This window comes from Delphinapterus leucas, chromosome X, assembly GCF_059928025.1.
Source record: "Delphinapterus leucas isolate spDelLeu-1000000601 "Yukka" chromosome X, BTC_Dleu_Yukka2, whole genome shotgun sequence".
In the NCBI taxonomy this organism is placed as follows: domain Eukaryota; kingdom Metazoa; phylum Chordata; class Mammalia; order Artiodactyla; family Monodontidae; genus Delphinapterus; species Delphinapterus leucas.
The window spans coordinates 73,455,001-73,565,000 of NC_143150.1; the positions used below are offsets into that span (position 1 = coordinate 73,455,001).

The window sequence follows — 110,000 nt, forward strand, 5'->3', positions numbered from 1 at the left end:
ACCTGCTGAAATCAGTTTGTAATGGCTGGAGGAGGTGTTTGTTCCTTCAAATGCGCAGACACCAACACAAAGCTGCATGAATCATGAAGAATCAAGCAAACATGGCACCACCAAAGAAAACGAATAAAGCTCTAGTAACCAACCCAAAGAAATGGAGATCTACAAATAGCCTGACAAATAATTCAAAATAATCATCTTTAAAAAGCTAAATGAGATGCAAGAGAACACAGACAACTAAAAGAAATCAGGAAAACAATACATTAAAAAATGAGACGTTTAATAGAGATAGGAAGCATAAAAAAGACTCAAATAGAAATCCTAGAGCTGCAGAATATGGTGACAGAACTGAAAAATCAATAGAGAACTTCAATAGCGGAGTCAATCATGCATATGAAAGAATCAGTGAACCTGAGGACAGGTCATATGAAATCAGACAGTTAGAGGAACAAAAAGAAGAAAGAATGAAGAAAGCACACAGGACTTATATTTGAATGAACAAATATATGCATTTTGAGAGTCCAAGAAGCAGAAGAGACGAGAGGGGTCTGGGAAGGAAAGAACACTTATTTAAAGAAATATTGACTGAAAACTTCCAAAATCTAGGGAGGAATATAGACATCCAGACAAATGAAGCTCAAAGGACCCTAAGCAAAATCAACCAAAAGATTATTATAAGACAAATTATAATCAAATTCTCAAAAGTTAAAGACAAAGAGAGAAGTTTGAAAGCAGCAAGAGAAAAGTGACATAAGTAGAATTTATCCCAGATATGCAAGGTTTGTTCAACATTTGAAAAGTAATCCATCCCATCAATAAGCTAAAGAAGAAAAAAATCACATGATCATATGAATATCTGAAAAAGCATTTGACAAAGTCCAACACTTATTTATGAATAAAATCTCAGCAAATTAGGAATAGAGGGAATTGTTTGCAACTTGATAAAGAACATCTACAAAAAGTCTACAGCCAGCATCTTACATAATGGTGAGAAACTTGAAGCTTTCCCACTAAGATCAGGAATAAGGGAAGGATATTCCTCTCACCATTTGTTTTCAACATTGTACTGGAAGTCCTACCTCTTGCAATAAAACAAGGAAATAAAAGGTATACTGATTGAGAAGGAAGACATAAACTTGTCTTTGTTAACAGATGAAATGATTGTCTATGTAGAAAATCTGAAAGAACTGACAAAATAAAGCCTCCTGGAAGTAATAACCAATTATAGCAAGATTGCAGTATATAAGATCAACATACAAAAGCCAATCATTTTCCTGTATACCAACAATGAGCAAGTGAAACTTGAGATTAAAAACACATTAAAATTTACATTAGCACAAAATTGAAATATTTATAAATCTAATGAAATATGTACAAGCTCTAAATGAGGAAAACTCTAGGAAAGATATCAAAGAAGAACTAAATAGTTGGGAAAACATTTCATATTCATGGAAAGTCTCAATATTGTCAAGATACCAGTTCTTCTCAACTTGATCTGTAGATTCAAAGCAATCCCAATCAAAATCCCAGCAAGTTATTTTGTGGATATCAACAAACTGATCCTAAAATTTATATGGAGAGGCAAAAAAGCCAAAATAACCAACTCAATGTTGAAGAACAAAGTTGGAGGACTGACACTACCTGACTTCAAGACTTACTGTAAAGCTACAGTTATCAAGATAGTGTAGTATTTGTGAAAGGCTAGACAAGTGTATCAATGGAACAGAATAGAGGGTGCAGAAATAGAAGCACATAAATATAGTCATCTGATCTTTGTCAAAAGAGTAAAGAGAATACAATGGAGCAGAGGTGGAATTTTCAACAAACTGTGCTGGAACAACTGGACATCCACATGCAAAAAAAAAAAAAGAATCTAGACACAATCCTTACACCCCTCACAAAAGTTAATGCAAAATGGATCATAGACCTAATGTAAAATGCATAACTATAAAACTCTTAGAAGATAACAAAGGAAAAAAACCTACTGGTATGGCCATAACTTTTTAGGTATAACACCAAAGCCACAATCCATGAAATAAACAATTGATAAGCTGGACTTAATTAAAATTAAAAACCTACTTTGTGAAAGATCACATCAAAAGAATGAGAAGACAAGCCATGGACTGGCAGAAAATATTTTCGAAACACAAATCTGATAAAGGATTACTATCTAAAATATACCAAAAAACCCTCTTAAACTCTTAAAGTGCAACAATAAGAAAACAAACAACCCAATTAAAAAATAGGCAAAAGACCTGAACAGACACCTCATCGAAGAAGAAATACAGATGGCAAATAAGCCTATGAAAAGATGTTCAACATCATATGTTGTTAGCAAACTGCAAATTAAAACAACAACGTGATATCATTACACACCTATTAGAATGGTCAAGATCCAAACACTGACAACATCAAAAGCTGGTAAGGATGTGGAGCAACAGGAACTCTCCTTCATTGCTGGAAAGAAAAATGGTACAGCCACTTTGGAAGACAATTTGGCAGTTTTTTACAAAACTAAACATACACTTACCATATGATCCAGCAATCGTGTATTCACTCAAAGTAATTGAAAACTTATGCCCACACAAAAACCCGAACACAGATGTTTATAACAGCTTTATTCATAATTTCCCAAACTTGGAAGCAACCAAGATGTCCTTCGGTAGGTAAATGTATAAATAAGCTGTGGTATATTCAGATAATGGAATATTATTTAGCACTAAAAAGAAATGAGCTATTAAATCATGAGAAACATGGAGGAAAATGCACATTACTAAGTAAAGAAGCCAATTTCAAAAAGGTATATATTGTATGATTCCATCTATATGACATTCTGCAAAAGGTGAAATTATGGAGACAGTAAAAAGAAACAGTGGTTGCCAGGAGTTAGAGGAAGTAAGGGATGTATAGGCAGAGCACAGAAGATTTTTAGGGCAGTAAAATTATTCTGTACGCTACTATAATTGTGGATATATGTTATTATATATATATGTCCAAACCTGTAGAATGTATAACACCAAGAGTGAACCCTAATGTAAACTATGGACTTTGGGTGATAATGATGTGTCAATGTAGATTCATTGATTGGAACAAATATACTACTGTGACATGGGATGCTGATAGTGGGGGAGATTGTGTGTATGTTGGGATGTATTTGAATTCTCTGTACTTTCCAGTCAATTTTTCTCTTATCCTAAAACTACTCTAAAAAATTAAGTTTATTAATTAAAAACATAACATACAGTAAAATAGATTTTTTGGTGTACAGTTCTATGAATTTTAACACATATATGGATTTGTGTGACCACCACTCCAATCAGGAGCCAGATCAGTTCTACCCTCCAAAAAAATTCCCTCACGTTGTCCTTTTGTACTGACAAGTGCTAATCTATTCTCTATCAACATAGTTTGTCTTCTCAAAAATGTCATATAAGTGGATCATGCAGTATTTAACCTTTTGAGACTGGTTTCTTTCACTAGCATAACTACATCTGATGTATTAATAGGGTACTCATAGTTTGTTACATTTTATTGCTGAGTAGTATTTCATGGTATGGATGAACCAAAATTTAACCATTCACCTAGTGAAGGACATTTGGGTTGTTTCCACTTTCTGGCTATTATGAATAATGCTGCTATGAACATTCCTATACATATTTTTGAGTGGTTGTATGTTTTCAATTCTCTAGGGAAAATATTCAGGAGTGGCGCTACTGGGTGTTATAAACTGAATATTTGTGTCCCCCAAAATTCATATGTTGAAACCTGATCCCCAATGTGATGGTATTTGGAAGTGGGACTTTTCGGAGGTGATTAGGCCAAGAGGGAGGAACCCTCATAATGGGATTAGTGCCTTTATGAAAGAGACCTTAGAGAGCTCCCTTGACCCTTTAGCTATTGAGAACACAGCAAGAAGATAGCTATGAATCAGAAAGTGGGCCCTCACCAGACGTTGTATCTGCTAGTGCCTTGTTCTTGGACTTCCCAAACCTCCAGACTGTGAGAAATAAATATTTGTTGTTTAAACCACACAGTCTATGGTATTTTTGTTATAGCAGCCCAAACAGACTAAGATACTGGGTTATATGGAAAGCATATATTTAACTTTGTAAGAAACTGCCACACTGTTTTTCAGAGTGACTGCACCATTTTGCATTCCCATCAGTAATATATGTTCATCTCTCCACATCCTTGCAGTACTTGGTATTGTTTTTAATTAAATGATTACATGTTAAAATTTTAGCCATTCTAATAGGTGTATGTTTTTAATTTGCTTTTCATCACGTTTTTGATTTACTTTTCTCTAAAGTTGTTGACAATTTTTTGTGCTTATTTACCTTTCATATACCCTCTTTGGATAGTCTTTTAAAGATTTTTAAAATTTTATTTCTTTAATTGAAGTGTAGCTGATTTACAATGCTGTGTTAGTTTCAGGTGTACAGCAAAGTGATTCAGTTATACAATATACATGTATATATATTCTTTTCCAGATTCTCTTTCAAAGATTTTTTGATTGGGTTTTTTTCTTACTGTTTGTTATATATTCTAGATATGAGAGATTTGTTGTATATGCAGTTTGCAAATATTTTTTGCAAGTTTGTCTTTTCATTCTTTTCACAGTGTTTTCGTAGAGCAAAATTTTTTAATTTTGATGAAATCTAGCATCAACTTTCTCCTTTAAGGATCATAGTTTGGTGCCATGTCTAAAAACCCTTTGTTTAACCCCAGGTCACAAAGATTTTCTCCTATGTTTTCTTCTAAAAGTTTTATAGTTTAACTTTTGCATTTAGGTCTATGATCCATTTTGAATTAATTTTTCTATAAGGTGTGAGATTTAGGTCAAGATTCTTTTATTGCACATGGGATATGCAATTGTTTCAGCACCACTTGTTGAAAAGATCCTTCCTACACTGAACTGCCTTTGCATGCTTGTCAAACATCAATTGGCCAAAGCTACAAGCTTAGGTTATTGATTTTAAATCTTTCTTCTTTTCTAATGTGTGCATTCAATGCTAAAGATTTCTTTCTAAGTGATTTTGCTGCATCTCACAAATTTTGATAAGTTGTATCTTCATATTCATTTAGTTAAAAATATTTTTAAAATTCCTCTTGAGACTTCTTTAGAGATATGTTGTTCAATCTCTAAATATTTTGGAATTTTCCAGCTATCTTTCTGTTCTCTGCTAGTTTAATTCCTTTGTGATTTGAGAGCATACTTTGTATGATCTCTGCTAGCTTAGATATATTAAGATGCATTTTATGGCCCATAATGTGAATTATCTTGATGAATGTTCCATGTGAGCTTGAGAAGAATGTGTATTCTGCTGTTGTTGGATGAAGTATTCCATAGATGTAAATTATATCCAGTTGATTGGTGGTGCTGTTTAGTTCAACTATATCCTTACTGATTTTCTGCCTGCTTGATCTATCTATTACTGAAAGAGTTCTGTTGAAGTCTGAAACTATAATAGCGGATTCATCTATTTTTCCTTGCAGTTCTGTTTTCACTTCACACATTTTGACACTCTGCTGCTAGGTGCATACACATTAAGGATTCTTATATATTCTTGGAGAATTGACCCCTTTATTATTATGTAATACAGCTCTTTCTCTCTGATAATTTTCCTTACTCTCAAGTCTTCTTTGTCTGAAATAAATAAACTATTCCAAATTTCTTTCGATTAGTGTTAGCATGGTGTATGCTTCTCCATCCGTCTACTTTTAATCGATCAGTGTCTAAATATTTAGAGTGGGTTTCCTGTGGAAAAAATATAGTTTGGTTTAGCTTTTTATCCACTCTGCCAGTCTTTGCTTTTTAATTGGTATATTTAGACCATTTACATTGAAAGTGATTAATTATATAGTTGAATTAATATCTACCATATTTATAACTGTTTTTTATTTATTCCACTTGTTCTTTATTTTTTCCCCCTCTTTCTTTGCCTTCTCTCATTTCAACTTAGCACTTTATATGATTCCATTTTCTTTCTTCTCTTAGTACACCAATTATACAGTGGAAAATTCGGTGGTTAAGGGTGCTAATCCTCTGCACAGTTGAAAATCCGAGTATAACTTTACAGTTGGCCCTCCATATCCATGGTTCCACATACGTGAATTTACCAACCATGGGTCATGTAGTACTGTAGTATGTATTTATTTTAAAACATCCATGTATAAGTGGACCCATGCAGTTCAAACCCATGCTGTTCAAGGGTCAACTGTACTTAATTTTTAAAAAATTAGTGACTGCTGTAGGGTTTGCAATATATATTTACAGCTAATCTAAGTTACTTTCAAATAACACTATAATGCTTCACAGGTAGTGCAGTTACCCTGTAACACAGCATTCCCAAATTCTCCTTCTCATCTCTTATATCCTTGCTATCATTCATTTTACTTATCCATAAGCTATAATCAACCAATATATTGTTGCAATTATTATTTTAGTTTAGTTTATTGCGGTAAGAACACTCAACATGAGATTTACCCTCTTAACAAATTTCTAAGAGTACATTATTGTTGACCACAGTTACAATGTTGTTCAGCAGATCTCTAGAGCTTATTCATATTGCTTGACTGAAACTTTATGCCTATTGATTAGTAACTCCCCATTTTCTCTTTCCCTGCAGCCTCTGGTAACCACCATTCCACTTTTTGATTCTATGAATTTGACTATTTTAGATACCTCACATAAGTGAGTATTTGTCTTTCTGTGACTGACTTATTTTACTTAACGTAATATCTTCAAAGTTCATCCATGATCTATATATTGCAGAATTTTTTTCTTTTTTTAAGTCCAAATAGTATTCCATTGTATGTATATACTACATTTTCTTTATTCATTCATCTGTCGATGGACATTTAGGTTGTTTCCACATCTTGGCTATTGTGAATAGTCTTGCAATAATCATGGGAGTGCTAATATCTCTACAAGATACTAATTTCAATTCTTTTGGATAAATACCAGAAGTAGTAGTTCTGTTTTTAAAATTTTGAGGAGCGTCCATATTGTTTTCCATAGTGACCGCACCATTTTACATTCCTACCAGTGTAGGAACTGTGTGCAAGAGTTCCAATTTCTCCATATTCTTGCCAACACTTGTCTTTTTTGTTTTGATAATAGCCATCCTGACAGGTATGAGGTGATATCTCATTGTGGTTTTGATTTGCATTTCCCTGATTATTATTGATTTTGAGCATTTAAAAATATATCTGTTAACCATTTGCATCTTCTTTGGGAAATGTCTGTTCAAGTCCTTAGCCCATTTTTTAATTGGGTTACTAGGTTTTGCTTTGTTTTGTTTCTTTGTTATTGAGTTGTAGGAGTTCCTTATATATTTTGGAGGTTAGCCTCTTATCAGATATATGGTTTGCAAATATTTTTTCCATTCCATAGGTTGCCTTTTCATTTTCTTGATGGTTTCCTTTGATATGCAGAAGCTTTTTAGCTTGATGTAATCCACTTGTTTACTTTTACTTTTGTTGCCTGTGCTTTTGGTATCATATCCATGAAATCATTGCCAAGACTCATTCCCATATGTTTTCTTCTAGGGTTTTACAGTTTCAGGTCTTAAGTTTAAGCTTTTAATCTATTTTGATTTGATTTTTTGGTATGGTGTAATATAAGGGCCCAATTTCATTCTTTTGCATATAGATGTCCAATTTTCCCAACACAATTTGTTGAAGACAATCCTTTCCCCATTGTGTGTCCTCAGCACCCTTGTCAAAGGTCAGTTGACCATATTTACATGGATTTATTTCTGGGCTCTCTATTCTGTTTCATTGGTCTATATGTCAGTTGCTATTATTATTTTGAAGAAACAGTTATCTATTAGGTCAATTAAGAAGAAAAATTGGTGCAGTCACTGTGGAAAAATATATGGAGGTTTCTCAGAAAATAAAAGTGGAACTACCACATGACCTGGCAATTCCACTCCTGGGTATATATCTGAAAAAAACCAAAAACACTAATTCGAAAAGACACGTGCATCCCAATGTTCATATCAGCATTACTTGCAATAGCCAAGATATGGAAGCAACCTAAATGTCCATAACAGAGGAATGGATAAAGAAGATGTGGTATATATATACACAATGGAATACTACTCAGCTATAAAAAAGAATGAAAATTTGCCATTTGCAGCAACATGAATGGACTTGAAGGGCATTATGCTAAGTGAAAAATGTCAGACAGAGAAAGACAAATACTGCATGTTATTACTTATAAGGCAACTCTAAAAAATACAACAAACTAGTGAACATAACAAAAAAGAAGCAGACTCACATATATAGAGAACAAACTAGTGGTTACCAGTGGGGAAAGGGAAGGGAGGAGGGGCAATATAGCGGTAGGAGATTAAAAGGTGCAAACTATTATGTATAAAATAAGCTACAAGGTTATATTGTACAACACAGGAAATATAGCCAATAGTTTATAATAACTATAAATGGAGTATAACCTTTAAAAATTGTGAATCACTATACATCTGTACATTGTACATCTGTAACACATATCATATTGTACACCAGCTATAGTTCAATCTAAAAAATGAAGAAAAATAAAATATTTTATTTTACCGTAATTATTACACTCTAACACACTCTTTCTTTCTTCATGTAGGTACTAGTTTCTGACCTATATCATTTGCCTTCTCTCTGAAGAACTTCTTTTAACATTTCTTGCAAGGCAGGTCTACAGGTGACAAATTTCCTTGGCTTTTGTTTGTCTGAGAAAGTCTTTATTTCTCCTTCACTGTTGAAGGAAAAATTTTGCTGAATATAGAATTCCCTGTTAGTAGGTCTTTTTCTTTCAATACTTAAAATATTTCATGATATCTCTTCTTGCTTCCATGGTTTCTGAAGTAAAGTCTCTTATAAGTTTTATTTTATGACCCAGTATATGGTATATCTTTGTGAATATTCCATGTTCACTTGAAAAGAAAGTTTGTTATGCTGTTGTTGAGTGGAGTGCTTTATTAAAATCAGTTAAATGTAGTCGGTTGTTGTTAGGGTTCGATTTTATATCCTTGCTGATTTTCTGTCTACTAGTTTTCTCAATTAATGATAGAGGAGTGTTAAAGTCTCGAACTGTAATTGTGGATTTGTCTGTTTTTCCTTCAGTCTTTTACAATATCAGTTTTTATTTCATATATTTTGAGGCTCTGTTGTTAGCTGCATACACATTTAGGACTGTGTATTCTTGGTGAGTTGCCCCTTTAATTATTATGTAATGTCCCTGTTTTTATTTGTAATTTTATTTGCTCTGAAGTCCACTTTTTCTGATATTAATATAGCCACTCCTGGTTTCTATTTATTAATGTTTGTGTGATATATCTTTGGTATGTCATTTAAGATCAGATTCACACCCAGGAGTTCCTGGACAATTTTATAGAGCCACTTTCCTGAGCTCCCCCCTTTCTGCAAGTTCCCCGGTACTTTACAGTTAGAAGGTCCCCCTTCTTGGTCCTCCAGCCAGAAAAGTAGGGTTTTATTTATGCTATTCTGCCATGCATTTCCTATGACTGTGTCTATATCAGGAGCCCAATGACAACATGACAGAGAGAGGAAATAAAAGCAATGTGGGTTCACTCCACTCTCTTGAGATCACAGCCCCTTTGATCAGAGAGGAAAGTCCTGCTAAACTCCACTGCCATCACTGTGGCTTCCAGGAGGCCCCTTTCTTAATCCTGAAGCTTGAAATAAATGACCTTTCCTGGATAACTCTCTGTCTGCACTGAAACCGACTTCTGAGTTTTGGGCTACCTTGAGTCCAGGCTGGAGGATAGCAAAGGAAAAAAAAAGTGGCAAGCTTATCACCACCTGAGTGACACTTTGAATTCTAGTCTTGTTCCCCCAGTTCACGTGCTATTTACTTTTCAGGGTTTTTTCATTTTGTTTTGTTTTTTGGCTGCACTGTGCAGCATGCAGGACCTTAGTTCCCTGACCAGGGATCGAACCTGTGTCCCCAGCAATGGAAGCATGGAGTCTTAACCACCGGACCAGGAGGGAAGTCCCTACTTTTCAGTTTTTAAATAGTTGTTCCATGTGTTCTGTACAGCAGTGGTCCCCAACCTTTTTGGCACCAGGGACCGGTTTCGTGGAAGACAATTTTTCCACGGACCGGGGGCGGGGTGATGGTTTCGGGATGATTCAAGCGCATTACATTTATTGTGCACTTTATTTCTATTTTTATTACATTGTAATATATAATGAAATAATTATACAACTCACCATAATGCAGAATCAGTGGGAGCCCTGAGCTTGTATTCCTGCAACTAGATGGTCCCATCTGGGGGTGATGGGAGAGAGTGACACCTGAAGTGTTTTGCTTATGTCCAGTCTACCCCGTAATCTCATTTTGGTTGCTGTCTCTGCAGAAAACCCTTCTTAACAAAGATAGGATGTTGGAAATGGAAGCAGGCTTTTCAGTGCTTTTGTGGCAATCTCAGGATATTCTGCCTTGACTTTAATCCAGAACATATGCAGATTTGAAGTTGTCTCAAACACACTTTTAAGGACACCATCATTTGTGATCTCAAGCAGTTGATCGTCTTCTAGCATGGACAAAGTTGATTCACCTGGCTTATTCACAAATGGGTCGCAGATCCATTCCCTCCAAGTTCGGGGGTCTTTTGTGGTTGGGAAGTAATGCTCAAACTCTTTTTAGATAGGTGATCATGCACCAGCTGGGAGAAAGAAGGCCCTGGCTCAGTCTCTTTCAAAATCTCTGCGAATGTTTGAAACATGTCAAAAACCCCATTGTTCACTCATCGCCCCCATAATTCCAGTTTGGTTTTGAATGCAGCCACTTACCTGCCGACTTGAGCACAGTTGTCTTTCTCCTCTGAAGTGACAGATTGAGTTCGTTGAGCAGGTTGAGTATGTCACACAAGTATGCAAGTTTTGCGACCCATTCTGTGTCACTGAAATGTGCTGCCAGTGGTGACTGTTCTTCTAAAAGAAATCTCTGGAGTGGCTCTCATAACTCAGAAACTCTGGCAAGTGATCTGCCTTTAGAAAGCCATCTCACTTCTGTGTGTAAGAGAAGACGTGTGTGCTCTGCATCCACCTCCTCACAGAGCTGCACAAACAGACGTGAGTTAAGGGCACGTACTTTAATGTGGTTGATAATTTTAATCACATCCTACAAAACGTTGTTAAGTCCAGGTGACATTTTTTGGCTAGCCAGCATTTCTCTATGGATGACACAGTGTGTAGACTCACATTCAGAAACAACCTCTTTGACCTGAGTACTGAAACCAGAAAGCCATCCAGTCATGGCAGCCACTCCATCCGTGCATATACTGACACAAAATGACCAATTCAGTTTTCCTGATCTGTAATCATTCAAAGACTTGAATATTTCTGCAGCTGTGGTGTTGCTTGGCAACAAAAGTGCACATAACATATCCTCATGCACATCTTCCTGAAAAATATATCTCACAAAAACAAGCATTGTTGCCTTGTTGTCAACATCAGTAGACTAGTCAACCTGGATTGCGTACCACGGTGACTCATTAATCCTCTCTAACAATTGTGCCTCAATATCCTCTGCTATTTCATCAGTTCATCTAGTTATGGTGCTACCCGGAAGAGGAACACGTGCCACCTGTTGAACTGCAGCCTTTCCTAAAAGTTCATGCAAATGTCCTTAGCAGCAGGCAGGATCAACTCTTCACCAATAGTAAAGGGTGTCTTAGCTTTTGCAATGTGGCTAGCCGCTAAGAATGATGCTCTCAGTGCAGGCACATTTGATGAAGTGGTGGCCTTCAATAATTCCTTCTGTTCTTCACGTTCACCTTTTTTCTTTGGAAAACTCCAAAGACCTGTCTTTTAATGCAGGGTGCTTGGTCTCCATGTGGCAAAGCAGTTTTGAAGGTTTCATGGCTTCGTTAGATAGCCGGTCGCCACATATTATACAAAGCGAGCTTGGAGAATGTGAATCACCTGTTGCAATGAACCATAATTTAAGGAGGACTCTTGGTATTTCCTTTTAAATGCAGTTTTCTTTTTGTTGGCAGTCTTAGAGTCTTCTGCTGTCTCATCATTGGGTCTTTCCCCCTTTTCAAAGAAGCTCTCCAGCGATGTTTGTTTATTACTCATTTTGGCTAGGGTTAGCTTGTGGGCTTACCAAAACTGTGACTGAGACAAGTGTGCAGTGCAGGAAAGAGGTGCAGATGGAAGTGGTAAATAAAATAATGGGCAGGCTACACATGGACTAAAATAAGTGTCAGATTCTGACTTAAATCCTGCCAGCAGATGCAGCTGTACAATTGAAGTACATCAACTCACTTGCCACTATAAATGCTGCCACCAGATGTAGCTTAATTTTCACTTGCCATTCACTGATAGGGTTTTGATATGAGTCTGCAAGCAATCGATTTATTATGGTCTCTGTGTAGTCAAACCTCTCTGCTAATGTTAATCTGTATTTGCAGCCACTCCCCAGCACTAGCATCACCGCCTCAGCTCCACCTCAGATCATCAGGCATTAGATTCTCATAAGGAGCGCGTAACCTAGATCCCTCGCATGCGCAATTCCCAGTAGGACTTGCGCTCCTATGAGAATCTAATGCTGCCGCTGATCTGACAGGAGGCGGAGCTCAGGTGGTAATACGAGCGATGGGGAGAGGCTGTAAATACGGGTGAAGCTTCGCTTGCTCACCCGCCTCTCACCTCCTCCTGTGTGGCCCGGTTCCTAATACGCCACAGACCAGTTCCGGCCTGTGGCCTGGGGTTGGGGACCCCTGCTGTACACGTTTTGTAGCTGCATTCAGTGGGAGAGACAAGGAATATGTTGATTCCATCCTTTCTGGAAAGAAAACCCCAGGCCATAGAAATGTAATTGTCTCTTTACCTTCACCCTGATCCTGAACTTGTTTGAACTATTTCATTTAGGTGTGCTAAATGGACAATTATATATTCTGCAAATTATAATGTGTATTTTTCTTTCCCTTATTTTATACTTCATTCATTTTTCTTGTCTATTGCATTAGCTAGAACTCCCACAACAATACTAACAGTGATAGTGGTCATTTTTGTCTTATTTCAGTCTCTGATACATCCTGCCTGGAAGAATTTTCCACACATCTCTCATAATCACTGAAGGCAGAGTGCTGTAAACAGATACATATTTCATGGGAAGATGAGCACACAATGAAGAAACACCAAACATTTGAGGTAAATCAACACTATGAAAGAGAGACATCAACCTCAACAAATAGAATTAAATCCAAAGAAGCAGATACTAGAGCAAACAGAATAAGACTTAAAAATAATTAATATTCTCAGAGAGTTAAGGAAGGATATTGCATTTATAAATCGTCAATAGGTTTTTATGAAAAAGAAAATTAGAGACTTTGGAGATTGAAGAAAATGATTATAAAAATATTGAAAACTCAGTCAATGTACTTTATAGCAGAAGAGGCATAGGTGAAGAGTTAATTGGTGGGCTGGAAGATGGGGCCAAAAACTTTTACTAGAATGCAGCCCCAAAAGACAGAGAAATGGAAAATGTAAAAGAAAAATTAAGAGATAGGAATAATAGATTCATAAGTTCAAATAATCATCTAATACAATTTCCAGGAGAGGATAAACTATTCAAAGAAATAACAAAGGAAAAATTTTCTTAGCTGAAGAAAGAAAAAGTGTACAGATTGAAAGGTGCCAGAGTGCTGGCTGGGGTGAATGAAAAAATGACCTACAATTTTTTTTTTGTTGTTGCGGTACGCGGGCCTCTCACTGTTGTGGCCTCTCCCGTTGCGGAGCCCAGGCTCCGGACACGCAGGCTCAGCGGCCATGGCTCACGGGCTTAGCTGCTCCGCGGCATGTGGGATCTTCCCGGACCAGGGCACGAACCCGTGTCCCCTGCATCGGCAGGCGGACTCTCAACCATTGCGCCACCAGGGAAGCCCCGACCTACATTTTATACATCAGATTACCCTTTTCTACCTTGTTCTATACACCTAGAGGCTGAATACTATTGACTTCATCATCAGGGATATCTTGCTTTCTGGCTTCTTTTTGGGTTTGGCCAGTTAGAGGCAGTGGCAAGAGATTGAAGGGCAGGAGGAAATCAGGATGCTTATTTCCCTAGCCTCCTCCCAGGTGAGCCATGGTTCAGCAATGGCTTTATTATGCTACAGCTCCTGGCAGGAAGTCTCTCTCACACAGCTACAACTCTCACTAATTTCAAAAGTTGTTCTCTTCCCCTTGCTTCTTTAGGCCTACAGTTGATAACGCTTTCTTGCTATTTCTATTCTCTGGGAGCTACACCACCCCTTGTTGTTTCCCTTAAACCAGTTCATACCCCTTGCAAATTGACCTTTCATTAAACTCTCTTCCCTTATTCTTTTGAGTGTGCCATCTATTTCCCGATACAGTATTATCCGATACCAATATTGTGGTGACGTTTTTAGAATGTGAAGGGCTAAGATTGTCCTAATATATTCTAGAAGGAACAAAACAGATTGGCCACAAAGAAATGAGATTAAGAGCTACACTAGACTTCTCATGGACAATATTGGATGTGAGAAAACTGCTGAGAAATATCTTCAACATTCTGAAACAAAAAATGAAAATACAAAGAAGAAACAAGATATACCTGAAAGTTAAAAAAATAAGTAACTCTTGAGTTAAAGATGAAATCAAACAGAAATATGCAAACTATTTATAAATGAATAATGACAGCATTGCATTTCAAATGTTTTAATATGTGACTAAAAGCTCTACTTAGAAGAAAAATTGTAGTCTACTAATGTGCTATTTTAATTAAAATTGTGTGGAATTGGTAGCCATGAAAAGCTAGCATCCTGACAGTCAAAGGAGAGGACTGACCAATTTTGGAACTCCCTTAAAAGCCCCATGCCCAGAAATCAGTCAGTATTTTGACCAAACTGGAAGCTCCCTGGAAAATCTCCATTTTTAAGGTATTGTGGCTATTTGATTTGACTCTCAGCACAGCTTTGTTAGTGATGTTGCAGCTGCCTAAGGCTATGATTTCAGTTAGGGCAAGTATGAGTCTGGTCAAAAGTTTTAAAGGAAAATCTTTTAAACTAAATAATTATTGGGAAGCTTGAAAAGGTTCAATGTAGTCCTGAGAATTTAAAAGCCTGTGCATATATCCAAGAAAGCCTGGAAAAGGAGAAGGCCCTAGTCACTCAATTATCTGATCTTGGCAAGCAAAAAGTAAAAGCGAAGGCTGACTTGTAAACTGCCTGAAGTTTGAAGGCATGTTTTCACACACAGGCTTCCTTGGTAAAGAGTGGAAAACTTACTTGTTCAAGGCATTTAAGGAAATCTTCTGACTGATCTTTGGCTGACCATGAACCCAGGTGTGATCTCTAGGAAACTGAGCTTAAAAATAAAAACAAAAACTTAAAAAACAAACATATCTGAGAACTTAGTGGCCCCAGAACACAGGGAATACAAAGTCTACAGAATTAACCCAGGAAAGTCACTAAACAAATGAGTTGCAACAACAACAACAATTCCCCAACAACAACAAAAACATGGCAATAATAAACCTTGGGGGAAGTGTAATCTAATACTAGAATTGTTATAGAATATTACCTTAAATGTCTGATTTTTAAAAAATTATTAGACATGCAAAGAAACAAGAAAGTGTGGCACATATACAGGAAACAGCACAGTTATTAGAAACTGTCCCTGAGGAAACCCAGACAGTGGACTTACTAGACAAAGACTTTAAATCAGGTATTAGAAATATATTCAAAGAAGTAAAGAAAACCATGTCTAAAGGATTAGAAACATAGGAGAATGATTTCTCACCAGATAGAAAAATATCAATAAAGACATATAAATGATGAAAAAAGAACTAAATACAAATTCTAGAGTTGAAAAATACACTAACTGAAATGAAAAATTCACCAGAGTGACTCAACAGCAGATTTGAGTTGGCAGAAGAAAAAATTGGTGAGTTTGAACTCAGGTCAATTGAGATTATCTACTCTGAGAGGCAGAAAGAGAAAAGAATGAAGATGAATAGCGCCTAATGGACCTGGGCGACACCAGCTTATACCAACCTATATATAATGGGAATCCCTGAAGGAAGGAAGAAAGAGGATAATGAGGAGAAATATTTGAATAAATAGTAGCTGAAATCTTCCAAATTTTATGATAAACATTAATCCATATATCCAAGAAATTCAATGACCTTCGTAAGAAACACAAAGAGATCCACACCTAGGCACATCACAGTCACATTGATGAAAGCCAAAGAAAAAGAGAAAACCTTGAAAGCCATAAGAGAAAAGTGGCTTATCACATGCAAGGAATTCCTTACTTTTCATCAGAACAAAGGAAGCCAGAAGACAGTATGATGGCATATTTAAAATGTTGAAAGAAAAAGACTGGCCAATCAATAATTCTATATCCAGCAGACTTATCCTTCAAAAATGAGAGATATATTCCCAGATAAACAAAGATCAAGAGAATTTGTTACCAGTAGGTATGCACTACAAGAAATACTAAAGGGAGTCCTTCAAGCTGAAAAGAAAGAACATTAGTAAGAACATTAGTAAGCAAGAACATGTAACTTGAATCCATATAAATAAAGAGTGCTGACAAAGGTAACTACATAGATACATTTAAAGACAGTATAAAATATATAGTTTTACTCCTTTCTTCTCCTAATTTAAAAGGTGCGTGCATACAACAATAATTACAAAACTGTGTTAATGGGATTATAGTCTACAAAGAGTAATGACAATAATAGAACAAAAGAGGGAGGGTAGAGGGAGCTATATTGGAATATAGTTTCTATATACTATTGGAATTAAGTTAGTATTAATCTGAGCTAGATTGTTTTAAGTTAAGAGGCACATTGTAATCCTCAGAGCAATCATTAAGAAAATCACTCAAAAATATAATAAACAGTAACAACAAAAGAACTTAAATGGTAGACTAAGAAATAGTGGCAGTAATGGAAGAACTGAGGAACAAGAAAGACATAAGACATATAGAAAACAATTAGCAAAATGACAGACATGAATCCTACCATATCAATCATAACATTAAATGTGAATGGATTAAAAACCTCAATCACAAGGCAGAGTATATCTCCCATGTCCTCCTAGACCAAATGTGATAGACCACCTCCATGATACCTTAACACACTCTCATTCCTGCCTCCCTTGAGTATTCTGAGCTATTATTCTGTGGATAGGGAGATTATAGATGGAATTGTCAAACCAACTTTGAATGGTCCATCTCTAGACCAATCTAGAAAAAGTTGTTCAGGATAGGGGAAGGAGAGTAAGAAAATGCCAATCACGTTGTTCTAATTTCTAGAATGCTGGACCTGTGAGCCATGGAGGATATTTGGGGTTGCAGGGCACACTTACAAATTTATAGCTACTTTCCAGCCAAACTCCCCTTTTTTGTTGAGGTTTCTTAAGAGTGGTTAAGGCCTCGTTCAGGGCTTCCACAGAAGCATAAGCCTTTCAGAGAGTTAGGGAAGGTTTCCTTTGGCCCCATCTTGGACTACCACAGCCTGATTCCTCATACATCATTAAAAGGACCATCTCCAAAAATGCAGTAGGTACAGCCTAGTGCCAGAAGATATGCCTAGATGAGGGACTCGCAAAATGGATGCTTTTCAAGAAGTCATATCTGATCCAGTGCTATAGAAGACCATCTCTTTAGTCTTTTGAATGGATCTGCTGTCTCCCAATGCCAAGCCTTGGCTGGTGTTTGATGCCTGTTGCTGTAAGTCTGGTAAACTTTCCTGCTGTATCACATGGGATTTCTGTTAGGTTTGCCTAGGTGGTCTGTGGCTATGATGGTACTCTGTGGTTTGAGGAATCAAAGAGTGAAGCCTGTAATTAGAGGGCCAGGACATGCTCAGGGTGGAGAGGGAAAAGGAGCTCTTAGAGATTGTGTTTGTGGTGGGAGGTAGGTGGAGCCTCCTTAGTGGTTGTAATGTCTAGACCTGGAGGTACCCTTTTATGGTTCTGCTATTGCACTCAGTATGTACTCTGGTGGTGGGTAATAAATAAGCTACTATGGACATAGAGGGCTTTGAAAACTGTCAAACCTACAAACTTGAGAGACAAAACTGAAGTTCTTGATAAAAATCTGGATGATATATGCCACCATGGTGAGGGCGTCTATCACCACCATAAGGCTCTGTGGCCCTAGGAGGGAGGTTAGGCTCAACACAGATCATGAAGTGAGAATCTTATGTTAGAAAGTGTTGCAATGGTCTCAACAGGACTTCAGTAGCCCCAGTGGCCTCTTGAATTTGTAAACTCCCATGGATATCAATGTCCTGTAAGGTGCAAGCCTGATCTGTGGGTCACCAGAAGTCCTGGGAGGCATAGCTAGTGCCTGGACCTCAGTGGTCTGCTAAAGATGTATAATGGTTGAGATGTCTGAAGGCATCCCCTGATAGGATGGGCTGTGATCTGGTGGAACAGCACCTTTCTCTTCCCATTCTTCTCATCTTTGGAAGGTATTCTGGGAGGCTGGAAACCTTATCCTGATGGTGTAGTGTTTGCCTACTAATGACCCTTTATCTTGACACATAGCTCCTCCGGGGTCTTTGGGGCCACAGTATCTCAGTAAGGAGGAGCTCACAACAAGGTGGTGATCTGCAACTACAATCTCCAAGGAAGAGGATCAACTGCACTGACGTGGGCTGAGAGGAAGCTGCTCTAGGATGTTTTAGACATTGTGATCATGGATTGTCCAGAGTCCCCTTGAAGTAAGGTTTGTAGGCATCTGGACCAGCTTTGTTGGTGAGCAGTTTTTATTCCCATCCTGTAGAGTTTATCTTGGCTACAGTCTACTTCCTAGAAAAATAAGCAAGAGAGTGAAAGTACTCTGTACCAGTCAGTGTTCAGCAGCCTCTTATGACCAGTATGATTTTCCTGTCACTACTGGGAAGCCCATCTCAATGATGTAGATCATAGAAACAGCCTAGAAAAACAGAGAGATGGGTTGTGAGCCTCTATAATCTCACCAAGCTCAAAAGCCCCTAAATAATTCCCCGGATGGCTTGGAGACCTGGTTGACAAGCCCATGCCCATGAAAAAGATTTTTGGCTTTCAGGTGTATATAACTGAGTTGGCTCACAGGTGATGCTGCCAGAGATGACTAGGGCTTTGCCAGACTAGGGACTTTTGAGGGCGAGGCTTGGAGAATAAATGGGAATGTGATGCGGCTTCACTGTTGCCTTTTGGTCCAGGAGGGCTGGACAAGTTAATCTAGGAGCTGTCGCAAAGGGAAACCTTGATTACTCAAACTGTCCAAAGTGTCTGTGGTGTCTGATACTTTAGTGAGGGCTGAGACCAACCCCTTCAGAAAACAAGGCAATGGTTGGGTAGCTGCTGTAGCTTAAGTTCCAAGGACCAGAGCTGAGTGGTTGTAGAGGTGGTAAAACATGGCTTTTATGTTATGTAAGCATGGGATGCATCTAATTGGAACTCTGGAACTGTCATTTACTAGCTGATATTCTCTCTGACCCTCACTTTTTCTCATCTATAAAATGGACACTCTAATAATACCTACTCTCAGGGCTGTTTTGAGAATTAAATTAAATGAGGCAATGCTTAGCAAAGTACCTGGCACATAATAGGTGCTCAATAATGGGAAATATTATTGTGACTGCTGTTATTTTGTGGTGCCCAGGAGTGGCAAGAACAAATGAGTGAATGCCAAAGGTTTTGACTTTGGAAGGATGAAAGTCAAGGAAGTGAAGTCTAAAGAGTAAGAACAAGACTGGAAATGCGAGCCAAAGTCAGGATAGAAAACTTGGAAGGGGTGAAAAGCAGAAAATAAGAGCTAGAGTGCCCACCATTGTTGGCTGTTAGCCATATGCTCCATAGCTGACTCAGGCTTTGAAGTGACAAAGTCCTCAAAGGTAACTGGAAGGCTATTTTTCACTCACCATCTTCCTATATTTTACAAACATCTCCAGGTTTACAAACCTGGAGACCTTACAACGTAGGTCCAGGTGTGTGAATAACCCTGTAAGTTGGCCCAAGAAGCTGAGATTATTCAAAACAGGAAGTGTTTTTTTACAGTCACTATATTGAGGCTAAGTAATTCTGCCAAAGTCATATTTTCCTTTACCCAAAAATCCGATGTCTCAGGAATGGGGATGGTCAGAGAAGCTGAAATCCTATAGGTCTTATCTGTATCCTTGAATTCCTGAGTCTCTTATCTCAGAGAAAGAATACTCGTCTGTATTAGTCAAGATAGGCTGCAGTAACAAACAACCCCAAAACTTGTGCTTAAAACAATAAAGGTTTATTTCTTGCTTATGCTACATGTCCATTGCAGGTCAGCTGAGGGCTCTGCTCATCATAGTTATCATCAGAGACCCGAAATGACAGAGCCTCCATCTCAACTCATTTCCATGATTTTTACATCAAAGGAGAGGAACAAGTTGAATCAACTCACTCATCATTAAAGTTTCTACCCAGAAGTGACCTTATGTAAATTCTACTGGTTTTTCATTGGCCAAAGCAAGTCACATGGCCATGCCTAATTTCAAAGAGGTGAGGGAAGTGCATTTCTACCATGTGCTGAAGGAGGAAAGCCAGAAATAACTGGTAAATAGCATTTATGGCTACTATGCTGTCTGATTGAAATATAAGTCCTGATACATCAATGTTTGGCATAGTCAAAATCTCAGTGCAGACATAATTCTTCTGTCTCTTGTCTTTTTCTGATAAGTTCTACTGTTCTGGAAGGCTATGTCCTTGGTCAGTATTCCAGGTAACTTACAGGCAGATAAATTGTCTTATGTGCCTGTCAAGCTCACTGAAAGAACATGCGACAGTGTTCTGGGGTTAACTAGTAGAATGTGGATTGTGGACTTCTAAACAGGTTAGTTTGAGAATCTATATGAAATGTCAGGGTGGAAATGAAGGGTAAAGACTACCAGTCACACAGAATGGCTATTTCTATCTACGCCACACTAACCTCCATGAGAATAGTCATAAGCCCTCCCGGATTTGTGTTGCAGCTTTGTAATGTCTTGACATTTACAGTTTGGGGGCAAAGCTGAAGAATTTCTACCCTGACAAGCGAGGACAAAACATTGGCTTTTCCACATGCCAGAGCTTCATTCCAGACCATCAGAGTCCTGCTATGACCCTGACTTGTTAATGTGATAAACACAACTCATGCCACAATATCAATGGGTGAAAATGGTTTAAAGTGTTAGCTTGCAATATTGGGGCCTAGACTGGACTTTTTAAGGCCTTATATAAGTGCAAAAACTGAACAGAGGTATCCTTTTTTCCCCCCTCTGGCTTAGGTACTGAACTTATGCATAGATCTCTGAGAGAAAACACAGGTTAAAAAATAATTCTTTTACCTGGTTTTAAAATATAAGGAGTTTTTTGGTTTTTTTTTACTTTACCTTCTCATTTACTAACACTCTAAACTCTAAACCATTGCTTTTAAGTTGACCATGATTCATGCTGAAATTAATAGTATTTACCTGCTGAAGGTTTTATACTGAAAGGAAAAAAGAGAAAATGTATTTCATGTCTTAGCAAATACAAGGTAATTTTTCTGAATATGGTGCTTTTTCTTAAAGGTCTAATATCTTATATTTTATTTAAGTGAGAGATAATAGAACTTACAGATTTTCCAAATTTCATATTAACTTTTCCATGCTAATGGTCAGGAAACCTTCCCCTGCATGGTGGTTATGCTGGTTCCTGGAAAAATTGAAGAGAGGTTGTATCAATCCCTACCAAAGGTGAACTGCCACTAGGAGGCAAGGTGGGGCCAGTTGGCTTCTATGCCTTGAAATTCCACAGTCTTCCCCAAGCCCTCTAGAATTATGCTGTTACTTATTGTAGTAAGCACTTTTAGAAGGTTTTGACAGGGCTGCTACACGATGAGTTGTCTCAGGTATTGGAAGTGGGAAACCTCACCAAACGGGTGCCCTGTGGATATGGCTAGAATGTGAACTGGAGGCTGCAACTGTTTTCCAGTATGGCTAGGAATGTTACTTGTGCCCTTCTCATAGCTAGAAAGAGTGCATGTATTTGGGTGATCCTACCGTCTCCTACACACAACCAAGCATACATGTTGGGAGAGCCATCATCAAATCTGGGCCATGGGGAGTTGAATCCCTGGGCTTGCTCTTTCCCCCATCCCACTTTCATGCCTGCCCCATTTTCATAGTCAGGGCTTGCCTGCCAATCCAAGCCATAGTATATTCCAGAATGGCATGCAGTTTTATCCAGGGGGATCTAGTCCAACAGATCTTACTGATTCCCTGCCCCAAACTTGTTATATGATGAATGGATACCTTCTTTGTGCAACATAGCAAAGAGGTTAAGAGCTCAGGCTCTGATGTCAGATTGCATGTATTTGAACTTGGATAAGAGCCTCTCAGAACTGTTGTGATGATTAAGTGAGATAATGAATATAAAGCACTTAGTATAGTATCTGGCACATGACAAGTGCTCAATAGTTGGTAACCATCACATCATCATTACCATGATCATCATCATGAGCCCTGCTAAGAGGCCTGTTACATATGAACGCCTTCCCCAGGGGCCCTGAGTAGGACAAGGATAAGTTGCTGACTTTTGTGGTCACTCATTCCCTGTCTTCCCCACTGTAGGGCAGTGGCTTTTACCTTGATCCACTGTTTTCAGCACTTAATGTGGGCCTCTCAGGCAGCTGTTCAGTCCACCCTACCAGTAGCTGAAATGCTGGCCAACTGTGTGGCTCTGGGAAGGTATTCTTGGAGCGTTAGGTCAGGAAGCTTCCTCCTCCTGGGACTGGGAGCAGTAGGATTGTTTCCTCATTTCCAGAGCCTGAGCCTTTATGAAATAGGGATATTCTGTGCCAGGGCCAGAGGCATGCATGCCTCTGAATTGTTGTTATTGACAGAAATCTCTGGGGGAAGTGAAGGAGTCTTTACCCATCCTTCAAAATAGTAAGCTAAGACTCCTCTAGGACAACCACGGCCTAGAAAACATGACCACAGAAGACTGGCCCCACAACTGTTTATCCATTTTCTGTTGGCTAAGCTCAGAGAGGCCTGGGTATTCAGGAAGCTGAAGGTCTCAGGAGACATGCACCTTCATCTGTAACCCCAGAAGAGGTAGGTGAGTGGAAGAATATCTGCCAGTGTCTCATCCTGCCTGATGGGATCAAACCACATAGCTGGAACCAGCCTCTAACACTGTTGAATGCTTTGCAGCTTACACCCTGAATCACTTTCATTGACCCGGCATGTTCACTGCTTCACAACCTGTTGTTCATTTCCTTGGCATCAAACTTGTGATTTGTTTCCCACCCTCCTCCCATCTCCCATGTTATCTTATGGCCTAGTCCAATCCCCAGATAAAATATTACATTCAACCCCACCTCTCTAGACTATACTTTTACGTCTTTGACCACAACTAGAACTTTCTGTGGCTACGGTGCCATTGGCTGGGCTGGAAAGCAGTAATCCTGGGGTTCCATCCTGGCTCAGGCTTTCAGGAGCAGTGATCTAGGCAGGTTTGCAGAAGCCTCACAAGTAGGAAGGACCCCAGACCACCAGATAAAGTAGCATATCTTGGTCATCCTAGCAGTGCTAGGAGTGTTCCACCAAGTCATAACCAGCATCCTGCATGTACTTTGAAACTATGATGTTGAGATATATTTGGGCAGCATGCTTATTTACACCTTAGCCCAGATAGTTTGGGTGATCTGAAGAGCAACCATCTTTGGCCACCCCAGAGTAAATTTCCCTGGGACCATCTTCTTTCCTCCGAGCATTTGGATAATGCTGACAAAGATGACTGTGGTCTTGGAGCAGGAGCTCATTTAGAACCTTGTAATTAAAAGATTTCTTAGCTACATGAGCTACTATTACCTTCCATCTACAGTAGTTTGACTTGTCTCCATCTCCAGTGCTACCGCTGATCCAAACTGTCACCATCTGTCTCTTGGACCACTGTGGTAGCTTAACCAACCTCTTCACTGCCACCCTTGAACACCTACAATCTGTTCTCCATAAGTAGCCAGAGTGATCTTTTAAATAGTAATCATACCATACCACTCCATTGTATAAATCCCACCAATGTTTGTGGTTACATTAAAAAAATAGAGTCCTCATCTTTTAAGTTATATATAAAGTATTTATGGAATGAACAGATATGCTGTCTGGATTATGCTTATTAATTCAATGTGTATGGGAGGAGTAGAGGGTACAGGTGAAATGAGATTGGTCATATGTTAATTCTTGAAGCTGCGTGGTAGGTACATGAAGGTTCATCATGTGATTCTTTTTAATTTGTTATATGTTTGAACAATTCCATGATTAGAAGCAAAATAAAACAAAACAACAAAAACAGCAAGCAGCAACAGCAACAAAACCCTCTGAAGACTTCCTACTATACTTAGAACAAAATCAACCCATAACCATGGCCTACAAGGCCCTGCTTAATCTTGCTGATAACCACCTCTCTGACTTTATCTCCCACAACTTCCCGTGTCTGTCTACTTTCCTTTAGCCATATGGGCCTTCTTGCTTTACCTCAAACACCTCAAGATCCACCTCAAGACATGTTCTTTCTACCTGGAATGCCTACCCCCATAGCTACATGGTTTGTTCCTTTTCACTATTCAGCTTCTCTGATCCAATATCCCTTCCTTAGAGAAGCCTTCTCTGAATACCTTTTATTATAGTGAGACACATAGACAGTGAGACACATAGGTATACTATCTATAGCCCCCTGTAGATATAGACAGATCTCCTCATATAGATAGTCTTACCTGACTATCCTATCTAAAGTAGCTCCCACCCACTTGTCACTCTAAAGTAGTCTATTCTATTTTCTTATAGAACTTACCACTACCTGAAAACTTAATATTTTTTCTTATTTATTATCTGCCTTCCTGACTAAAATATAAGCTCCAAGAGGGCAGAAACTAATACATATACACTGAGATGCACAATGAATTTTGGTTAACTGAAAAAATGAGTGACTCCCCACATGGAGACTGGTGGATCACCTAGCATGCTTGGGAAGATGAGTGCTCACTTTTGATGCTATGTCCATGTAGAAGAGAGAGATGCCTCCAATACTGGCCAGGGAGTAGTCTTGCCCAGTGTAACTCACAGATACATTGTGCTTACCCTCTGTTCAAATTGATGGCAATGAGGTGTATAAAATGGGAAGTTCTTTGAATAGTGCCTGGCACATAGTAAGTAAGCTCTCAATAAAGGTTAGCTATTATTATCTGAATTAGAAAGAGCCCAGATTTTGAGTTTGCTTATTTATACCCTGCCTCATTCCAGAAAGGACCTGAGACAGTTGGCTTTGAAGTAAATTAGAACTGGGCTTTAATCTTGGCAAACTCAGTTAAAGTCACCAAGTCACTAATGTCGTACTTAAGTGTGTGACCTTGAACTAAACACTTCACCTCTCTGAGCCTTCTTCCTTCTTTTCAAATGTTTAGGTTCAAATTGGTAGAGAAAATAATGGGAAAAGAAAATGTTTTCTTCAGTTCAGAAAAAAACAAAGCAAATCAATATAAACAGAAAACACAAAATAAGGCAGATTTAAGTCCAAACACATCAGTAGTAAAAATATATGTGAAGAGGTTAAATTCACCTGTTAAATCACAAAGGTTCTAGCTAGAGTATAAAAGAAAAATAATAGCTAAAATAAAATGACACAGGAAGGTTGAAAATATAAAGGGATAGAAAATGATACGCCAGACAAATAGCTAATAGAAAGTAAGCATTATTATTAGCAGATGAAATAGCGTTAAAAGGGACAAAGAGGGAAATTTCATATTGATTAAAAGAACCATTCTCCAGGAAGGTACAATAGAGGCAGAAAATAATAATATGCACCTAAAAAGTAGTTCTAAAATATATGACAAAAATTACAAAGAAAAGTTGACAATTCCATAATTAAAGCAGGAGATTTTAACACACAACTTTCAAAAATGGAAAGATAACTAGATTAAAAAAATTAAGGATAGAGAGGTGTTGACTAACAATATTAACAAGCTCAATGATGTAAATAGTGGGTATAGACATAAAACTTTGCACCTAGCCGTTAAAGGATACACATTCTTTTCAGAAGCATGTGGAATGTTTATACAAATTGACTGTCTTGATAATTTTTTAAATTTTTTGTTATACTGACCATATTTACTGATTTCAATGCAATAAAATAAAAAGATAAATATTCATATATTAGGATATTAAAATATTCTAAATAATTAATCAGTTAAGGAGAAAATGAAAATTGCAAATTATCTGGAAGTCAATGATAATGAAAACATCAAAATCTGTGGGAAGCAGCCAAAGCTGTACTCAGAAAAAAGTTATAGCCATAAAGACATTTATCAGTAAACAGGAAGGTTTAAAAATGGGTAGACTAAGCATACAAGTCAAGTAACTAGAAAAACTTGAGTTTTCAGCTTGAAGTGAAATATCATGGGTAAATCATTACTCTTCCTAATCTGGATATCAGTTCTTTAATTTATGTCCTTAGCAGTGCTAAATTGAATGTTATTGGGTGGCTGCCTTAGCAGTATTCATTATCAATTGGATAAGTAACAGAGATGTAGGGACTCTTTCCTATAAAGCCCACAAGCAATTGATAAAAAAAAGGGGGGGCTCTCTTTCTCTCTCTGAACAAGAAGGGCATGACTTCAAGCCTAAGTTACTCTTGTAACCTGTGTCAAGAACAGTTATGAATTCTGTTGATTTAAGTGAATTTCACTTTCTTTGATGGAGAAGGGACACATTTTAGTGGTATGTTTTGGAGCTTCAGGCTGTAGAGGAAGTGTAAGAATAAGCCCCTCTGGTGCGGAATGTGAAGGCTGCCTCCCAAAGCATGAGTGTTAGGAAAGGCACAGAGTGTCCCTAATGAGTAGAATATTGCATAAGATGTTACAATGCCCCTGAACATGCCATAGAGGTGGGTGGAATGACCTCAGAAATATGACCCTATGGTATGTGGGCAATGTGTAACACTGAACAATTTGGGGAAGGAATGGATATAGAGCTAATTAAGTCTCTTTGGTCCAAAATAACTGAGGAAGTTCAGGCAAAATGTGACAACTGAATCTCAAGTATTCCGTAAAATCACTGCCCATGCAAGTAACCTATAAGAAAATAAATTAGCTACCAAATCCCTAGAATGAATTGATCTTTTCCCTTAGAATAAGATAGACGTAGCCTGGGCAACATATTGATGTCTTGCCCTGGTGAGCCTTACCTGGAATCAGAGAGCATCCATGATGGCACAGGTGTGCTGGGAGGCATTTTTGCTTGGATGCATTCTGCCCATGAGAGAGTTTGAGAGTTGGTTGTTATGGAAACTATTTCAATTGGCAGGAATCAAAAAGTGAGAGGTACTCCTGTCATTATCCAAAGAATACCTTAATTGAAATTTAAAGAACTTTAATAAACATAGAGGGGTCCCTCTGGCTAAAACAGAAGCAGGTAGAATGAGTATGTGGGCTTTTGAGTCCATACATATAATGCTATGAGGGGGTTGCCCCCAGTTTCCCACTTACCTTCCTAATATTTGGAAGGGAGCCCTATCTGACCATTGGCATCTGTTTGGGATTAGTGGCAAGAGCCCAGATGGGTAGATAAGGGCCTTGTTCCCAGATAAGCTAAGAAGCTCGTCCCCATCTGCTGATGGGCAGGTGATGGTGGCAACACATTACCCCAGACATAAAGGAAAAACACTGTGACACTTGTGTAAGGCACCCAAATGACTGTTCAGAGATCAGGTTTTGCTACAACATGTGAAAGCTACTGTACTGCTGGACAGCAATTCTGTATTGAGTAGTGAACTGGTTAGAATGCTTACCACTTTACAAAGTGCAGCTGGAAAGGGGAACGGAAGCTGTACTCATTATGCAATGATTTTCAAAACTCAAGTGGCATCAGCATTGCTTGGAGGAATTGTAAACACAGATGGCTAAGGCCCACTCCAGAATTTCTGATTGAGTAGGACTGGGGTGAGGCCAATAATTTGAATTTCCAGCAAGTTTCCAGGTGAATGCTGATGCTGCTGGCCTAGGGACACACTTTGAGAATCACTGACATAATGCATCATAACAAGCTTTACCCATCAAAGAAGTAGTTTAGGATAGGGGATACTCCCAACTCAGAGCAATAATGATGATGATCAGATTAGCTGTTCATTCTCAAAGCCGCTCAAGAAAACAGAACATGGGGATAGATAGTGGGGGTGTGTGTGACAAATTTTGAGGAAGATCATCAGGCTTTGATAAGAGTGGGCAACTCTTTCCAAAGCACCAGGAATTAGCAAGCCTCCTCCCACAAAACATTGTCCAGTCACCTCAGAGTATGAGCCTTTGGAACTGGAAGATGTTTCTATGGCAATAATGTAGCTAGCATTCTTCAGAGGAGGATGGTGTTTGTGTCTAACTGGAGAATCCAGGGATAGTCCTCCTCGGAGCAATGTTGGGAAATCCAACATGATGACTAACCTGAAGTTAGTTGAGAATGCCCAAGATCCATCTCATGTGACTAGCTGCTGCCTGGTGTGCAGAGACTCCTGATGCCCACCCCTGCCCCAGACTCTCGTAACTCACTGAAGCAGGTGGCAGTACTCTTCTTTGCAAGGGTGCAAAGTGTTCCACTAAGATGCTTGTTCCTCATCATCCTTACTCCTGGTGAGAAAAGAGGGGGTCTTTTCACATCATATGTCACCAACCATTCCTCCCCATCTTCATCTCAGATGAGGAGGAGGCCATTTATCACAATAATGTATTGACATTTTTACAGGAGAGGGAATGGACAGCAATAGAGAGACTTGTTGGTCTGGAGGTACTTCATATGAAGAATGAGAAGTTCCCCTCTTCTCCCAGAGCCAAGAGGCTTTCCTGCTGAACTTGGCCACAAGGAGGCAATAGATCTTGCCATCTCTGACCACAACAATTGGTAGCAGAATAGGGCCAGGCCATGGGGGTGGAAGTGGGGGCAAAGCAGTAACAGAGGAAAGAAAGAGGGGCACCAAGGGATGAAAGCCTTCCAGGCACCCACCTGAGGCAAACTCTATGGACTAAATGAGCATTAATTGGCAACAGTGGAGAAATGGTTTACATCATTTTCTAGATTTCAGATGTGTTTGGGTTGGCCATAAGTAAAAGATTTCTTTTTTAATCCTATAATTAATTCTGCTCTTGCAAGCCGTGATGGATCATAATTGCAGTGTTACATAGATAAAGTGCCAAGTACAGGACCTGGCACAAAACAAGTAACAGAAACTACCACTTATTAGACACTGACTTTGTGCCAGGCTCAGTACTAAGCACCTTGTTTGCATTATCTCATTTCATCCTTCCAACAATCCTCTGTGGTAGGCTCTAGCATTTTACAAATGAGGAACTAAGGCTCTGAGAGATAAAATGACTTACCCAGGATGACACAGCAAGAAAATTGGCAGTGTTTGGATGGGAAAAAGAAGAGCAAACTAAACCTAAAACAAGGAGAAGGAAGGGAACAATAAAGATTAGAATGGAAATAAATAAAACAGAAAGTAGAAAAACTATAGCGGAAAGCAATGAAACCAAAAGTTGGTTCTTTGAAAAGATGAATAAAATTGACAAACTTTTGGCTAGGTTGATTAAAAAATAAGCAGAGAGGACTCAAATTACTAAAATCATGAAAGAAAGAGGGGAAGTCACTGACCTTTTAGATATACAAGAATTATAAGGAAATACTACAGATAACTGTATGCCAACAAATAAGACAACTTAGATGAAATGGACAAATTCCTAGAAAGATACAAACTACCGAAATAGACCTAGGAAGACGTTGATAATCTGAACAGAGCTATAACAAGTAAAGAGAATGAATTAATAACAATAACAACAACTACCCACAAAGAAAAGCCTAGGCCCAGATGGCCTCACTGCTGAATTCTACCACGTTTAAAGAAGAAATAACATCAATCCTTTGCAAACTTTTCCAAAAAATAAAATACAGAACACTTCCCAACTCATTCTATGACAACAGTATTGCCTTGATAACAAAGCCAGACAAAGGCATCAGAACAAAAGAATACTACAGACCAATATCTTTCAATGAATATAATTATAAAAATTTTCAACAAAATAATAACGAATCTAATTTGGCAGCATTTAGAATGGACTATCCACGATGACACAGTGGGACTTATGTCAAGAGTTCAAGGTTGGTTCAACACATGAAAACCGATCAATGTAATACACCATATAAATATAATGAAGAAGAAGAATTCACATGATTATTTCATAGATGCAGGAATAGCATTTGACTAAAATCCAACACCCTTTCATGATAAAACCATGAAACAAACTAGGAATAGGAGGGAACTTCCTCAACCTGATAAAGGGTATATATGAAAAACCCACATCAAAAGATCTTCTCCTAAGATCAGGAAAAAAACAAGGATGTCTACTTTCACCACTTCTATTCAACATTGTACTGGAAGTTGAAGCCAGGGAAATAATCCAATAAAATAAAATAAAAGGCATCCAAATTAGAAAAACGAAGTAAAACTATCTTTATTTACAGATGACATGACCTTGTTTATAGGAAATCCTATGAAATACACACACACACACAGACACACACACACACACACACAAGCCTATCAGAGTTAACAAACAAATTCTGCAATGTTGCAGGATACAAGGTCAATATACAAAAATTAATTGTATTTCTATACAATTGTAATCTGAAGTGAAATTAAGAAAATTCTGATAACAACAGTATAAATACTTAGGTATAAATTTAACAAAAGAAGTATAAGACTCGTACGCTGAAAACTGTTAAAACATTGTGGAAACGAATGGAAGAAGACCTAAATGGAATGACATCCCATGTTCAAGAATTGGAAATCTTAATATTATGATAACAGTACTTCCAAATTAATCCCAATCCCTACCAAAATCTCAACTATATATATATTTTTCTGCAGAATGAAACAAGCTGATCCTTACAATCATATGGAAATGCAAGGGACCCAGAATAGTGAAAACAATCTTAAATGAGAAGAAAAAAGTTGGAGGACTCACACTTCCTGATTTCAAAACTTACAGCAAAGCTACAATAATCATGGCAGTGTTATACTAACATAAGAATAGACATTGAGATCAATGGGATAGAATTGAGAGTCCAGAAATAAACCCTTGCATTTATGGTCAATCAATTTTCAACAAGAGTGCCAAGGCTATTCAATGGGGGAAAGAAAGTTTCTAACAAATAACGCTGGAACAACTGGAAATCCACATGCAAAAGAATGAAGTTGAATCCCTACCTCACAACATATGCACAAATTAACTCCAAATGCATCATAGACCTGAATGTAAAAGCAAAAAGTATAAAACTGTTAGAAGAAAACCTAAGAGTTAATCTCCATAGCCTTAGATATGATACCAAAAGCACAAGTGACAAAATAAAACATAGATAAGTTGGACTTCATAAAAATTAAAAACTGTTTTGATTCAAAGTGTAACAGCAAGGAAGTGAAAGGATAGCACACAGAATGGGAGAAAATATTTGCAAATCTGATAAGGGATTTGTATCTAGAATATATAATGAACTCTTACAACATAATAATAAAAAATTAAATAACCCAATTAAAAATTTGGCAAAGGAATTGAATAAACATTTCTCCAAAGAAGAGTCACAAATGGTCAATAAGCACATGAAAAGATGTTCAACATGTTAGCCATTATGGAAATGAAAATCAAAAGCACAATGAGAGGGCTTCCCTGGTGGCGCAGTGGTTGAGAGTCCGCCTGCCGATGCAGGGGACGCGGGTTCGTGCCCCGGCCCGGGAAGATCCCACATGCCACGGAGCGACTGGGCCCGTGAGCCATGGCCACTGGGCCTGCGTGTCTGGAGCCTGTGCTCCTCAACGGGAGAGGCCAGAGCAGTGAGAGGCCTGCGTACTGCAAAAAAAAAAAAAAAAAGCACAATGAGATACCACTTCATACCCACTAGGATTGCTATAATCGAAAAGACAAATAATAACGAGTGTTGGTGAAGATGTGGGGAAATTGGAATCCTCATCCACTACTGGTTGGAATGTAAAATGGTGCCGCCACTGTGGGAGACAGTCTGGTGGTCTCTCAAATAGTTTAAATTACCATATAACTCAGGAGTTCCATACTATATAACCCAGCAATTCCATTCCTAGCAAATGAAAACATGTCCACAGAAAAATTGTACACAAATGTTCATACAGCAGTATTTGTAATAGACAAAAGTGGAAACAGTCAAAATGCCCAATAACTGTTGAATAGATACATAAAATACAGAATATTCATATAATAGAATATTATTTTGCAATCAAAAGAAATAAAATACTGATAGATGCTACAACATGGATGAACCTGGTAAACATTAAGCTAAGTGAAAGAAGCCAGACACAAAAGGCCACATACTGTATGATTCCATTTATATGAAATTTCCGGAATAGGCAAATCTATAGAGACGGAACACAGATAGGTGGTTGCCAGGAGCTGGAGGGGTGACAAGGACTTTCTCCTTGACCACACTTTAGTCAGGCTCCTTTAAGCCCTTTTCTTGACTAGATCTTATCCTTGGGCCTTGCTCTCAGGCCTGCATAGCTCAGTTTTAGCAAGAATCCCCCACCCTCAATAACTGATCACCCTCGATATCAAATTCCTCAGCGCCCATTATCCCCCAGGTGATATCTGATTACCCTTGCCTGCCTTCAACAAGAATCCTGTTAGATCAGTTTAGCAAGAATCCTCTTATCCCTGACATCTCCTTTTAGTAATTTTCCATTCATCAGCCCCCCTCTGCAACTGGTTCCTTGGCTATAAACCGCCACTTGTCCTTGCTATATTTGGAATTGAGCCCAGTTCTATACTGAGATCTGGTTTCCCTTATTGCAATAATTCCTGAATAAAATCTGTTTTTAACCGCTTTAACTACTGTCTGGTCTGGTGTTCTTTCACAGGGGTTGGGGAATGAGGACTGGTTGCTTACAGGTATGGAGTTTCTTTTTGAAGTGATGAAAATGTTCTAAAATTGATTGTTGCACAATTCTACATACAGACTAAAAAACATTTCATTGTATATTTTAACAGATGAATTGTATGGTATGTGAATTATATCTCAATAAAGATGTTAAAAAGATTGTCAGTATCTGGATTGGAATCCAGGTCTAGCTAACTCTAAAGCTCACCCTCTTCACAAGGCTGTTCTGCCTCCCCAGGATGTGCTCCATAAATGCGCTGCTGTCATTAGGGCTACTGTTCTGATGACTCAGCAGAGGGAAGAGTTCATGACTGAGAAGGCCACCTTGGTACGGCTTCGGAAGTCTGTGGACTTGAGCGGTAACTAGCACAGCCCAGAGCAGTTGTGGACTGCCCAAGAGCAGTCCTGCATTCCCAGGGATTCCACCGTCAGATTCTAATGATGAGGGGAAGCCAGAGCTGCTGACTGACGACCATCAGCCTGGGAGCACACAGCCCTCCAGTGACTTCCCATTTCAGGACCTGAGAAACGTCACTGGGCTGGGGCCTGCCTGTAGTTTACAAGCCTCCCAGCACCAGATGCAGGCCAGCCCCTATTCTCACTGGGCACTGACAGAGTTCCAGGACCAGCCACCACAGTCCTAGAAGTGACTGAAGGCAGAAGGGGTCTTAGGCACAACATCACCCTAAATAGGTGGCCCCATTTTGCAGACAAGGAATCTGAGACACAGAGAGGTTAAGCACCTCATCCAAGTTTGCAGAGCTAAGGAAGCCATAGAACTAGGTTTTAATTCTGGCGGTCTGGACTCAAAGCCCTTTTGCTCTCAGCCACTTCTCTAACATCTACATCTCTGATAGGGTACCACTTACATGGTGGCCCCATTTGGGAAGGAGCTTCAAAAAAGTTGCAAATGCCCTTTTGTACTGCTCACTAAGTCCAAGTGTGAAGACAGCCAGAGGGTGTAACAGGACACCAGAGGCAACCTCAGGGATTCCACTACCCACAAGGAGGACCAGCGACCCACCCACCTTCCCACAGATTATTGACTCAGAGCAGCCCATTCCACAGCCCATATCTGCTATAATTACGACCGTCTGCCTCTGCCACTGGCCCATCCCACCTGGCTCCGTTGTGAAGCCAGCTGCAGTGGGTCAGAGCTCAGAGGGAACTCAGAGGGATATCACGTGCCAGTCCTCTAGCCCAGAGCATCACCTAGCAACAAGCACACCGGTCTGCAGGTTTTAGTTTTCCTCATCCCTGGGGGCCCGGCAGCCCACCAGAGGGCACCCAATTATTTAATTGAGTGATGTACTAGCGGTAGGGGGGGGTCTCCAGGGGTTTTAGCCCACCTCAAGCTAACTTCACTAGGCAAACCCAGAGAAATTCTGTCTTTTGTCCCCTGCCCCTCCCCCACACCCACAGGTGAGCACCTGAGGACTCCAGGCCCAGGATAACTCTTTTTAGTAGCTGCCTTATTCTGTTATATTGGCAAGCACAGGTGTGCAAGATATAGCCAATTCCTTATTTTCATTAAATCAACCCAAATCTGACTTTTATTCTCACCTCCTGGACTCTTGGGAAATTTAATCTCAGTTATTACCAGATATTTTCCCCCACCACAGAGTTAGGCAAATCTTGGGGTCAAAAGTGGAGCAAAAGCTTTGGTGAGACTCCTCCTCTCACCAGTCATTGGTTCAGTTTACAGCCAGCCCCTGTTCTGATTGGTCATTGCCTCATTCTGACTGGTTGGACAGTGTGCCCTTTGTTCAATATTTGACCACTGCCCTGGGGCTATAGGAAGCAGGTGAAATTCCAGCTTCCTTAGTTTGGTCCCAAGATTTTCCTGATCCTGCTTCCTGTCAGTATTCCCAGCCTCATCTCTTGCCATACCCCCCTCCCCGGCACTTTATGTTCCAGAACACTACACTACGAAGAGCTGCTTGGCTGTGGCGTGCTGCTCTCACCCCGCCTCACCCCCATTTTTGCTCTAGCTGTTACCTCTGCCCGGATGGCCTCAGCTCAGGGACACCCCTCTTCTGGGAAGTTTTCTGTCTGCCAGTCTGCTCAAGGGGATCCTTCTCCATGTCCCCACTCCTCTTTGCTTCCTTCTATCATTACACCAATTGAGGAATATTGTACTTGTCCGTTTCCATTGTATGTCTCTCCCACAGGTCTGAGAGCTCCATTCTATTTGCCTCTGTAACCTCAGCACCTGGCTTAGGACCTGGCACGATGAGTTTTGAGAGCTAAATGAATGAATGATTGAATGGAATAAATCAGGGTGATGGGACAGAGTTGAAGTCTGAAGAAGTTGAGGAGAAACCCATAGTAATATGCCATGAATGAAGTTGTTCAATGCGGCCAGGAGGAATTTTTCTCCCTGCACCCTTCCTGGGCCCTGAACATACCAGGCTGGGATAACCAGAGGGGACATTTTGTGATGCAACCCAAGGGGGAGAAGATCAATACAAGATTCTTTTAGCAGCATTACACACAGAGGGCAAGCTAAGAGGTGGTCACTCTTATCAGTGTGAAAGGCCTGATTGTCTTGTAATTTCTTGACCCTGAAGCTGGACCAGTGAGGAATGCTTTCCTTCATTTCCCTTTCTACCTGCAAGGGCCCAAAGCCCTTTCTAGCTCCACTCAGGGGCAAGCTAGATACAACAGTATGGATGACACCCCAACCAAGCCTAAGGCAAAGGAGGAGAAGAGATGGGGTCTTGAGGGGACAGGGAGTTAAAAAGGCCAAGGAGCCTGGGTTGGGGGGTGGGAAGAGCGGGGGTCCCAGAAGAGAGGTTCCTTGAGACACCAAGAGAGGGCAACTCTGTGGGTGGCCCTGAAAGGGGAGAACAAAGGCCTGCTGAGGCCATTGATTCAAACGGAGGAGCTAATCCCAGAGCAGGGAGGAGGGGGGACTCTCCAGATTGCAATAGGCAACAGAGCTGTGAGTAAAGACCTATTTTTCACATTGTTCTGGATTCTGTGAATGTGATGGAGCAGGTAATAGTAAGACTCCACCCCCATTAAAGGGCTATACTAGCCCACTCTTCTGATGTTAAAGAGTATAATAATGGGGTTACATGGTGTGTGTCACGAAGTCAGGGGATGGGCCCCGTCCAGGATTGTTGAAGTGTGACACAGAGTCTAGCTGCCCCCCAAAACAAAGCATACTGAAGAACTGAATCCAGGAGTGGCCCCTAAATTGTTAGTAGAATGGTCTGGGGGCTGAGGAGACAAAGTGGACCCAGACCAGGTAGGAATGGTGCTGGGGAGCTCCTTCCAGTAGGAGCTGTGACCTTGGCACTAAAATCTTTGAAGGAGGGTCACATTTGGGAATGGGTGCTTCACTAAGGACCTGGGAGTCTATTTGTGTTGGGAATTTTTCTAGGCTGGTTCAAGCCTAAGATTTCCCTCAGGACATCGGACATAGACACAATTTTTAGAGGCAATCGGTTTACTTCTGGAGAGATGAGTCCCTCCATATTCCTTGAGTAATATGGTACAATTGGTTGGAAGAGCCAAGCAGACATTGGAGCCAGTAGGATACAGGGGCCTGAGATAGATGATAGAGCAAGGGATGCAGCCTGTGGTGGATACTACCAGCTACCAAAAGCTCTGAAGTTGGTTGGCCTTTTGTGGGGTGGGTGTGCTGTAGGGGGCAGGGGGCAGCAGACCACCTCATGAGGAAAGAGTTTTGAGGAGTGGCTTAGACGTGCTAGAGAATTCATATTTTTAAAAAGAAATGTCTTGGGGCTTCCCTGGTGGGGCAGTGGTTGAGAGTCTGCCTGCCGATGCAGGGGACGCAGGTTCATGCCCCGGTCCGGGGGGATCCCATGTGCCGTGGAGCGGCTGGGCCCGTGAGCCATGGCCGCTAAGCCTGCGCGTCCGGAGCCGGTGCTCCGCAACGGGAGAGGCCACAACCGTGAGAGGCCCACATACCGCAAAAAAAAATAAAAAATAAAAAAAAAAGAAATGTCTTGTACAGAGAAAGACAAATATCATATGATATCATTTATATGTGGAATCTTAAAAAATGATACAAATGAACTCATTTGTAAAGCAGAAACAGACTCACAGACATAGAAAACAAACTTATGGTTACCAAAGGGGAAGGGGGGGGTGGGATGAATTAGGAATTTGGGATTAACTGATACACACTACTATACATAAAATAGATATACAACAAAGACCTACGATATAGCACGAGGAACTATATTCAATATCTTGTAATAACCTATAATGGAAAAGAATTTGAAAACGAATATATATATACACACACGTATAACTGAATCACTTTGCTGTACACCTGAAACATTGTATTTACTTATTGTGGTTGCGCTGCAGCTTGTGGGATCTTGGTTCCCTGACCAGGGATCAAACCTGGGCCCATGGCAGTGAAAATGCCAAGTATATACCTGAAACATTGTAAATCAACTCTACTTCAATAAAAAAAAAAATTAAATTAAATTAAATTTAAAAAGAGATATCTTGAAGACTATGCCAGGGAGGCACATTAGAAAGCTTACAGGGTCTCATCCTTATGAGAGTACATGGATTGAAAGTACGAAGTCCTTCAGCCATGGTTGGTGGTTGATTTTAGTGTAAGTCCTTTGGAAAAGAGAAAGTGCTGGGGAAGCACATGTCAAGTTCTTGGCCAAAGAGGATCCAAAGTTCTATTTTTTGGACAAGATTAAACTCCTATTTATATAAGGCAGTAGGAAAGGGAGCCTAAAAGCCCTGCAAAGAATCAAGCATGGATCAAAACTGCTGACCAGAGTCTCTCAAAGCCAGTCTTCAGGAGATAATCTTGGGGCTGCACAGCTGGCTTAAGGTATTTGACCACTGCAACACCAACTCTGAAATCTCAGAGGCTTAACATAATGGAAGTGTACTTCTAGCTCACATCAGTCCAATGCGGTCTGCAGAGGTAGGGGTGCTCTTCTCCCTGTTGTCATTCAGAGATCCATGTAGTCCCTGGTTGGGCAGTTGGTTCCCAGCAAAAACTTTATACTGTGGAAGGGAAGCGCAAATCTTTGATGGACAGCTGGCCGTCTCACAACCCACTGGAATTATTCCTGTCGATACAATTACTTGACCTTGTGAGACTGAAGTGGAGGTTATTACGAGTGAGTAGATGTAGGCTGGAGCAACTGAGCCTACTTTTTCGGCCCAAACTCAAGTTTTGGCGGTTGATGCAGAAGTAGCTATAGGGAGGAGTATGGAATTGTTGGCAGCTACACGAAGAACAGTGAGGGTTAGAAACCCCCCAAGCCTTACCTTAGATAGGGAGAAAGCTCCCAGCCAATCTGAAGAGGCCCCAGGCTGGGTAGCACGGGACTCACTCCTGTGTGAATTATCCAAGACACTCTGGAATAGGTTTCCAGCAAATTCAGGCCCTGTTCCCCAAGGCAGTGAGGCTGCAGATAAAGGTGAAAATAAAGACAGAGCCATGACGATCATTTCATGGGCAATATCTGACCCAAGTAGAGTGGCCACTGTTGGCCATCTACCCAACATCCCCTCCTCCACCACATGTCCTTCCTAACAGGCCTGGTGCTCTGGTAGTGGAAGTGGGAATATACTCTGGGGGAGAGGCTGGTTCATGTCAGGGATGGAGCCATGCTACTGGAGTTGGAGGCTCCCTTGATCTGGTGTGTGTGACATGGGATGTTACCAAAGGCAGCCTGCAACAATGTTGCTGGGATAGAGTCAGGATTGTTGAGAGGTCATAGGTTGGAAAATAAGAAAAAGTATTAGAGCCAAAAGATGAGGTGAAGTTAGAACCAGGAGGGTAAACAATGAAGACTTTAGCTTGGAGAGTTGAAGGTAGGACAAGGTAGGGTATGAGGCCTGGGTGAAGGTAGGTCATTACAAACTGAGGCTGAGCAGGGATGATACGTTCCAGTGCCCCACTTAGGGGTTTCTCTGAGCTGCCTCACTGTGAAGCAAGTTTGAGGGGCTCACCACAGCAGTGTGGCATGTAACAGTAGTGTAGACAGACTAGAGGCTGAGAGGACTCTGAAAAAACCTCTGTAAACACCTAAACTGACTCCAGCCCACAACTATTGAATAACTGCTGTGGCACTAGGCGGGAGTGGGCTGTGGTGACTGACCAGTTTCTAAACACCCTGCCTGTTTGGCAGGGGTGGGGCGGGGGTGGAGGGAGTACTGTTGAGATAGTTGGGAAGCAGTCCAGAAGCCAAAGAGAGTTCCCTTTCCAGCTCCCTCACAGATATAGGCACAGTCACGTGACCTAAACACGGCCAGTCAGATAATTCTACCAACGGCACGAGATTATTTGTGTTGACCACAGCAGAACTGAGAATCTGCTGGCACAGGGATGAGTGTCCAGAGGTGGAGTGTTAGTGACAGCACGTAGCAGTCTGCTCCCAGGGAGAGATCTTGGCTGGACCTCATCTTTCTTGTTCAATGATTAGATCTCAGTCGTCTAGATGATTCTCTGAGCTGTATCCTTCCCATATGAGGAAGCTAGCTGGGACTATTTGTGGTATGTGTAATCCATAACTCTGATCCGATGCCTAGTCTTCTCAGGATGCGTGAGATCCAGTTCTGGCCCTCATGGAGCTTGCAGTATAGCTTCTGCTTTTAATGCTTTTGGAAACAAAATGTGTGATGAAGAACTAAATATGGTGTGGATGAGGAGAGAGACAAGGACCATGAGAGCCTTTAGGAACAGTTCAAGGTGATGTTAGAGAAACAGCAGGTGACTAAATATCTAGTGAATTCTACAAATGTCACCGTCTGTGCCAGCTCAGAACAGAGAGGTCAGGAGGCTGGTAAGGTCAGGGAAGTGATGAGGTGGGATCTCATTTGGGTCATAGGAGCTGGGAAGATTCGGCAGAAGCCGAAGGGATGCACTGGGAGGCTGCCTGCTCTCCCAGCAGCACAGGCCACGCTGGAGGTCGGAAAGCAGTGACACCCAAAATCATCCCTTAAATGTTCTCTAGTCCTGCCCATAGGACTCTTGCACACAGCATCTCTTTTAGGCTTTACAATACCATCGTGAGGGAGGTCGACAGGGCTTTCCATTATTCCTTCCTCCCAGATGAGGAACTCAAGATTCAGAGCAGTCAAGTGATTTGTCTAAGGCCACAGAGCTGTAGAACCACAGGGTGGCAAGTAAGCATTCAACGTGTTGTTTCAACAACATGCCAGTGGATGAGTTAAGCCCATGTTCTATTTGCACACCGCTAGGATAAGAGTTCAATTTCCCCCTTGGTCAGTTCAGACTTCCAGAAAGTTCTTCCTCATGTTGAGCTGAAATGAGTGTCCTGTTAATCCACCAGCACCAAAGAACTGATTCACAGCAGAGCCAGGACTGGAACTCATGTCTGTTGACTCCCAGTCCACACCCTTTCAATTGTCTTCACTGCAAACTGCCTATGGCCTTGTCCCCTCCCTCGTTGCCCCTCCTTCTGCCTAGAATGTGGGTAACAGCTGGCCCTTGCCAGGAGGAAGTAAGTGGGAAAGACCAGAAGTTGATAGGGCAGGAGGAGGCTGGGGAGTGAGGCGGCCAGCAGGGCGGCCTGGCCTCTGGTTGGCTCCATCACCCTGAAAACAATTTGCTTGTCTGGCATGCTAATTTGCTTTATGTCTTCTCTTATTAATCACATTGTTTTGCACAGGCCTGTGAGCTTCAAATGTGTTTGTTATGACTGCAATTATGTGTGACTGACCACGGAACCAGCAGTCTGGAAGCGGGATTTCCTCCCTCTCTTGGACTCCCAGATCCCAGGGGCCCCTCTCTTGCAGGCCCAGCTTGTTCCTCTTTGCCAGACTGTGGAGGGGAGTGAGGTTCCCACTTTCTTCCTCTGTGGGCCTGAGGCTTTGTCCGAGGGCTTCTTTAGGTAAGGCTCAAAAGGAGGGAAGGAGGGCTTCCCTGGTGGCGCAGTGGTTGAGAGTCCGCCTGCCGATGCAGGGGACGCGGGTTCATGCCCCAGTCCGGGAAGATCCCACATGCCACGGAGCGGCTGGGCCCGTGAGCCATGGCCGCTGAGCCTGCGCGTCCGGAGCCTGTGCTCCGCAACGGGAGAGGCCACAACAGTGAGAGGCCCGCGTGCCGCAAAAAAAAAAAAAAAAAAAAAAAAAAAAGGAGGGAAGGAAAGAAACTCCATCTCGCGTCCAGTGTACACCTGCCCCTTCCAGGAACGCAGGAAGAGAGCAGTGGTGGACACAGAGGAGATGGGACGACCAAGCTTGAAAAACGTGACAGAGCGGCCCCCAACACACTTCTGCTTGTCAGCAAAATGATGAGGGTTTGAATGGGGAATGGAGTGCCTTCCAACTGCAAAGAGCTTAATAGCAACCAGCTCAAAATCCTGTGAGTCTACTGAGGGCCCCGCTCTTTGGAAAACGCCGGACGGGGTCTATTAGTTTTAAATGTCAACTAGATGGAGGCTATAACAGGGAGAAGGATGCCGCTCCTCTTCCTGCAAGCCCAGATGAGGTTCCACACACTCAGGGGCAGGGGCCCACAGGCCCAGCCCTCTTGGCTCCTTCCTGCCTTTCCCAAGGTGCCCACCAGGACCATACTGGTGCCAGGAGCCAGGTCAGTCTCCTGCCTGGGTCATCTCACCGAGGCAGGTCAGCAGCGCATCTGGTTTCCATTAGCCCTTCTCCCCCTTCCCCCTGTCCACTTCCCACTGTCTCATTGTGTCTCATTGGTGACAGGCTGCTGGAGGTGTCTTGACAAAAGCTCGTGGAGGGATTCTCAGTATGTGTTGTCCCTCTGCTTGGTGTGCCGGTTTCCTTGGACCCTCTGGGGTCTTTTGATAGTTAGTCAGTTCATCTGTCTGTCAGTCAGCCTGTCAATCGACTGTCCGTCTCTATTAGCCAGCAAGACAGTCTGTCAGTCAATTAGACAACCAGACAGCCCATCTGTCTGTCAACCGGCCCTGGCCAGCTAGGCAATCAACCAGTCAATCTGTCCATCTGTCTGTCAGTCAGTCAGTTGTTTTAAGAGGGGACACAGACCATAGGAAGGGCACATGTCACACCATGTGGCAGAGGGAGAGCAGGGCTACCTTCATCAGCCTAGTGTGTTGTGAAGGCATCCATGATGAAGAGGTGGCAGTAGGGAGGTGGTCAGAATGGGGTAGGGCTAATTTGGGAAGACCTCCTAGAAGAACAGCATTTGAAGGGGCCCAGGAAGCCTTGGCTGGATTGGGATTTTCAGCCCAATTCCTAACTCCAATGGAAGCAGCTCAGGCTTTGATCCTGAACTAAGGGGTTGGGGGCTGGGAACTGAGGATTTGCTGGTGCCATGAAGAGAGCGCTACTCCCAGCTTGGTCTCTGATTAGCTGTGGGACCTTGAACACATTCAAGTAGCAGCTCTTCATCTGTACCACTAGGGGACAAGTGGGTGGCAGCGGACCAGATGAGCTCTAAAGGCCCTCCCAGACCTGCTGTGCCCTGGTTCTTTCTCTGCTTCATGTGTGGGAGAAGGACGGACTGGGATCCTGAGGCTTAGGCTCTCAACTTGGGCTTCTGGCCTGGATCAGTTTTCTGGACACAGGCCCTCCAAATGGAGGACACCAATCCTCACAGAAATATGGACAGACATCCAGACACATAGATGCGCAGGCAAAGATCCCAGGCTAGGGCACCCTTCAGCTAAACAAACCACCGTGGTTGATCTGCCCGAGGGTAGGTTTATTGGAGGCAGTCATTCCCAGGTTGGGGTGTTGTGGAAGGGTGAGCAGTTTCTGGGACTGGTCAGGAGAGACTGTTTGGAGGAAGTAGATTTTCACGAGGGTTGTGAAGGAGAAGGTAAGAGGCTTGGCAGGGAGAAAGCGAGAAGTGGTGTCAGGACTCCAGATCTCGTCCCTCCTTCCCAAGCCATCGCTTCTCTTTGCCTCCATATACCCTCTCCCAGAGCCTGGCCCACAGTAAGCACTCAATAAATGTCAGCTGAAAGGAATGATGGTAGTATCTTCACTTCACACAGGAGGATTTTTGCGGCTCAGAGAGGTGAAGTCACTTACCCAGGACCACACGGCCAGTTTGTGGCAGAGGTGGATTTCAAAGCCGAAGTCTGGGCTGAAATTTGTGCCTTAAAAATATCTCCAGAGGCTCTGTGAGGGATTGCCTAAAGTGAGAGAGACTGGAGCCAATGCCACCACTTGGGAGGCTGTTGCAACTGCCGGGGCATGAAGATGCCGGCTGGAACCCAGGGGAGCCACTTGGCCCAGTCAGGCTGTCATTTGGGAGCCCCTGAGGAGCTGGCCTGGCCCAGGGAAGAGCTGTTCTTTCCATCAGTGGGGCTGGGGAGGTTAATGGCATTCCCAGGAAGGGCCAGGGATTAGGGGATCCTGCACTGCAAAACCAAATTCTTTCACCTCTAGTGAGTTTTCCAGAGTTTCCCCCCTCTGCCCCCCAGTGCCTGGCCCCAGGAAAAAAGAGGGGGGATGGGCTGAGACCTCCGGCTCCCCAGTCCCCCCCACCAGGCTGGAGGAGAGTGCGGCCCCCCACCAGGCTGGCCCTGGTCCCGGCTGTGGCTGTTCCGGTGCAAGCTGTGGGAAAGGAGGAAGGCCTCAGCACGCTAGCTGGGGTGCAGCAGGGGCGGACAAAGAGGAGGGGGCAGGGACCCTTCAGAGGGTGGACAATTAGAGAGAAGGCACATTCCAGGGGAATCCACATCTGGGATGAGCCTGAGCCGGGGCCAGCCCTGTAATCCATTGCAGATGTGACGGCCGGCAGCAGATGTGGGCAGGACCTCCCTCATGGGCGGCTGGGAGGGGGTGAGAGGCTTGCAGGGGTGGGGAGATGAAGAACAGCTCTCAGACACCAGTAGGCAGCTCCTCTGGAGAGGCTGCTACCTGGCTGTAATTCCACACACGGCGCATTGCTCATGGCAATGCAGCCAATCTGAGTAGCCACAGCTGGCCCAGGGCCCCTTGCCTCAGCTAAGTGTTTCTGGGAGCAGAGCTTGGGCCAGTAGGCCACCAGCTCCCAGGCTGGGCTTCTCTGCACCCCAAGAGGGCTTTGTTTTCAGGTATCATTTGCTGGGCAGCAGCAGTTTTGACGGCCTCAGACCTGAGGAGGCAGGAATTTGGACTCTGAGGTTGGACTCAGATCAGTTCCAGCGCATTCATTCATCCTCCGGGGACTCCGGGGCTGGCATCGCCAGGAGGAAGCCTAAAGGGCTTGTTGGTGCCAGGACGTGCTGCTCTTCTTGGACCCAAGTGGGCAGGGCTAGATAATGTCTAGTCCTCTGTGCCAGCCACGTGACCTGGCAGTGCCCTGTGGGAAGGAAGGGGGAACTCAATAAGGGCTCCCTTGTTGGTTGGTTTTGTGAAGACCAGCTAGAGGTCTAGGGGGTGGATAGAAGGAGTTCACGGGGTATGAGGCAGAATATCCCTGGTGTCTGAGAAGGAACCTGTAACTGCTCCAGCACCTGGCATGTTTGGCACGATACTTGCAATCAGAGAATCATCCTTTCAGAATGGCAGAATGGGGAACTTCCCCTGGTCTATCCCAACCCCTGCGTATCACAGAAAGAGAATGAAGGCTCCAACAGAGGCACAGGCTTGCCTCAGGTTAGGGAGCCAGTGGCAGAGCTGAGCCAAAAAGGCAAGGCTCCTGATTCCCAGGGAAGTGCTGTTTTCCACAGCCCTGGGCTGCTCGGTGGAATGAATGGGTGAGTAAGTGCGTGGATGAATGAATGGAAAGGCTTGGCTGCTAAGATGGAGCTGTGGCCTGGCCAAAGGTTTGTAGGCACAGGGGGTATATCCATTTCCAGCTTCTCAGCCATGTACTGCTTGCCTGAAATAGACAGGAATCCACCTTGCCCCTTACCTCTCAACCGTGTCTCCCCACAGGCTCCAAAGAAGAAGAAGGATTCACCCCAGGTCACCCACCAAGCCAAGGGCAGGGGCAGGATGCAAAGCCAGGTGTCCCTTGAGCCCCCACTTCTCACCTCTCTGCCAGAGCTGAAGACAACTTCCATCCATTTCACAGGCAAGGAAACCGGAGACAGGCCCAGAGGGGGCGCAAGACGGATTACAGGATGAGCTTTAAATCAGGCCTGGCAGGACACTACACGTAATGGATTCCTGTTGGCAGGAGCAGCATTCGTGGCCCCTGTGGGTCCAGACAGCCCCCAGAGCGATGTCTCTCCAGACTAACGACAGGTGGCAGTAGAGGACCATGGTAGGCAGCCTAGGCCTTGCCTCTTGGCTTGCCCAGCCGCCTTCCTCAGGCCCAAAGTTGGCTTGATTGGTACCCTAAGTGTGTGTGGGGGGGCCCCTGTGGCAGAGTGGCCAGGCTGAGGGGCCTGGGACACCCAGAGCTGGGATAAATGGCAGCATCCTCAGCAATGGTAAAAGGCAGGACAGAACATCTGAGAGGGAGGAAGTTGGGGGTGGGGACTGGACAGAGCCAGAGAGGGAGAGGGAACTGCAGAGAAAGTGGAGGGGGAGGGAGAGGGACAGAGAGACAGAGAAATATGTTGACGGTTCAGAGAAAACAAGGATGTGCAGAGACTCCATGGGATATATCCACACACATACGCTAAAATCAAGGAACTTTCCACCTGGAAGTACCTTTAGAGGCCACTTAGTCCCAACCTGCCATCTGACACACGGGAATACTGAGCCTCAGAGACGATGTGATTTACTTGAGATCTCACACAAGCGAAGTTTTGATAAGCAGAGGCTAGTCCCAACCCGGCTCTTCCCCCGATTCCCGGACTTCAGCTCTTTTGTCTGAAGGCCTCCTTGGACAGTATACATGATAACTTCTCTTGGGATCTACCCAATATTTGCCACAAAATGGGGGGAGACCTAGAAAAGAAGACAGATACACAGTCAGAGGCAGAGGGAGGCGCTTCCCCACTGGCCTGCCCTCCAGTGAGGCTAGGCAGCCAGCTGACTGTGAGGGGCACTCAATCCTCTGTATTGGACCGTCCTGCCTTCCTCAGCCCAAGCCTAATCCACCCTAGAGCAGGGACCAGGTACATGAAAAAGGGGCCCACATTGGATCCCAGAGCTGGGGAAAAGAGGCCTGAATTTTCTTCTACTGCTGCTCCTTCTCACGGTAAGATCACTGCCCAATTTCACCACACAGTGTGGACACTTCATTTCCTGACCAGAACACAAGCCCTGCCATTTCAGGCCTGCTGGCCCAAGATAAGACATCCATGCTAGTCATCATCAGCCCTAGTGACCATATTTTTCAAACTAAAAAATCAGGCCAGATTGTCTAATGTATCATCTGATCACAGAACAGAATATTTACAATGAAGCTTGTCCCCGGAAATCTGGGCCATCTGGTTACTGTCCCGTTACTCCACCCATTGGCTTCCCCTTCACACAGGGGCTTGGAGATGCCCCCAGCTGTTAGCCAGACCCTGGGGCTGAGGAGTGAGGAAGGGGAAAGAGCTAACGCACACTGAGCTCTTGCCATGTGTCAGGCATTTTCTCTCCATTATCTCATTTACTTCCTATGACAACCTTAGGAGGTGGGTACTCTTAGAATCCTCATTACAATTTCAGACAGCTGGACATGCTCACCCAAGGACACACAAGTATACCCAGTCAGGCACAGAGCAGGCACCATGACCTCACTGTGATGAGCTGATCTCCTCAGTGGAGGAAGCCCTTCCAAGGAGTAAAAGGAAGCGTGGAGCAGAAACTCCACCCTGAAAACTCCTGTGAACTTGGGATGCATCAACAGAAGTAAAGAGACCAAATGAAGTAGGGAATGGCCTTTCTCTTCTCTGCCCTCCGGAATCCGTGTCCAGTTCTGGTCCCCATACGTTGGGGGCACACTGCTGCATGTCTGCATGGCAGTGAGGAGGTTGGGGAGGGGCTTGAAGCTCACTTCCGTGAGGAGCAGCTGGAGGAACTAGGGCTATTAAGCCTGGAGGTGTGACCTCAGAGACTTTAGACCACACAAGAAGTGGGCATGTTCTGCCTGGCCCCAGGGGACTGAGATAAGAGGTGGTAGTTATAGGGAGGCAGATGTGGACTCAGTACCAAGAAGAAATTTCTCAGAGTCCAAGCTAGTCTTTCAGAAAATTGGCTGCCTTGAGAGAGAGTGAGCTCTCCACTACTGGTGGTGCACCAACACGGTTGAGCTGAGCACTTAGTAGAAAGGCTGCAGAGAAGATGTGAATTTGGGATGAGAGGTTAGATTCAATGCCCCCTAAGTTTGCTGCAGCCCTGAAACTCCATGAATCTGTGATTCTGCAATGGTTGGATCTCTCTAAGGGCTCCACCCCCGTGGATATCCCATAACTTCCCTCCAATTTTTTCCAGTGCTTTATATCTTTTTAAACCAGAGCGTCATTCCTTAGGTCTCACCTAAATTCCTCTTACTGGAATCACTCTGAATTCCATACAGGACTGGCTGCCAAGAAGGGAGGGGTGGAGAAAGCTGCAATGCAAGGCCACCAGAGACCTAGAGGAGAATCATTCTCAAATAGCAAACATTAAGCAGACAGATGGCCAAAGATGAATGGGGGGGCGGGGATTCAGAAAACATTATAGCTGAGATGTCAAGGTACTTTTTCTTTAATGATGTTATCTTTCCTGATTGATTTTGTGATTCAAGCTGCTAACACTTGAAAAGTGGTGGGAGTGGTGAGTTGCTCACGTCTTCATTATTTGGAATATGACATTTACCAACCGCTCGAGGTAATGCTGAACATTTTCCTGCTAATGTCAGGAAATCCTTTGTTAGGGCTAATCTAGATGTCAACTATAGGACCACCAGACCACTGTTAAACATGAAGTTTGCATAATGTTCTATCGAGTGAGAAGTGCAGATTATCAGGGGGCTGGAAGGGGCAAGAGACTGATGATGGTCCTGGTTTGTCCTGTTAAGACCACAGGGACGTCCTGGACTAAGGTTTGGACTGAAATGGATGGATGGCCCATCTCTGCCAAATCAAATCTTGTTTCTCTCCATTCTCTCAGATCTTCACTATTTACGTCAACATCAATTTCCAGAGAGGAGGGCAGCACCCAGAGGATGCTGGCCTGAGAAGCCACCAGCTCTGCCCTGGAGACTCTGACCAGTTCTTAACATTTCTCCCCTCCGTCATCTTAGAAATCTGCTTTCTCCACGCCCATGATCAGCTGTCCTCAGGAGAGTGCCCTGGCGCTGGCACCTTTGGCTGGACTAGTTTATCCAACTGTGAGAAGCCCAGAGCCTGGGGAGTAGCGTGAAGAAAGGCTGCCCTTCTTTCTGTGGGTTGCATGCTTGTCTGGCTTACTGTGTGATTAAAGCCAGGTTCTATTTTCGATCTGGACCTACGGATTTCCGTAAGAGATACTCTTTTTGGAGGAAGAAAAGAGGGCTTGCTCTAGTAAGTGTTTATACAAATTCTAGCTGTGAGGGAATGTCTTAGGTCAGGTTCCTGAGACGTGGAGCCTGAAGCAGGGATCAAGGCATGTGATTCATTGCCGTCATGCCCTTCTGGAAAAGCCCAAAAGTGAGGCAGGAGAGCTGGATAGGGAAGAGGTGGCCAAGAAAGGATTTGGTCTGTGGTGAAGTCTAGCCTCGATCTGATCTAGAGTAGATGCGGGGGCTCTGGAGCATACATCACACCACAGTGTTATACCATCTCGAGAGGAGGGACTGGACTTTTGTACTCCTGTATCAATCACTTATTGACCCCCCAACCCCATTCCCCACGGGGAGCACGTATAACCTCCCATGCGACTCTGGATTAGTTGGCCTCCATCAGCCAAGGGCAAGTGTCTGAGGTCTTGCTGTTAGCCACAGCGCTCATAGTGGCAGAGGATGCATGCGCTAGCTGGAAAAGGGGATCTGGCCCCGGCACAAACATCATCTACTACAGCAGGGCTGCTACCCTAGGTTTCTAAAGACCTCTTCCTCCTATGAGGCACAAGGACATCAATCACCACAGCTCTGCCAGTCAGCTGTGAGCTAGCTGTGTCTCGATGACCAGAGCTACTGGGGTGGGGGTGGGGTTGTAAATGGAAGGGTTAGGAGGTTGTCACTTGTGCAAGAATGAGACAAGAGTCCAAGCTTCTGGGTGGGGGAAGCCACATGGCTGAAGCAGGCAGGGAGTGAGGGCGGTAAGACAGGTCATCAGGACTCTGGGGTTGTGTCAAGTCATCAGGAGTGTAATGTTATCACTTCGAGAGATAGGGTTTGGAGATCCACCAAGCTCATCAGCTTTCACACCAGGATTAAACTGGAATTAATCCAGACAGATTGTGTTTATGCTGTATGAAGTTTTGTAAATGACAGTATTTCCTTTTTCTTCTTGTTGTTCATTTTCCTTGTGAAAATGTCACCCAGTACCAATATGTTCAAGGGAACCAACAGAATATCTTGGTGCCCATCCTGGGGCTGGTATGTTGACTGAGAATGATAGCGGCTACCTCCTATTGGGCACTTAATATGTACCAAGCACCTACTGAGCAGTTACTTTGAGGCGTTATTATTCCATTGAGTTTTCCTAATAGGACTTGGGGAGGACTTGTATATGAGGGAGGATGGTGAGAAAAGGGGGTATCAAAGATAATTTCTGGTTTCTGAATGGATGGTGGCACCATCATCTGAGATGAATACTGGAGAAAGAACTCTTCTCTGGCCTCAGTGCTTTCTTTTTTAGGCTGAAAAATTTCAGTTCCTGTAAATGTTTCCTTGTGAGACCTGTTTTGAAAACTCTGGAACTTCTTAGAGATGCACTAGATCCTGACAGGGAAGGTTCTAGACTGTAGCTGATGTGCATTTCTTTATTTCTTTAGTATCTCTTTACTGACATAGCTGGTGTGTCAAAACAACCAAGTTACACTTAACCAATCTGACCTCAGATGGACATCAACCCTTGATTGTTCTAGGACAGAACCAAGGCTCTCACCTTTTATCCCAACCCCAGAAAAAACCCTAACCATGAGTATGTGTAGGAAGATGTACATTTGCTACTCTGTCCCTTCCCTAAAAAAAGGTACAAAAAACCCCCATTTTTAGCTGTAAATAAGTAAGCAAGTACTCTTTAACTTCCAAGTACTTAAAATAACATGCATTGAGCGCTAAACTAAGCCCTTTACATGGATTATCTTATTTAATTCTAAAATCCGTGTGAAACAGTTACTTGTGTCCATTAGAATGTTTTATTTTTATAATTTTTATTTTATATTGAAGAATCATTGATTGACAACGTTGCATTAGTTTCAGGTGTACAGCCAAATGATTCAGTTATACATATACATGTATCTATTTTTTTCAAATTCTTTTCCCATTTAGGTTGTTACATAATACTGAGCAGAGTTCCATGTGCTATACAGTAGATCCTTGTTGGTTATCTGTTTTAAATATAGCAGTGTGTACATGTCAATCCCAAAGTCCCAATCTATCCCTTCCCCCACCCATGCCCCCTGGTAAACATAAGTTCGTTCACTAAGTCTGTTTCTGTTTCGTAAATAAGTTCATTTGTATCACTTTTTTTTAGATTCCACATATAAATGATATCATATGATATCTGTCTTTCTCTGTCTGACTTACTTCACTTAGTATGATAATCTCCAGGTCCATCCATGTTGCTGCAAATACCATTATTTCACTCTGTTTAATGGCTGAGTAATAGTCCATTGTATATACGTGCCACATCTTCTTTAACCATTCATCTCTCAATGGACATTTAGGTTGCTTCCATGCCTTGGTTACTGTAAACAGCGCTGCAATGAACATTGGGTGCATGTATCCTTTAGAACCATGTTTTTCTCCGGATATATGCCCAGGAGTGGGATTGCTGAATCATATGGTAGCTCTGTTTTTAGTTTTTTAAGGAACCTCCATACTGGTTTCCATAGTGGCTGTACCAATTTACATTCCCACCAACAGTGTAGGAGGGTTCCCTTTTCTCCACACCCTCTCCAGCATTTATTGTTTGTAGATTTTTTGACGATGGCCATTCTGACTGGTGTGAGGTGATACCTCATTGTAGTTTTGATTTGCATTTCTCTAATAATTAGCGATGTTGAGCATCTTTTCATGTGCCTCTTGGCCATCTGTATGCCTTCTTTGGAGAAATGTCTGTTTAGATCTTCTGCCCATTTTTTGATTGAGTTGATGGTTCTTTTGATATTAAGCTGCATGAGCTGTTTGTAAATTTTGGAGACTAATCCCTTGTCAGTCACATTGTTTGCTAATACTTTCTCCCATTCTGTGGGTTGCCTTTTCATTTTGTCTATGGTTTCCTTGGCTGTGCAAAAGCTTTTGAGTTTAATTAGGTCCCATTTGCTTATTTTTGTTTTTATTTCCATTACTCTAGGAGATGGCTTGAAAAAGATATTGCTGCAATTTATATCAAAGAGTGTTCTGCCTATGATTTTCTCTAGGAGTTTTACAGTATCTGGTCTTACATTTAGGTCCTTAATCCATTTTGAGTTTATTTTTGTGTGTTAAATAATATTCTAATTTCATTTTCTTTTACATATAGCTGTCCAGTTTTCCCAGCACCATTTATTGAAGAGACTCTCTTTTCCCCATTGTATATTCTTGCCTCCTTTATCAAAGGTAAGGTGACCATATGTGCGTGGGTTTATCTCTGGGCTTTCTATCCTGTTCCATTGATGTATATTTCCGTTTTTGTGCCAGTACCATACTGTCTTGATTACTGTAGCTTTGTAGTATAGTCTGAAGTCAGCGTGTCCGATTCCTCCAGCACCGTTTTTCTTTCTCAGGATTACTTCAGCTATTCAGGGTCTTTTGTGTTTCCATACTAATTGTGACATTTTTTGTTCTAGTTCTGTGAAAAATGCCATTGGTAGTTTGATAGGGATTGCATTGAATCTGTAGATGCTTTGGGTAGTATAGTCATTTTGACAATATTGATTCTTCCACTCCAAGAATGTGGTATATCTTTCCATCTGTTTGTGTCATCTTCAATTTCTTTCATCAGCATCTTATAGGTTTCAGAGTACAGGTCTTTTGTCTCCTTAGGTAGGTTTATTCCTAAGTATTTTATTCTTTTTGGTGCAATGGTAACTGTGATTGTTTCTTTAATTGCTCTTTCTGATCTTTTGTTGTTAGTGTATAGAAGTGCAACAGATTTCTGTGTGTTAATTTTGTATCCTGCAAATTTATCAAATTCATTGATGACCTCTAGTGGTTTTCTGGTGGTGTCTTTAGGATTTTCTATGTATAGTATCGTGTCATCAGCAAATAATGACAATTTTATTTCTGCTTTTCCAATTTGGATTCCTTTAAGTGGCGAGTAAAAGAAACCATTATCAAACTGGCTTAGACAATTAGGAAGTATATTATCTCAAATAACAGGATGTCCACAGGTAGAGCTGGTTTCAGGCATGGCAAAATCAATGGCTCAACAATGTCCGCAGGGAACTAGGATACTTTCATCTCTTTGTTCTGCCATCCTCAGAAAAACTGCTGTGTAAGGCAGTTTGAAACATCACTTCCAGGCATACCATCACCTGGAGGAAAAGAAAAACTCTCTCTTTTTCTCCTTAGGAGGGAGGAAATCTTTCCCAGATGTCCCTGGGTAGACTTCTCCTCATGTCTCCTCAGCCAGGATTGGGCCATGTGTTCATTCCTGAACCAACCACTAGCAAAGGGAAAGGAAAAGCTGTGATTGGATTAGCTTACTTATTTGAGGTGGAAGGAAGGGCACCAAAATACTACCACATTTCCATCATACGGAAGAGGAGACTAAGGCTTGCTGAGATGAAATAACAGAGTAACTTGCCTAAAGTAACACATCTAGGAAGTGACAGAGCTGAGATATAAATCCAGTGCTTCCCTATTTGCTGTGCTTACTGATTACTAATTACTTGTTCATTGTTAAGAGCTTACTGAGGTAGTACAAGGGGCCTTTATTATCCAAGTATTCATTTTCAAGTCCCTGCAGTCAGAAGGTTTGGTAGCAAAGCAGAAGACCATGAAGATACTCACCAATGAACTGGCCAATTATAAAATTACTCTGGCCTCCTTCCCAGGTTGACACCAACATCTAAGATCAGTCTTTTCTGATTGTTATCAACATCAGAGGGTAAAGAGCAGATACAATGCCAATAATTTTACAAAGTGAAACTGCAAATATGAGAAAGGATTTAGGAGCTCATGAAGTCAACAAAAGTGATATTGGAAGACTGCCGGAATCTCAGAAAAGCCACGGACACGTGAAAACCGGGCAGAATTCGATCAGTTAATAGTTGAAGAAGAGCAGGTCCACAAGGATGAGAACAAGATACAGGCTTCAAAGAATAATGATTTGACTCAAATTATTAAGAGATGTCCTTGGGGAAACCAAAGTCCTCGGATTACTATTTTTTTTTATAATATGATCTTCTTTATGATCATTCTATAAAAAGCAAAGTAAAAATGTCATGCCGTGCTGTCATTCCATTTTGTCAGAAAAATCACTCCATAAAGCAACTAGTGCTTGAGTCATTCTTTGCTAGTCCTAAAAGCTAGAACAGAACTGCAATTTCAGCCTCAATTCGTGAAACATAAACTGCTTTTCATAATTGTTTGTTCCGTTTTTGGTGATAAATTCAAACAATTTTTTTAAGATTTGCTTGAAATGAAATAGATTCACTTCAAGTGGAATTTCCCCCCACCCCCGGTATCGATTATCTGCAGATAAGGAGGATCTCCTATAGAATGTGAAGAGCACTCTGGGAATGAATCAGTTTGGCTCAGCCACTCACTAGTTTTTTGGCTTTGGGGAAGTTTCTCAGGTTTTCTAGGCCCCAGTTTTCTCACCTGTAAGATGAGGAAGATTCATGCGAGTTCAATAAATGTTAGCTACAGTGGTTGTTGTTCTGTTTCTAAAGCCAGGCTGTGTGGAACAATGGCAAGACCCTGGGCTCACAGTCTGTCAGACTGTGAGTTCTAATCTTGCCTTGGCTGTTTCCTTACTATGTGACCTGGGACAAGCCACTTCCTATCTCTGAGCCTCTGTGATCTCATCCAGAAATTGGACCACACAGGGTTACTCTGACAGTTAAGTAAGATTAACTGGCACCCAGTAGTCAGTGTCACTGAACAAGTCACAGTTTGTTTTGTCTGTGCTGGATATTGTGTCCAGTGTTGTGTGCAAGTGTATCTGTGTGTGTTTTGGGGGGCAGATGGAGACACGTATAAGAAATGTAAGGGGAAGTATGGTTTCTGTCCTCAATGAGCTTATATCTCATGAAGAAAACCACTAATATGCTGTGTGTACCAGGCACATGCCCTCTCTGGGCCTCAGTTTTCTTTTCTGTAGTATTAAGTCCTTAAACGAATTGATCTCTAAGGTTCTCAAATTCTGAGAACCTATATAGTCATATGGATTCCTGAAACGAGTATAGAGCAAGACAAGGCAACTTGGTTCCACGTGTGAGATACTGGAGTTCATAAAAGATGTCGTTCAGGAGCTTGGAGGAGGAGAGAGAGTGTAGTCCAGTGGAACGAATATTGATTGGCTTTGGGGCCAGTCAGACCTGGATTTAAATCCCAGCTTTTCTATTTGCTAGTTGGATCACCTTGAACCACTATCTTCTCCTCTCAGAGCCTCAGCCTCCTCCTCTGTAAAATGGGACCAAAAAATGCCTGCCTTTATATGGACATGGTGAGAAATAATCGTGCCCATGCATTTGAAAATGTCTCATATGCCGTAGGTGCTTTGCTTCTTGCTTAATGAGGCTTCCTGGAGACTTGGGAACTTGAGCCAGGGGTTTTCGTGGGAAGAAAGCTGCTGGAGAACTGGGTAAATTTGGGTAGAATAGCAAAGAATGGCCTTTTGGCAGATGCCTTTATCAGGAGGGCAAAGTGCCAGGCTCTGACAGGGCAAGCCCATTGCCCTGAGGTCCGTGAAGAAGCCACCCCCTTGCCGGCCTCTGCCTGAGATTCTCATCAAGGCCTAGAGGGAAAAAAAATGAAACCAAAATGAAATATATATTTATAACAATAATAATTATTATTCTTTCACCAATTTTCTCTTCCTCTGATGGAGTCTGGCAAAGACTACAGAGCAGGAAAACCGCTGAAGTTGAGAGTAATGGTGCCCCCAGGACAAATAAAGAGGGAACTTCAAACCAGCAGACGCTGCCGAAAACCCCAACGCAGGAAATATCTGCAGAATGAGTTGAGAATTTATGGGGGTTTGCGTTTTCAGGATTTATAAGTAAGCTCCATGTGCAAAGAAAGGAGATGTAAGAGAAAGAGCAGGACAGGGCAAGAGGAGTGGACTGAGGGTAAAGGCCAGCTTCCTGCCAAGCACAGAGGCAGATTTGGCATCAGTGGGGTCCTGCAGGGGCAGTGGTGACCTGGGCAGGCTGGGCTGGGCGGGGGTAGATCCCAGTGTGCCCCTTGGTGCCAGTGTCACCCTCATGGTGCGCACATAGGGCTATGGGCAAATGTGCATGGGCAGGAAAGCCAACTGCTAATAATGGTGATAGTCACTAGGCCCACCATCAGCAGTGCCTTCCTGGGGTCCAGGCTTTGAGCCTTCTCTATAGGCCTTTCCCAGCCTTGGGCATGTCGGAGTCAGGTGAGACAAGGTCTGCCCAGAGTGTGCAAGTAGGTCCGGCCAAGCACTCAGGTGTGGGTGAGTGAAGACAGCATTCCCACAGGCTCCTGGGAGGCTCCAAGTGCTGAACCCACAATCTGCAGCAGCCCAACCTCACTGAGAGTCTCGATTTTCTCACCTGTAAAATGGAGAAGAAGTTGAGACTACCATAGACAATGGGTCTTGTTATTGAAGTGTCGGTGGGGGTGGGGTGGGGTGGGGTGGGCAGGAAAAGTGGGACATCAGGCTGCCAGAGCTGGGGCAGGGGGAGAGTTAGAGAGGAGCTCTTCCCCAAGCAAAGGTAGGCCCTGGAGGTGCTGACAATTTCCAGAGCCCCAGGGGCTTTGGATCACCTTTTCCTACAAGCTCAGTTGTGGGTGTGTGGGTTCAGACTGACAGCATTCAGGCCACCCTGGATGAAGGCCCCTCAAATACCACAAAGGACCCTGAAAATTTCCCACTTCTGCTCTCTGCACAAAGAGGGATTTGGGAGGAAAGCTGTTCAGCTGCATTTAGAGGTTAGTGATGCTCAGAAAGTATATGTTGAGCCAGCTCCTGGAAACGGAGACACTTTGCTTCTTTGCTGGAACAAAATCCCAGGCACAGGCAAAATGAGGAGGTGCTCAGATGAGAGAGAGAGGGGAGTAAGGTGAGACCTGGTGGGAGCCAAGACTTCCCCAGGTCTCTCTGGAGGCTTAACAAGAGATGGGCCTTACCATGGTCATTCAGGGCTCACTGAACAGGAGGGAACTCTCTCAATCAGCCCACTTGTCCTCAGGAGGCCAGAAACACAGGTCAGCCTTGGGAGGTAGTGACCCCCCTTGTTTTTGCAGGTGTTTAAACCACAGCCTGACAATCACCTGCCATTGGGAATGCTATTGAGAGCATGTCTTCATTAAATTGGGAGTTGCTAGGAAAGCTAGGGTACACTTAAGAAGTCTTCCAACCCAGTAGTCCTACTATTCGCTGAGTTCAACCGTTGTGTGACTTTGGGTGACTCCCTTCCCATTTCCAGACTTCAGTCTCCCTATCTGTAAAGTGGAGTTGAGTGGACTTTGGTCTCTAAGGGCCCTTCTGGTTGTGGCATTCCCCTATTCCATGACCATAGCCTTTGGAGTGCAGGGGTGGTGGGGGGGAAAGTCTCACAGAGCAGAGACTCCTGCCCTTCTTCATCACCTTGCCAAGCCCTGACTCCAACCTGTTTCTCTGAATTTCTCTGTGGCCATTTCATTCTTTCCTCATAAAAATGTGGAACAGTAAATGTCCCCAGTTGGAAGTAAGGCTGCTGCCAGCATCAGCATAGAAAGAGTGAGAAATGTTGAGGTGTTGACAGTCCCCTCTGAAAGAGAGAGTCACCCTGGTCCTTGCCCAGTCTGAGATGCTGCCTCCCCAGCCTGGCTGTTAGTGTAGCTTTGGAGTAAGTTTCAAAACTGGGAAATGTGAGCCCTCTAACTTTGTTCTTCTTTTTCAATACTGTTTGGCTACGTGGGGTCCCTCACAATTCCATATGAATTTTTTGAGGATTGGCTTTTTGATTTTTGCCCCCAAATCATTGGAATTTGATAGAAAATGCATTGAAGCTGTAGATTGCTTTGGGTAGTATTTGTTTACTATGTCTAGTCGATTTTTTGGTGGATTCTTTGGAATTTTCTATGTATAAGATCATGTTACCTATGAATAAAGATAGTTTTACTTCTTTCATTCAAATTTGGATACCTTTTACTTCTTTTTCTTGTCTAGTTGCTCTGGCTAGAACTTCCAGTACAGTGTAGATTAACAGTGGTAAAAGCAAGCATCTTGTCTTGTTCCTGATCTTAGGGGGAAATCTTTCAGTCTTTCACCATTGAGTATGATGTTAGCTGTGGGTTTTTCATATGTGGCTTTATCATGCTGAGAAAATTCCCTTCTTATTCTAATTTTCTGAACGTTCTCGTCATGAAAGGGGTTTGGCTTTCATCAAATGCTTTTTCTGCATCAGTTGAGATTATCTCTCTCTTTTTTTACTTCATTCTATTATTATGGTGTATTACATTGATCGATTTTCTTATGTTGAATCATTTTTGCATTTCTCAGGTAAATCTCCCTTGGTCATGGTGTAGAATCCTTATATGTTGCAGGATTTAGTTTGCTAGTAGTTTACCGAGGATTTTTGGTGTATATATATGGTATTGGTGATTTTCTTGTGATGTAATGATGTAATGTAATTAATGATTTCTTGTGAAGTAATGTAACGATGTAAAGTGATGTAATTTTCTTGTGATCTGGCTTTGGTATCAGAGTAATGCTGGCCTTATAGAATGAGTCGGTAAGTGTTCCTTTCTCTTCAGTTTTGGGAAGAATTTTAGAAGTGTTGGTGTTAAATCTTTTTTAAATGTTTGGTAGAATTCACCAGTGAAACTAAGTGGTCCTGTATTTTTCTTTGTTGGAAGGGTTTTGTTTTTTAAACAAATGACTGATTCTATCTCTTTACTTGTTATAGGGCTGTTGAGATTTTAAAATTTTTTCTTCAGTGAATTTTTATAATTTGTGTGTTTCTAAGAATTTGTCCATTTCCTTTAGAGTATCTAATTTGTTGGTGTACAGTTGTTCATAGTGTTCTTTTTTAAGTATATCACCTCACTGACTTCTGGTCTCTATGGTTTCTGATAAGAAATTGATTGATAATCTTATTGAAGATCTCTTATATGCGTGATTCACTTCTCTCTTGCTGCCTTTAAGACCTTTTTCTTAGGCCTTCACCAGTTTGGGGTTCATTGGGCTTCTTGGATGTGTAGACTTGAATCTTTCATCAAGTTTGGCGTGTTTTCAGCCATTATTTCCTTAAACATTCTTTCTGTCCCTTTTTCTCTCTCTTCTCCTTCTGGGGTTCCCATAGCATTTATGCTGCTCTGCTTGATGGTGTCCCACAAGTCTCTTAGGCTCTGTTCACTTGTCTTCATTTTTTTTCTTTCTGCTACCCAGACTGGATAATTGCAATTGTCCTGTCTTCAAACTCACTATTCTTTTTTTGCCTGCTTAAATCTGTTGCTGAACCCACACCCCCACCTAGTGAATTTGAAATGTCAGTTATTATACTTTTCTAGTGCTGAATTTCTGTTGGTTTCTTTTTATAATTTCTATTTCTTTATTGATATTCTCATTTTGTTCATACATCATTTTCCTGGCTCCCTTTAGTTCTTTGCTCATGGTTTCCATTAGTGCTTTGGGCATATTTAAGACAGTTGAATTTAAGTCTTTGTCTAGTAAGTCCAATGTCAGAGCATCCTCATATTTTTCCTTTGGATGGACCATGCTTTCCTTTTCTTTTTATGCATTTTGTGACTTTTGGTGAAAAGTGGACATTTGAACATGATAATCTTGTAACCCTGGAAATCAGATTCTCCATCTTCCTCAGTGGTTGCTGTTCTTAATTGTTGGTTTACAGTCATCCATTTGTTTAGTGACTTTTCCAACTGTTTTTGCAAAGATCATATTTCTTATCATGGGTAGTCACTGAAGTCTCTGTTCCTTGACTTTATGTTCAGCTAGTGTTTTGACAGAGAGTTCCTTGAAAATCAGAAGCATTTTAAAGTGGACTTTTTCTTGATTCAGTGTTTGCTTTGTTGCTATATACTGACAGTTTCTGTGTGCCTTTTGATTTTTCTGTGGAGAGATGGGTGTTTGGAACTGCCTATTCTTCCATTTTACCAATGTCACTTGGATCTTTACTTCTTGCCCATAGGTACCTGACAGTGGGGACAGTGTCTCCAGACTGGATCTTCCTGACCATAGGGAAAGCTAGTGCCCTTTTGCTTTGTGCAGGACAAAACTTCCATGTGCTGGAGCTAGTCTGAAGCTGGAGTGGTTTCCTGGCAGGTGGGTGGGATGGTGTAAAAGTTTTCAGCCAGACCTCTAGAAAATTGTTGGAATGCAGGGCTGCCTAGAGATTTGGGATGGATGAGAGCCTGCTAATACTTGTAATAATAGCTATCATTTAGGGAGTGCTGACCACATGCCAGGCACTGGCCTAAGTATGTGCTAAGTAGGGTTTTGCATGTACTACCTCATTTCTTCCTCCTGGAAGACTACTAGAATCATCATTGCTGATGCCAGGGAGGATAAGCCACTGCCCAAAGTTATGCACTAAACCTGGAATTGGACCCAGGTCTGTCCGACTCCAAAGCCTCTTAATGGCAATGAAATGTCTCCGCCTGGAAACTCATGGGATTTACAACTCTAACTCAGAGACCCTGTCCACCTGTCCTGTGGCCCCTCAGTAGAGAAAAGGGGACATCTGTGGCTTACATTCACTTCATTTATTGTAGTTTTCAGCTCCAGAATTTCTACTTTTATAATTTCTGTCTCTTTATTGATATTCTCATTCATACATCATTTTCTTGGTATCCTTTAATCCTCCAACCATGATTTTCTTTAGCTCTTCTAGCATATTTAAGAGTTGATGTAAAGTCTCTGAGGCTCACTCCTGCCCTGGGTGGATTCTGAGAAGCAAGCAGCTTATTGTCATGTTCCTTTACCACTGCTTTCACTCATCCCTTGCCTCCTGTACCACCACATCACACAAATGAAGTGGATTAGAGTTATTCAACCTAGATGGGGTGAGTAGCTGTTCTCCACTTCCACTGAGGACAGAACCATAAAAATCAGGTAGAAACTGTATTGGCTATTTTAATAATCACTACTTTCTAGTGCCATGCACTGTGGTCATTATATCTACCTCATTTACTCTTCACAACAGCTCACAAGGTAGATGTAGTTCTTCCCATTTTAAAGATGAGAAAACTACAACCCAGAAGAGTTAAGTAATTTGCCCAAAGTCACACAGCTTATAAGCAACAGGATTTCATTCATGCATTCAACCACCACCGAGTACCTATCAAGTGCTAAGCACTGTTCTAGGCACCGGGCACACAGTGATGAAGACAGCCAATCATCAAATAAATAGAAAATATAATGCCAAGCAGTGATAAATGCTTTGATGAAAAATACAGGGGGGCTGTGGACTAGAGAGTGCTGTTGCGGGTAGAGCTGAGGCAGGTGCTGTTTTAGCTAGGATGGTTAGAGCAGGCCTCTTGGAGGAGGTGACCTCTGAGTAGAGATTGCAATGAAACAGGGGAGGGCACCATGTGGAGGTCTGGGGGAAGAACATTCTAAACAGAGGGGATTGCAGGGGCAAAGTTCCTGAGGAGGGAAGGAGCTCGGTATGTTCAGTGCAAAGCAAGGGAGCACCATGGCTAGAGCAGAGTGGGTAAGGAGGTAGGGAACTGCAGTTAGATGACAGAGGTTTTCATTGGCCGCAGGGAATACTTGGGGTTTGGTGTGATGAGAGGTGAAAGGACGGTTTTGAGCAGAGGAATGACCTGATCTGAATGACATGACCCAGCTTCTCTGGAGAATAGAGCATACGGGAGAAGAGTGGAGGCAGGGAGCCCAGCGAGGATGGGTGCACTGTCCAGATAGACATGATGGGGACTTTGGGCCCATGGCGGTAAGTGTGGTGGTTGTGCAAGGAATCAGCTGGGAGTCAGAGCTTTCAGGATTGTTGATTCCTTGGATGAGGGAAAGAGAAAGAAAAGAGGATGCCAAAGCCTGGGCATATGGGTGAATAGTGGTGCTGGGTGGTGAGATGTGGAAGACTGAGGGGGAAATTTGGGGTGAAGGTGCATATTTGGGCCCCAGTATGAGTGACTCCAGGAGTCTGGGCTCTTCCACAAACTTCTTCACAGTGCAGGGATTCATTCCCAGAACAAGATACTGGGTGACAAAGCTGAAGAATCTCTGGCTTGTATTCTTCTTGAAAAGATGGAAAGACAGACATCGTCTTGGCTGGCTGGGGCCTGACCTGTTCTGAGGTGCGGCCAAGCCAGATGGCCCCTTGAAGTCCTCATGGCTTGAGGATTCTCTTCTGTGATCTATGACCTGGAGGTGGGAGTAGGAATTTTCTCTTTTAACTAACATTTTTCATTTTCCACAGCCTGATCTCTTTTAGATCCAGTCTAATTTCTTACAGGCCTCGGGCTAATTTGCACAGCTGGGTTTTACATCTGGGCTGTTGCCATCTACACCAATTGCCTTCCTGGCTACAGGCAGGATGAGACCACAGCCCCAGGGGAAGCCACAAGCTCCTGGAACTGCCTTTGCGAGAAGGCCCTGGGCCTGAGGACTGGGCCCCCTGAGACAGATGCCTGCTTCCATCTGTTCTGTCCTCCCAGCTCCCAGTCAGGGGAGCTGTGGGCCTCAGCCTCAGGTGGGCCTCACAGATACCAGCGTCTTGGGAGGTCAGGAAACAGGTCTGGAGACACACGTGCATGCATGCGTGCTCACACACACAAAAAGAGGAAGGGGGCAAACGAATATAGATACAGACAGGGGAAGGGAAAAATACAGAGAAGGCAAGAATGGGAGTGAAGGAGAGGAGAGAAATAGTAAGACACACATATAAGAAAGATAGCTAGATACAGAGACGGAGATAGAGTATCAGAGAGGTAGAGACAGAGAGAAAATTTTCAGAAGGAGATAGAGAGTAGGGGAAGCAGTAAGAAGCAGCAACAGAGTGAAACCAGGGTACAGAGGGAAACACCAAAGCAGACAGAGTAAGAAAGAAAAAGGCCCAAAGAGGCAGGCAGACAATGGTGGGGGTGGGGGGGAAGAGAGTGGAAAACTTGTGGGAATGATGTGTTTGGAGGCATGTGTCTAGCTTTAACCCAGTGTCGGGGCTTAATAAACTATGGCTATTAGTATTACCAATAGAAGAATGTGCCTTTTTTTTTTTTTTTTTTTTTGCGGTACACGGGCCTCTCACTGTTGTGGCCTCTCCCGTTGTGGAGCACAGGCTCCGGACGCGCAGGCTCAGCAGCCATGGCTCACGGGCCCAGCCGCTCTGCGGCATGTGGGATCTTCCCGGACCGGGGCACGAACCCGTGTCCCCTGCATCGGCAGGCGGCCTCTCAACCACTGCGCCATCAGGGAAGTCCAAGAATGTGCCGTTTTTATAGGTCAAGAACAGTTGACTATCAGCAGGTTTATATGTTTCGATCTTAAGGTTATTGTTTTGTCCCATGGGACCCTAATGGGTGGTGGAGGCATGCAGGCATGCCATGATCAGAGCTGAGTTTGTAAATGATAGCTTTTGAAGCCAGTGTGGATTTGAACAGGTAAGACTGGAGGTCAGGAGGCCAGGGAGGAAGAGGCTGGGCCAAGGGTCCAGGCCAGAGATGGGGAAGGTCTGTGGTCTCACAGGTACCAGAGGGTTGGAATGGGAGAGGGGGGTTGATCAAAGGCATCCATTGGAAACATCCATAGACCTCGATGACAGATGGGATAGACAGGGTGAAGGGGAATTGGCTCAGTCCTCTTTAGTTTTCAAGGCCAAGCTCAAGCCTCGTGATCCTATGAAGAAACCTCCTTTGGGCCCTGCCCCCACCCGGGGCTCTCCCTCATCAGTCTCTGAGCCCTCAGACTTGGCAGTGTTGGGGCAGGATTTGCTCCTGACTCTTCAGGACTCCCTCACTACGGGAGTGCCTGACTGGCCCAGCACTCACAGCCCCACACAGGCTCTGGAGCCTGAGCTCTTCCATTGGAATCCCAGCACTGTCTTCTCTGTGAACTTGGGCAAGCTACTCACTATTTCTGAAGTTCACATCTCCTTCCTACCTCAGAAGCTACTGTGAGCAGTAAATGGGGTAACACATGCAATGTGGTCAGGTGCTGTCTCTTCTTATTATCAATGACCATTAGTCACTGTACATTGTTTGTTACTGTTTCCTATCCGCTTGGGCTGGAGCACATTAGCTACATCTAATTTGCATGTCCATCCTGCCCTCTCCAGGACTTAGCTCACAAGCAAGTACTGACCAATTGTCCAGAGCCCTGATTCAATTCCCTTCTGTTCGGCAAGCACCAAGGAAGCAACTCACAGCTTCCCTGTTGGCCCCTTGGTGCACTCATAGATGTCAAATACCTGGTCCCAGCCTGTGAAACTCCCAGTCTAATAATACTAATCAAATAACATTTATTGAGCACTGTATCTGTTCAGGTTTGATCAGGGGAGCAGAACCACTTGGAGTGATCTGAAATAAGGCATTTATTATGAGGATTCGAGTTTCCACCATCTTGGGAGAGGATGAAGAAACCTGTGGAAGGTTGTGGCCTCTGCATCTGGTGGCCACAGATGGGACGTGAAGTGAGAGAGAGTGAGGACAAATCAGGACCTACGTCTGCCTCTCACCACCTCCAGCCTCATCTGTGTGAGTGACCTGCAGAAGAAGCTGGCTGCACATGATCCCGGCCCAGGACTCACTGAAGAAAATCTGGGGACCTGGAAGGGCTCTAGGACCGACTGCTACCCCATGCCAGTGAGCTGAGCTAGCAGAGTGGGAAGGAAATGGGTCAGCTTCAGCAGCGCCTCGACATCAACCTGCAGAGCTCAATGCTGCTGTCACATTTCTGCCTTCCAGATCGTATGCGATTTCCTCTCATAGCCAACCCTAATCTGGAACTGGGTAGAGAAAGGAACTCCGTGGAGGGGGATTGCTAAGCTAAATGAAACTGGTTTCTGGGTCTCCCTTACCTTCTCCTCACCCACTGAAAGAAGAGAGCTCTGCCCCCTTGATGGAACCTAGGAGAGTGACCTTGTCAGTACCCGGTGTTCAATGGGGATGGAGGCATTGGCGTGGGGAAGAGAAGCTGAGGAATTAATCCCTGTAGATGGTGGATTGGTGACGGTGGTGCCCAGCCCAGCTGAGATGGAGGTGGTTTGGGGGTTCATAATCTAGAAAATCACCTCAATTCTCCATGTCACCTGTGTGCCCAGTCCCATAATTCCTGGTTCTCTGGGGACTTTCTGGGCACCCCTCCCCTGGTTCTTCTCAGTTAAGGATGATATGGTTTCCATTAATTCTTCAGTTAAAATCAGGTTCAAATTCACTTTGTTTAGAGAGTTAGAGGAGAGTTTCATGACACCCCTTAAGATTCTCCCAGGAGTATCACTGGGCCACCACCAATCCAAGGCCAGGGTGGTGGAAAGGAAGGCAGAGAGGCAGCAAAGGGGAGGATGCGGGTGGCAAGGCAGTCGGTTTTGAATTAGCCCTTGTTTGCTTTTATTTAGACCTCATTGAGACCACACTATAACCATGCCCTCCTCAGGGCCAAGAAAAAGAAAGAGGAAAAGAATATCCCTCGGGTGAGCTCGGCCAAGGGCTTTCATTTACAGAAAGAGAAGCATCGCTGTTTACCTGGCCCCTCTGATTACCAGTGATTTGCGTTTCAAAACAAACGTTCAGTAATTCAGAACGAATGCAGTCCCTCTCAGTTGGTCTGGGCCGGGGTGAGCTCTGGAGCTGACAAGGCTGCTGCCTAAGGTGGGGGGCCTCAGCCCCGAGGAAGACCTGGGGGAAGAGCGGGAAAGGAAGGGAGCCCGAGGCAGACCACTGGGCTTCTCCAACGTGGCCTCACCACTTGCTAGCTGTGTGACCCTGAGCAGCTTCCTAAACCTCTAAGTCTGTGTCTCCATCTGTAAAATGGGCATAAAAATAATAGTGTCTGCCTCATAGGGTGGTCGTGCGTACGCTAGAAAACCCTCTGAAACATTTTGCTATTATTGTTGTTATTAATAACAACATTATTTTTATTGAATGCACTTAGCAATAAGCTGTTTCGTTTAACTCATTGTACAACCCTATGAGGTAGCGGGAATTTATAGTTGAAGGAACTGAGGTTCCGAGAGGCAAGTGAGCTATCAAGATCACAGTTAGTAAGTGATAGAAAGATTTGATCCCAAGTCTGTTTGATTCCTCCTGCTACATCACAAAAAGTGGCCAATGCCTTAAGAGAGGTCTCACCAGAGGGCATTCTCTCTCTCTCTCTCTCTCTTTCTCTGTCTCTCTAATTACCCTCACCCACCCCCATGTGAGGGCACAGCAAGAAGGCAGCTGTCTGCAAACCAGGAAAAGAGCTCTCACCAGACACCAACCGTGCTGGCATCTTGATTTGGACTTGCAGCCTCTAGAATTGTGAGAATATAAATTTCTGTTGTTTAAGCCAAGAGAGAGACAGAAAGACAGAGGAAAAGAGATCTCAATAACAACAGAGAGTCGAAGGAGAGGTCGCTGTCAGCTGTGATGTATAAGGGACTTCATTGAGGAAATGGCATTTTGATCTGGGTCTTTAAAATGCTCAAATTTGAAAACCTGAGTACTAGAAGAGGGGCATCACGAGGAATTGTTCCATTGGGTTGAAATGCATATGAGTCAGGCCTGGAGTGCATGTTAAAGCCAGATTGTGGAGAACCTCAAATTCATTCATTCAGTCATTCATTCAGCTGCTACTTGGTAAGTACCTACTGGGTCCTTTTCTGGGTGCTGTGAACACAGCCGTGAACAGAACAGACCAAAACCCCTGCCCTTGGGGAGCTGGTGCACTGGAAGAAAGGAAGAATTCTTCCCCAGGTGCCTGGGCACCTTTCCCAGCCTGTTGGCACTGAAGGCTTCAGCATAGCAAGGCCCGGCGGAAGGACCGAGGCAGGCCCAGGAGGGCCAGGGGCCAGAAGGAGAGAGTCTACGTGAAGGTGTCCTGAGAAAACAGACCAAGTGGGGGCTTGAAAGTCTCTGGAGGCTGAACTGTTTGGAGTGAAGCTATCAGCAATAGGGAAACATGGAAGGTTCTCAAAGCGGAGGACTGCTAGCACCAGAGCCGTGCTTTAGGGCCACTACTCAGGAACCATGGACAGGATGGGCTTTGGGTGTAAAGTTTAGACATCAGGAGGTAAGGAGGAGGACCATCACTCTAAGATTTAGGATTCCCAGAAGAACTGGCCCAGCACCAAATTAAAATGAGGGGCTCCTGTTCAAAAATTATTAAGAATTTCAGGATGGTGAGGCCAGAGCATTAAACCGAGTGCGAGGCTTTTCTGAGCCTAGGGCCCTGTGTGAGTGCCCAGATCACACATCCACGAAGCTGGCCCTGCTTTACCTGGTGCTTTACGTGGCGCTCACCACTCTGGACAGCCCTGCAGTGCCTGAGGGAAATGGAGTCCAACCTCATCCACCCCCTAGACACATCTGATTTCTTCCATTCCTTCTAATCTGAATGATGCTGGCCATCACTTGAGACCAACCTGTCCCCAGGGTAGATGTTTCCCTCCAGGCCCCCCAAGAGTTGGCTGTCTTTGTCCTTTCTTTCCTTCTTTCTTCCCTTCCTTCCTTCTTTCCTTCCTTCCTTCCTTCCCTTCTCTTCTTTCTTTCTTTCTGTTCTTTCTTCTTTCTTTCTTTCTTTCTTTCTTTCTATTTTCTTTCTCTTTCTATCAAACATTTATTGGGGAATATACTATTAAAAAGTATGGACTTGGAATGTGACAGACATTGGCTTAAAACTGAGCCTCACCTGTCACTACCTGGTCAAGTCCCTTAGCCAGTTCTGAGACTCAGTTTTCTAAGTTTTAAAATAGGCACGACACCCACCTACCTCATAGGGCTGTCATAATGCTCAAATTAGACAATGTGTACAAGGCGCATACTCCACTTTGCACACTACAGCATGTGCTCAACACATATTTGATAGAAAGAGCCATGGACCAGGTGTCAGAAGTCATTTTCTGGGCCTGCCATTTCGTACCTGTGACCCCGGGCAAGCCATTTCAAGTCTGAGTTTTAATTTGCTCATGTGTAAAATGGGAATTATTATGCATATTTCATAGATTTGCTGTGATAAAAAGGCAGGTAAAGTGTCTAATAGAGTGGTTGGCACTCTTTCAATGGAAGTTCTCTCTCTGGTTCTTAATACACATCCATCCACTCAGTTCCCCTCTCTGCCCACAGTGTGAGCTGCAGTGATCCCATTCGCTCAAGGCAGCCTGCTCTCTCTGTATGGGGCCCTGATTTTGTTGCCAGGTTACCTTCTGGGTGCCTCGGGCCCAGTCACTGCCCCAGGAAGAGAGTTCCTGAACCCCAAACTCTCGGCCATCTGGCTGTCTCTCATCCTCACTGACAAGCCCTGTGTCTGCTTCCCCTGCAGGCTTTCTCTGCACCTCTAGAGCCAGATCTTTGTCCTGTCCCTTCTCCAGTGTCTTCTCCAACTCTGCATAACACCAGACATGCCCGTGGAGGTAGGAGCTGCTTCCTTCTAGAGCTCAGCGTTCTAGGCTTGCCTCTACACAGGGAGGCTCAGACAGCATAAACTCCAAATCCTCCCCCAACCCCCTTTTCTCCACTCCTTGTGGGGCTTGCTGGGCGAGTCGTCAGGTGCCTTTAGTTGATATGGCGTCAGTGGTGGCAGCATGCAGAGTAGGCCTGCCTGCCAAGTTCCAGGCCTGAGAGCCCAATGGGCCAGGAGGCACCTGGCCACAGTCCTGGGTCTCACAGGTGATGATACCAGGCCAGAGGACCAGGCAGGCAGAAAGCAGACATCAGGAGGATAGGAGGGTGGGGCTAGGGTGTCAGCTAAGGCTGAGTTGTCAGCTTCCACAGGCACAGTCACTTTGAGCCCAGTGCCCAGCAAGTCATTAGGGAATAGGAAGCACAGAGGGGGCCTCCAGTGTTGGGGTGGGCTTACAGGGGTGCATTCTAACCACTCAGTCATTCAGTATTTACTGAGCACCTACTACATGCCAGGCACTGTTCTAGGTACTGGGGATATAGCAGAGAACAGAAGGCCCTGCCATATAGTCTAGTGGTCAGATGAAGGCAATAGATGAATAAGGATACAAATGGTGAGACACGATATGGAGAAAGGAAAGGCATTTAAGAGGGGTAAGTAAGGTGCTGGGTAGGATAGGTTGACAGAGTTACTATTTAATTTCACGTGGTTAGGGAGAAGGCATTTCCGTTAAGGTGACACTGGAGCAGAGATTGAAGGGTATGAGTGTATTATATCAAGTTCTATGGAAACTGTATCTCCAGTAGAGGGAAGAGCAAAGGCATAGATTTGGGTGTGCCCTTTGTGGGTATGGAGAATGGAAAGTAGAGTGGGATGAACAATAAAGACAGCAGTGGGAGAGGAGCCAGGGAGGTGGCCTGGGGGACAGATCTTGGGGGTCCTTGTAAGTCATTTGGCTTTTGTTCTGAGGAGAATGGAGCCATTGGAGGGTTTTGAGCAGGTGAGTGACAGGATCTGACTTCTGCCTTAACAGAAATACAAGGGCAACTGTGAGTTGAACATGGAGGGCAGGAGTGAACACTGAGAAAGAAGTAAGGAGGCTCTGGGGGTTGTCCCACGAGAGGTGATGGTGGCTTGAACCAAGGTAGAAGTCGTGAGGGGGTAAAAAACATGTCTGGATTCTGGACTTTTTAGAAGGCAGGGCAAACAGGATCTCTAGCTAAGGAGTAGGGACAATCCAGGAGGGCGATTTGGCCTGTGTTAAGAGAGGGATGGAAGCCCCAGGCATCCGGAGAGATATGCTTTCTGTCCAGGCCTCAAACCGTTCCCACCCCAGCATACTGCTTTGTGCCTTGGAGCATTATTCAGCAGTCAGAGAAGCAGTGCTCTACGTGGGCACAGCATCTCAGGTCAGCCTATAAGGCACAACTGCCGATAATCAAAATTATCCTTGAGAATCCCTTCAACTGACCATGAAGTTGGAGCCAATCACGGCCTTATGAGTTGAGCTACATATGAAGCTGTTAGGAGCCATGTGGAATGAAAAAAGGGATCATTAAACATGTCCACTGTACTCAACGTGGGGAGATGTTGATGGCATAAGAGGCTGGAGGCCAGCGGGGCAGGTAATGAGAGACTAGCAGAGCCACATAATAAATGGCCACATGACGCTACTGCACCAAGCTAAGTTTCTGGGAGGCACAAACTCAAGTCACAGCCCCTCAGAGAACCCTAAGAGTGAGTACTAGTTCCTTGGACTCCATCTCACAGAGTTAACCCATCTAGGTCATGGAGCCAGAGATTGTCATGACAGGGTGGCCGGAGGATGCCAAGGGACCACCCCATCTACTCTTTGAATCTCCACAAAGTGGTCATCCAGCCCTGGCTTACACACCTCCAGTGATGGGACACTCACTACCTCCCTCCTCCCCAGTTTTGAGTGTGGACAGCTGTTCAGAAAATTCTTTCTTGGATTGAGGGGAAGTGCTCTGGCTCCCTGCCACTTTCTCCCAGGAGTCTCTGCCCCCTGAGTCCACACCGACACTACCTGCTCCCTCTGCTCTCTCCGGCCATGACAGCCCTTCAGAGCTTTTACAACAGAGACCACATTCCCCCGCCTTCTCTGCTTGATGCCAGGAAGCTCCAGCTCCTTATGGGGCCTGGCCTTCAGCCCTTTCCCAGTCCTCCTGCACTGAGTCGCGGACTCCGCCTTTCCTGCTCTGTCCTGCAGACCTCCTCAAAGGATCATCCATAAGGACCCAGTCTTCCAACGTTGGATCCTGTGGGGCTCCCACCCGGAGGCCTTGCCAGATACCTGGCTTAGCAACCTCATGCTATAAGCAAGGACCAGAACCCATCTAAAACCCAACTCGCCACCTGCTGCTGCCCCGGCCTTTCCAAGCAAGAGCTACACTTGGAACCTGTGAAGTGGGGGACTGGGAGCTCCTCCCCAGCACCTGATCCCCAGATTGGTCCTCCCAAAGCTTTGACTCCAAGTCAACAGAGGATGGCTGCTTTCCTGAAACTGCCCCTTTAGCTTCTCCCATCTCTTCTGACTCATCCATCTTCATACTTCTCACTCACCCCACTAAATGCTCCATGATCATCGTCACACAGATCCTCTCCCTCCCCCACTGGTGAGGACGAAGCCTAAAGCCCTCACTTCTGGGGTTCCCCCTTCTCCCCATGAGGTCATAACAAGCTTGATTGCATCCATACGGTCTACCACTGCTGCCTCCTAGCCCACAGCCCCTGAAGAAGCCCCGACATCCTCTTGGCTTGGCTTCTGCACTGGTCCAGGCCCCAATTTCCTGCCATGCCAATCAGGAGGAGGTGGCACCCCCCAACCTGAAGAGTGTGTCTCATTTCTCCACTTCCTGCCACCCCAGAGTCGTGATGGATTTTTTTCCAACAACCATGATCCCCTCAGCAGTAGATCTCCTTTTCCTGAAACCTCCTGACAAGGTACAAGGGTGAGGTTAGGGGTAGGATTTGGGGAGGGGGTCAGCACAGGGGGCAGACATGCATTGGAATTTCCTCAGAATTCTGTGGGTCCAGGGGCAAGGGAAGCTAGGGATGGTCAACACTAGGCCTGAAGGCAGGACTGGCCTCTACATTTAGCTCATGGAGGCAAGGGGTCGAGGGTGAGGTCCAGTGAGCTCCTCTGGCCTCCCTGCCCTCCTGTGGCATCAGAAGCTCCCTCTACCCTGAAATCCAGGCAGCATGTGGCAAGCAGCTGGCTGGAGGTTTCTGTGCAAAGCTATGGTCATGGTTCACCAGAACTAGGCCTGAAAATGGGTGAGCCTTGGTGTGCAGTTGAGGGAAGCTGGGCTGCCTTCCCTTCTGGAGGCTGTCTCTGGTCCAAAGCTAAAGGACTGCTGGGACTGCTGGAACTGCTGAGCTTGGGGCCTAATGACCATGCTTTGATTCTTACTCAGTACATCTTTGCTGCCTCTTCCTACCACTGTTAGACTCCTTTGAGCCTTCCCTGGAAATCCAAGAAGAGACTACAGGCCCTTCCTGGGTGGTTGCTTCCCTAGCCCAGGCAAGGTCCCCAGAGAGCTGCCTGGCCTTCTCCCAACACCAGATCCATCCTGAAATAAGAATAAGAATGATAGTCATAATAAGAAGATATTCTGCCTAATGAAGAGCACCAGTGAGGTAGGTATTATTATTATTAAACCCATTTTGTAGATGAGCAAATTGAGGCTCAGAGAAGATAATTACTTGCCACGGAGGTAGGAAGTAGTGAAGCCAAGATTTAAATGCAAATCTGTGACTCCAGAAAGTGTTTACAGTTATGGCATTCCCACTTCCCCATCCTCTTTCCTCATTACCCTCCCCTTCCCGGCTCCTCACACCCATCTTAGTCTCTGCTTTGTGTCTTCCTCTCCATCTCCCACCACCGCCCCCACTCCGGGCTTCAGGCAAGCCAGCCAGCGGCCAGCTCACCCCCTTGGCTGAAACGTGGAGCTCAGCTGCTCCAGACACACATTTTTACCAGACCAGATAAGGTTTCACCATTGGGGCAGTGAGCAATTTATTTCTGAGTCTGAAGTGGGAAAGGGGTGGTGTGAAGCCCTAGAATTCAGTCTGCTGAAGCAAAAAGAAGCAAGGAAGTGTGTGTGTGTGTGTGTGTGTGTGTGTGTGCGCGCGCGCGCGTGTGTGTGTGTGTGTGTGTGTGTGTGTGTGTGTGTGTGTGTGTAGAGGAATGGGGGAGGGAGCAGGAGACCTGAGTATCGTGGAAAGCAATGGAAGCTTGCTGGGTCCTCTTCAATCCTAAATAGAGAAGTGGAATGTGGCAGAATTTAGGGCAGACACACTCAGCTGTCCCCACCTTTCAACTACTGCAGTCCAATCACCATGCCCATCGCTGCTGAAAAATTCTCTTATGAAAGTCACCAAAGAACTTCTAATCACAAATCTGCTGGACACTTTCTTTTCCTCATATTTGACTTCACATTTGACACAGTTGGTCAGCCTCTCCTTTTGGGGACACTCTCTTCCCTTGGCTTCTCTGCCCCTGCATTCTCTAAATGTCCTCTTGCCTCTCTGATCCAACCCTGCTCAGTTTTCTTGACAGATTTTCTCTTGCTCTACTCATTCCAGAAGTCTCCCCAGACCCTAACCTTAGCCCTCTCCTCTTATGCTCTGTCCTTGCTCAGGGCCAGCTCACCCACTCCCGTGGCTTTACTGCCTGTCTCTTTGCTTGTATCCCTCACATGTCTAGCCCCTTCCAGACTTACCTTCTGAGCTACAGGATCTGCCACTGCCTGACCGCTCTCTCAATCTGGATGGTCCGCGAGCACTTCAAATTCCACATGGCCAATCTAGAACTCAACTAATCTGTACACTGTTCCTTCTCTTGTGATTTCTGCGCCAATGACAGGAATCACTAGCCACCCAATTGTGCAAGCCAGAATTTGCTTTCACACCTCCCTCTCTACCATGCCTCCAGCTGATCAACCCCCAAGCCCCATTGCTGCTGTATTCTAGATATACCAGAAAAAGTCCGCTTCGCTCCATATTCACTGCCGCCACCCTGGTCCAAGCCTCCATTGCCTCTTACTTAGACTACCCAACATCCTTTTCCACAGTCTCCCTGCTTCCACTCTTGCTCCTCTATAATCCAGAATCCTCCCAGTGGCCAGAGTGATCTTGTAAATTACAGATAGATCTCCTTTCTCCTGCTTAAGAACTTTCAATATCTCCCAGCAGCCTCAAGATACAGTCCAAACTCCTTACCTGGCCTGGCCCCAGGCTACCTCTCCAGTCTCATCCCTTGACATCTCCTCCTATCCCCCACCCAAGTAGCCATCCCCGACTGTAGACTCCAGCAACACTGAGCTCCTCTCTGCTCCTTCAGGAGCAGACTTCAAGCTGTTCTGGAATGAGGGGGAGGCCGGAACTGAAGTGAGTTTCAAAAGGGAGGAGTGGCTTCCAAACATGGACAAAGAGTGTCCACGGTGGAGCTGGACACAAAGACAGGGCTTCTTAAGTGTCAGTGACTCATTCCTGAATCCTTCAGTCTCTGAGACAACCAGAAGCTCGCTCCAGCTGGGGCCTGAAGGGAGCTAAGATGTCACTTCTTCCTTTTTGGAGAGAAGTTGCAGGGCCCAAGGTTTCCTGTAGCTTCCCAGGGGCCAAGATGATCTTGCTCACGTCCAGCTCCCCAGTATCAGCTACCACAGACGTCACAGCTTGAGACTGGAGAAACACAGAAGACATAGGTGGCTCCTTGGAAGGGAGATGAGGAAGGCAGGTTGTGGCAAATAGAGCAGGCCCTCAGTCAGGGGAGGCTCTGAAGGGGAGGGTTGGGGCAGGGGAGGCAAAGTCAGAGAAATGGAAAAATATGAGAGAGAGAGAGAGAGAGAGAGAGAGAGAGAGAGAGAGAGAGGAGAATACAGTGGGACCTAGAGTAAAAGTGAAAGAGGTGGAAGACTGAGCTAGAGAGACAATGAAAGAGAGAGATAAGTATGAGAGAGGGAGGGCAGGAGAGGGAGAGGAGAGACAGAGAGAGACTGGGATTAAGGGAAGGAAGACAAACAGAAAAGCAGAAGCAGAAACGGAGAGGTGCAGAGAAGGAGGGAGAGGTAAAAATGCACAGAGAAAGATAAAGAGAGAATAAGTGAAAAGAATAAATAGAAAAGGGCAAAAAAAAGAGAGACTGAGGTTGGGAGAGAGAGAGAATGGGAAACAAGAGGGTGAGTGTAAAACCTGGGCACAATCATAGAAGGGCTCACAGAAAAATGCATACCTAAGTCAAGAGAAATCACTGGAAGGATTCCCAGCTCGGACAGACCCCAACCCAATGCCTGGGCCCTGAGCAACCAGCCCCACCTGTCCATCCTTGGACAGCTCTGTTAGAAAGTTCTTCCTTATTGTCAAATCAAGAGGGCGAGAGTGGACAGGATGGGAGCACAAGGCAAACTACCTGGGCTGGGTTCGGTTCTGAGAGGTCTAACGTGAGGAAAGTCTGAGGGCAAGTCCACTGGGGAGAATGAGTGATGCCCCCAGGCAAAGAGAAATGCCAGGGGCAGATGCGAAGCTGGGGTACAGGTCTAGAGCAGGGTCGGGGTGGAAGAGAGATGGGATCCAACAGGGAGTGGGTTCCAGGCGGTTGCTGAAATCGGTGCATGGGTGGCGTTGGGGCTGCTGGCTGGGGTGGCTCCAAAGGGCCGCCTACGCAGAACTCAATGCTGCCTACTTGTTGCCTTTGTCCATTGGTCAGGATGTGGAGAATGCTAGATTTGATGTCAGATGACCTGGCTTTGAAAGGCAGCCCCGCCCCTTCCTAGCTGTGTGGACCTGGGTCTTAGTTTCCTCATCTGTAAACTGGGGACAATACTCCTTACCTCATATTGTTGCTTGGATGATTCCAGATGATAATAGGGTAAAAATACCAACAGGGGCATGGTTTAGCCCTGCTGCTGGAACCACACAGAACACATCGGCTTCCTCTGTCCCGTGACAGCCCGTCAAAGGGCTGAACACAAAGCCTCTGGCCCCTTCAGTCTTCTCTTTTCCAGGTCCTTCAATCATTCCTCGGAGGACAGGATGCCTCTTGAATTAGAAACTTAATGGAAGATCTCCCAGGGAGGATGCTGGGATGCAGGCAGCGAGAGAGCTTCGGTAGGCAAAAGCACCACATTTCAGAGGGCTTTTAAAAGACTCTAGCCCTGAAAGAGACCATTTGGTCCAAACCACTTTCCTTTTGCTAAATTGAAACCTCCTAGAAAGCCACAAGGAAAACCTCCTAGGGCAGGCCCTCCCCAAGCAGGCGGTTTATGGGGTGGAGTGTGGGGGGGCCTCAACTATAGTTGCTCCTCCACCCCCAAGAAAGAGCCACAGGGCAGGGCACTCTCAAGAAAGCTCCCCTAGAGCTGGAGCAACACTGCCTTGGGGTTCAACCCAAACTCCGGCCCCACAAGATGCCGGGCAGGAAGGCTCTCTAGACAGATGGGCAGGGCTGGGGATGGTGGGGGGGGGGGGGATGGGGGGAGGGGCTCAGCTGTTTGCTAAGGCCCAGAATCTTGGGTCTGCCAACAGAGGGAGCCAAGAGCAGAGGAAGATCGACCCAGAAATGGCAAAACCAGGGCTCTTCAACGGGCGTGACGGTGGGAGAATGGGAGTGGGCTATCTTGCAGCATTAATTTTGCAGTCCCACTAGCACCTTTGATGCACCCTCTCAGTGCCCCTCTACCTGCCAAAGCCCTCCTCACGTCTCAGTGTGAGGAGCTCAAATGTCCCTGCGAGCTGGGGGCTTGTGGGGAGGGGAGGAAAGGAGCTGAGTTGGGGAGCTGTTCTGAAGGGGAGGAAGGAGGCAGTGGGGGGAGCAAGGCAGGCTGGTGAAGCCCTCCCCCCAGCAGGCACTTCAATAATCTGATTTCCATAAAGAGAACTTTCCAGGCCATAAAGATTTTATTGAAACTCCCAGCAGCCTGACAAAAGCATAATTCCACTGACCACAATCTACCTAGGAATAGCTCCAGGATATTAGGCTGAAACTCAGCAAAGCTATCCCTTCTGGAAGGCTGCTCTGCTCCCCTTCCCCCTTTCCCCTTTTCTCCTATGGGAGGGAGGGGCCTCTATTTGGCCCAACTGTGGACAATCCACACTCCACTGGGAAAAATCCACTCATCCAGCCCTGAAAATAAGCCCAGCTCTACAGGCCTGGGACAGAGAGAAAGGATGCCCTGGGTCGGGCAGTACAGGAGTCCGCTGACATTCCTGCTGGAGTTCCATGTCTACCATGGCCTGGTCCAGACCTGCTGCTCCCGTAGGGTATGTACATAAGGGTCTGAAAGAGGGGCTTTCAGCTCTGAGCCCCTGACTGGGACCCAGTCTAGAATTGGAGTCTCCTGAGAGATGGTTGGAGACAACATAAAAGAAAGACTCCAGACTCTAGTGGCCAACAGTCCTGGATCTGAATCCTTGCTCTGCTGCTTACTGGCTATGTGACCTTAGGCGAGTCACTTGTCTTCTCTGAGTTCCAGCTTCCTATCTGCAAAATGAGGAAAAGAATACTTACTTATTCAAAGCGTTAAGGATAAGTGAGAGAATATGAGATGCCTAGTGTGATGCCTAGGATGAAGTAGGCTGTCAATACCCACTACTCATCACCACCCTATTCCCCTCACCCCACATGACCACTCCCTTCTCCTCATTTCCACAGTTGGTCATAGTTCCCCTCAACCATAGCTGGTCCTCCACCTCCAAGAAAGAGCCACAGGGCAGGGTACTCCTAAGGGAGCCCCCATGGAGCTGAAGCAACACTGCCTCAGGGTCAGACCCCAACCCCAACCCCACGAGATGCAGAGTGGGAAGTTGAGGTAGGCAGATGGGCAGGGCAGGGGATGATGGGGGTGAGGGGAGAGGCTCAGCTGTGTGCTTCCTTGTAGGAGACAATAGGTACCAAGAAAACAGCCCATGGAAGGTTCCCTGATTCTATGGGTTAAAGTACTGATTTCTGACTAAACTAACCCCCTCTGTGACTTTGGGCAAGTCCTTTTCCCTCTCTGAGCCTCAGTCTCCCACCTGTCAAATGAGAGTGGGCAGTTAGATGCAGTGGTCTAAGTAACTTCCTGGTTCTGATTTTGTATGACTACAACACTGCCTAAAATTCTGATTAGTCAGGACTATCCATTCATTTATTTATTCAACAAATATTTAATAGGCACCTTATATGTACCAGGCATTGGTTTAAATGCTGGGAATAAAGCATTTGGAAAAACAGAAAAAAACTGCTGCTTCATAGAGCTCAATGAAATCAATCAGTAAAAGAAAGGGCCACAGCTGCCCTGCCCTGCTGCAGAGCATGCACAGATGACCTCACCGATGGATGGGCCTGGAGAGATCCAGGTCCTGAGGAGGACAGAGTCAGTTTACTCAGGTAACACCCAGGGTGATTCTGTGGCCTCTTCTTTACGTCTCTTCTCGTTGGTTAGGTCAGGAGTGGGAAGAGTGACAGCTCTGCCCATCAGGGAGTTCCCCTGAGAGTGGGGATCAGAGGGATTTCCATGCTCCCCAGAGCGGGGTGTGACCAACACCCCTTGATTCATACTATACCTGAGAGTTGCCTCTGGGCTGCCCACAGAGGGTCCCATGTAAAAGTGGCTACTTGCAAATGAGCCTTAATGGTTAGCAAGAGAAGGTGGAATGTGATACCCAATAGTGTAGAGACAGGAGGCAGACATATTGGGTCTGGACAGAAGACAAGACAGCAAGGGAAAGAATTCAACATTGAGCCTAAATAAAGGGTTAATTAGAGTCAATCCAGGAGCAGTTAGTATTCTGTTGGAGGTACCAGCAGGGGTAGGGAGACTCTGGGAAGGCTCCCAGAGGTGGCCTGGAAAGACAAGTTGAAGAATGAAGGTGGTCCATGTCTGTAGTACAAAGAGGCCAACCTGGTCTTTGGTCCAGCTCTGTCAATGATTTGCTGAGTACCAATTTTCTAGTCTAGGTAATTAAAGATTTGGACAAAATGATGTCTTAGGAAAGTCTCAGCTGGAGACTTGCTGTAGGTTGAGAGTGTCTAAAACTATACTGGAACCTCCATGAGGGTTGGTATCCCAGTACATAGCACAGACCCTGGCACAAAGCACATCCTCAACTAATGTTTGTTGAGTGGTTTGTCAGGGCTGTGGGGGGATGCCTGAGATGGCAAGCTCTCTCTAGAGTCTCCTAGTTTCAGCTTCTACCACTCCTCCTAAGGAGTATGTTTACTGTTTTTGCTTGATTAGCCCTTATTATCCAACTTCTTTTTAAAACTTTTAAATTATTTTTTATTGAAATAAAGTTGATTTACAATGTTTCAGATGTACAGGAAAGTGATTCAGTTATATATATATATTTTTTCTTTTTCAGATTCTTTTCCATTATAGTTATTACAAGATATTGAAGGGCTTCCCTGGTGGCGCAGTGGTTGAGAGTCCGCCTGCCGATGCAGGGGACACGGGTTCGTGCCCCGGTCCGGGAAGATCCCACATGCCACGGAGTGGCTGGGCCCGTGAGCCATGGCCGCTGAGCCTGCGCGTCCGGAGCCTGTGCTCCACAACGAGAGAGGCCACAGCAGTGAGAGGCCCGTGTACCGCAAAAAAAAAAAAAAAAAAAAAAGATATTGAATATAGTTCCCTGTTCCCTGTGCTATACAGTAAATTACCCAGCTTCTGGTAAGATAATCTATATATTCCTTAAGGAACTACCTCACTCCCATTCTCAGTCTCTGGGGTTCAGTTAGAGACTGACTCCACTCTTGGCTCAAGGGAAGAGCACGTGATTCAGACCTCGCTCCATGTCCCTTGGCATAGCAATTAGTTTACAGATGGGCACAATTAATTTAGAAACTTAGTTCTGGGACTTTTGAAAGAATTGTTGGGAAGAGATCATTTCTCTTTACATTGAATTTGGAGTTTGAGGGTGTTAACTTGGACCTGCTGGCCACTATCTAGAAACCACAAGAGAGCAGAACTGAGAGGACAAAAGCACAAGACTGAGTCTTAATGATTGCATGAGGCTCCAGATCCAGCTGTGCCTGAAGCTAGACCTACCCATGACCTTATCAACTTTGTGAGCTGATTAATATCCTTCTTTTAAAAACCTGATGCCTATGTCAGTTGGATTTGAGTTACATGCAACATGAAGAATGCTGTGAATAATATACTTCCTCCTCACCTTCCATATGGTCCAGTCACTCAGGGTCACTTGCCAGTCTTAAATAAGTCATGAACTTTCATATCTCCATCTTTTGCGCATGCTGTTGCTTCGTTCACAGACGTCTGTCTATCCAGAGTCATTCAGAGCAGGACATCAGGAATGGTGGGGTAAGGGCCTCCAAAAATCTGCTACTCCTTAAAAGCAGTAAGAACGCCAGAACAAATGGTTAAAATCAACTTTTCCAGAACCCTGGAAAGTAACCAAAAGTTTGCAATGATATGAGGAGCATTATTTGGAAAAAAAAAAAAAAAAAACAACTGCTGATTCTTGGTAAGAACAGTGAGATTTGTGAGGTTTGGACTTGTCCTATTCCCATCTCTTTCTCCCAAGCTCCATAGTAGCCTGGAAAACCAGTAGCCTAGCAACACCCAGAGGGAGCATACCAGGTTTGAAGATCCTCAAAAAGCCCAATTCCTAGAGAATTGTCACTACTTGACCTGTCTAGCAGCTCCTTGGAAAAGTATCATTCACAGAGTTTTTATTTGACCTGGCTCAGAGTTCACTCAGTGGGAAAGATCCTACCCCTAGAGCATTTATTGAAAACAACCAGTAACAATTGTTTAATACCACAGCAGCAGTACCAATTGGGGGAAAGAAGAGACTATCTGGTCAAAAAACTTAAAAAGAAGATCTGGGGAATGAGAAGTTAATAGGGGGCTTTGAAATGCTCTGACATGTCATATTCCTGAAGATCTAGGAGGCCACTTGCATTTGCGGGGCTGTGTGCATGCACCAAATACACCTGAAAAGGCCCTACTTTTTTCACGTCTGGCTGACATTGGGGCTTGGTGGAGGTAGAAAGTGATGGCAAAGGCAGAATTGCAAACTGCTAGAGCATTGAAGGAGTAACCCGACACACACACGCACATGCACACACGCACACACACACACACACACACACAGCCTCTCATCAAAGGGTTGATGATCACTCATTCAAAGTATTTAAGGAAATTTCTGTTCAGTCATTAGTGACCACTAAGCTAACCAAGCATTCACTTCAGGAGCCACATATGACAGAAAATGTGCTTTACAGAATTAGTTAGGAAAAGTCACTAAATAGGCAAACAACAACAACTAAAACAAGCAGTAATGAAACCAAACCCTGAGGACGGGGGAGAAACTGATTTCCAGAGTTGCCACATTATAGTATTGAAATGTCAAGTTTTCTACAAAAAATTATGATACATACAAAGAAAACATGTATTGCCCATACACAGGAAAAGTAGCCAAAAGAAACTGTCCCTGAAGAAGAGGTTGGACTTACCAGGCAAAGACTTTAAATCAGCTATTACAAAATATGCTCCTCAAAAATCAGTTAATGTAAAGACTTCCCTGGGGGTCCAGTGGTTAAGAATCTGCCTTCCAATGCAGGGGACACAGGTTCGATCCCTGGTCGGGGAACTAAGATCCCACATGCCGCAGGGCAACTAAGCATGTGTGCTCTAGAGCCTGCGTGCCACAACTAGAGAGCCCACATGCCACAACGAAAGATCCCACATGCCACAACTAAGATCTCGTGTCACAACTAAGACCCGACACAGCCAAATAAATAAACAAATATTTTTTTAAAAAATCAGTTAATGTAATCTATCACAGCAACAGGCTAAAGAAGAAAAATTATATGATCATATCAACAGATGCAGAAAAAGCACTTGATCAATTAATGATAAAAACTCCTTGATAAAGAACATCTACAAAAAACTTACAGCTAACATCATAATTAATGGTGAGAAACTAGATGCTTTCCCCCTAACATCAGGAACAGGCAAGGATGTCTGCTCTCACCACTCCCATTCAACATTGTACTGGAAGACTTAGCTAATGCTATAAGACCAAAAAAAGTATACATATTGGCAAGGAAGAAATAAAAAGTCTTTGTTCACAGGTGATATAATTGTCCACATAGAAAATCCTAAAGAATCAACAAAGACTCCTGGAACTAATAAGCAGTTATAACAAGGTTGCAGAATATAAGGTTAATATAGGAGTATGTTTTTTAAAAACTGGAGGAAATCATGCCTAAAGAATTAAAGGGCATCAAAATTGAAAAGGAAGAAGTCAAATTATTTCTGTTTGCGGATGACATGATCTTATATGTAGAAAACCCTAAAGATTCCACAAAAAGTTGTTAGAACTAATAAATAAATTCAGCGAAGTTGCAGGATACAAAATCAACAGCAACAAAAAATCAATTGTGTGTCTACACATTAACAACGAACAATCCAAAAAGGAAATTTAGGGAACAATTCCATTAACAATAGCATCAAAAAGGATAAAATACTTGCGAATAAACTTAAGCAAGGAGGCAAAATTCTCATACACCGAAAACTACAAAATGTTGCTGAAATAAATGAAAGAAGACATGTAAAGGGAAATATATCCCATGTCCATGGAGTGAAAGACTTAATATCGTTAAGAGGACAATATTTACCCTAAGAGATCTACAGATTCAATGCAATCTCTGTCAAAATCCCAACAGTGTTTTTTTGTTTGATTTTGTTTTTTTCAGAAATAGGAAAAACATCTTAAGGTTCATTGCAAGTTCAGGGAGCTCAAATAGCCAAAACACTCTTGAAAAAGAAGAACAAATTCAGAGTACTTACACTTCCTGATTTCATATCTTACTACAAAGCTATAGTAACCAAAACAGTGGAATACTGGCATAAGGATGGACATATAGACTAATGGAATAGAATAGAGAGCCCAGAAATAAACCCTAGTGTATATGGTCAAATGATTTTTGACAAAGATGCTAAAACCATTCAGTGGGGAAAAGACAGTCTTTTCAAGAAATGATGCCAGGAAAACTGGATATCCATGTGTGAAAGAATGAAATTGGACCCTTACCTAACACCATATAAAAAATTAACTCAAAATTGATCAAAGACCGAAACATAAGAGCTAAAACTCTAAAACTCTTAGAAGAAAACATGGGAGGAAATCTTAATGGCATTGGATTGACCTCAAAAGCACAGGCAACAAAGGAAAAATAGACAAATTGGACTTCAAAATTAAAGACTTTTGTACATCAAAGGATACTATCAACAGAGTGAAAAGACAACCTATAGCATAGGAAAAATATTTGCAAATCACATAGCTGATAAGAAATTAATATCCAGAGTATATAAAGAACTCCTAAAACCCAACAACAACAACAAAAAAACAAACAACCCAATTCAAAAATGGACAAATGAATTGACATTTCTGCAAAGAAGATATACAAATGGTCAATAAGCACATGAAAAGATGTTCAATATCATTAATCATTAGGGAAATGCAAATCAAACCCACAAAGAGACATTACTTCAGACATTACAACCATTAGGATGGCTATTTTTTTTTAAAACCAAAACCAAAAAATCACAAAACAGAAAATAATAAGTATTGGCCAAGATGAGGAGAAATCAGAACTCTTGTGCACTGCTGGTGGAAATGTAAAATGGTGCAGCTGCTGTGGAAAGCAGTAAGAGAAAAAAATAAAAATAGAATTACTATATGATCCAGCAATTCCACTTATGGGTATATACCAAAACTAATTGAAAGCTGGGACTTGAACAGATACTCGTACACCTATGTTCACAGCAGTATTATTCACAATAGTCAAATGATGGAAACAACCCAAATGTCCATCAATGGATGAAGGGATGAACAAAATGTATGTACAATGGAATATTATTCAGCCTTAGAAAGGAAGGAAATTCTGACAAATACTGTAGCGTGGATAAACCTTGAAGACATTATGCTAAATGAAATAAGCCAGACAGAAAAAGATAAATGTTGTATGATTCAACTTATGTGAGATACCTAGAGTAATCAAATTCATAGAGACAGAAAGTAGAATGGTGGTTACCAGGATCTGAAGAGAGGGTGGAATGGAGAGTTATTGTTTTCTGGAGATAAATGGTAGTGATGGCTGCACAACAATGTGAATGTACTTAATGCCAATGATATGTACACTTAAAATGGTTATAATGGTAAGTTTTATGTTATGTATATTTTACCACGATAAAACCAAATTTTAATAAAGATATGTATAATAAATTTATACTTGCTACCACAAAAGATGGTAAAATTGTGATTTTTATGTTATGTATATTTTAACACATACACATGCACACACACACACACACACACACACACACATACACAAGAGCCAAATAGAAATTCTCAACTTGAAAAGTACAGTGACTGAAATGAAAAATTCACTAGAGGGGGTCAACAGCTGATTTGAGCTGACAGAGGAAAGAATCAGCAAACTCGAACTTAAACTGAGATTTTTCCAGTCTGAAGACTAAAAAAATTTTTTAAAATATGAAGCAAAATGAACAGAGCCTCAGAGACACATGTGACATCATCAAGTGTATCAACACATGCATAATGGTAGTCCCTGAAGGAGAAGAGAGAAAGAAAGTAGAAGAGAAATAATAATCCAAAGTCCCAAATTTGGTTAAAAAAATACAACACCCATCTACATATTCAAGAAGCTCAATGAACTTCAGATAGGATAAATGCAATGAGATCCACACCTAGACATGTCATAGTCAATTGATAAAAGTCAAAGACAAAGAGAGAAACTTGAAAGCAGTAAGAGAAAAATCACATACAAGTGATCAGTAATAAGACTGATGAGATTATGAGAAGCTAACTTCTCATCAGAAACCACAGAGGCTGAAAGACAGTGGAATGACTAATCAAACTGCTGAAAGAAAAAGATTGCCAAGCAAGAATTCTCTGTCCAGCAAAACTATCCTTGAAAATTAAGGAGAAATTAAGGCATTCCAAGTTTTAAAAAACAAACAAACTGATATTCCACTACTAGACCTACCTACTGATATTTCAGCACCAGACCTTCCCTACAAGAAATATTAAAGGGAGTTCTTCAGGCTGAAATGAAAGGACTCTACATGGTAACTTGAATCCACAGAAAGAAATCAAGAGTACTATTAAAGGCAACTACATAGGTATATAAATGACAATACGATTGCATTTTCGTTTGTAATGCTTTTCTTCTGACTTAAAAGACAATGGTACAACAAAAACCCCACACACATACAAACATAAAAATACATTAAATTAGAATATACTCCTGAGGGATGGGGATGTGGAATGGAGTTATAAGTGTGAACAGAAAAATAAATTATGTAAAATACTTTAAAAAGACAATGGCATAAGGTAACAATAAAATTGTGTTAATGGGCTTATAATGTATAAAATTGAAATTTATATTACAATAACAGCACAAAGGAGGGAGGAGGGAATGAATATGTGGGAGCAAAGTTTGTATACTATTGATATTAAGTTAGCATTAATCCAGACTATAATGCTTTAAATTAAGATCTTAATTGTAATCTCCAGGACAACTGCTAAAAAAAAAAAAATCTCAAAAATACATGGTAAAATACATGACAAGAGAATAAAAATGGTACACTAAAATATCTAACTAACACAAAAGAAGGCAGTAATGGAGGAATAGAGGAACAAAAAAGACACAAAACGTATAGAGAACTAATAGCAAATGGCAGGTATGATTCCAATCATATCAGTAATTGCATTAAATGTAAATGAATTAAATGCCTCAATCAAAAGATAGAGATTGGCAAAACGGATTTTGCAAATCCATGATCAACTATATATTGTCTAAAAGAGGCATATATTAGATTTAAAGTCACAAATTTGTTGAAAACAAAAGGATGGAAAAAGACATATCGTGCAAACAGTAACCAAAAGATAGCTGAAGTAGCTATACTAATATCAACAAAATACACTTTAAGACAAGTTGTTACTAAAAAAATTATGTTTTATAATGATAAAAGGGTCAATTCATCAGGAAGGTATAAAAAATATAAATGTATATGCACCTAATAAAACAGCTCCAAATTACATGAAGCAAACACCAGCAGAATTGAGGGAAGAAATAAACAATTCAATAATAATTTTTGAAGACTTCAATACCCCACTTTCAATATTGGATAGAACAACTAGGCAGAAGATCAACAAAAATGTACATGACTTGAACAACACTATTAACCAGCCTAATAGACAGTTATAGAATACTCCACTCAACAACAGCTATATACATACTCTTCTCAAGTGCACATGGAACATTCTCCATGGTAGATCATATATTAGATTATAAAACAAGCCTCAATAAGTTTAAAATAATTGAAATAATACAAAGTATGTTCTCCACTCAGAATGAAAATAAATTAAAAATCAATAAAACGAGGAAATTTGGGAAATTCACAAATGTGTAGAAATTAACACACTCCTAAATAATCAATGGGTCAAAGAAAGACTACAAGAGACATAAGAAAATACTTTGAGATGAATGAAAACAGAAACACAACATACCAAAATGTATGGGATGCACCTAAAGCAATACTTAGAGGAATATTTATAGTTGTAAGTGCCCATATTAGAAAAGAAGAAAGATTTCAAATACAATAATAACCTAATCTTTCACCTTAAAAAACTAGACAAAGAAGAGCTAACTATACCTCAAGCAGGAGAAGGTGGGAAATAATAAAGATTAGAGCAGAAATGAATCAAATAAAGAATAGAAAAACAATAGAGAGAATCAACAAAATTTAAAGTTGTTTTTTTGAAAATATCAACAGAATTGACAAACTATTAACTAGGCTGAGGAAGAAAAAGAGAGAGAAGACTCAAATTACTAAAATGATAAATGAAAGCAGGACATGACTACCATCCTTACAAAAATAAGAAGGACTATATGAAGGAATATTATGAAAAACCGCATGCCAAAAAATTAAATAAACTAGATGAAAGGGACACATTTCTAGAGGGAAACTGCTGAAACTTATGTGAGAGAAATTAAAAATTTTTGAATAGACTATAACAAGAGGTTGAACTAGTAATTTTTAAAAATCCCATAGAGAAAAGCTCAGACTCAGATGACTTTGCTACTGAATTCTATCAAACATAAAGAAAACATAATACTAATTCTTCACAATCTCTTCCCAAAAAAAGATTAATAGGGCACACTTCCCAACTCTTTCTACGACATCAGTATTACCTTGATTCCAAAACCAAAACCATCACAAGAAAACTACAGTCCAATGCATATAGACTCCAAAATACTCAACGAAATACTAGCAACAAAATCCAACAACTTATAAAAAGATTTATATACCAAGACAAAGTGGGATTTATCCCAGGAATTCAAGATTGCCTTAACATCCAAAAATGAGTCAATGTACACTATGTCAATAGAATAAAGGACAAATGAAATGCAATCATCTCATTGGACACAGAAATAGTTTTTCAACAAAATCCAACAAGCTTTCGTGATAAAACACTAAACAAACTAGGAATAGAAGGAGACTTCCTCAATCTGATCAAGGACATCTACCAAAAACCCACAGCCAACATCATACTTCATGGTAAAAGACTAGACGCTTTGCCCTAAGATCAGAAACAAGACAAGGATATTTGTTTTTACCACTTCTGTTAAACATTGTATTGGAGGTTCTAACCAGGGCAATTAGGCAAGAAATAAATATTCATAAAGGCATCCAGACTGGAAAGAGGTAAAATTATCTCTATTCACAGATGGTATGACTTTTATAGAGAAAATCCCAAGGAATACACACACACACACACACACCACTATTAGAATAACCAAGTTCAGCAAGGTTGCAAGATACAAAATCAATATATAAAAATTAATTGTATTTCCACACACTAGCAATGCACTATCTGAAAAAGAAATTAAGAAAATAGTTCCATTTACAGTAGCATCAAAAAGAATAAAAAACAACTAGGAATATATTTAATGAGTGAAGTACAAGTCCTATACATTGAAAACTATAAAAGATTGCTCAAATAAATGGAAGAAGACCTAGATAAATGGAAAGACATGACATGTTCATGTATCGGAAGGCTTAATATTAAGATGGCATTGAGCTCCAAATTGATCTATAGATCCAGTGCAATCCTTATAAAATAACCAGCTTTTGTTTTTAGAAATGGATAAGCAGATCCTAAAATTCATGTGAAATTACAACGAATCCAGAATAGTCAAAACAAACTTGAAAGGGAAGAACAAAATTGGAACACTCTTCCTCGATTTCGAAACTCACTACAAAGCTACAGTAATCAAGACAGCGTGATACTGACAGAAGGATAGACATTGAGACAAACGGAATAGAATTGTGAGTCCAGAAATAAACTCTTGCGTGTACAATCAATTGATCTTCAACAAGAGTGCCAAGGCAGTTCAGTGGGGACAAGAATAGTCTTTTCAACAAATAGTACTGGGAAAACTGGCAAAATAATAAGGTTGGACCCTTACCTCATACCATATTAAAAAATTAATTCAAAACGTATTAGATGTAAGAGCTAAAAGTATAAAACTCTTAGAAGAAAACAGTGACTTTGGATTAGGTTCTTATGGTTTCTTAGACATGAGACCAAAAATACAGGTGAAAAAGAAAGAATAGACAAGTTGGACCTTATCAAAATTAAAAACTTTTGTGCTTCAAAGGACACCATCAAGAAAACAAAAAAGACAAATACACATCACCAGATGGGAGAAAATATTTGCCAACCGTATATCTGATAAAGGATTTATACTTGGAATAAAGAACTCTTATAACTCAAAAATAAAAAGACAAACAATCCAATTAAAGACTTGGGAAATGATCTGAATAGATCATTTCTCAGGGAAGATATACCACTGGCCAAGAACACACGAAAAGATGCTCAACATCATTAGCCATCAGAGAAATCAAAACCACAAGGAGATACCAGTTCATACACACTGCAATTGCTATAACCAAAAAGACAATTAACAACAAGGGTTGGCAAGGATGTGGAGAAATTGGAACCATCATACACTGCTAGTAGAAATATGAAATGGTGCAACTGCTTTAGAAAACTATTTGGAAGTTCCTCAAAAAATTAAACATAGAATTACTATATGATCCAACAACGTCACTCATATATATATACGTGTGTGTGTGTGTGTATATATATATATATATACATATATATATATATATATATATATACCCAAGAAAAATGAAAACATATGTCCACACAGAAACTTGTACATGAAGCTTCATAACAGCATTATTCATAATAGCCAAAAAGTGGAAAAAACCCAAATGTCATCAACTGATGAATGGATAAACAAAATGTGGTTTATCCATATGATGGAACATTACTCAGCTGTGAAAAGGAACAAAGTACAGTTTCATGCTACAGCATGGATGAAGTTTGAAAACATTATGCTAAGTGGAAGAGACCAGACACAAATGCCACGTATTCTATGATTCCATTTGTATGAAATTGCCAGAAAAGGTAAATCCATAGAGATAGGGAGTAAGTTAGTGGTCGTCAGAGGCATGGGGTGGGGAAGATGGGAATTGGGTATGGGATTTCTTTTGGGGTTGATGAAAATGCTCTAAAATTAGATAATGGTGAGAATCATACAACTCTGTGAATTTCCTAAAAACCACTGAATGGTGCGGGTCTAAATTGGTGAATTTTATGGTTTGTGAATTGTATCTCAATAAGAGTCTTATTAGAAAAAAACTAGTCACTCAGTTTCATTCTTCTGTGAAACAGTCCTGAGTTTCACAGCAAGGATAAGGCAACAGGGGGGAGAATGGCAAGGCCTGAGCTGCTATTTATTGAGTACCTCTTCTTGGCAGGCACTGCACTGGGTACTTTGCATACCTCAACTTGTTTGAATCTAGGACTAATTCTGTGAGGAAGGAATTACCATCTCCAGTTTACAGCTGGCAAAACTGAGGCACTTGCAGGAAGTGGTGGAGGCTGGATTGAAATCCAGGGCTGTGCTCTATCCCCTCTTCCAGGGGCCTGGCTACAGGGGCTCCTGCCATGGATGAGGCTGTTCCTTTGATCCCTTTGTCCCTGGCCATGGAGTGGAGGAGACGGTGGGCACTAGCTGGCGCTTGGTCTCTGATGCCCTGTCCAACTGAGCTCTCCCTCTGGAGGCTGCGGGCTGGGCAGGGGTGCGCAGATGAGCTCAGCTCTGGCTGTTGCAAACCAGTCGAGTTGGAGGCTTGCAGGCTGGGTGTATTTTTATCACAGGTCACAGGGAATTTCCCAACCAGGGGATCAATATCAGTTCATTATTCATGGGGGTGGAGTCTGGGGCTGGTAGCTGGTGGCAGCTGTGCTTAAGGACTCCTGCAGGCGTTTCCTCCTCGTAACAGCGCTTCCTCCCTCCCTTCCCTCACCCTAGCTGGGTGCTTTACAAAACTTACCTCGTTTATACACATTATCTCAACGGTTAGTAAGTAGGGTTGATTTAAGGCCTGGTTTACTAAGGTACGGAAGGGTCGGGAGACTTACCCAAGACCACACAGCCAATAAGTGTCAGGGTGGGGTTTCAAATTGAGGTGGAAGACAGACATCATAGTGGATACCCCTCTAAGGAAGTGATTTCACTTTTCCAGACTCAGCTTCTCTTCCCCCTTCCCCCTGTTCCCCCCTCTCTAGCCTTCCCACTCACCTGAGCTCTCTGAGGACACTTTTCCAAGCAGTGTCAGCTGACTCTGTAAGGTGGGCAGTGATTCTTGCTTGACAGATGAGGAAAATGAGGCCCAGGGGTGGAGAAACCACAAAGCAGCCCATCAGTGGCAGGGCCCCGACCAGAACCATGCTTCTCTCCCTTCTAGCTGAGCATTTTCCCCACAGCACACGGGCAGACAAACCAGTTTTCCAGACCAGCCTGGAAAGCGTGGGATGGAGGCTTTTAACCACATCCCACCTGCAAGAGCATAGGGCTGGGTCCCTCCGAAGTCCAGGCCTCGGCAGCTTCCTAAGCCAAGATGCCCTAAGGGCTCATTGTCGCCCCCACCACCAGCTATACCCACCACCATCTTGGGCCCAGCTAGGGCCTTGCACAGGTTCAGAGGAGACCCTGGGGAGCATCGGTTCCCAGCTAGGCAGCAGGAGCAGCTCCAGACGCTGGCCCTTGGCCCCGAGCGAACTGTATTGCTGCCATCTTGGGCTTCCCCAGCAGCCACAGGCACCTTGCTCCCCCTCCCCCGCCTCCCTCAGGACCCAGGCTGCTGCCTGGAGCCAGGCAGTCCACGGAAGCCCCATCCTCTGTCCCCCCCAGAGGCAGATCAAATGACCATTAAGCTTTGAGCAGATGCAGACAGTTGAAGGTGAGGGCCCAGGGCAGGAAGCATTTTGTTCTCTGCTAATTGGCCTCCTATGGTCACCAGAGAGGGTCTGGGGCCTAGAAGGGAAAAAGCCACATCAGTTCTCCATGGCTGCTCCTCTGTGGGCCGAAACCTAAGTGCTTCAGGCCTGGTGGGCAAGCAGATGTCTGGACATACCACACTACACAGCAGGGAAGGCTAGAAGGGGGTGTTGCATATGGTCTCAGCCCCTGTAGTCCAGCCTGCAGGGCCTCCCTGGGAGATGGGGGAAGGCCAGGGAGCCTGAAGGACAGGACACCTTTCAGGAGTCTGCTCTGAAACCCCGGGCTCTATTCATCCCCTCTCATGACCGCTGAGCCCACGTCACCATTTCAGACTCATATGCCCTTATAAAGCATCGATTCCCCCACCTTCTCTCAGGGTACAGACAAGGATGCTGAGGCTCAGAGAGGGGAAAGTCTGTATTATGCAAAGCAGTGTCAGAGCTGAGATAAATCTCTACCCCCATCTCCATCCCTCACCCTGCCTGTGCCCCATTACCTCAGCTTAGAGATGCAAAGTCTTGGAAAGCAAGGATTCACCTCTGTTTTCCCAGCCCCAGTGTCTGGTGCTTAATAAATGTTCTAGACTGATGACTCCCTGATCAGAGCAGCTCCTTAGAGACCAGGTGAGCTTTGGAGAACCCTGATGACTGGCTTGAGGTGGGCTGGCCCCTGGCTTCCAGGCCTGGACCTCAGCCTTGCAGCTGCCTGTATGCTCCTGGAGCAACCCTCCCGTACCCAAGGCCATCTAGTGCCCAGGTCTGCCCTCGCTCTGCTGCTATAGCATCCAGGAGGCTGAAGCTCAGGCATATCTCACATCAAACCGACTCTGGTTCCCTGATTTCCCCACCTCCAGTCTCAGGCCTTGCCATGTCCCAAGCACCATCCAGGGAGGGCCCACACAGGTCCATCCAGGGAGAGACCAGGGACCAGAAAATTCTTCAGGCAGGTCTTAGTCACAAAGAGGGATTGGTTTTTGAAAGCCCTTTGGCCCTTGACCCCCAGACCACCACCTCATTTCTTTCTGGATAGAGAGTGCTGTCAGAATCCTCAACCTCTACCTCCCCACTGCCACCCAAAGGAATCTCTTCCCAACCAGTGTCTCTCCTTCATATCCTCCTTGTAGGTTTGAGTCCTTCAGGAAACATATCTGGGTCCCACTGAGAATGACCAGGTTTCTGCAAGACTTCATGTTGTGGCTTCTGCTGGGCCCAGAATCAAATCAACACTCTTGTCAGTGCCCACTGCCTGTGTCATGCCTAAGCTTGCTGTGCCCTTCAGGCACTGTCTTGCTGAGTTTCGCTACCCTTGCTAGGGCCTCTTTGGCATCTATGTTAGTTTTCCCAGCCATTCTCTTCCCTTTGTACCCACCCCACCCTTGGGCCCAAGCCAAACTAGCCTCATACTGAGCTCTATGGATGTGGCAAGATAAATCCTTAAATGTGACAAGCATTGTGACAAGCACTTCGATGGCCCCCATCTCATTTGATCCTCACATCAACCTGTTGAGGTGGGGATCCACAGTCCCAGTTTACAGATAAAGAAACTGAGGCTCAGAGAAATACTCACCGGCACAAAAAGTAAAACCAGATCTGTCTGATTCCAAAGACAGAATTTGAACAGTGGGAATGAGATGAAATGGAAAAGCCTGGAGGTGGGGCAGCAGCAGCGTGGGCTTGGAGATACCCTGTGTAAACCTCTGAGAAGGCTGGGGAACCACCACTGGCATTTATTGGGCACTTACTGTGTGCTAGGCATTGTCCTAAGTGTTTTATATGCATTGTCTCCTTGAATCCACACAAGAACTCTGTGATGTCCATAATATTATTGTTCCCATTTTACAGAAACTGGGGCACAGAAAGCTGAAGCAACTTACCTAAGGCCTCCCAGCAAATAAGTGACGGAGAGGGGCCAGGACCTGAACAGTTGCTCTTTCTACTTGGTGGAGACAGGAATGGATGACTGATTGGCCCTGAGAAGTTCAGAGCCTAAGTGACTGACAGAAGGCTGGGTTGGTTGCAAACTGTGAAGTGCTGTGCAAATGTGCTCCAGTTGGGGTCAGAGGCCAAAGAGCCACGAACGTGAGTTTTGTTGGCAAAGGTGGAAGGGAATGGGAGCAGCTCAGGTCAAGGTTCCTCCCAGCGGTAGGGTAGCTGTGAGAGGAAGGTTAGACAGGCAGCCCTGCAAAATGGGGCCATTTGGCCAACCCAGGCACTCAAAGCTGGTTGATTCAGGGGTCCCGATCTGAATGACTGTAAGAAACCGCGAGTCGGGGGTGTGAGCCAGCAGCCAGCAGCAGCCAAGGCAGTTTGAAAGAAGTGAGGGGCCAGGGCTCTTGCTGGGTAGGGAGTCAAGGACCCACTGGCCCATGGAGGTTGGAGAGGTGGTCCGGGTGAGTATGCAGACGCCTGTCTGTGAATGTCATTTGAATTATCAGCTGGAGCTCACAGCCTTGCTCCAGGGAACAGCACACAGGTGCCAATGCCTCTGAATCCAGGCTCACTGGGGGAGACCACAGGGGCAGATAGGAGAACTGGGGAGCTGGTCTTGAAGGGTGGCAGGACTTTGGCAGGCTGAGATGTGGGGAGGCATGAAGGCCTGGCACGGCGGCCGCATCTGTGAACACCTATGGAGCGGCACCCACGCGCCCAGCCTGCCCCTCCCTCCTTTGTTATACCCAAACTCCTCCTTTATCACAGCATTGGATTTTAGTTGCTCACCCACCTGCCTCCCTCACGCATTGGACTAGGAGCCGCACAAGGACAGGACCTGTCCTCATAGCCACAATTTATGAGGGCCGGCTCCGTGCTGGCCACTTTACATACCTTGCTTCTCTCCATGGTCTGAAAGTTCCCCGCTGTATCTCACTGAAGTCTGTAGACTTGGAGGCCTAACTTGGTGTAGATCCCAGTGCGTTCAGCGTGGATGCCAGCGGTAGGAATGCATGAGAAATGAGTGTAGGCTTTGGTGACTAACCTTGGTCGCTGGGGTGAGGCCCTGCGGTGGTATTCAGGGGTGGGGTGTGGAGGAGTGTGTGTGTGTCTGCTGGTCCCAGTGGCAGCTGACTCAGATCCCTGGGTGCCTGTGCGGAGGGAACGACGGACGGGGCCTGGCACCGAGTCTTCCTGGTTTCCCAAGGACTGGGGGGCGACAGGGTGAGTTCTGCTCTGCTCCTCTCCCCTGGGATCCCCAGGGTGAAGCCCCGCGCACCACCCCCACCCTACATCATCCCAGCTACTCTTCCTTCCTTAGCCCCAAATGAAATCTTATCAGCATATTAATAGGACATTATGGTTTCTAATGAGAATCCAGAAAACATTCATGGAACAGATGAAAGACAGCTCCACCCCATTAAACAGCCCTGAGCCTTCCCTGGGGATCCTCGGGTGGGGGAGGGGTGGAGTGGCTGGGAAGAGCGGAGCTGTTTTCTCTGCTGGCCCCACAAGAGGGAAAGCGGGGAGAGAGAGTTACAGGGAGAGGAGCTGGACCTAGACCACCGGGCCCCTGCTCTCCTTTTTTTTCTGGGTTCCAATTTAAGAGTTGCACCTGCAGACAATGGCATTGCCGTCATCCTAGTCCCAGAAGGCTCCTCGGGGCAAAGAGGTCTGATGCCTGGTGCCAACAGGCCCACCACCCCAGCTGGGACTCTCATCTCTAAACAAGGACCCGACTGGGCATCTATTCTGTGCCAGGCACCACGTGGGGCACTTCCCCACACGGGATCAAACTGAATCCATAAAACAACTGCGCAAAGCAGATGTCTGCCTTCAGTTGGCTTTAGACATGAGGCTCAGAGAAGGGAAGCAACTTGCCCAAGGTCACACAGCAACTCTGGGGTTCTAATCTCAGTCTGTCTGGTTCTAAAGCCCACGTTCTTTCCTTTACACCACGAAGCTTAATGAGAACCACCTCGGTATAAGTGACCGCACTATGTCCTGGGCTTCACCTCCCAACCTCCTACTTCTTCCTCAGAGGCTGGGTGGCATCACGGAAAGCATGAGATGATGGGGATAGAAAGATCTGGATTTCAATTCCAGCTCTGCTGTGACCTAGCTGTGTGACCTTGGAAAATCTCGCTTAACCTCTCTGAATCTCTGTTTTCTCATCTGTCAAAAGAGGCTGGAACTCCAGGGTCCTGGGTGAAGACTCAACGAGAAGTACATACTTGAGAAACATTTGCCATTAGCACTACACTTTATACCTCGTTTTATTTTTCATGTGTCAAATGGGGCTAATGTTGACCACCCTAACTGCTTCTGTGGGCTGGGGGGGGGGGCGTGGCAAGACTAAGGGACGCAGTGCAAGCCACGGATTGCTACCCATATATAAGGGTTATTGCCAGCAGCCCTCTTTATCCTCAGCCAAGCTGGTGAAAGTGCCCTGTGTGCCACAGGCAGGACAAACAAGATACGTGGTGGAGCTGGCCCAGGCTAGGACCCTAGACTCAGGAAAGGAGGAGGAGGTAGCCTTTTGAGACATTCCTTAGACGGCATCTCTCGGTGCCCCAGTGTCCTTGGTACTTGGCTCCCCAAGCATGGGAAAGCGACAGGCGGAAACCCCTGCCTTGTGATAGTATACCCCTTCGCCACTGCTCTTGCCTTGCGACGCTGCTGCGGCCAGCCAGACCTCCTTGCTACCCCTCAGTCATGCCAGGCACGCTCCAACCTCAGGGTTCGGTGTTTGCTTTTCCCTCTGCCCCAGTCTCCTCAGGCTGGCTCCCTCAGTGCCTTTGGATTTCTGCTGAAATGGTCACCCTATTTAAATTTCCTCACAGAACTCTCCTACCCATCCCACCTCACCCCCCGCACTCCTGTCCCCCTTACCACTTTTTCTTCAGTGCACTTATCACCTTAAAATATGCCCTATAATTTACTTATTTGTCTTATTCATTGTCTATCAGCTCTCCCTGGAATGTGAGCTCCATGAAAGCAGCAATCTTTGATTTGTTCCCTGCTGTGTCTCCAGTGCCTGGAACAGTGCTTCGTACTAAATAAATACTTATTAAATGAATGAAATAGCCCCTGGAGACTCTTCCAGATCAGGCCTGAACTTGTATTCTCTCTGTCCAAGCTGGACATCTTTCTTTTCTGGAAGGAAAACCTTGCTCTGGGTTTGGTTGTTCATTTATTCATTCATTTAATGTGTGTGTGTGTGTGTGTGTGTGTGTGTGTGTGTAAACACACATACCAGGCACTGTTCTAGGTGCTGGGGTTGTAGCAGAAAACCAGCCAGACATGGTCTCTGCCCTTAATGAGCTTCGATTCGGGAGTGTGCGGAAGACAACAAACAAACTGAAGAACATAAAACAGTGTGATAGACTGGAGTGACTGTGTAGTCAGGGAAGGCTTCTGAGAAGAGTGACATTGGAGCTGATACCCTCATGATGAGATGAAGCCAGCCAGACCATATTCCAAGGACAGAGCGTTCCAGGTGGAAGGGCCACAAGGGCAAAGAGTGAGGGGCCAGAGTGCCAAGCATGAGCGAGGTGTCTTAGACTTGATCTGTATCTCATGCGTCACCTTTTTGGAAGGCGTCTTGGAAAGCCAATGCAACACCCCGCCTGGAGACACACGTGTGTGTCGGTTACCTACAGTCGTGTGCGAGTGTGTTTATGTATGTGTGGTGTGTGGTTGTGGATCTGGGGAGGTGGCATGTGTTCCTGGACAGATGGCAGGGTTCAGTATGGGCAGCAGCTCCTGGAGAGAGAAAAGTATGGTGGAAAGAGGATAAAACTTGGGTTGCAGAGGCCCTAGTCCTGTGCAGGCTGCACTGCAGGCTCACATCTAATGTAAATTGCATATGTAATTTTGGCCAAGTCCCTTTGCCTCTCTAGGCAGGTGTCACCATCAATAAGATGGGAGTGGGTAGGGTGGGCCCCTCCTGTATGCCAACCTCTTCCTTTTGCCTCCCACTGTGAGGAAGTAGCATCTCATCAGTCGCAGCCAGAGTGGCAGAGGTGGCCACAGGCGGGGTGGCATTTGACGGCTGGAAAGGATGATGGCTGGGTCCTATGCTGGCTTGTGTCTGGGTCCCCCACCCCTTCCCTCCAAGTGCTCGTTTCTTCCCTTGCTGGGGAGGCCCTTCTCCAGAGGCTGGCGCACAGATGCTGAGCTTCTCAGGTTCCCTGCTGGGTCCCACTGAGCCAAAGGCCTCAACCTCGCCGGGACTGCTCCTTTCTCGCCGCCAGCGCCAGCACCAGCGCCAGATCCCCTCCACCCCACGTCGCTCTCCCTGCTCTTCTCTGAACTGCCTCCAGCTTGGCTGCATCCCTGCGATAATGAGGTGTCTGCGACTGAATGCAGTGGGCTCAGCGGGGCAGGACAGCAGGCCAGAGGCCCAGGAGACAGGCTGCAGCAAGCATAGAGACTGCCCCAGCTGGGCTTGGCATCCACCAGGTGCCCCCCACCCTGCACGCCAGCCCCAGTGTCACCCTAGGCCCCACTGCCCAGATACCAGGGCCAAAGGCTCAAGATGAAGAGAGGCCCAGTTGTGAGAAATCCAGCTCCATGATGCTGCTGCTGTTGATGATAGGAGGAATCTTGAGTTTCAAAGGGATGCCCCGCTCATAACCCCTCATATCTGGACAGCATGTCGGTGTTTACGAGGCACTTTCACTCATTCTGCAAACGTTTACTGAGTGCAGACTCAGTGCCAGGCCCCATGCCGGTCAGGGGGAGACGAGGAGCAAGATGGGGAGCTCTGTGTCTAGTGGGGAGACAGACACGGAAATGGGCCGTGAGGGTATGTGGGGGTCAGAACTTGGACGAGGGGTGCAATAAACGAGGGGATGGGGTGCCCAAGCCAGTCTGGGAGGGCAGTGAGGGTCAGGGTAGGTGGGGAGGTTTCACCAAAGAGGGAACCTTTGAGTCATCCTGAAGAAAGAGCGGGCTTGAGGCAGGCAAAGGGGGGTGAGGGTAGGAAGGGGGTGTCCTGTGCATAGGGAATAGCCTGAGGAGCCCAGAGGACATCTTGCTTAATCCTCAAAACAACCCCAGAAGGCAGGCATTCTAGTTTCCATTTTACAGATGGTGAAACAAAGGCCCAGAAGCGGTAATAACGCTTTGCCTCTAGGGCAGCGTTAGTTTGGAAAAACTGTTTCTCATCCATCCTCTCACTTTTCTGCTCACACTAACGCTATGATGTAGAGACTTTATCTGCACCTCATAGATGGCGAAACAGGCTCAGAGAAAGAAAGTGGCTGGAGACACAAGCCCTCAGCTTTTCCCAAGTTTGCCTGAGTTTCCCTAGTTGGAGAAACAGCATTTGGAGAGGCAGGGGGATCTAAGGGAGGTGGTAACACAAAGCCATACCCCTTGATCCTTTCTTCTACCCTATCCTATTCTCCACCCCGTACCAGCCTCTCCTCCCGAGGCTGATCTTCCCCGTGGCTGGAGCAGAGTTTAGGTAAGAAACCACTTGTCCACACCCCACCCCGCCATTCAAAGAGGACGGCTGGAGTATTGGTATTTTCGTGAATTATTCAGGAGCTGTGGCTGGCAGGATGGGGGCTGGGAGGAGGGTGGGAGCAGGTGCTCCCGTATGCCAAGCATGGCAGCTGCACAGGAAGTGACCCCGAAGGCTGGACCCTCATCAGCTTCTTGGCCTCGCTCTCTCTCCACTCCGAGAGAATTCACAAGCCTGTGGTGCAGTGGGGAGAGGGTGCTCGGTAGGGGTAGGTAGAAGGAGGGAACAGCCTGAAGGTGATGGGTAACATAGGTCCCAGATCCTGAGGGTTTCTAGTGTGCTACACCTTAGCTCCTTTACACCTCACCAACCTCTGTGCTATTGTTGTTATAGATGAGGAAAGAGAGTGAGGAAGTAGCTTGCCTAGAGTCTGTAATAGGCTGAATGTTTGTGTCCCCCCAGAATTCACAGCCCTAACCCCTAACGTGATGGTATTAGGAGGAGAGGCCTTTGGAGGCTAATTAGGTTTAGATGAGGTCATGAGGGTGGGGGTCTTCATGACGGCATCAGTGCCCTTATAAAAGGAGACCTGAGACCTTGTTCTCTCCTCACTCTTGCTCACTCAACACCTGCCCCCCCCATGTGAGGACACAGCAAGAAGATGGCCATTTATAAGCCAGGAAGTGAGCTCTCACCAGATACCAAATCTGCTGGTGCTTTGATCTTCGATTTCCCAGCCTCCATAACTGGGAAAAATAAGTGTTTGTTGTTTAAGCCATCTAGTTTATGGTTTTTTTTTTTTTTTTTTTTTACAGCAGCCCGAACTAAGACAGGCCTCACGGCAAATAAATGGCAATTCCAGAATCCAAGCTCAGGTTTGCGCACTCCAGACCACAAACACCATTTCCACTGTTCTACCCCTTGACTTGGGACTTGGGTGTCTGGGATTTGGGCCCCCAGGAGGACAACCTGCTCCTCGGGCACTCCCTTCTCAGTGACCCCCTGGCCGCTCAGGGCCCCACCAAGGTCTGAGATCCAACCCTCCCTTCATTAAAATAACTCCTCGGGGGCTGGTTATGGGCTTCCAGAAGCACAGTTACCAGGTGTGGAATTACAGGCGAGTGGGAAAGAGAGTCTGGGGTCCCAGGCATGGGGAGGTCGTCAACCTCTTCCGCAGAGGCCTTCGAGTGTGGAGAGGTTTTTTAAGGTACTGTTAAAAATGCAGCCGCTGGAGTTAGGGTCGTCGGATCTAGCAACTAAAAAACGAGGATGCTCAGTTAAGTTTGAGTTTCAGACAAACAACAAACACTTTTTAGCAGAAGTGTGTCATTTTTAGTATCAGTATGCACTAGAAATGTATTCGTTGTTTATCCGAAATTCAAATTAAACTCAAGGGTTCTGTATTTTCTCAGGCAAACCTACCTGGAGCCAAACCACCTGGGCTTCAATACCAGGCAGGCTACTACCTAGCTGTGTGGCCCTTGGGCAAGTTAGTAACCTCTCTGTGCCTCAATTTCCTCACCTGGAAAGGATGGCTGAGAAGTTTAAATGAAGTGATAAGATGAAAAGCATTTCACAGCTGTTTTTATTTACTTTTTCCTTCTTTATCTGTGGATTCCCTCCATGGATGGATTGCCCGCGCCCCCAGATGCTCCTTTGGCTCCTTATTCTTCCTGGAGTGTGGCCCCCAGGCCATACACTTGGTGGGGGTAGCCTGCTCCATAGCCCAGAGGAGGAGGAAGAGGGCTCACATCTTTTATGCCCTTGCGATGTGCTTAGCGCTGCTCGGCATTCTCTTTAACTCATCGGGCCATCACAGCCCTACAAGATCCTCACTATTTGTCTCCTTTCACAGATGGGAAAGTGGAGGTTCGGGATGGTGAATACACTTGCCTAGGGTCACCCAGCCAACCCTGCACTCTGGGCCTATCTGACCCTAACCACCCTCCACTCTGCATTCCTCACCTTCTGCATCCCCCTCCCTTGGGCCCGGGTTCTAGCTTACTGAGGGGAAACCCCTGCTCAGGTCTGGGAGCATGTGTAGGAAACAGCGGCTTGAGAGAGGAGGCCTGGGGCCCTCCAGGCTGACGGGCTCCCTGGGTGCAGCCGGAGCACAATCCACCTCTGGGTCTCCCTCCCCCTGCGTCCCTCCCCAGCCAGGACCGCGCCGATGGCTCTATGCTGCAGCAAAATGCACTTCTCTCCGATATGCCCAGCTGCACGTCCACTATACATGCTAATCAGCGTCCAGTGCTTGCTAGCAATTTGCTTCAGTTCTGGGGCTCATTCTGCGTTTATTTATTTTTTATATTTATACCGTGTGTGCAGAGATGGCTGACTTGGAGTGGGAGCAGGGTCTGGGGAAAAGGCCCAGCAGAAATGGGAGAAGTAAAGAAGCCAAAAGCTAGAAGCTAGGAGGGAATTCAGGGGTCATCTTGGCCACCCCTCTGCCTCCTGACCATACTGCACCTAAAGGAGAACAGAACTTAAAAGGATAACATGCAACCCTTCTAGAGTATTCCTGGTAGGCCTGGGAGGTGGGCCCAGCAAGGATTAGCAAGCCCATGTTAAAGAGGAGAAAATCAGGGCTCTGGGGGTAACGTGATGCATTGATTCTTCCAACCCAGATCTTTTGACTATACACAGTAAAGATTAAATAAATAAAGATTAAATGAATAAAGAGGCTTCATTTTGTCTCCCCACCTCATGTATTGAGGAGAAACTTGGGCCCAGAGAGGGGGAGGAACCTAGCCAAGGTCACACAATGAATTTGAAGTGGAACCAGGACCACCATGTGAGCCTGCTGCCTGCCAGTCCTGACCTCTCCTGATTGCATCCCGTAGGAAGCTGGCTAGGAAGGAGAAGCTTTCTCCTCATCCGCCACATCTACCAAAGGAAGATGCCACCAGCCTCCTGAAAGCTCTTCCCATAGAGTTCTCCACAATTCTTGGCAATTGACTACTTACATTTCCCCGAGTTTTTTCTAACTGAACTTACCCCTTCCCCTCTGCTTCTCACTTTAAAGGAGATGGCCCCTCCAGCTCTGTTGTCATACCAAGGCTTGACACATAGTAAGTGCTCAGTAAACACGTGTCCCGTGAAGATATAAACGAATAGGGCAACTTGGCAACATCCTGTAAGGGTGAAGTTGAGCACACACCCTCAGACCCAGCAAGACCCCAGTGACATGCTCACACACGTGTCCACCAGGAGACGCACACAAGGATGTTCGTAGCAGCGCCCTTCATTTGAATTAAAAAAACGTGCAAAACTATCTAGTGTTCATCATCAGGAATACAGATAAGTTAAGTTGTGGTGTATTTATACAATGGAATACCATATAGCAGTGAAAATGAATGAACTTCGGCAACATTGTTAACACAGACACATGGAGTGACAAAGCACCTGGCTAAGTTTACACAGAATACCATTAGTGCAAAGCTTTCAACACATCGAAATCAGGAGAGTGACTACCTTGGGGAGGGTTAAGAAGGAGAGTAGGATCTGAGAGGGTACACAGAGAGCTCCAATTATATCTGTGCTGTTTTATTTCTGAAGCTGAATGATGGGTAATGGGGGTTGTTGTGTTATTCTTGAGACCTTTTTGTATATCTGAAATAGTTCATTATAAAAACAAACAAAGGGCAGAAGAAATAGATGGATAAATGAAAGAAAGAAAGAAAGAAAGAAAGAATGAATGCTGCTTCCCCTCAGCCAGAGGTCTGATTCTTCTGACTTTGTTTTTTTTGTGTCTCCCTCTCTGTGAGCTTTGGAATCCAGCTGACCTGGACTGGAATCCTGGCTCTGCCCCTTGCTGCCTTGTAACCTGGGGATCTGATTACTTTCCTGGCTTACCCTCCTCAGGAAGCTATCTGTGAGCATTCACTAAGATGATAGGATGTCTTGGAACTTATCTAGTCCAATCCCCGCATTTCACAGATGGCGAAAGGGAGGCCCAAATGGGAACCTCAGCCCCGACCATGGGAGCTAAGAAGATAATTGTTCCTTACCCGGCCAACGACCAGACAGGGCCAGGAAAGGAAGCAGCTCAGATGGTGATCAGGACTTCAAGGCTGCAGCTCTGGTGAGGGAGGGAGAGGCAGTGCAGTGCTGAGGTCAGTCCAAGGAATGGGGGTTCAGCCTCAGCTGGAGGATCAGGCCCTCTGTTAGGTGGGGATCTGCCCCTATCAGGGGCCCCTGGCTCAGAACTCCAGGACTTATGCCAAGAGTGGCCTGCCCAGAGATAAGGCGTAGAACTCAGATCTGTGTACAGGGATGAGAAGGGGTAGAGGTGGGGATTGGTTTCATGAGGACAAATTTAGATCCCACCAGCATTCCTGACAATCAGAAGCCATAGGAGAAAGGACAGGCTGCCTTGAGAAAGAAGGGAGGAAACTTCCCGGACCCTCCCACCCCGGGATTCAGGGATACTATGATTGCTAGAGTTGGCTGAAATGTCTAAAGTGGGCAGAACTAAAGCTTAAAGTGGGCAGAATTCAGAAGGCAATTATCTGGTTAAAAATGAAACAAGGAATCAAAGTACACCCCAGAATAAGGAGGGAAAGAAGACGTCTATGGGACACTGTGGCACCCTTCCAGATGCTGACACATTTAGTTCCCCTTGCCAGCCACCAGGCTCTACTAGACATATGACTCTCTCCACTTTCCAGATGAGGAAACTGAGGCCCAGAGAGGCCCAGGGAAGCAAAGATCTAAATCCAAAGCCTGGGCTCTTCGCACCTTACCGTGATTTCATGGCTCCTTGGCCCTCTCTGCCTGGTCCTGGGGGGCTCTGGTGGAACAACGGCGGTCTGTCCAATCAGTTGTTACCAAGAGAGGGGGCCAGAGAGGCCGCCGCGGAGGCCCTGCAGCCCAGCTGGCCCACTGGCCTCTCTTGTTCTTGGGCCCCAGCCGGGTGCTCCTGGGGCGGGTGGTGGGGCCCTGGAGCTGGCGTCTGCGGCAAACCTAGGTCTCCTGCGGAGAACCCCTTCAAGGGCAGCCCTTGTCCCTGCTCTAATTATACAAACAATTTTGCTCAGCTTCTCCAAATAAACAGTGCTCAGTTTGTCGGCCGTGGCATGCTGGGAAATCTGAAACGAGAAGCTGCCACTAATGGGCTGCTTAGCTGCAGGGCTAAACGGATTGCTTAAAAGGCTGGGCCTGACCAGCCTCTGCTACCTTCCTGAGCAGGCCCTTCCACACCATACTGTGCACCGCACATCACCCGGCTCTGGGCCCACATGCCCCCCCACGCCCACCCTCCTGCAGCCCTCATGCGACAGAATGATTAGCTGGGTTGCACAAGAGTCACATTTCTGAGCCCTATGGATGGGGAGGGCTCCTGCAGATGGGGTTTCAAGGGAGGGGATGTGTACATACAGATAGGCACGTGTGTGTGTAAGCATAGGGCTGTGTGCGTGCACAAGGAGTGTGTGTGTGTGTGTGTGTGTGTGTGTGTGCGCAGGGAGAGGTGTGCTTGTGTCTCCAAGCAGGGGTGTTTCTCAGGGCTTGGCAGGGTTCCTGGGGGCTGACTGCTGCTGGCTTGAGGGACATAACTTCACAGTGGGGCAAAAGCACACAGTGTAGGTACTGGAGGGCGGGGAACAAAACATGGGGTCATGAGCTGGTGAACATAAAAGCCTAGGCCTAAGATCCCCTCCCCCAGCTCTTTCACATCCATGGATCCTCCCAACAAGCCTGTGAGGAAGGGTTCCAGCTTATCTGCCCCAAGTCCCACAGCTCAGAATTGGAATGCAGATCCCTGACTCCCAGAGTTGTTTACCTGACATCATTTGCTCCCCTAAAAGGTTGTTTCTTGCTGTCAGAAGGACCCCTCCTCCAACGTCAGCTCTTTGAGGGAAGGGCCCATCTTGTTCATCCCTGCCTAGCGGAGTGTTTAAGTTCTGAAGCTCAACTGCCAAGTTTAAACCCATCTCTGTGACTTACTTGCTGTATAATCTTGGGCAAGTTATTTAACCTCTGTGGGCCTCATTTTTCTCATCTGTAAAATGGGGGTTTTAGTTGGACCAACTTCATTGGGTCGTTGCGAGACTTAATGAATTCGTGCATGTGAAACACCTAAAACAGCACCTAGCACCTGGTAAGCTGTCAGAGGTGTTTGTTTGCTATTCTTACTTTCCCTTATTCAGACTATCACAGTGCTTGGGCACTGTAGGTATGTAATATACAACTTGTGGGGTAAATGATAAACTCACATATGTGATGTTACTGATTGCAGCCAATGGCTTCCCTCACCAAGTGACACTTCGGCCATTTAACAGGGTCTTTCGCTGCTCAGTGTTTCCTGAACCCCTTGGAAAGTCCATCCCCATATGGGGTGTCTGTGTGTGGGGGGGGTGTTGGGGGAGGGACAGGGGTTGGAGTGGGTTTGATGGTCCTTCTGGGCCTCTCAAACTTGGCTGTCTGTGGCTCCCCAGGTGGCCGCTCCTCTGAGGCCCCATTCATGGATCCCCCTCTTCAGCCCCCGCCAGCAGCATCCCCTCTCCTCAGCTCATGCCCCAGTATCTAAGCCCTGCATCCCCGCCCCCCATTACAAGTCCCACCCCCCCCATTCAGCCCCCACTATAATCATAAGAGAAATTCTCCCTTCAGGCTGAACTTTCCATCCTCTCCCCCTTGAAGGAGACTATTAGAGAGGTTTATTGAAATCCATTCAGATGGTTTTGAGTTACCGGAGGGAACTGAAGAGGGAGAAAATGGAAGGGGAGAGAGGCGACAGAGCAAGTGAGAGCCAGCTTGAGAGAGTGCACAGAAGAAAAAAAAAAAAGGAAATAAGAGCCCCTTAGAGAGAATGAAAATTCCTTTTCCGCTTTTCTCCACGAACACTGGGAGACAGAAAATTGCCGATGACCTAGCCATACAAGTTTGTAACGTTCTTCGTGAGTGGAGAGGACTAAACGAGCTACAGAACAAGCGCTAGTGTGGGGCCTTTGGGAGGCTGGCCTGGAGTGTCCTGGGTTTTGGCCAAACTCTGCCTCATTGTGTGACTTTGGATGAGTCTCTTCCCCACTCTGGGGCTGGGCTTCCCGACAGTGCAGGGCTGGGGAAGGGGCGACTAGCTTAATGAGTGCCCATGAGGCAAGTACTATTATGGTCTCCATTTTAAGGTTGAGGAAAGTGAGGAACAGAAAAATAGCATGCTCAGCTTCATGTAGCTGAAAAGATAGAGCCGGGTTTTGAACCCAAGGCAGTCTGGCTCCAGAGACTGCACACTTAAGGACTATACCACCTCCCACCCTGCTAGAATGGTCTTTAAGGATCCTTCTAGGATCTACACCACCTTGGATCTGTCACTCCCCTGCTCTGGACCTCAGTCTACCTGTGTGTAATGTCTGCTTCATTACTCTTATCTCACAGGGTTGTGGTGAGAAGCCCAGTGTCAGAGAAGATGCACTGTCAACCGCAAAGCCGAAATCAGACCTTAGAGACACAGGTTTGGTGAGCACTGCCTCTCTGGCGGCCCTGCTCTAAGGGCCTGAGTGCTGTGCGTGCATTATCTCATTTAACCCCCTCCCCCCATCTTCTAAACCTGAGATAACTAAGGCACAAAGGAGGTAAGTAACTTGCCCATGGCACTGCTGGGAAGGGCCAGAATCAGGGCCCAAGTTCCCCTCTCTACCTTTGAGTGGCCTGCATCCCAGGTACTGGATGGCCTGGGGCGGTGGTTCTCAGCCCTGTCTGTACTTTAGAACCACCTGGGGAGCTTTTAAAAACTTGGTCCTGGCCCCACCCCAAAACAATTAAATCAGCATCTCTGGAGATTGCTCGTTATATTTTTGTAAATCTACCTAAGTGAGTCTAATGTGCCGCCAGGGTGGCCTAGGGAACAAGGACAAGAGAATTATAATGACGGGGCAGGGGACCAAATCCAGGCTGGGGTCAGGGCAAGGGGGTAGGAGCAGGCTGAATGGGCTCCAGAGGCTCAGCATCCCATAATATCCCAGAGTCGGAGGAGAGTCCCTGAAACCAAACAGCCCTTTTTACAAGGGGGAGCCTGAGGCCCACAGAGGAGAAAGCTCTTGCCCAAGGGGACAGGGGGACACATCTGGAATTTCATTCCCTTTCCCTGACTCTTAATACAGAACGCTTTTCGCTGCCCTGGGCAGGTGGGACCCACCTTTTACAGATCCCTCTGCTCCCATTTTGTAGATGAGGAAACTGAGGCTCAGAGGTGTGGCCGAGCTGCCCGAGAGCACACTGCTAATAAGCCTCAGAGCCGGAATTCCAAGGCTGTCTGGGCAGGCTCCTTATCCCGCGCTCAGGCCCCTGGCCCGACTGCATGCTACACTGTCGGGGAGGCCGGGATGGGCAGGGAAGGCTGTTGGGTTAAAGCATGAAGCAGGGGCCCCGAGGCGGTCTTTGCTTTTTGCGCCCCAACCCAGGCCTTCCTGGCCAGGCCTGCCCCACCCGCTAAAGGCGGTGGAGCGGGTTCCGGGCCCGGCACGGTGCGAAGGAAGGCTTTCAGGGGCCCGTAGCCCCCTCCCCTCCCCCTCCGGGCTCCTAGGGCCTGGAATTCTTTTAATAGGAGACAAAGCCTTTAATTCCGAGAGATCAGATGAAAGGCTGCAAATGCAAATGTGCGGGCAGGGAAGCCGCTGGTGAGAATAGGCTGCCTTCAAAGTGTAAATGACTAAACGCTTCAGCTGGCTTGGAGGGGAGGGCTGAGAACAGCCACCCAGCCCAGCGGCCTGGCCTCGCTGGCTCCCTCAATTGCTTCAATTCAGTAATTGATGGTTCCAAAGCACCTCGGGCCCTGGAGCCCCAGGCTTTAAAAGAGTCCCACAGACCTGTGCTGGCAGCTAGGCTCAGCCGTGTGACCTGGGGCAATTCACTCCATTTTTCTCATTGCCTCAGTTTCTTCGTCTGTGAAATGGACTTGGCGGAACAACACACTTTGTGGTCATGAGGCTGAAAGGAGAAAATGGGTCTGAATTGCCTGGCACTGAGTGGGTGCTGAGGCAAGTTAGTGGCCTTCTTGCCCACCGCCGATGCCCATCTTGCCCGCCGCCGATGCCCATCTAGTTATCCGCGCTTGATCAAGGCTCCATACGAACGCCTCTAACTTTTCTTCATCCAGTTCTTCCCTACTCCCTAAACTCCCTACCATCACACCCCTCCAAAGATAAGCTACCCTCATATGAGGGAAATGTCAGCTGATGGGCAGGGCATTGGTGCTCTCCTCCCTTCCAGAACTAGAGTGCCCATTTTCCTGAACATCACTGATTGGTGGGCTTTGGGCCTCATTGACTGGTGGCAGGGAGGAGGGGGGTGGGCAGAAGGCAAGGTGTTTAGCAAGAGGGGTGAGCACCAGTGAAAGCAGAGTGTTGGGAAGTGTTGGGGGGAAGGGTGACAGAATCAGTGTAGTGTGGAGGAAGCAGGAGATGCTTGGGGTGGGTGGGAGCTGGAGGACCTTGAGGGCTGTGTAAGGAGGCTAGCTTTATTGTAAGCGCAGGAGAAGCCGGTGGTCGGTGTTGAGCAGGAGTGTGCCACAATCTGATTTACATGTTTGTTCTACCCCTCTGGCTGCTGGGTAGATAATTAATTGTAGGGATCAGAAGTGGAAGCAGGGAGACCAGGGAGGAGGCTATTGCCCTTGGCAGGCAAGAGGTGACAGCAGTGTGGACTGGGGTGGGAGGGGTGGGAGGGGAGAGCGAAGGCCTTGCCTGGCAACACCCCGATGGGAGGTTCTGGGCAGGAGGGAAGGAGAGGGCAAGGGTGCCGCATTCAGCGCAAGCCATTCCCAGTATATTTTCTGGGCTCTAGGTATGTCAGTCACAGAAACTCCCCAGGGACATCGGGAGGAGGAGGCAGGACTTCTCTCTCAGAGCATGTGACCAAGGCCTGAAACCTCCACCTTGACCAGTTCTACCTTCCTTGTAATGTGGGCTGATTCCAGAGAAAGCGTTTATCCCCAGGCTCCCTCTGTTGTGCCCCACCACCCCGCCAGCAGGTTCCTAGCTTTTTCTCCTTTCTTCCCTCTCTCCCTGCGAAGGGCTCTCCTCCAAGGAAGCTGCCTCAATGAGGCAAGAAGCTCAGTGTGGGAGTTGGAGGGGGCACTGCAGAGCTGTGTGACATTAGCAAATCACACTGTCCCGTTGTGGTCTTCAGCTTTGCCTTTTCTATAAGGCTGGCATAATGATAAAAGGAGACAGCAACCCCTCTGGGGCAAAGGTGCTGTGTAAGGACATGGCACTATTTGCCGGGGGAAGGGGTTGGTAAGGCAGGAGGAAGGATTTGTGTTCTGTCGTTCTGGGAGCCCCTTGCCAGAAGCCTGCTGTGTTGACATAGGAAAAGAGACTTTGTTTCAGTATCAAGTCCTAGTCACTTTGGGGATCAAAGTCCGTTACCTGCATATCAGGACTGGCTACTGTAGGCCCTACGTGGGCTTAGGATGTGTCCTGGGGTGAAGTTTGATCCTAGGAGCTTTGCGATGTACCTTCAACCTTCTACGATGGCTTCTCCCTGGCTCTGGAGGGACTTGGAGCTGGGGCCGACCGATGTCTTCCCTTTCTCCTTCTCCAGGTCCGTTTCTCCATCTGGAAACTGGGGAGAAGATGCCTGATCAGAAAAAATGGATCCAAGGGAAGAAGGGAAGAGGCCAGGCTTGGGCCAGAGTAGGGTGTGGAATACAGGCCTAGAGCTGGGGAAGGAGCTGGGGGTAGAATTGCAGAGAGGAGGCCGATTCAGGGCAGGTGTATTGGGTGGAGCTCGGGGATGCCGCGGAGGCCACTGAGGTAAGTTCAGGTAATTGAGCAGATGCTAAGCTGTGGGCCTAGAGCCTACGGAGCTCACGGGTCCAGAAACAAACAGAGCCGAGAGGGTACACAGTTTTGCCCTGGGACTAGAGCAGGGGCCACCGTGACTCCAAAATGTCTGGCAGCTGATAGGACTGCAACAGGGGGAAGCCTGGAGGAAGGCAATACTTCAGCAATTGTCCAGGTACAGTAACCCCGGTACTGGCCCTACCTGGGCCGTTTTCTCTGCCAGTGGGCACTATGCGGAGGACAGAGGGATGGAGAGAGAAGAGCCTGGAACCCTGGGGCAGGGCAGTGACAGCAGAGTTCTTTGGGGTAAGGAGTGATGGATGTTTCAGGGTTAGGGTTAGGGTTAGGGGAGTCAGCCTCTCTGGGCCTCAGTCTCCTCATCTGGGTGCCAGGCTGCTGTGAAGATCCGGCCTGACACTGTCTGACCCAGATCCTGCGCATGAAGCTGGTACCTAGCGTCTAAGACCCTAGATTCTTAGGGTCTTCTCTTTCCAGCCCCTGCTCCAATCCACGCAGCACCCTCCAAGCCAGGCCGCTGCAGGAAGCTCGTCGTTCATTGCTCTGCTTCCATTCAGTTGCTGGGTGGCTGCGTTTTTTCTCTTTTATGTGTTTTACTTTCTCTCCTGTTGTCAATCAAAACCCCTGCCAAAGCCAGCATAGCTGGACAGGCTAAGAAAGTGCGTGAGCTTGGCAGGCCTGGACCAGGAGGGCTCACGGGGCTGCTCATCCACCCGAAGAGCCGCATCTGCTGGGCAGGGGCGGGGGCGGAGGCCAGGCGTCCCACATCTGCTCCCCACATTGCCCATGTCAGCCCCTGCTGCTGCCCAGGAGGAAAAGGCAGCTCAGCCAGGAGAGACAAGAAAGGAGAGAAGGAGGATGAGTGACTCTAGGGGGGCAAAAATGGCCCAGAGCAAGAGCATAGAGGAAGAGTGGGGTTTGACATGGCAGCAAGCAAAGCTCCCTCTCCAAAAGGTACCTCTGCGAAGACAGGCGGAGGGAGGGGAAAGAACAACCAAGGCGAAAGGTGGGGAGTGAGGAGCGGGGAGACGTTAGGGAGCCCAGAGGTCTGGCAGAGCCCAAGGGAGACCCTGCGCGATTCAGAGGTTGAGAAACAGAAGAAACCAGGAGTGAAAAAGAAAGCTCGGGAGTGGGAAGCAGTACAAAAAGCAAGGAAAAACCATGCGGGGTTGGCAAACTCTAGTTTTGCTTTGTGCACCCTTGTGCCTTGGCGAGCGGGGCCACCCCGTAAACCTGGGATTAGCGGCTCTGCTGTCCTGGGCCAGTTAGCACCTAATGGAAGCCACCTGGCTGGCCGCAGGCCCTGGCCCTGCCCCAGCTCTGGGCCCAAGGGGCTCCCTTAGAAACAACTTCATTTGCACGTGCACAGTTGGGGAGCAACCCTGAGACCAGGGAACGGGACAGTGCACCCTTGTCCTCCATGAAACCAAGTAGTACCTCCTGCAGCCCAGACTTCCTTGCATCATACCCGTAGCCCCCGCTGCAGTGCACCCATATCGGGAGGTCCCCGTTTTATCTCTGTGTGAACAGTCCAGAAGGGCAGAGGGAGCTCAGTGGCCCTGGAGAGCCCCTTGGTGGGGATACTGGGGAGGGGAGCCTGTGGTTCAAGAGTAGATCACCTCTCTTGCTCCTAAGTCCCTGCCAGGGCCCTGTGATCCCATGATCCTCTGCCAGCAGGGCCAGCCCCAGTGGCAGGGCCCGCTCCAGCCACAACCAGTCCAGCCCATTTGTCCTTCTCACTGTGGGGGGCACAGAGGCTGCAGCAGGGCTGGCAGGTAGGAGGTGTGATTATCGTCATT

At 45.0% G+C, this 110,000-nt stretch overlaps 1 long non-coding RNA gene across 2 annotated transcripts; it reads right to left on the bottom strand.

The window, feature by feature from the left end:
• Window positions 1-50,140: 50,140 nt before the first annotated feature.
• LOC149744294 (uncharacterized) lies at window positions 50,141-93,900 on the bottom strand. 2 transcript variants are annotated; one of them, XR_016391354.1, is made up of 4 exons: window positions 92,821-93,900; window positions 78,751-78,926; window positions 55,395-76,081; window positions 50,141-54,843 (listed from the first exon to the last, which is right to left on the bottom strand). It is a non-coding gene; the product is annotated as an uncharacterized LOC149744294 (long non-coding RNA). The 2 variants fall into 2 exon arrangements; XR_016391355.1 differs by lacking the exon at window positions 55,395-76,081 and having other exon boundaries at window positions 92,821-93,186.
• Window positions 93,901-110,000: the final 16,100 nt, after the last annotated feature.